This window comes from Cannabis sativa, chromosome 1, assembly GCF_029168945.1.
Source record: "Cannabis sativa cultivar Pink pepper isolate KNU-18-1 chromosome 1, ASM2916894v1, whole genome shotgun sequence".
In the NCBI taxonomy this organism is placed as follows: Eukaryota; Viridiplantae; Streptophyta; class Magnoliopsida; order Rosales; family Cannabaceae; genus Cannabis; species Cannabis sativa.
Window position 1 is genome coordinate 53296187 of NC_083601.1, and position 144179 is coordinate 53440365.

General features: G+C 31.4%; 7 protein-coding genes across 12 annotated transcripts; 3 read left to right on the forward strand and 4 right to left on the reverse strand.

Moving 5' to 3' along the window:
• Nucleotides 1–8998: 8998 nt before the first annotated feature.
• Nucleotides 8999–13038, forward strand: LOC115705214 (histone H1). 3 transcript variants are annotated; one of them, XM_030632478.2, is made up of 5 exons: nucleotides 8999–9225; nucleotides 10236–10697; nucleotides 10817–11752; nucleotides 12370–12438; nucleotides 12537–13038. In XM_030632478.2, exons 2-5 carry the CDS (start codon nucleotides 10407–10409, stop codon nucleotides 12687–12689), a joined length of 1449 nt encoding a protein of 482 aa, XP_030488338.2. In that variant the 5' UTR covers nucleotides 8999–9225; nucleotides 10236–10406; the 3' UTR covers nucleotides 12690–13038. The 3 variants fall into 3 exon arrangements, with proteins under 3 accessions (XP_030488338.2, XP_030488340.2, XP_030488339.2); XM_030632479.2 differs by having other exon boundaries at nucleotides 9042–9225; nucleotides 10371–10697; XM_030632480.2 differs by lacking the exon at nucleotides 12537–13038 and having other exon boundaries at nucleotides 10817–11749; nucleotides 12366–12438.
• Nucleotides 13039–17486: 4448 nt separating this feature from the next.
• Nucleotides 17487–19273, reverse strand: LOC115704789 (NADPH:quinone oxidoreductase). Its single transcript, XM_030631997.2, has 3 exons — nucleotides 19071–19273; nucleotides 18791–18988; nucleotides 17487–17913 (listed from the first exon to the last, which is right to left on the reverse strand). The coding sequence occupies exons 1-3, from the start codon at nucleotides 19156–19158 to the stop codon at nucleotides 17612–17614; spliced, it is 588 nt and encodes a 195-aa protein (XP_030487857.1). The 5' UTR covers nucleotides 19159–19273; the 3' UTR covers nucleotides 17487–17611.
• A 5670-nt stretch (nucleotides 19274–24943) lies between these two features.
• On the reverse strand, nucleotides 24944–26546 carry LOC115706385 (NADPH:quinone oxidoreductase). The gene is made up of 3 exons (XM_030634021.2): nucleotides 26390–26546; nucleotides 26071–26268; nucleotides 24944–25399 (listed from the first exon to the last, which is right to left on the reverse strand). The coding sequence occupies exons 1-3, from the start codon at nucleotides 26481–26483 to the stop codon at nucleotides 25098–25100; spliced, it is 594 nt and encodes a 197-aa protein (XP_030489881.2). The 5' UTR covers nucleotides 26484–26546; the 3' UTR covers nucleotides 24944–25097.
• Nucleotides 26547–36518: 9972 nt separating this feature from the next.
• Nucleotides 36519–47191, reverse strand: LOC115706808 (phosphoenolpyruvate carboxykinase (ATP) 2). The gene is made up of 11 exons (XM_061108581.1): nucleotides 47052–47191; nucleotides 40444–40711; nucleotides 40073–40311; nucleotides 39191–39291; nucleotides 38793–39091; nucleotides 38535–38708; nucleotides 38378–38443; nucleotides 38106–38284; nucleotides 37840–38009; nucleotides 37026–37194; nucleotides 36519–36919 (listed from the first exon to the last, which is right to left on the reverse strand). The coding sequence occupies exons 2-11, from the start codon at nucleotides 40454–40456 to the stop codon at nucleotides 36776–36778; spliced, it is 1554 nt and encodes a 517-aa protein (XP_060964564.1). The 5' UTR covers nucleotides 40457–40711; nucleotides 47052–47191; the 3' UTR covers nucleotides 36519–36775.
• Nucleotides 44778–50619, reverse strand: LOC133033615 (phosphoenolpyruvate carboxykinase (ATP)-like). The gene is made up of 3 exons (XM_061108582.1): nucleotides 50245–50619; nucleotides 47740–47945; nucleotides 44778–47627 (listed from the first exon to the last, which is right to left on the reverse strand). The coding sequence occupies exons 1-3, from the start codon at nucleotides 50541–50543 to the stop codon at nucleotides 47356–47358; spliced, it is 777 nt and encodes a 258-aa protein (XP_060964565.1). The 5' UTR covers nucleotides 50544–50619; the 3' UTR covers nucleotides 44778–47355.
• A 28197-nt stretch (nucleotides 50620–78816) lies between these two features.
• On the forward strand, nucleotides 78817–84020 carry LOC115706887 (hydroxyproline O-arabinosyltransferase 3). Of its 4 annotated transcripts, none has more exons than XM_030634648.2 (9): nucleotides 78817–78978; nucleotides 79758–80331; nucleotides 82256–82323; nucleotides 82420–82621; nucleotides 82730–82827; nucleotides 82936–83005; nucleotides 83123–83194; nucleotides 83319–83432; nucleotides 83636–84020. In XM_030634648.2, the coding sequence occupies exons 2-9, from the start codon at nucleotides 79930–79932 to the stop codon at nucleotides 83705–83707; spliced, it is 1098 nt and encodes a 365-aa protein (XP_030490508.1). In that variant the 5' UTR covers nucleotides 78817–78978; nucleotides 79758–79929; the 3' UTR covers nucleotides 83708–84020. The 4 variants fall into 4 exon arrangements, with proteins under 4 accessions (XP_030490508.1, XP_030490510.1, XP_030490509.1 ...); XM_030634650.2 differs by lacking the exon at nucleotides 78817–78978 and adding an exon at nucleotides 79103–79244; XM_030634649.2 differs by lacking the exon at nucleotides 78817–78978 and adding an exon at nucleotides 79262–79620.
• A 41262-nt stretch (nucleotides 84021–125282) lies between these two features.
• On the forward strand, nucleotides 125283–128297 carry LOC115705455 (aspartyl protease AED3). Its single transcript, XM_030632793.2, has 3 exons — nucleotides 125283–126113; nucleotides 126834–127308; nucleotides 127701–128297. The coding sequence occupies exons 1-3, from the start codon at nucleotides 125631–125633 to the stop codon at nucleotides 128054–128056; spliced, it is 1314 nt and encodes a 437-aa protein (XP_030488653.2). The 5' UTR covers nucleotides 125283–125630; the 3' UTR covers nucleotides 128057–128297.
• Nucleotides 128298–144179: the final 15882 nt, after the last annotated feature.

Genomic DNA, 144179 nt, shown 5'->3' on the forward strand with positions numbered 1-144179 from the left:
TTTAAATTAAATTTAAAATCTGAAAAGATATTTCATTTATCTTTTCTTATTTTTATTTAATTTTTATCTTTAAAATAACATTTAATTTTTAAAAGCAGTTAGCAAATTTTTGAAATGATATTTAGGTTGGTTGAAACCTAATTTTTCAAAATAGTAGGTTTAATTTTAAATATTTTTTAAATAATCTCGAAATTTAAATTTTTTATTTTCGAAATAAATATTTTTTTATTTATTTTTTGGAAAATTAAATTAATTTTTTTTAATTATTTAATTATTTATTTTTTCGAAATTATTCATTTAAAATTAAATAAATCCTACTTCCAACTATCCAGCTAACCTTGTTGCAGAAGTATGTGGTTTTAACTTGTGTGTAAGTTTTAAAAACCTATTATTACTTGATTACAAATAGCCATGGTTACTTTTTGCCAGATCTAATGATCTGATGGCTCCCTTGGTCAAGTTAATAATTTGTAACAGGTAAATTTTACAATCTTCTTTCATCTGTGTATGACCTAGCAACATGATAGGATCCATTCAAAGTGTGCCTGTGTGAGCCTATGTGTTTATTTTATTATATAGATGCATATAGGTTGTTGCTAAATAAAATGTCACACCATGATAGATTTTATTTAGGTCCATCTAGTTATTGGACCTATTCAATTAATAACAGTTATTTATTTTAAAGTTAAATTCCTCTCTTTTGGGCCTTGTGTGAGAGTTGGGAGCCATAGAAGTGGGTACGACATACTGAACCCAGCACCCCCTCACATGAACTACCCCAATTGTGAAGGCCCATTTGCCTGATTTGAATAACTGTACTAGGTTAATTATATTAGTTTGACCTAATAAAATTGAATTAGCAACATAATTAACTTTTAAAATATATGAAATTTATTTTCATTTTAATATTTTAAAGTTAATTTTAAGAAAAAACACTTTTAGTTTAGATATTATTTCTAGACAAACTATTTGTATTTTTCTTGTATTTAATTAAATATAGAATTTTAACTAACTAAGATTCTTTCTGGAGCTTATTTAATTAAATATTCCTATTTAAGTTATAAATTAGTTGTATCAACTGATTTTTCTTATCTAACTTAAATTTGAATATTTGATTTAAATTTTAAATCAAGTTGAGGAATCCTAGGCATTAGTTATTAAAGATTCTTAAGATATTTTTTAAGTTAATATCTTTTCAAATTTAACTTAAAATGGAATATTTTAGATATTTTTTGGTTAATATCTTTTCAAATATTAACTTTAAAAAGATATCTTCAAATTAAGTGGTTACAACTTAATTTTTGATATTTAATTAAATCTAAATTTGAAATTATTTAAGTTTTAGATTTTTTTTCTATCTAACTTAAATTAGATATTTTTCAATTTTTTTTTTTTAAAAGATACTTAGTCAAATAAGATATTTTATAGATAGTAATTTCTAGACTACTTATTATTTCTAATATTTAAATAGGAAAATTATACTTTGTGAAATTAATTATTTAAATAATTAATTTTGGTACAATTTTATTAAGTATATTTTTCCTATTATTAACCTAAAAATTAATAATTAAGCCTTCCCTACACTTAATTATTATTTCTTGAATTTAATACATTTAATTAACTTGAAGAATCTAAATATCTAAGTTGATTTTTATCATGATACTAAAATATTTATTGATTTTTCATGACACTTAATTAAATAGAAAATTATTTTTAGGTTGAAATTTAATTTTTCAACTTAAATTTAAATAATTTTCAAAATATATATTTTTCTTTATTTTATTAATCAATTTCGAAATTTGCATTTTAATTATGCAATATTTTCGAATTTTTATCTTGAAAAATAGATTGAGTTGTAAATTAATTATTTATTTTAATTAATTCTTGGACCAACTACAATCAATGATTTTTTCATTTAATTGATTAATTTAAAATAAATGAATTTAAAATATATATATTATTAGAAATTGAATTAACTAGTCAAAAGAAAATCTAGATAGTGATATTTTTGCTTGAAGTATTTCTTTTCTATTTTTTATTATTTTCGAAAATTGTATATTTTTAATATATACTTAATTTTTCGAAATTCAATAAATATATTCTCAAAGGAAATTTTTAAGTTGCTAATTATTTAATTTAATTCAACTTAAATTAATTTCCTTAATATTTATATTTAAGATTATTACTAAGATGGAAATAATTTATTTCAATCACCATCTAAGTATAATTTTATAAATATTATATTAAATTCTTATATTTGAATTTTAATTCTTAATTTAGAATTTAATGAGATTTATTTATTAGAATAATAAAGAAAATACATTTTAAAGAATGAGCTTTATTATTATTAAGATATTCGATCTCCATTGTGGGTTTTACACCGCGTTTGTTTTAGTGAGTAATCCTCCCTATGGAGGAACGTTCATTAGAAATTTCGCACCGTTTAATCTCGCATGATAAGTGGTTTGTAAGTGTTTTATATGGTATAGATCACCCTAATGGTGGCGACCATATTTGACTTGCAAATTGCGAAACAATGGTAGAAGCTCATGAGATAGAATAGCCTTGACTCTCGCCTAAACGGGACAACGCTGGATTCCAATCTTGATCGAATAAAAGGTTGCTAGAATGTTTAACATTTTAGATGAGCTGACAACTCTATTCAATGGATGGTAGCTTTGACTCTCGCCTAAACGGGACACTGATATCAGTTTATTGAAAAACCTTGGAAATTATTTAGGATTGAATTTTTAAGTATTTTCTCATATCATTCCTACTTGCTATGTGCTTATAATTTCTGAATTGATTTTGTGTTAAACCATTATTAATTTCTATTTGTTGATTTCTATTATTTTGTAGTATCTTGTATTGTCAAAATGAATCCCATGTTATTACTGTTGACTGAAAATAAGCTGAATGGATCTAACTTTAATAAGTGGAATGAGAACATTAATATTGCTCTCATAGGAGAAAGTGCCTTGTTTATTTTAACTGAGCCGTCACCTGAAGTGCCTGGGGACAATGCATCCAAAGCTGTGAAAGAAAAGTATGAGCGTTGGCAGAAAGCAAATGACAAAGCTCTATACTTTATGCTTTCTAGCATGGTTGACACCCTCAAAAAACCGAGAAGGCTGCTGAAGTTATGACGAAGTTAAATGAGCTATTCGGTAAGGCATCACTTCAGTCACGCTTTGACGCGACTAAGAAGTACATTAATGCACGGATGGAACCTCATCAAAACGTGCGTGACCATGTTCTCCTCATGTCTAGTTATTTCCAAGAAGCCCAGGATCATGGTGCTGAAATCGACAGTGCTACTCAAGTTAGTCTTATCTTGAATAGTCTGACTCCAGCATTTCTACCATATACATCAAATTATGTCATGAATAAGAAGGAAATTGACTTTCATGAATTAGTCAATGACCTTCAAACTTATGAAAATTTGATTGGAGGACCCAAGAAGAAAGGGAGTAAACCTCACAATCCTGGGAATGGTAATGGGACGATAAAACCTGAAGCAAATGTTGCCTCTGCTTCAAAGCCCAAATCGAAGAGGAAGTGGAACAACACCAAGAAGCGAACAAAAGCCAATAAAAAGGCTGCTCCTTCCGGTGATGCTACACTTAAAGGAAAGTGTTTCTACTGCAATGAGAAAGGTCATTGGAAACCCCAGTGTCCTAAACTTCTTGCAAAGAAACAAGGTATTCCATTTATAAACTTTAAGAGTTTTAGTGAATTATTATCCAATTGGATTTATGATTCTAGACTAAACTTTGTTTATTTGTTTTCTTCTTCTTATAGGCCAAGCTACTTGAACTCAATTGAGTTGGATCAGAAAGCTGGACCAAGGGTGAAATCGTCCAGATGAAGATGAAGCTCTTCAATTTTTTGAATTAATTGTTTTAGTTTAAAGACAATTTGGATTTCAAATTTTAGTCAGGGATATTTATCCCTGTTTCTCTCATATTGTTGCAATACATTTTTTTTTTATTAATAAAGTTTCTAATTTTCAAAATTTACTATTGCAATTTATGAGATTGAGCTTCATTTAATTTATCTTCATCAATTATTACCACATTATATTTGTATGTTTGTATGTGTAAGTGTTTTTATTATTGATGCAAAATCTATAATATTTTCGACTCTTCATAGAGTTATATTATATAAACACTAGAAATTATTTCTATGTTTATCAATAATTGTTCATTCTCATACAATTATTAAGAATTTGTTTAATAAAAGGATCTTTTGATCTGATAGGGGTGTAGAAAAGTTAAGAAAACTATGCAGTTCAACAATCTTTTATATCTAATGAACTCTGGATAGTATTCAACTCCACATAAACTCTATCACACTAAGAGAATCATGATCTTTACAACATTTAGTGGTGGATCATAATCTCTATATACTTAGGGGTGGAGGTTATCCATAGTACCCTATATGTATATTCTTAGGGGTGGAGTCCATTCCACAATTCCCTATAAAACACATATCTTGTTTAAACATAGAAGTAATATAATGAGTTAGCTGTTGTTAATATAAATTCTTGATCTTGATTGTATGTTCCATTTCGTTTTTACTGTTGTAAGTAAAAGATTGATACCTATAAAAGTTCTTTGTTAAAGTTTCACACTACCTTAATTGAGTGGGAGAATTTTAAAGTTCTATACCCATCTTCATTAGGTTGATAATTGTGATAGGTACTTAAGAGCACTACTGAAAATCAAATCTAACCATTCACATGGATAGGTATAGCTTATAAGAATTATGAGAATAAGATAAAGAACTCTAGTTCGGTCCATTCGAATGACTTGAACCAAGAATTCTTAATCCTCATAAAATTTTATGGTATCTTAATTTTAATTACTTTATCTCTGGCATGTATTTTTCACTTCAAATACTAGTCTGCTATGTTGATGACTTAGTCTTAACTTAATGTTTCAGACTAATACAAAAGTCACAACTAGATAACTCTCTAAACAATCAGAGGTTAAAAGTATTATTTAACCAGACATCTGCTATTGAGTGGGAGCTATCTGAGATGTAATCAAATAGGGAACATTAGAAGATATTCAAGAAAGATTTATGAAAGTGATCTATATGTCAGATATTAAGGAACTGTGTATCAGTTATCCTTGTATCTCACCATCTAATTTCGAAATTCTTGAGATGGTGCTTACTTTGGGGGTGGAGGAATTATTGAATAATAATTCAAGCTCTACCAGAGAAGAATTATAACTTTGTGTATTCGAAATCCAAGAAAGTTATATCACTGAAGAAAAGTCTACACTGTATTGTCTCAATTACATATTTTAAAATATGAGAGATATGTCTTCTGTTAATTCAGATGTACTTTTAAAACAGTAAAAGATTTCAGTATCCCTTGATGAGTAAAGCATATAGTAAAGGATGTTTCATAAGAGTATTTATGAACTAGTTCCAGAAGTTTGGGTGGATTCAAATATACTACACTTGATCTGAAGATCAAGACATCAGATTGACCTATTTGCACAGTTTGTTTTATATTAGTGCAAGTGGGAGTTTGTTGGGTTTTATGCCCTAAATAAAACTCTTTACAATCTGATTAGTTATCAATATAAGAAATTTGAAGTGATTGATGTTTGCATGAATTTTACATGCGAATGGTTTAATATATTTAATATGTTTATTACATTCATACACACAAAATCAGTTAAATCCAGATCATATGTTTATTCACAATTACAGTATCGTCAACACAGTGGAATGTGATTGTGATCATATGTATCAAAAGACCTGGTCCCTGTTTCATCAGTGTTATTGGGTTTACACTAATGTGATAATCAGCGATGATGTGTACTTACACTAAGAGTAAGTGTTATGTTCTTTCCAGGACATTAGTAAAGTATACTAGTTTCGAATGTATGGAGTATACATTGGACTTGACCGATATTGCAACTAAGTTAAGATATTACAAACTTACCGTTATACATATCTTTCCAAGTCAATATCAGTAGTTGATCTTAAGATTAAAAGAATCTAAATCCCGATATGCTTGGGCTCAACTCAGGATTGCTATTCATATTCTTTGATTTATTAGTTAAGCCTACTTTTGGGTCAGGGTGATACGTATATTTTGGGAACATGATAGTATGATTGAGTGGGAGTGCTGAACATAAATATGGAATCTATAGCTTCTACTGGTGTATAGAAGTCAAGTGATGATTTCCTTCGAGCTTAGCAAATAGAAGTAAATGGATGAGCTCTTGTTTAACTGACTAATTATTAGATCATTAAACACCATTTACAGGTAGCTAAGTGTTTTAAGGGGCAAAATACATTGAGGGGTGAGAACGGTAAAGAAATCCCATCTCGATGTAGATCATCTATATAGAGGATCTTTAAATCACAATAAGATTATAACAATGGTTAAATGAGATAGTATATTGATATCGTGGAACATACAATATGCTCTATATAAGTCTGAGAGTGCAATTCTAAGTTCTAAGAGTGGATTCAACGAAGAATTAATAAGTAAGAATTTACTTGGTAAATTTAGTTCACTTATTGGAAGCTCAACATATAGATCCATGGTCCCCATTCTAGTTGAGAACATTCTGCTTGTAAGACTCATTAATTGATTCGTGATTGATCAATTATAATTCTAAAGCTAGACTATGTCTAATTTTATGAATTTTCACTAAGCAGGGGTGAAATTGTAAAGAAAAGAGTTTCTAGGTTTATTTATTTATTAATGGACTTTATATGTCTAATTAATAATTAAATTAAATGACAATATTATTTAATAATCTATTTTAGTTATTAAATAATTAGTTTTGGCATTTAAAAGGTTAGAATTGGAAAAATTGGCGTTTTTGAGAAAATAGAGATAAAATTTGGTAAAACTGCAAAATTAAGTGAGGCCCAATACTACACCATGGCCGGCCACTTAAGTTAGTTTTTCAAATTAATATTTTCATTATTTTAATGCCAAATAAATCGTAACCTAAACCTAGTAGTTGCCTATAAATAGAAAGTGATGGCTCAGTCAAATCACAAGTTTTCAGATCATCTTTATGAGAGAAATTTCTCTCTTCAGAAAAACTGAGCCTTCCCCACTTTCTATACCTGGCCGAAATCCCTCTCTCTTTTCCCTTCATCTTTTTCGTGACCCTAGTGAAAGAGTAAGTGCCCACACACAACAAGCAGTAACTCAATCATAGATTGGAAGACTGTGAAGGATCAAACTTGAAGAAGAAGGACATTCGAGCTCAGATCTTGATTATACTCTGCTACAGAAAGGATACAAGGGTTAGAGATCTGAGTGGAAGGAGACATTAATTCCGCTGCATCAATGTAAGGTTTTCTTAACTTTATATGTGTTTAATTTATCGTTTTAGAAAGTTCATATTTAGGGTGTTTAAACAACATACTTGTGAGTAGATCTAAGATCCTGGTAAAATAATTTCCAATAAAAACATCCTACCAAACACCAACGGTCGTTAATTTCAGAGAGATCCTCTAGGACCTCTACTGATTCGTCAAGCAACATATAACCATTTGCATTGCCATCAATTGTAACCGAGACATGTTGATTTTTTATATTTACCTTAAGAAAGTGTTACGAAGCCATACTAGCAAAGCCAAAAGAAACATAAAAAAAAAATGCTCACAAACAACTCAAATCAAACTACACATATTATGTCAAAAGACAAGACACATCCAAAAATTACGTTGTTCAATACTCTAGTTGACAATCTTTACTAAATTTAATTGGTAACAAAATAAAGAGAAAGAGAAAGATAAAAAAAAATAACCTTAATGGTAGTAAGAACCAGGGTATTTAATTGACATAGTTTAATTTTTTTATTTTTAAAAAATAACTATATTGATTTGGTTTGGTTTTATTTCAAAAAAAAAAAAAAAATCTTTATAAGATAATTTTGTTTTTTTTTTTTTGAAATTAGCGTGATGTCATTAAAACAAAATAGAACTAGACCTCATGGTCATTACATAAAAGGTTCTCCGGTAACACAGAGACCGGGATAGATCCAAACATTTGATGAGCAAAAGCCCATCTAACCACATTGTGAGCGGCAAAATTACAAGTTCGATCAATAAAAGAAAAATGGGATTTTTTTAGGAATATACTATATTAGGTAAGTTTTTACAAAAATAACGTTAATAATGTATCACATACAAAATGACGTGACACGTCATCATCTCCCACAATAAGTAATCAAACATAAACACAACTGTTAATTCTAAAAATAGAAAATTACCAAAAAAAAAGGCAATTATATATACAAAAACTTAACATAACAAAAACAACTTTATTTTTGAAAATAATTGCCAAAATAAGGTGGCCCATGAAAATTTCCCAAAAAAAATTACAGCTAATAAATGAGTGAAAAGACTTAGTACAAAATGAGACGTAGTTTTCAAGCGCCTTAAACTAATGTATAAGATAATTTTGTTTGAATAATTAAATATAAATATTTGAAATAGAAAACCTTCCTTGTATTAAGAAGAAAGAAAAAACCTTGCTATATAAGTATTTAATAGTTCAGTGTACCTGTGCATATAATTATTGCTCATCTTGAAAATATTAAAACAAAAAAAATATAAAGAAATTAATTAAATTGGATGACACCTCACAAAAAATTGAGAGGGAGAAAAGAAGCGGTAAAGATAGAGATGAAAAAAATTGAAAAATGAAATTATGCCGCCGAAGACAAAAAAAAACAGCATTAAAAGCTGACCAAATATTAACCGTTGGATTAGACACTCACCCAACCATTGATTTACACGAACATTCTTGGCTTTTTACTAAAATACCCCTCTCATAGCATGCCTATCTTCTAGCATAGCTGACGAAATCGTAAGGACAGAATTGGAAGCTGATGATACTACTAACGCAGACAAAAAGTTTCACTTAACAGATATTATTCACCTGAAATTACTAAAATACCCTCACCACATATTTAAACTCAATCTGACCTAGTTTACGAATCGTGGGGGTATTATCGTCATTTACGAAGTTTCCAGATCCTGTTGAGTGGAAAAAGCCTTTTACCTTGTTCGAGGTCTCGCTTATGGTCTCGTCTCTCTCACTCTCTCACTCTCTCTCACTTCAAAATTTTATTTATTTATTTATTTTCTCTGAAAATTGCATCCATGGATGTTGCCTTCTACTACTACTGAGAAGTAAAGCTTAGGGCTTTTGGTTTTTCACCATCTCCAGAGGTATAATTTCTCTTTAATTTTCGAAATGAGAAGAAAATAAAATTAAAAAACCCTAATTTTCTAAAAATAAATTCTATATATAATAAGCTCTTGTTCTTGTGCTGAAAGATTTTATTTTTCCATTTTCTTTTTTATTATTAATTTTATTTTTTTCTTAAATGAGTTATTTTCTCGTTCTCGGTGTGTTTGTTCTAGCTTGCTAGTCTATGAGGGAATTTTAGGTTTTTTCTTGGTTGCTGAGAAAATGGAGGTGAAAATTAGTACTACTTATATGCTAATTGATTAGGGGCAAAACTTTTCCACGGAAGGTGACCGTTGGGTTGACTGTTTTTATGTGCTTAGGTCATTTTCTTTATTTATTTTTTCAAAAACGAGTTCTAAAATCTTAATTCTTAAAATTCGAGAATCTTTTTCTTTTTCTGATTTTTTTTCCTGCCTGAAGATAGATTGTATTAGGTTTTGTTTGGTTTGTTGGAAAATGTTTAGGGGAAAGTCATTAGTCTTAGACAATTGTTATACTTTACTCGATTTTGTTTAATTAATGCAGCCGGGTTTTATTGTTATATTTTTTTGTAGATTTCTTTTATATCTGGTTTTATTATGCATTTTCAGGTACATGCTTTATTTTTTTCTTGAATATTAATAATATATATTTTTTTAATTATGGAATTTGTCATAAAGCCATTGTAAAAGATCTTGATTGGAAAAATGCTTCAGGTAATGATTTTTATATTTATATAAGGTGGTTTTACTAAAATGGCGTCACAAGAAAGCCCATATTTAACTGTTGCATTTAAATTTCGATGTTTGCCTCTATTTAAAAAGAAAAAGAAAAATGTTTGGCGGCCTTACAATATTCTGATGAATTACTATTTTCATTCTCTTCTTAATATTTGTTTTATATTTTTATTGTCACTCTTCTTAGATTTATCACATTTTATGGCCTATAATTTTTAGTTTTTGTATTTTTACTTTTGTTCTAGCGTATTTATTGAGGTTTTGTTCTGCAGGACTTCATTTACAGAGAACTACCGAGCTTTGTCTTGTATTTTATTATTAGGATCCCTTGGCATAAATATCTAGTTAGGAATCCAGCTCTCTTCTTTTTGACAATCTCCCTTTGCCTATATTTCCCTTCCTTTCAGCATTGTCGAATTTAATTTTGTTGTCACATTGAATAAATGGACACATTTCCACAACCAGCAGCACCGCCACCGCCACCATCACAATCACTGCTCACTGGCACTGCTGCTACAGGCATTGCTGCTCCCATCATCACTGGCCATTCAGCTCCCATCCCTTTCACTGCCCCCGGTTTTACAGTTAACAGTACTGTGAATACCATTCCTTTCAGTGGTTATGCAGAAGCTCAAAGTACCTTAAATCACTCTGTTGCTAATCCCTCTCCAAACCCTGGTGTCGTTCCTGGACATGGTTTATCTGCGGTCCCAAGTCATCCTCCATATGCTGAGGTGTGCATCTACTTTAAAATTTAATTAAAAAAATGTTATACCTTTTCTGCATCTCTGGATATGAAGATCTAATCCTATTATTATTTAAATCCAGTGAAATAACTTTATTCTTCTGTCAGATGATATTTGCAGCAATCGGGGCACTAAAAGAGAAAAATGGGTCTAGCAAAAAGGCCATAGCCAAGTACATTGAGCAAGCATATACTGGTCTGCCACCTACTCACCCGTCCCTATTGGCAAATCATCTCAAGCGTTTGAAAAACAGTGGTCTTCTTGCTATGATCAAGAAGTCTTATATTCTCCCCACCGATTCTTCAGTTGCTGCTGCAACTGCTGCTGCAACAGCTTCACCTCTTCCTAGCCCTGGATCTCATAGAGGCCGAGGACGTCCTCCCAAGGCCAAGCCTGATCCCAATGCCCTGCCTGCCGTGCAGCCTAATACACAACCTATTACCCAGCCCGCTGTTCAATTCAATGGCCACACTGACCAGCCGGCTGCTCAGTCCAGTTCTCAGCCAGTGCTGGTTGCTCTTGGGCTCGTTGACGATCCCAATCCTTCGTCAGTCAAGAAAAGGCCTGGACGTCCAAAAAAGGGCATTTCAGCTGGGGTTGTAGCACAAGGTAGTCCTGTAGGACAAGGTACTCCTGGATCCCTGAAAAGGGGACGGGGTCGTCCACCAGGTTCTAAAGGTAAAATGTCTGGGCCTAGATTGTCTAAGAAGAGCCCAGGGCGTCCTCCAAAGCCTAAATCTGTTTCGGCAGTCCAAGGACCAAAGAGGGGGCCTGGACGTCCATCAAAAGCAGAGCCTAAGACAATGATCATTCCATATGCTAGTAATGAGCCTATTGTTAATGAAGTTGATCATAACAATACTCCTACTGTATTATCTGTACCTCCTAGATCCAGGGGGCGACCAAAGAGGTTTGCAGATGCTGCTGGTAGCCCTGCTAGTTTTAGAAGCTTGTCAGGTAGGCGTCGTGGCCGACCATCTAAGGTTGCTGGCATCAGTAAATTGAACAATTCTTCTGGCAGGCCTGTGGGCCGGCCAAAAAAGGTATGTATCTATTTATTTGAATCCTTAAAAGCAAATTTTTTGGTTATTTTTTCCCACTTGTAGACTGGTTATCCAGATTGATACTCAAGTCAATTTTGTTTGCACTAGATATAGTAATGGATTTAAAAGTCAAGTATATATAGAGAGATTAAAATTATTGTTCAAGCTAAATTTGCTCATAGAATTTCTTTAGTGCCTAATTTTAGTAAGTAGATTTTTTTCTTTTCCCTCTCTCTGAATATGTTGTGTAAATCTATAAATTTGTAAAACATAAATTGGATTAAAATCAGTATGCTGTCTAAAGGCCTGATGATGTTTTTTCTTTTCTTTTTTCCATTTTGAAACTGACCATTTGTTTGGTTATAAGATTAAATTTTAATAGTATTCTATTTCATTTTTTTAAAAGCTGTATAATATACAGTTGTAAAATATATTAGGATGAAGTTCTGCTTTGAGAACTAAAGAATTTATGAGTTAAGGTGTATAATATACAGCTGTAAATATATTAGTTGATGCATTAATGATGAAATAATACTGAATGTTTTATATCAATGTACATTCATTTTGATCTGAACTTACCCTCACTTGTCTGTGTTTGTCATGATATTGGGGTAAAGAGCACAATTGTGGCAACTGAATTGCTGGTGGCTGCAAATGCGGATCTGAAGCGAAAATTTGAATTTGTTGTAAGTTGAGCAATTGTTTGGGCATTTTTCTTAGCCCCTTTTATTAATGCAATGCCATAAGGTGGTGATTGTGTTGTAATATCATGGTGTTTTTGCAGCAAACAAAAATCAAGCAAACTGTTGGCATGCTAAAGCCTAACTTATCTCATGAAAGTCCTGCTACTTTAATTGCGGCAGTACAAGAACTAGAAGAGCTCGCTGTGCTAGATGTCAATGCTCCCTTAAGAGAAGAAGTTCAACAGCCTCTGTGAGAAACCTAAGATTCTCGTTGTGAAGATCGAAAGAACATTTGCAGGCGCACCAAAGTGAAGGAATCTGTAAAGCAAATAGGAGGGTAGCAAAACTAACCGTCTCTTTCGGTGATGACTTTTGCACATTATGTCTGTTGTCTGTACAATTAGAATTTGTTATTAGTGACTTGCTTTCTCTTTCTCTATCTGTCTCTTTTCATCTTTGATTGTTATTTTTATCTAGTTTTAGAACGTATTTGATAAGATGTCTGAACTACATGATCACAAGCTAATAATGTCATGTTTGTGAAATGTTGTTAAGCTTGGCTAAAATCTCTGCTCTTGCGTTTTATGGCAAGAGGTTAAATTATGGGTTTGCAGTCATGCTCTTTTTTATTATTTATTATTATTATTATTATTTTAATTTTTGATGGGATTGGAGGCATACTTTTATATGAATGATGATTGATGATGCATTGTCCAGGAGTAAAAGATTGATACTTGATTTTGTTTTAACTCACTTAATTGACTTATCCAATAAATCAATTAATATGGATTAGGTTTTGTGTGTGCTTTACTGCTTTTGTAACTCTAAGGTCCTTTGTTGCATTGGACTAATGTTTGGGATTGGATTAGGTTGTCCAATTCTATGTTTGCTTCTATTTTGGGAATGGAATAATTTTGTCCACACTCCCCACAATTGTTCCTTGGATTAAAATAGTGTATTTTTTTTTAACTATTATTTAATTTCTAGTTCTTTTATATTTATTTTATATTGCACATAAACCTTAATAATAATATATATTTTTAATTTTTATTAATTGTCTTATTTCATTTATGAATATAAAGTATTGTTTAATAGTGTTTATTTTATTAAATAGTATATAATTATATTAAAAAAAAAACTATTTATACCTAGTATCTTGCTAATTGTAATGAAGAGTGTTATGATCTAATTGTAATGAAGAGTGTTATGATCTTGCATTTATCCTAAAGTAGCTTGCGAATTTTGTAGTTTGGTGTTATCACCTATTGTCCTTTAAGGATTTCTAGTAGATTGATTTTCAATATTAGGGGAAGTTTGCTCAGTTCAAGTACTGGTGGTTCTAGCTTCTTGCATGCCCGAAGTGAACTTGGTCAGAGGGATTGTCACTCTTGATTAAGGACCCATCGGAGGTTGAGGAATAGTATGGTCGAGATCTGACCTTACTAGATCTCTTCGATTTGCAGGAATTTGCACATTAGGATTTATGACCATCGGATCAGTCGTATCATTGGGATTACCCCTCCTTGTAGTTACAACCATCTTGGCGTGTCTTGAAAAGACTTAAAACAAAAGTTGTATTCTTTTCCTCTCAATGAAAACACTAAAATATTAATCTCGTATTTAGCCAACGATAATGTTGGATATTTATTTTACCAGGATCTTAGATCTACTCACAAGTATGTTGTTTAACACCCTAAATATGAACTTTCTAAAACGATAAAATAAACACATATAAAGTTAAGAAAACCTTACATTGATGCAGCGGAATTAATGTCTCCTTCCACTCAGATCTCTAACTCTTGTATCCTTTCTGTCGCAGAGTATTATCAAGATCTGAGCTCGAATGTCCTTCTCTTTGTTTGTGATCCTTCACAGTCTTCCAATCTATGATTGAGTTACCACTTGCTGTGTGTGGGCACTTACTCTATCACTAAGGTTCGAAATTTTAGAAGAAGAAAAGAGAGAGAGATTTCAGCTATAGAGAGAAAGGAAAGGCTCAGTTTTCTGAAGAGAGAATTTTCTGTGAGAAGATGTTGTGAAAGCATGTGAAAACTTGTGATTTGACTGAGCCATCACTTTTTATTTATAGGCAACTACTAGGTTTAAGTTAGGAATTATTTGGCATTAAAATAATGAAAATATCAATTTGAAAATCCACATAAAGTGGCCGGCCATGGTGTATGTAATGAGCCCCACTTGGTTTTGCAGTTTTCACAAATTTTATTTCTATTTTCTCAAAAACGCCAATTTTCCAATTCTAACCATTTAAATGCCAAAACTAATTATTTAATAACTAAAATAGATTATTAAATAATATTGTCATTTAATTTTAATTATTAATTAGACATAAAAAGTCCATTAATAAATAAATAAACCTAGAATCTCTTTTCTTTACAATTTCTCCCCTGCTTAGTGAAAATTCATAAATTAGACATAGTCTAATTTTAGAATTACAATTGATTAATCACAAATCAATTATTGAGTCTTACAAGCAGTATGTTCTCAACTAGAATGGGGACCATGGATCTATATGCTGAGCTTCCAATAAGTGAACCGAGTAAATTCCTACTTATTAATTCTTCGTTGAATCCACTCTTAGAACTTAGAATTGCACTCTCAGACTTATATAGAGCATATTATATATTCCACGATATAGATATGCTATCATTTAACCATTGTTATAATCTTATTGTGATCAAAGATCCTCTATATAGATGATTTACATCGAGATGGGATAATTTTACCGTTCTCACCCCTTAATGTATTTTGCACCTTAAAACACTTAGCTACCTGTAAATGGTGTTTAGTGATCTAAGAATTAGTCACTTAAACAAGAGCTCATCCATTTACTTCTATTTGCTAAGCTCGAAGGGAATCATCACTTGACTTCTATACACCAGTAGAAGCTATAGATTCCATATTTATGTTCAGCACTCCCACTCGATCATACTATCATGTTCCCAAAATATACGTATCACCCTGACCCAAAAGTAGGCTTAACTAATAAATCAAAGAACATGAATAGTACTCATGAGTTGAGCCTAAGCATATCAGGATTTAAATTCTTTTAATCTTAAGATCAACTACTGATATTGACTTGGAAAGATATAACGGTAAGTTTATAATATCTTAACTAAGTTGCAATATCGGTCCAGTCTAATGTATACTCCATACATTCGAAACTAGTATACTTTACTAATGTCCTGGAAAGAACATAACACTTACTCCAAGTGTAAGTATACATTATCGCTGATTATCACATTAGTGTAAATCCAAAACACTGATGAAACAGGGACTTAGTCTTTTGATTCATATGATCACAATCACATTTTACTGTGTTGACGATACTGTAATTGTGAATAAATATATGATCTGGATTTAACTGATTTTGTGTATAAATGTAATAAATATATTAAACCATAAGCATGTAAAATTCATGCAAACATTAATCACTTCAAATTTCTTATATTGATAACTAATCAGATTGTAAAGGGTTTTATTTAGGGCACAAAACCCAACAGATAATGCGTCAAATTAAAACGATTAGAAATAATTAATAACGATAATGATAAAGATAAAGAAAAAAGAACACTGAGATTGTTATATTCTTATGGAGGTTCAATCTCGTGATGGTGGTAATATCCTATTCTCCTTTTACTTATATTGAGTTGTGAGAAGAGAATCAAGAAGTTTTTGATCTCTCTCAAAAGCTTTTACAATAATTTCTAAGTTTTTATCTCTTAAATCTATGTTTGTTTTCTCTCCGATTTTCCTTTATCTGAATAGTGAAATGACTCCACTATTTATAAGAAAGAATTATTTTAAACCGATTTCTTAAAACTAATAAGAATTTAAATAAGAAACTTGTTTACTTTCCTTAAACAATTAAAGCAAAAGGGAAAACTAAGTAAGTTTCATTTTATATCTTATCAATATGAAAATATTCCACAAAATTATAGAAATAATCGTGGCTTGAATCTTCAAAGATTTATAGGATGTATATTCTGAAGATATTTTCTTCGCATTTACTCTGCTTGGTGCATGCGAGTTGACTGCCGGTCAGATGGTGTAGCATACTCCGTTCGGGCATTCCAAGTTTCTTCTTCAAATCATTTACTTATAAGCAATAAATTAATCTGGACGACCCATCATGAAGCGTGCTGTTCGCCCATGTTATAGAATCTTTTCCACGTGTCACCAAGACGAACGCCACATCACCCCGTACAAAAATTAGGATAATAAGCCAAATTAAAATTTTCCTTGAATGCTCATTATATTTGGTGGCCTAACCATTCTAAATGTATTAATAATGCTTTGAAGAGATATTCCTATGATTAATGTTATTATTTGGTACTCTTTTTTCTTTGGAGGTTTTTCCCAATAAATTTATCCTTGAGATTTTAATGAGACATTTTTTTTAAATAAAAAACATTTAAGTTATATATATTTTTTTTGAACCAAGGAAATAAATCATTCATTAACTTTGAGCAAGTACAATGGATTTAAGGTATGGTATTGATTCCCATACAATTGTTTACTAAATTTTGGAAAGGGGGAAACTAGTGGGACCCACACAAATTAGGGAGAAAACAAAGGGAAAGGTTCTTCTCCCATTTTTATAGGGAATGCCTTTCCCTTTCCTTACTTAATTTATTTTAATTTTAATTTTATTAATTAAAAATGAAAAGACAAATATACCCCTTAAAAATCTATAAACAGAAAATAATTAATGTTCTAATAATGACAATTTTGTCAAATTTAAGCATTCCGATTACCTTTCCTAGTTATGTAAATAAAATAATATCTTTCTGGTTTTCTTTCCGGACAGTTTAGTAAACATCATAATAAAATATTGTTTCTGATTATTTTCTATTTTAAACCGATACATTTCTCCCATCGATTATTCTAATTCCAATTACAGTTTAGTAAACGCGTCATAAGCTCAGTAAAAATATAATCTGACATAAAATAAGACTCTCTAACAAAACAATGAGCAGCCTTATTTGCAGATCACTTAACAAACTTTAAAGAACCATTATTAAGAGTAGAAATTAAAAACATAAATTTCATTAGCATATTGGAAAACAGCACATAATAAAAAAGTTGTGAATCCCAAATAGGGCTTATTTATACTAAAAGACAAAATGCTAAAATTATTTCACATAAATTGGCTTATTTATTTAGCTTTAAGGCGCAAAGTAAATGCTTGAAGAGCTAAAAGAACTTCTTTTAACCTCTCCTTAGAGGATTGATCAATCAAATTGCCATCACTATCAAATGGCATAGGAGATTTGAATGCATTCAAGAAAAACTCAGGCTTGTTGATGAAGTGAATGTCTAGGTAAATTCCGATTTGACGAAGATGGTATTGCGATCGACCGCCCCCGAAATCCCCTCCAGCACTCACAATGGCTGCAGCTTTGTCACCCCATACATTTGGTGGCCTAGATGCCCAATCCATTGCATTCTTCAAAGGTGCTATATATAGTATAGTATATGAACATTGAATATGGAGGGAAATAATAAGTCTACATATAAACATGATTTTTTAACTATAAATAGAGAGAAACCCTAGTTGTTTAAATGGGTTCCTACTTCCTAATAGATTAGAGTTTAATATCAAATGATAGCCTCTTCTCAATATTTGTTTGGTAATAATAACGCAATATTGTCAAAAAGAGATAAGAAAGAGGATTCTTGCGGCTGTGATCTAATGCACGTGTAAAGTTTTCATTTTTCTTTTTAAGAAATTTTCACATAATATTTGGAATATTTTGTCAAATTATAAGACTAGATTTATTTTGATTATACATGATTAAAGTAAAAAAATTTACAAATTTATGTAAATAAAAAAGTAGTTCAATTTACACTTATTGGTTGCCACACAAAAATTAAAAATCATTAATTTACTATTTCTTTTTTTGGACAAGTAACTAATCCAACAATTTAAGCAATAATTAATAATTACTGATTTTTGTTAGATTAAGCAAAGGTGAATAATATAATAAATATTATTGTCACTTTTCATATATATTTTTTTAATTTACTGTTTGATTGCTCCATTAATTACTGTAATAGTTTTAGTAGTGTTTACGTGCATTCCTCAATTTTTATATAATTATTATGTAAAATTCTGTAAAAATATAGAAAAAAAATATTTTAAACTGTAAAAAACGAAAAATTTTAAAAATAACATTTAAATAATAAAAAAAAATAAAAAATCTTTATCCACTCATTAAAATCCAAGCAAAATTAAAAAATGTTATAATGAAGAATGAATCCTCTGAAATGCCATTTCAACTTTTTTGATAATAAAAATATTTTAATGGTAAAGAGATTGAGATTGATTACCCACCAGTGACGGAGTAATTGTACTCCGGTGAGGCAAAGAGAAAGCTATCAGCTTCTAGAATTTTTCGGCGGAAAGCTTCGACGGGCGGCGGATAAGTTCCATGGACCTCGAGATCAGTGTTGAGCATGGGCAAAGGCGAGATATCTATGTACTCAATCTCTAATAACCCATTGAAAATTGGGTCCTTGCTCAACTCAATCGCTGCAATTAATAAAATATTCGACCATGAATTTATATTAATGATCTGATTCAAAAAATAATAAAGATTATATATAAGTAGTACCAGAAGTAATAAGTCCACGATGAAAGGAGGCTTTACGAAGAGAACCACACAAAGCCGCTACTTTGAGTTTGATTATTGGTTTCTCCATAAATTCTTCTTCTTTATTTATCACTTGATAATTGATATTGCTTTTCTAATATGTATGTATGTATGTATGTAGAGGGAGCCTTTTATATTGGGACACAAACAAAGTAGCAATCATAGTACCTCGCTAGGAAAAAAATTGGGCAACTTTAATTTTTTTTTATTTTTTTACAATTAGTATTATAGTGAGAATTTTTTTGCATAAAATAATATATATTTGACACGTAGACTAGATTCTCAGATAAAAAAGAATGACGTGTAGAATTAGCAAGGATAGAGACTAGCGAGAATGTGTGACCGTAACAAGGTCGTCACACACTCTGTAACATAGTAGAGTAAAAGTAGGATGACGAGAAATTATCATAAGTCGCGCATATATCAATTATATGTGAGTATCCCCTCACACACGTAAAGATCGCATCTTTAATGACGCATGATTTCAATGATCAACCAATGTATGTGACAAGTCATCTTAAATTCAGAAATTTTATGTTGTCAGTACATGAAACGCCCAATATGCAACCGGTATATATAATTGTAGGCCTCACTATTAAAAAATTGGATTTTTTTGACAATTTTAAATAGTCGGCTAATGTATTGTCGTGAGTCTCTATAACTATCGCCTATTCAACCGTCCAAAACTTATAGAATAAACGACGGTGAAAAATTACCAGTAAAAAAATTTGTCGACGGATGAAAACCGTCGCTTATAGTTTAAAGTATAGGCTAAGGTGCAAAACCGTCACTCATACTATAGGCTACAGTGCAAAATTGTTGCCTATACTATAAGTTACGGTTTACGGTTTAAAACCGTAACCTATAACAGCAACAACAGAGATCGATGATACCAACAAACTTCTCAAGAAAAAAGTCATCTTCCAAAAATTACCTATTTGATCACAACATCGATTTTTACCTCATCACCTAGACTGTATCATTACAACAATTATTAAACATAAATACAAACCAATCAAGCAAAAGCACAAATTAAAGAATATATATATAAAAACTTTTAAAACACGTGAAGAGTTTGAAGAAAAAAAAAACAAATATATACCAAAGAATTCTTAGGAGGAGAAGGTGGTGGCTCCGTGGTAGTCCGATGGTTGCAGAAGCAGTGGTGGGTGGTGGTGGTTACATATACGTTGTTTTTGTTTTATTATTTGCTAATTTACTTTGAGTATTCGTCGTTCTAGGTGAATATTCGCACTTCTTTAAGTAAGTATCCCTGTTTATCTTGAATATTCGTAATTTTTGGTGTTGTCTATTTTCCTCTAACAACAGTTAGTGTTTTTTGAATTTTTCGGACACCGATAAAAAAATATATTAAGCTAAAATAAAATTTGTTTAGAAAGTAAATAAGATGAGATTTTTGCATGGTTGGTTAGCCTTAGTCTACGAGTCAATATTATTGAGCTCTTTCACAGTGGAGTATTTTACACAAGTGTATTCTTGCTAGGTTTTCTAACCCGAGAATTTCTATGTAAAGACCGCTTAGTTTAATTTGGAAATTAGCAGTTAATCATGTTTAATTATGAAAATTATTTATAGCTATTTAAATAATTATTTATACTGTTATTATTGAATTCTGAGATGCATTTTTATGTCATTTAGTAGTTTTCATAATTTTGCATTTCCGGTGCCCGGTAACATGGAACTCGGTGTTTGGCTCAGTAAAATCACAACTTAGTATGTTAGTAGTTTGGGACGGTTTATTAGATATTGGGAATGTCGGGAATGGCCGGGAATTTAGAATTTCCCAAAAATACCCCTTTAGTGTTATTCATGTTATTTTAGTGTGGAGGGGCAAAATGGTCTTTTTTCCCCAATGATATTTTGTCCTTTAGTGGACTTTATTTAGTTGAATTATATGTTTTATTTTATTAAGTGTTGGTTGAAGTAAAAAAGGATTTAGTGGCATCTCTTTTCATTTTTCTCAAAACTTAGAAAATTGCAAAATTTTAAAGAAAGAAACGCTCTCTCTCTCTCTCTCTCTCTCTCTCTCTCTCTCTCTCTCTCTCTCTCTCTCTCTCTCTCTCTCTCTCTCGGCTGGATTGGGTGTGCTAGGGCTGGATTTTCCTTTGATTTTCAAGCAGATTTTGTGTGATTCTAAGCTCTTGGTAAGCCTTGAATCTTGCTCTTTAGTTTTCTTAGTTTTCAAGGTAAAAAGATGATGTTGCATGCATAGTTTAGGTTGTTGTTGCTGCTGTGATTTTTATTGTTGTTTGCAGAGAATTAAGCTTGTTTAAATGAGTTGATTTGAGCTACTAGTAATGCATGATAGTTAGTTTGATTGAGTTATGGTTTTTTTTATGCAAAAGCTTGAGTTTTCAAAGTAAAATGGTGAGTTTTGTTGCTGTGTTTGTTGAGGTCGATTCCTTGTGTTTTCAGAAGCTTTTATATGCATGTTTAAGTAGGTTTGATCTGATTTGGATGCATGTTAGTTGAATTTAACCAAGTTTGAGTTTTGGAACTCAAAGCTTGGGCTTTAATGGCACTTTTTGTATCTGTGCATTCTGGGTGATTTTGTTGCTTTAGAATTGTTATTTGGGTCATATAGAACAGGTCTGGAAGGTTTGAGGTTAATTGGATTTGTTTTGGTTGAGTTATGAATTTTTTGATTTTCTGCCTGCGAGGAACCGGAATTCCGGTTGTGCATCCAGAATTTCGGATGGATTTCGAAAATTCCCAGAACCGGAATTCCGGTTGGACAACCGGTCTACCGGTTGGGGAAATTTCAGAAACCCTAGTTTTCCTCGTTTTTGTGTTATTTGGGGTATTGCCATGCTTTTTATCGATAGGGAAACTTTTAGTTCCTAGTTTAAGTCCCCGGGAAGTGATTTAACGTATCACTTATAGTGTTGTGATTTTTATGGTTTAGGAGCCTGTAATTCGCCGCGTAGATAGTTCCAGTCAGGTTGACCGGCACACCTGAATTCGGAATTGAGGTAAGATTAGTATAACAGTATGCATATACAGTAGAACCTCTATTCAAGAATACTCTATTCAAGAATAACCTCTAATTTGTTATAAAAAAATGAAGTCCCAATTTGGGCCAGATATAAATAAGAATAACCTCTATATTGTAATTAGTTATACATTTTTTAAGTCCCGTATTAATAAAATATACCTCTATATAAGAATACTTAGATCTTAAATAAATATATACATATATTTTATAAATTTACTTATGTAAAATTAATAATTTTATTTCAAATTATAGTACATGTATAAATATTATATGTACTCGAAAATAATTTTAATATAATATAGTACGATTACATGTTTAGCGTGCATGTAGGAAGCCTGTTAGATTACATTAGATATGTATGTTGGCTTCGAACCAACCGGTAGACCGTTGTTGGGGAAATTTCAGAAACCCTAGTTTTCCTCGTTTTTGTGTTATTTGGGGTATTGCCATGCTTTTTATCGATAGGGAAACTTTTAGTTCCTAGTTTAAGTCCCCGGGAAGTGATTTAGCGTATCACTTAGAGTGTTGTGATTTTTATGGTTTATGAGCCTGTAATCCGCCGCGCAGATAGTTCCAGTCAGGTTGACCGGCACACCTGAATTCGGAATTGAGGTAAGATTAGTATAACAGTATGGATATATAGATTACATGTTTAGCGTGCATGTAGGAGGCCTATTAAATTACATTAGATATGTATGTTGGCTTCGAACCATCTGACTGTGTCACATCGGTATAGGTTGGAGTATGACCAGCAGCTGGAGTATGACTAGTATGACCGAGTATAGGCTGACACTGTATCACATCGGTATAGGCTGGAGTATGACCAGCAGCTGGAGTATGACCAGTATGACCGAGTATAGGCTGATACTTAGGTTAGTGGTTCCGTACTATTTGACGTATCACATTGGTACATGCTAGAGTATGACTAGCAGCTGGAGTATGACCAGTTCGACCGAGTATAGGCTGATACTGTAACACATCGGTACAGGCTGGAGTATGACCAGCAGCTGGAGTATGACCAGTTTGACCGAGTATAGGCTGTTACTTGTCAATAGTACCGTCCCTATGAACATTCAAGACTCAGTATCGTGTTGGACACGGCAGTTAGGGTTATGGTCAGGGGTATGGGCGTGTGATCATGACCGGGATTTATGTATGAGTATTATTATGCTTTTCTTACTGAGTCTGTCGACTCACAGTGCTATGTTTATGTGTAGGTAAGGGCAAGGCTAGAGCTGATGGACCGTGAACGAGCCGGTGAAGATTGTACATGTCGGGGCGGTTAGGCCTGGAGCGTACGATCATCGGGACAGCGAGGCTATTTTTGTAATTAGTCGTTAGGCGACAAGTATTTTGTATAGACAGTAAACTTTTGTAAATGGTTTTGTAATCGGGATCCCGAGTATTTTGTATAAATATTTTACAAGTCTAATTAAAAAGCAAAAATTTTAATTAATCACGTTTTCCATAAACCTCGTTGATTAGCAACGAGCTGCACAGTATGTTTAAAAATCACATAATACGCCTATGCTTGTTAGGGTGTTACATTCTAACTCTAATAGAGTCCTGAAACTATGAAAGGAAAAAAAGAGACGGAGAAGATACCTTATGCTGCTGCTGTAGGATCGATCATATATTTAATGGTATGTTCAAAACCTGATTTGGCTCATGCTATCAATTGCCTTACCAGATATATGACAAATCCAGAAAAAGATTATTGGCAAGCAATGAAATGGTTAATGAGATATCTAGTAGGAACAACAAATGAAGGTTTGGTTTACAAACATCAACATAGAAAAATCACTGTTGAAGGATTCAGTGATTCAAATTTAGAGGGGATAAGGATACTCGAAGATCAACATCTGCATATCAAATTTTTGTATGGGGAAACTATGTTAGTTGAAAAACACAGTTACAATTTGTGGTAGCTCTTTCTACTATAGAATCTAAATTTATGGCAGCTACTGAGACCATAAAAGAGTGTTTAAATTCAAGTGATGCAGAAATATCTTGTGCAAGAATTCCATGTAGCATGACAAAACCAAACACATAGACATCAAATACTTTTTCATAAAGAAAAAAGTATCTCAAGCTCAAGGACAGATCAATAAAAAAGGTGCATGACAATTCATATGGGAACCAAGGTTGTAACTCTAGGCAAGTTTGATCATTACAAAGACTTGCTTAGAGTTGAAATTGGCTAATACAATTTAGATTACTCTGAACTCCCTAGTGGCATTTCATTCTTCTTTTAGTTCTAGTAAGAACTGATGTGGAATTTGTAAGATCAGTTCTCACTAAAACTAGTGCAAAGTGTTCATTCAAACCTTGTTTTCAATAATTGGTAGGTAGTTAGAAAGTTCAAACCTCTATATGCACTGTGTCAATTTTTTAATTCTGTTTTCTTTTGTTCTTGATTTCTAGTTTCTTTGCGGGTAAATACCATTTTGGACCCTGTATTTTGCAAAAGTTACAGATTGGACCCTGTATTTTGTTAAATGACAAAATGGACCCTGTATTTTCTAAAATAGTATAAATAGGACCCTAAGCTTAATTTTTAACAACTTTGTTTTTAATACAACCAACTTGAAGACAATGCTTAATACGAACAGATACAGAAAAATGTAAACAGTTTTGTCATAATACTTTTAGATCGGATTATAATTAAACTTTATTTTGACAAAAAATCAATTCAGGGTCTTATTTGTACTATTTTAAAAAGTACATGGTCCATTTTGTCATTTAACAAAACACAAGGTCCAATTAGTAACTTTTGTAAAACACAGGGTCCAAAATGGTATTTACCCTTTCTTTGCTATTGAAAATAATAAACAGAGTATTTTCATATTAATAGCATATATATCAAAATAGTACAAATATAAGAGAAAATGTTGTGAAATCAAATAGTAACTTAAAAGTGACAAACTAGTTTCATAATTTCACAGCAATTAATTATTAATAAGGCTTCATATTCATTTTGCTTTGAGACGCAAAGTAAATGATTGAAGAGAAAGAAGAACTTGCTTCAACCTCTCTTTGGAGGGTTCATCAATCAAATTTCCATCACTATCAAATGGCTGAGGAGGTGTTAATGCATCCAAGTAAAACTCAGGTTTGTTGATGAAGTGAATATCAAGGAAAACTCCAATTTGGCGAAGATGATAATGCGATCGGCCGCCCCCCCATTGGCCTCCGGCGCTCACAATGGCTGCAGCTTTGTCACCCCATACATTTGGTGGCCTAGATGCCCAATCCATTGCATTCTTCAGAGGTGCTATATAGTATATCATATGGATATGGAACACAATAAGTGTATTTATAAATAACATGGCTAGCTAGAAAGATTGAAACCAATGCTGGTGTTTTAGAATCTCCAATAAAAAAATTTGTACATGAAATTTAACATCACAAGCTAAATCAAAAAGAATTATTTAGTGAAAAACTTCATTTTTTTTTTGTTGGAAATTTTGTCAAATTTTAGTAGAAATTACATTATATGTATGAAAAAATGATAAGATTTTACCTTTTTATGGCATAGATAAATAATGTTAAGAAGTTATGAGTTTTTTTTTTTTATTATTTTTTTACATTTATAAGTGTTTTTTTTAATAATATAATTTTTTAAAGGGGAGTTATTCATGCCACTTTCAATAAATCCTTTTTGCATTGAAATAATATAACATTATATACAAAATAATAATAAAAAAAATCATAATTTTTGAAACGACAAAAAGAACCCTGTTCTCTGATAGTGCTTAATATCCTTATCATATATAATATTGTTAATAATTCAATATTAAGTATCATATATTTTATTTAAAGATCATATAACCAATTATAAGACACATTGTTGCCTATAGCAATATTGTTCAAAAGAAAAACATAATTTTCATACTTTCTTTTTCTAATAAAAACAAAGTTAATTAAGAGATGGAGTATACACACCGGTGACGGAGAAGTTGTACTCCGGCGAGGCAAAGATGTAACTATCAGCTTCAAGAATTTTCCGGCGGAAAGCTTGGACGGCGGGCGGAAAAGTCCCATTGACCTCGAGATCAGTATTGAGCATTGGCAATGGCGAGATGTCTATGTACTCTATCTCTAATAACCCTTTGAATATTGACTCCTTGCTCATTTCAATCGCTACAAAAAAAGAAAATTTACAATGAATTATATTATTTATTATTATTAATTAGTTCATAATATTAATAATATATAATAGAGAGAAGAAAATAAAAATTATTAATTAGTACTAGCTAATTACCAGAACTAATAAGTCCATAGTTATAGGAGCCTTTACGAAGAGAACCACACAATGCTGCTACTTTGATTATTGGCTTCAAAGTTGAGACTTCCATTTTCTATTTTCTTCTCTTTACTCTTGTTTTGTGCTATGTCAAGACTGATAATATTATGTATATATATAGCATTTTATAGTGTGTTTTTATATAATGATTTTATATTATGACGAAGATGATGATGATGATACGGTGGCTTTGAAATTTTTAATATTATAATGACAATAATTAAACAAAAGAAGGACTACATGAAATGCATCACGAATCATGATGAGGAGATGTCTCTCTCAACTCTATAATAATTAACAATAACATCATTATTAATGTTATAATTCATAATTTAGTAGTGGAATTATAAAGTAATACCATATATATAATCTATATTGCTATATTATATACTTTTGTTTTGATTTATGTTTATGTCCCAATTTGTGCGTCTTCCATGAGCTCACAAACAATATATTAATTATGTATATTTGCTTTGGTTTTTGCTCAAACTATTTATTAATTAATTATATAATATATGTATATATGTTTTAGTTTTGGTATGCTAATAATCCCATGAAAGGCGCATAATTTGTAATCACATAAATATAAACAATGTTAAATGATAATCATGATAAATCAATTTGATTTGCCATCGAATCTTCTTTTACTTTATTTAATTGTTTGATCAAGTTGTGCAAGGCCTTCGAGATGAGATTTTAGCACCACCTTCGAGATATAATTTGTTGCTATTACTTTTGTTAATTTATATGGGTGACTATTCAATGGTTACATTTTTATTGTAACCATATGGTTACATTTTTTTTTTGACATGCAATAGCAGGTTAACAATAAGTAAAAATTCCATTTTTAGAATTAATTAATTATAATTAACTATTTTTAAGTAATTAAATAAATATTTAACAAAGACCTATTTTAGCAATTAAAATTTTTAAATAATTTTTTTTATTTATATATAAATCCCTTGATTTAATTATTTTAACCATTAACCTATTTAATTATAATATTTACACTTTTTTTTTTCAAAAATTTTAATAATCGTATTGTTTGAAGTGTTTTCTTTTTTTTTTTAAATATTATAATTTGGACGGATACTATTATATATTATAAGATTGATTATGTTTTAAATATTACAGTAATATTTTCTTTTATTCAAAATAGAAAAATATCACTTTTTTTTTTTTTTAAAAAAATTCAGTATAATTCCAAATTATATTAAAAAAAGCTAGAATCATAATATCAACTCTAAAATTTTTGTTTAAAATAAGGATTGCTTAAATTTATAGCTTTTAATCAAGCGAAATTTAGGCCAAATGACATTAATTTGATTTTATTTGCTTTGACTCCAATTATATTAATGTATTTTATACGGCTTGATTTTTCAAACTTTTATTAATAGGTATACCAATTGTTTGATTATACATTTCACTATTCAATAAGCTTTATTTCATTTTCTTTCTATGTCAGAACTTTTTTTTTATTTATTTAAATATACATCAAAACTTATACGTAATATTCTAAACAATTGAATTTTAATTTTACATATAAACAATTTTGTTGTCTTAATACATTAGAAATTTTTTTAAATTCTATAAAGAAAGTGATATTTTTAATGATTGCCACGTTCTTCAATTCATTCATGTGCACCACTTGTGTGTTTCTATTTTATAGCTTACACACAACACACAACACACAACACACAACACACACTACTCACTTCCACCTTATTACAATTTTATTAGTGCCAACCACAAAATTACCATTATACTCTTTGTACCTTAATGTATCTAGTTAACTAAAATTTAATCAAATAAGATTTATTATAACAACAAAATTTATAATTTACTTAAACATTTTTTTTTAAATTTAAAAGTAATTAAATAGCGAATTCGTATTCTCACAATTTTTTTTTTCTTATAATAGTTTTAAATTTTCATAAATAAAATTAATTTTAAGTATAATATTGAAAAGATCCCATTAATCAATCCATTTAATTTAAATTCTATAATTAAAAAAAAAAAAGAAAACCAAAATCTTATAATAATGAATTAAACCAATTCTTTTCTTGGGACCATGCTCAAGTCTATGGGTGTCCAATTCTTTGTCCATTGTTTCCTGCAAGTTCAGCACATCATTATTTACTTTATGTGGCAATTAAAATTTTTGTTTAGTTTCTATCTAGGTTTATGAATTTCAATACCCAAGATAATTTTCCCCATTTTTCCATTATTAATGTTAATATGGAAGGTGTGGTTACAAATTGTTGAGATTTCACTAAGTCCCTTTGTTTGCGCCCATGTTCCATGAGATTTCACTCATTGACATCTGTTTAATTTCATATTAACCTATTTTACAGTATGCTTTTGTTGAGATTTCATTAAGTTCCATTTTTTTTTTTTAATTTGGGTGTATAAGTAAAAAAGAAGGTGATGAAAAGAAATAGTTAGAGCATGAAGAGAGAGAGAGAGAGAGAGAGAGAGAGAGAGAGAGAGAGAGAGAGAGAGAGAGAGAGAGAGAGAGAGAGAGAGAGAGAGAGAGAGAGAGAGAGAGAGAGAGAGAGAGAGAGAGAGAGAGAGAGAGACAAAGAAGAAAGAGAGAAAGACAAAGAAGAAAGAGGAGGAGATAGAGAAAAAAATTTTCTACCGCAGTACTGACTAAAAAAATAAATTTAATTTTCTTAAAAAAAAATAAATAAATTTAATTATAAAAGCTTTGTTTAATAACACATTTTCTAAAAGAAGTGTGGTGATTGGTGACACGTTGACTCGGGATAAAATTCTGGCCACCTAACTCGGGATGATACGTTGGCTCGGGATAATAAAATTTTAATTATCAAGTTATATGTGTATAATTTTAAATTATTAAGAGTTTTGTTGTAAAAATTAAAATAATTTAAGTGTAAAAAAATAAATTGCTAAAAGATCCTTATTTAATAATAAATTGCAATAAATTAATTAATAATAATACTTAATTTAATTTTAAAATATAATTAATTTTAATTAAAGTTTTAAAAGGAAATAAATTAACAGGTTAATATCAGGTTACAGGTCATTTTTTTTTTATTTTATTTAATTTCCAAATTAATCACAACCATTTAATGCTGATCCAATGGCTAAAAAAAACGTAACCATGATGGTTACAATAAAAATGTAACCATTAGAACCTCCTCCATATATATATATATATATACATATTTATATATTCTATATAAAGTGTGCCTATATAACCGAATTTTTGGTTTATGAGAAATTTATGGGTGATTTTTTATTTATATTAAAAATAAAATGATTTATTATTAAAAATAAAATAGTTTATGAATTTCTGGGTCACTTTTTATTTATATATAATAAATTAAATAAAATAAATCCCATTAAATCCAAAAAGTTATATTTTAGCACATACAATATAATTAAGAAGCCATAAAATTTATAATTTCGTCTTCTGTTAAATAAAAATAAAAGCAACTTAAAGCATTATTATAATTATGCTGCTTTGTACATGTTGCGACAAAAAAGAAAGTTAATCTTATTAATTTCTCCATGTTTTAGCTATTAATGCAAACCAGAAAAAGAAAAACATTTACTAAAACCCACCAAAACTTATCATGATTAAACCTGAGGCATTAGATGCAAAAAAAAAAAAAAAAAAACAAATTAGAGAGTACGTTACAACACTGTTTTTGATCGTGTGCTCATAAATTAGAAGCACAATTAAATATATTAGCGAAATAGTGACTAACATCCAAATTTTAGAGTTGAAGAAAAATCTGCAACTGAATGAGGTAAAGACTACTACAATATTTATTTTATAAAACTTTTGTTTCAATATCTTACTATTATTAACACTATTTGATTTGGATGTAGAAAAAATATTTTTGGATTGAGGCGGCAATAAAAATAACTGATACTGTCCAGAATTTTTATTACATGTCATGTGACGCATGTCATAAAAAAATAGATTTATACAATTGCAATGAAAAAAATTATATGTGACAAGCCAACATGCGGCCAAGAAGGATTTCCTACACCACGGTATATTACAAAAAACATATGATGTTATTGAAATTAAGTTAAAAAAAAAAGATACTAACAATCTTATTATGCATTTTACAGTGCTATAGCATATGTTGAACTTAATGACAATACAAAGAGCCTATCTGCTGTCATGTTCGCAGATATTGTGGAAAAAATATTTTTCGTGTACTACTGCCTAACTAATGAAATATACTGCAGAGGTGTAATTTTAAAAAAATAAAATAGTTTTACATGCCTTTCAGAAGTTGATTTTTTTAATTAAATAAGCTATGCACACCATGTCTAATCATTTTAAATGCAAATACATTACGCTTTGTAGGAACACCGCCGCTTTGTCGACACTACTATATTTAATTTATCAACGAAAAAAATGGACAATCTAAATATATGCGGACCCGACTAGAATAAAAGGTGCAAAATACAAAAATTACACTATTGTCTCTATCGAAACAAATAAAGATTGAAATCCACCAATGACTATCATTAGTTTTCTTATCTACAATTTTTGGACAAATGTTATCTTCAATTATCAATAATTTAGAGACTGATTTTTAATTTTCTTTTTATCTTACACCCATTTAAGTAATGTTTTTTTAAGTATTGGAACATCAATTTTTAATTTATTTTTGGATTAACTTAAGAACATATTTAAATCATCAAGCTTTCTTAAACATTAATATATTGCATTCGGTATTCACTTTTAATTGACAACATTATAAACTATAATATTTAGATACACATAATAATAATCTCACCCAGTGGCGGAACCAGCCCTTAGTCTTAGGAGGGGCCTAAGTATGTTGATTTTTTTAGCATAAGGATAAATATTTTTTGTTCTTTTTTAGCACAAATATGAAGAATTTAGTACATTGAGAGCATAGGGTAAATTTATAGTATACCCCTTAAGGGGTTGTATTTGTTTTAGCATTCAGGACAACTTTTAGTCAAATATTTTTCCATAATTGCGTACATTACAACTATATAGGATCACTTATAAATTTTTAGAAAATTTCGAATAGTATATAGTGTAAAAAATAAGGTTTAAATATTTAGTTGAACACACGACTGTTTTTTCTTATACGTGTGGTAAATAACTGTTTGAGCTTTATTTTCGGTACTGTAAACTATTTAAATTTTTTTTGAAAATTTTATATATGGTCCTAAATAAGTACATCCTATGCGATTATGAAAAAAAAAATGGACTAAAAACTTTTGGGTGATTCTACAATGCACCCCCTTAAAAGGGGTGCACTAATGCACCCTTACCTATTTCGACATTTAGAAAAAATTTTAAATCTAATTTTTTTTCATATTCATATTCGTTTACGTTATAGTTATTTAAGATATCCTATAAAATTGTGAGAAATTCGGAATAATTTACAATATAGAAAGTAGTGTTCAAACAATCTATTTCACACGCGTATAAAATAAAATAGTCACGCGTGCAACATACTTTTTGAATCCTATTTTCGGCGTGTTAAATTTTTTCAAACTTCTTAAAATTTTATAGGATATCTTAAATAGCAATAACGTACACGACCATAAGAAAAAATTTGACTAAAAAATTATTTAGATTCTAAAACAGATATAGTGCATCAATACATTCATTTAAAAGGGGGTGTATTGTACAATTTTCCAAAACTTTTTTAGATGCCGAAATAGATAACACGTCTACTAGAACGACCCCTTAAAGGTCGTTTCTAGAGCATACTTTGATATTTAAATTTATTGAGAAATAAATTTTTTAAAATTAGAAAAAGAACTTTCAAAAGAAAAAAAAATCAAAAAGAGTGAACTATAAAATGTATAGGATGCAAATGATATTGATACAATTCTAAACAAAATTGTTTTAATATAAAAGCATAAATAATCATTGGCCCATTTATGAGCTTTTGAGTTTTGAAATAGTCAATTTTTTATCAAGAAATATATATTTTAAAAAAAGCAATTAATATAGAGAGCCTATAAATATATGTATATACATTTAAAAATCAAAATGTGAGGAGGGGCCATGGCCCCTGCAGCCAGCAACATAGTTCCGCCATTGATCTCACCTAATAACTAATAATATGTATATATATTTTTTTTTAATTTTTAATTGTATCACGTTCAAATAACATAAAAAAAACTAGCATAAAATTTAATATACGTGCCTTGCACATAACTTTTTACTAGTATATATATAAATATTAATATATATATATATATTTATATATATGGGAAGTAAAGTGTGTGATAGTGCAAAATAGTTTCACTCATATATGGGATATGCATTTTGTTAGATATAATATGCTATATTGGGATTTGGGTTTGATTTTGTGTGCACATGGGTTAGGACTCACACATTAGACCACCACACACGCGTGTTGTGGTCGTCCGACCATGTCGAGTTGACGGGCATATTGGTGTGGTGTCACCTAATTTTTTACAAAAAATTATTTCATAAAATAAATATTTTTATATATTTATTTAGATTAGTCAATGATCTGTTTTTATTATTAGAGAACATTGTCCCACATGGATCATGTAAAAGTATTGAGCTATATATAAGAACATAGACTACTTCACTCATCACCAATTGGTTTTGATATAGAACCACATGTTTCTCAAGATGGTATCAGAGAATATATCTTTTTCTACACTTAAAAAAGTTCTCTTAAAAACTTGCAATTTTTTTAGGGGAAATTATCCTATATACTATATATTTATTTTTTTTTTCAAATTTACGGTTTGGATTGCTACGGTAGTTTTTCCGCTAGTTTCTATGTGGGTTGCTATGTGAATTTTGATTGCGATTTAGGTTGTTACGTTAGTTGCTATGTGAGTTTCTATAGGTAGATTTTCGTAAAAATGTGAAACATTATTTTGAAGTGTAAAAATGAAAAAAACCCTATTTTAGGGTGTTTTTATGTGGTTTAGGCTTAAGACTGCATTATGCTATATTCCACATAGATCTGGCCCGAGCCCAGTGGACCAACACTCAAATTTAGGGGTGTTCATCAAACCGCCCGCACCGCACCACACCGCAAAAAAATGCGGTTTGAAATTCTTTGCGGTGCGGTCGCGGTTTGAATTTTTCCTAAACCGCGCGGTGCGGTGCGGTTTGCGGTTTTGAATTGTTAATATGCGGTTCAAATCGCACCGCACCGCATATTATAAAAATACCAATTTTTATATTTATTTAGGTCCAATATGTGAATATTCAACTTAAAGTTTACTATTCTTTCAAAAAAAAAAAAAAACTTAAAGTCTACTAATTATTGTATTGTTGACACTTAATTTTTTTTTTTCATATTTATTTTCAAGCCTTATGGTATTTTGACAAGTTTTGCTCAAAGTTTGTTGTATTTGTGATAGTTTAATTATTTAGTGATAGTCTAAACTGCATAAACCACAAAAACTGCACCGCACCGTACTATTTTTTGCGGTGCGGTTTTTCCAGGTTTTTAATTTCGCAATGCGGGTGCGGTTTGGGAAATTTAAAAAACCGCATGTGCGGGTTGGTTTGAAAAAATAGTCAAAAACCGCACCACCCGCACCGCGAATACCCCTACTCAAATTTGTACATAGGACCGAGATACAAAATGATCTTAAATTTGGAAACTAAGTTAGTAAATGTCTCTTTTTTAAAAAAAATTAACAAAACAACCAAATATAATAAATTAGCTAATACAAATTATAAAAATAGCCAATTATAATAAACTTTCATAATGTATCATACAATAACACTTTCTTTCTTGTTTAGGAGTGTAAATAGGTCGGGTCGGATCTGATCCAGCTATGATCTGACCTGATTCAGATCATGTAAGGATTTGCCCCGCCCTGTCCCGTCCCGCTAGATTAGATACTCGGATCGGATCAGATCCGACCCGACTCTTTTTTCTTTAAAGAATTTTAATATTAACTTATAATTTTATATCCATTTTAATTTTGTATTAGTATTATTAAATACAATACTATGTTTGGCATTGACATGTATTAATAGATTGTGTAAAAATTCGAGTTCGGGTTTGGGTCCGGGTCCGGGTTTGGGTCCCAGGTCAGGGTCCGTGTTCGGGTCCCAGGTTAGGGTCCGGGTTCGGGTCTCGGGTCAGGGTCCGATTTCGGGTTGGGTCCCGAGTCCCGGGTCTCGGGTCCTAGGTCCCAGTCCGGGTTTTGGGTCCCGGGTCTAGGTCCCGAGTTCGGGTCCAGGTTTGGGTCCCGGGTTCGGGTCTGGGTCTCGAGTTAGGGTCAGGATCCCGGTCTCGGTCCTAGGTCCCGGGTCCGGATCTCGGGTCCCGGTCTCGGTCCTGGTCTTGGGTCTTGGGTTCGGTCTTGGTGTTGGGTCCCGGGTTTGGTCCTGGTCCAGGTCTGGGTTCGGGTCTTGGGTCTAGGTCCGGGATTGGGTTCCGGAGCAGGCCTGGGTCCCGGGTCTTGGGTCCGGGTCTAGGTCCAGGTTCGGTTCCCGGGTCCTGGTTCGGGTCCTGAGTCAGGGTTCGGGTCTCGGTCCCGGGTCCCGGTCCTGGTCCCGGTCCTGGTTCTGGGTCTCGAGTCTGGGTCCCAGGTCCCGGTCCTAGTCTCGGGTAGGTCCGGGTCTGGGTCCAGGTCCCAAGGGATCCGAGTCTTGAATGAAGTTTTTTTTTTAAAAAATAAATTGAAATCGGATCGGATCAGATCCGATCCAGAAAAAAATTAGGCGGGGCGGAGCGGAGCTGATCCAAGATCCAATAAGTATCCGAATGTTTCGGATTAGAGGTGATCCGTCGGATTGGAGCTCCAACCCGCTCTAACTAAATGGATCTTTTTAACATGTCTATTCTTGTTGTGTTTAGCTTCCATCGACTCCTCCACTCTACTCTCTTTTTGTCTTTGAGAATTTTACTTTGATTTTTGAGGAAGATTTGAAGCTATCGAAGTGGATTTTGGTGTGTAATTGTTGAGTTAGTTTGGAGAAAGCAATTGAGGTAGTTAATTTTACTTTTTATTACTTTTAATTTTGAAATCTCATCTTTGATTAGTGAAGCTTGTATGATGTTCTTGTTTGATATTCTTGAAATAAAATTATGGTGTTAATTTTATGGATGAAATCAAAGTGTTATTATAGTTGGTTGAGTTAGACTTAAATTCTGAGAGTTAGGTCAATTTGGCGTTGAGTGATTTTTGTCAAAATGTTGAATTTCGGTAATGGATTTGAATTAGATTTCTTAGAGCTTTGATTATGAGAATCATGTGATTATTGAGTTTGATTGGGTGTATATTAAGCATGTGTTATTTTATGATGTTTTGAGATTGCATACATTCCGTTCTGCCATAGAAACCAATTGCATACATTATGTGAGTTTTGAGTGTGTTTTGGTGCATTTTCAGAGTGAAAAATCTAGTTTTTATTAGATCTGAACTAAGTGCCGCTACCCTGTTCTTGAAGGTCACGACCTGTGATTTTTGAGCAATTTTTCTCTCTGTAAGGGCCAAGATCCGCAACCTTTGTTGTACGGTCGCGACCCTCTCGGTTCAGTAGAACCAAAAAATTTATAACTTGTTTTGACCATAAGTTTTGATTCTGAACTCCGTTTTAGATGTTCTTTATTTCGTTAAAAAGCTTGTGAAGAGATCTATTATGTGGTCTAGTATGCGAGTCTTAATTGTATATAAATATTTTATGGAATTGAGGATTTACTCTATTATGTTTAAATTTGAGATTGTGACTAAGATTACCGACACCTGCTCGAAATCATCTGTGAACTAAAATCTTCCACATACTTTGGAATTCAAATAAGAAAGTGAATCTTACACTTAGAGTTAGCGTCATGACACACTTTTATGCTATATGGATAGCTAGATATAAATATATGTTCGAACATATACAATCCACTGTCAAGTATTCTAGACATGAGTTCGAGAGCTTGACAGTGGATTGTATATGTTCTGGCCAAACTAAACCGCGAGAGTTGGATTCTACATAGAGCTTGTTATAAAAATCTCATTTCGCGCTTAGGTCGGCTTACATGTAAACGACTTCTAATACTTTGAAAAGATTTTACGAGATCCTAGATTTGTAATATTATTAAATTCAAGGTGTAACCAAAACCAATATTAAATATGATATTGAATTTATATATGAGTTGCATCACTTTTTTAAAAAGTGGTGAAATAAATAAATAATGAAAAATGAAAATACACAAACTTTGGAATAAATACAAAATGAGATGGTCCTTTTCTTTTTTTCTTTTTCTTATTCTAACATAACAAAACAAGCCACCATTATTGATTCCAAATTCTTCTCCAAATCCGTAAAAATTTTGAAGAGTTTCTTCTTATTTGTTTCATATTTGATTAAAAATTAGGACCAGCCGCAACAATTTCCTCAGTCAAATTACTGTCTTTTCCAACCTTGTAGTTCAAGAACACCTCAAAGTTGTTCTTAAACAAACCACCAAGATGGAGTAAGCTATCCTTGTAGGCTTGCTTGTCTGACCACTGCACCCAATCACAATAAGAAAAAACAATACAATATTATGATTTATTATTTGTGCCATTACATATAAATGTTCAAGAAGAGAAAAGAAAGAAAGAACTAACTTACAGTGTTTATAGGGTCAAGAATTTCTGATGGGACACCCTCAATCTCAGTTGGGATCTCCAAACCAAATACATCAGTTTTGGTGTAGTTTGCCTCTAAGAGAGCTCCTGAGTGAATAGCATCAATGATTTTCCTTGTGTAAGCCAACTTGATACGACTACCAGATCCATATCTACATAACAAAACAAAACAATTCATTATAAAATCGAAACTAAGTAGATTAAGGACTAGTAAAACACGTGTTAGAATTTAAGATAAGATGAATAAGGTTTTATTTCAAAAACAATTGACAATGAAAAGAGTACCCCATTCATCTTACATATGACAATTTATTATGTGAAACTAACTCTAATACACACTCCTCACGTTTGGGTTTGGAAAGTGTGGGTATAACAAACAACTTTTAAGAGATTACAAGACCAAACGTGACAAATATTGGGAAATTTGTAGATTTTGAAACAAGTCAAAGACTCCAACACTAGAAACTGGCACACATTGGCCAAAAGGTTCCAAATGGAGGTTAAAGGGGAGACAACAAAAGTTTTTAAGTTTGGCTCATCTTTTTAGACCGGTGACACTTTGAGCTCACAATGGATCACAAACGACTCTTTAATGACTCGCCTTTTGGACTAGCGGTACTTTGGGCTTACAACGGATCACAACCGACTCTGATACCATGTTAGAATTTAGGATAAGGTGAATGGAGTTTCATCTCGAAACCCATTAGCAATAGGAGGAGTAGCTCATTCATCTAATATATGAAAATTTATTTCCACACATTAACAATGTAGGACTAAGACAACAATTTTTATCATACCTTCCACCAGACCAGCCAGTGTTAACAAGCCACCCGGTAGCGCCATGTTTTTGCATCTTTTCAGCAAGCATTGTTGCATATCTTGTGGGATGCAACATTATAAAGGCTGCACCAAAGCATGCTGAGAATGTTGCTCTTGGCTCTTTCACACCCTCCTCTGTTCCAGCCACCTATACAAATAGCCCATTTAGTTAATTAATAAGACCACTCTTACCAATTATTTCATGATGAAAACAAACACAGGTCAAATAATGATGAGAAAGTACCAGAGCAGTGTAACCACTGATGAAATGGTACATAGTTTGGGCCAAGCTGAGCTTGCTCACAGGCGGGAGAACCCCGAAGGCGTCGCAGGCCAAGAGAATCACATTCTTAGGATGAGGACCAACACAGGGTATTTTAGCATTTGGAATGTACTCTATTGGATATGCAGCTCTAGTGTTCTCTGATTTATACCATAATTAATTAACAGATTAATTTAATTAGTCACATTAACTTATGTAAATAATAGCAATGGATGATTCATTAATTTTTTTACCTGTAACAGATTTGTCAGAGTAATCTACTTCTCGAGTATGCTCATCAAAAACCACATTCTCCACCACTGCAAACCCAAAAAACAATGATTAAATAAGTATTATTGATTATGTATAAATAAAAACTGATTAAATTAGAATATAATAATAAGTACAAACCAGTTCCAAACTTGATAGCATTCCAAATATCAGGCTCCTTTTCCTTAGACAAATCAATGCACTTAGCATAGCAACCTCCTTCAATGTTTGAAACACCATTATCACTCCAACAATGCTCATCATCTCCAATCAAATACCTATTGTGATCAGTGGAAAGGGTTGTCTTCCCAGTCCCTAATTAACAACACCAAAAATATCAATAAATTAAGATATATAAGACCTTTCTATGTATTAATATTCTTTTTTAGATGTACCTACCTGATAATCCAAAGAAGAGGGCAACATCACCATCTTTGCCCATGTTACAACCAGAATGAAGGGAGAGGATTTGGCGTTGGGGCATGAGATAGTGCATCACACCAAACAGTCCTTTCTTCATTTCACCAGCATATTGGGTGCCCAAAATCACCATTTCTCTCCTAGCTAGATTGAGGTCTATGCTAGTTGAAGAGGTCATGTAGTGAGTGTAACGGTTGCATGGGAACTGACCAGCATTGTATATTGTGAAATCAGGGGTCCCAAAATCCTCCAACTCTTCTTCGGTAGGACGGATACACCTGACAATTAATGATTGGTACAATTTAATATTGGATCTCGTATTTTTAAAATTAAAATAATATATTGTATTTGTGAGTTCTTAGTTGTTTAGTACTTACATGTTGTGCATAAACAGAGAGTGGTAAGCTCTGGCAGATACAATTCGAACTTTGATTCTGTTTTGTGGATCCCAATTCAGAAATTGATCGTTTACAAATACCTGCGTTAATTGTTCATCACAAAATATTATCAACACAATATAACTCCAAATTAGTCTCTACCTTAATTGTTAGACTTTTTTTTTATTTATTTATTTTTCATGTATTAAATCTATGTCTTTTTTTTTTGAGAGAGAAATGATTCGAAGAAAACTCCACCTTGTAAGAGCTAAAAACTTTACAACAAGGAGAGGGAATACAAATACGTATTCATTCATTTGTTGCACCATGGAAAGTAAATGACTAAATACAAATAGGATAATTGGGCTACCAAATCTTGCTAATAGTAGTCGATAAAATAAATTTAGTTGTAATTTTTCATTTATTTCTAGATTATTTAACTTTTTGACCTATAATAAGACTAAATGGGCTTTTTAAATTTATCTTCTATACCGGTTAACTTAATTTGTAATGACTACAAGGTCTAACTTCTTAAGCTTTAATATAGTTACACAGTTTATTCGAAAAAAAAAAAGTTGTGGGCGAGTTTATGCCGAATTTGCCTAAATTTGACGTTGCTATAATTTATTTGGAAAGAAAAAAAGAAAAAACAGTATGATCTCCATAAACGTGCATTTCCCACAAAACTAGGATTTCCTACTTTTCTTCTAATTTTCCATTTTTTAAAATAAGATAAATAATATAGAACTGGATAAGGATACCCAAAAGCTGATTTGGAGTTTAACTAGTCAAAACCCACCTAAGTAACATAACACGTACTCACTTACCTTAATTAAATTGCCAAATTCATATATAAATTTTGTGTGTATACTAATACTATACCTTGTCCAAAGAATTCAAGTAATCGACAGCTCTTTCTCTGTTGACCAAAAAAGTTTGCTCGTCCATTTCAATATTAGGAGAGCCCTTTCCCCACCACAGCTCATTTTGAGTGGTGTCATCTTTAACAACACGCTTGTCTCGTGGAGCTCTACCTGTCTTAGCCCCAGACAGTGTGGCCAATGCACCTGTTGACGTTATGAACGAACCTTTCTCTGACTTGATAGCTTGTTCATACAATTCTGCATATATAAAACAATTAACAATAATATATAATATTAAATATGTTAGATAAATTAACAATAATTAACCCAAGATCTATTTGTATATAACATAGAACACAATAATAAGATATAATAATTAGGTATGTGTACCTGATTGATCCATAGCAATTATCTCAGTTTGATCCACAGCAGTTACTCCAATTTGATAGTACAATACTATCAACTAAGTCTTCCTCCCTAGATCTCTAAATCAGAAGCGCTTATTTTATCTGATTATCAAAAGGTATACAATTGTGATGAGACAATATGTATTTATAGAGTTAGGGAGGGGACTTAGCTACAAAACCCTAGTTGGGCTGGGCCTGCTCATCAAAGGCTTCAGTCAACTAGAAAAGCCCACACTTCTGCTTCACCTAGACTTTACACACAGATGCTAAGCCCATTAACAATTGATCACCAACAACATGGGCTAACACAGCAAAGAACTATCCAATCAACCCAAGTTTTAATAAAACCAATAAAATTTAATGTAAGCCAAAATAAAAGTCTAACATTCTCCCACTTGGGCTACATTGATTTTAATACATATATATTATATATCAAAATAATTTTGTTTGAAAACGACTCATGGGTTGAACAACAAGAAAACATTTGTGGCCACTTTAAAAAATGATAGTTCTCTGATAGCATCTCAACATACCGGTCCAATTTAATCTTTGATAATGAACTATGACAATCATATTGTTTTTAACTCAACAAAAGACATTCATAATCACAAATACCAAAGTATTAAATCGACATGGTCAATAAGTCTAGTAGTGTGGTAAGGAATTATGTTCAACATGTGATCAATTTAAAATAACATAATATCCTTATCAGTCCTCAATTTCACTGATACCGTGATGCTTAATAAATAAGCCAGTGAAATTCATCATACACCACTTAAAATAAGTTAGTGTCACTAAATATGCTTAAAGAATTAAGCCAACAACATATCATTGTCATTAAGCAAATATACTTAAAATACAATGATCACAACAAGATATGAACTACATGCTTTCAATTCAATTATTCTCGAGAATATAACAAAGCCTAACTGAAAGCATAAACATCCAATAATCAAAAAAGTATTGGCCCACAAAGTAGTTCATAACATCAACAAGTAAATTACATATAAATGTAATCTCAAAAGATAAAGCAAGAAACTCCCACTAACCCAAAGGAACAAAAGATTCTAAAATGCCCATATTAACAACATGTTTATTAAACAGCACGGCACTTAACCCTTTGGTTAGAGGATCAGCTAACATCGACTCGGTCTTGCAATTTTCAATGACAATGTCTCCTTTCTTGACCAAGTCTCTGACAGTGAGATACTTTATTTCCATATGTTTAGAAGCACTACTAATCTTGTTATTCTTTGAAAAGAAAACAGCAGCATCATTATCACAATAGATTAGCATAGGTGTGGAAATAGAATCAACCACTCGTATCTCCGAAATAAAATTCTTCAGCCACAAAGCTTGCAAAGATGCCCCATAACATGCAACAAACTCAGCATACATAGTAGATGATGTGATCAAAGTCTGTTTAACACTTTTTTAAGAAATAGCAGCACCAACAAAAGTGAAAATATAGCCAGAAGTTGACTTTAAATCATCTACATAACCACCAAAATCTGAATCTGAATAACCAACAACTTAAAGATTGTTGACATGCTTATACACAAGCATAAAACTCTTCGTTCTATGCAAATATCTCAAAACTTTATTGGCTGCAACCCAATGATCATGGCCAGGATCAGATAAATATCTCCTAAGAACATCGACCATGAGAGCAATATCAGGTCTAGTGCAAACCTTAGCATACATCAAACTCCCTACTGCACTTGCATATGGGATATTCTTCATTGCTTCTCTTTTTAAGTCGTTCTTAGGACAATGTTGCTTAGTAAATTTGTCCCTTTCAAAATAGGAACGAAACCAGCTTTACACAAATTCATGTTGAACCTTTTGAGCACACGATTATTGTAAGCTTCTTGAGGTAAGCGAAGAAATTTTCAATTCTTATCATGATGAATCTCAATCTCCAAAACTAAAGATACCTTTCCAAGATCTTTCATATCAAAATTGGTAGACAAAAAACTTTTGGTCTCATTTAGTAATGACAAATCACTGCTGGCAAGTAAAATATCGTCTACATAAAGAACAAAAAAAATATGATGACTCCCACTGATCTTCATATAAATACACTAGTCAAACTTGTTCTCGATGAAACCCAACAGTGTCACAACCTTATCAAACTTCAAGTACCACTGGTGAGATGCCTGTTTGAGACCATAAATGGATCGTTTTAACTTGCAAACCAAGTTGTCATTTCCATTTTCCTCGAAGCCTTCAGGTTGAGACATATAGACTTGCTCACTCAATTCTCCATTCAGAACAACAGTTTTAACAATCATTTGATGCAACTCTGAATCAGAGTGCACAACTAAATCCATAATAATTCTGAATGAATCTTTAGTGGAAACAGGTGAGAAAATTTTGAGTGTAATCAATACCTTCTCTTTGAGCAAAGCCTTTAGCCACTAAACGCGCTTTAAACCTTTCAATCTGTTTCTTTTTATCCCTTTTAGCCTTTAAAATCCACTTACAACCTATTGGTTTAAAACCATCAGGTAATAAAACTAGCTCCCATACACCATTTTTCTTCATATAGTCGATCTCATCATCCGTAGCTGCTAACCACTTTGAAGATTGTGGACTATTAAGTGCTTCACTAAAAGTGACAGGATCCACAAAATGATCAATATCATATTCTCCTTCTCCAAGATAAACAAAATTATCATGACACTTTGTTGACTTCTTTTGTCTCTGAGATCTTCTTAGAGGAGGTACTTCTGGAATAACTTCTCTTTGTTGATCATTGTTTTGAATAATATCTTTCACAACTGGAATTTCTTCAATAACAGGATTCTCATTAACAATAGGAGCCTCATCATTAATAGGCCCTTCATCAATAATAGGACCTTCATCATCTTCGATATCGGGAGCAATGTATTCATCAACACTGGGAGCATTACCAACTGGAGTAGGATGGAGACTACTATTATCATCTCTTGAAAATGACATAGGAATACAAATTCCTTTAGATGACTCCCCCATTTCAAGAGATGTTGAAGGAATTTTTTTTTCAGCAACATCAAATTCCAGAAACTTAGCAGTCTGAGATTCAACAATTCGCGTACCACGAGTAGGACAGTAAAAGCGATAGCCTTTTGAGTGCATTGGATAACCAATGAAATAATAAAGATTTGTTCTCGGATCTAACTTTTTCAAATTAGGATCATAAATCTTTACTTCAGCTGGACAACCCCATACACGAAGATGATTCAGACTAGGCTTTCGCCCAGTCCACAACTCAAAAGGGGTCTTGGGAACAGATTTACTGGGAACATAATTTAAAATATAACTTGCAGTCATAAGTGCTTCACCCCATAAAAACTCTGTAAGATTTGTTCTACTCATCTTGCTTCTAACCATATCCATGAGAGTGTGATTTCTCCTTTCAGCAACGCCATTTTGTTCAGGTGAACCTAACATAGTGTACTGAGAAACTACACCATTTTCGAGAAAATATGCAGCAAAAGGCCTCATGCGTAGTCCATATTCTGAATAACAACCATAATTTCTCCTCCACGATCTGAAAGAACAACTTTGATGACTCTTCCTAATTGTTTCTGAAGAACATTTCGAAAGATTTAACTTTATCAAGGGCGTCAGATTTTTCTTTAATTAAATAGGTGAATCCATAACGAGAAAAATCATTGATAAAAGTGATAAATACTTGTTTCTGCACAACGTGGTGGAATAAGGTCCACTGATGTCAGTGTGGATAATCTCTTATAAAGAGTGACTATAGATAGCAGTCTGCTTTCTTATTTTAGTCAATTTTCCACGAGTACAATCAACACAAGTATCCCAACCAGAAACATCAACAGGAGGAAGAATTTTAGCTAGAAGTAATCGATCAACTCTTTCTTTAGAAATATGACTCAATCTTTTGTGCCATAACAATAAGGATGTTTCCTTAATATGAGGTCTTTTACCCACAGTATTCACAACATTAAAAGAGGAATCTAAAGGAGCCAATGACAACTTGTAAAGACCATCAGAATAAAAGCAATTTCCAATAATTCGAGAGTCAAGCATAATGTCAACATTATCATTTGCAAAATGAAAAGAATATCCTTGTTTAACCAAAAGCGGAAGCGAAACTAAATTCCTTTTAAAAGTAGGAATCAAGAAATTACTGTTCAAAATAATCTGAACACTAAACTGTAATTCAAGAATAAGTGTGCCAACATAGATAACATCAACTCCAACATAAGTGCCACTTTAAGCTTTGACTCCCTCTCACTTATTTGCTTTCTGAGATCGCTTAGCCCCTGGTTGTGGTTGCTTCTTTTCATATTTTCTTTATCCTTTGTTGGGCTTGAGTTGAGAAACAAAGTGAGAAGACTCATTCTTTTCATTTTGTTAGCTTGCTTGTTTCAGCTACACACTGAGAAATTAGATCACTAAAACTCCATGTTTTATTATAAGTGTTTAGGCAGTCTTGATAAAGCTAAAAGAGGTAGGGAGTTCATGAAGAACTTTAAAGAATGGTGTAAAAGCCGGGAAGAGGAATATTATGTTCTTTCAACTCGATCTGAACATGAATAATTTTCAGAATAAAACCTCGCACTCCTTTGATTTTTCATACTTAATGGTTGCCATTTCATCCATAAGATGTCCAGCTTTAGCGATTTCACTAGTGTGAAATAGTTTTTCTACTACTTTGAAAAACTCATTAGTATTTGAGGTGTTTTGCAAACCATCAAAAGATGTTCAGGAATTAAACGGTTCATAGCAATGAGACTAAGATGATTTGAATTTTTCCAATGTGCATGAAGAATTTTTGGGCAACAATTCTGATATTAGAATAAGATCAAATAGATTTTTCTTCTCGAAGGCATAAGTCCAAATCTATTATGCCTAAAGTAATTTTCACATCTCGTTTCCATGTCTTAAAGTTGGAAGCCTTCAGAATTCAGATGAAAACGTTATTGTTGTTCGCAGAAAGGAGACCGCAAAATTTAAAAAATTAAAACTTGAATAAGCAATATGAGCAATGCATTAGAAAATATTGTATAATCAACTGGTCATTATAAACTCCCCTTTGGGGTGAGAATATAACACACACATGATCTACCTTCATGAAGTTAACAACAAAGAAAAAATACATATCATTTAAGAATTTTATTACCTTTGGGCAAATAAATTTCTTAAAAATATGTATTAATTCAAGCAAAAAATAATAATAAATTTATATATTTAAATTATTACCTTTGGGCAAATAATTAAAATATATACATTTAATATTAACTCACTTCATGGAATGTGAACTAATATATGTAAATACTACCTTTGGGCAAGTAATTACACATATAGTCAACCAAAAGATATAATATTTTCTTCAACATGTGAAATTTGGTGATAAAGCAATCATTGAAAAAGAATAATTTTCAACCAAATTTCCAAAAGAGATATATAATTGCTTTTATTATATTGATAATCAAAAAATAAAGTGTCCACCATAACACATTATTTTTGTATCAAACAATCAAGTTTTATAACTTTAGAACAACAAATAATTAAAAGATGTGAAACAAAAAATATTGGTGGAGATTACATAGTCAATATAAATCAAATAAGAGAGTGACTATGTCTTATGGAACGAGAAGAAACCCAAAAAATTTTCTATGATTTACGGATTTTGAAAAATCATCAAAAATTATTTTTAATAATTTTTTAACTGCATAATTATCATTAAAATAATAATAATTATTAAACGGAGTCAAAAAATTAATTAAAAATCACCAAAAAATCAGAAATTAAATTCTAATAACGCTGGAAAAAAGAATCGTCAAAAAAACGACGCCGGACGGCACCGCACGCGCCCCCACGCGCCGCTGCCGAGAGTGGGCTTTGCTGGCAGACTTCATCTTCAAGCTTGAACCGGGTCTGAAAGTGGGTCGCACGACCCGGTTCCAGGCGGTCGGGTCGGAGACGAAAAAAAAATGCCAAAAATCGACGAAAACAACGGGAAAGCTAGGGGTTTTGTCCGGAATCGATTTTCTACTCTATTTATGGGTTCAATTTGGGATTAAACATGTAAAACAATGCTTGAATTTAATGAAACTAATCCGAAAATATAAGAACTTAAAGAACCGATTTGGCTATGTGTCTCATCCAATTCGAAAAAATCAAACGTCTAGAAACATTTTAAATCAATTGGTAATGAGATTTGCACCATCAATTTTAGTGTATAAACCATAGAATCAAAAATCCCAAATTAAATTTCATAAAGAAAAAAAAAATATAAACCCTAAAAATTTAATCTTAAAATTCTCCTAATTTGTTCAATTACTTTAAGCAAGTAATATATCAAAAGAAAGAAAATTCAATAATGAATAAAATCCCTAACCTTTTAAGATTGAAAAACAAAAAATTCAATATAAAATAATAGCGAAATTAATATGTAATTGAAGAAAATTAACATATACATATTAATTGATATACTAATTATAGGTTCTAAATCATATACAATAGGCAATCTGATACCACATGTTAGATAAATTAACAATAATTAACCCAAGATCTATTTGTATATAACATAGAACACAATAATAAGATATAATAATTAGGTATGTGTACCTGATTGATCCATAGCAATTATCTCAGTTTGATCCACAGCAGTTACTCCAATTTGATAGTACAATACTATCAACTAAGTCTTCCTCCCTAGATCTCTAAATCAGAAGCAGTTTATTTTATCTGATTATCAAAAGGTATACAATTGTGATGAGACAATATGTATTTATAGAGTTAGGGAGGGGACTTAGCTACAAAACCCTAGTTGGGCTGGGCCTGCTCATCAAAGGCTTCAGTCAACTAGAAAAGCCCACACTTCTGCTTCACCTAGACTTTACACACAGATGCTAAGCCCATTAACAATTGATCACCAACAACATGGGCTAACACAGCAAAGAACTATCCAATCAACCCAAGTTTTAATAAAACCAATAAAATTTAATGTAACCCAAGTTTGCTCGTCCATTTCAATATTAGGAGAGCCCTTTCCCCACCACAGCTCATTTTGAGTGGTGTCATCTTTAACAACACGCTTGTCTCGTGGAGCTCTACCTGTCTTAGCCCCAGACAGTGTGGCCAATGCACCTGTTGACGTTATGAACGAACCTTTCTCTGACTTGATAGCTTGTTCATACAATTCTGCATATATAAAACAATTAACAATAATATATAATATTAAATATGTACATTTTTTTTAATTAAACATAATAATAATAATAAATAAATATATATGTATAGTAAGTAGGATCACCAGCAGGAGAGAGGTTGTAGAGAACATGGGTAAACTTGAGGGAGCTGTCACTGACAGCAATGGTGGGAGGAGAAGAGTAATCAAAATGGTGACTGCGGTGAGTGTGGTGAGTTGGGGTCTTTTGAGACTCTGATTTCCTTGCTGTGTTTGGGTCACCCTTAACCACCTTTGGCCCTGTTTCTCTCGTCAATGACGCCAATGACGCACTGCACGTACATACGTATGTGTATCCAACCCATTATTTATTAAAATTATATGTATATATATCACATTTTTTTTTGTTGATCCAATATGTAAATAATTAATATATTTTATTAATATAAAATGTTCACTGGGTCAATTTAATATTAATTTTTAGAGCAATGCTAATTATAATCTCTTATTATAATTTTTTAGTTAATTTTTACCCTTGAAATTACCAGTCGATTTTTTTTTTTTAAACAGTATTCAATATAGTTACGGTAAAAAAAAATTCTGAATAATTTATAAGCCAAAAATAGAGTTCCTGATATTTTAATTTAACACAGGGCTAAAAAAGCTTCAAATGGATTTTCGGTATTGAAAATTATTTAAAAATTTACAGAGATGATGTTGTAAGCATATCAAACACCGTTGTGAAAAAAATTTGAAATACAAAATTACAATATATATTTTCAAACAAGAAAAATTATAATAGGAGATTCACAATATAATCCTAATTTTCTTTATTAATATTCTAATAATATTTTTCTCTTCATAGCTTTCAAAAACTTATCACTAAATTGTGGATAGCTTTTATATTGAATGATTATTTTTAATTTTCAAAAACTAGTATAACGTTTAAAAACAAAGCTAGTGGAGTATAAAAAATTACTTTTTATTAGTCGTTTTGCTCAAATGGATTAATAATAAATATACATACATAGATTTCTTTTATATATAGTTTATATTATTTAATTTTAGAAATTTTTTATATATGAAAAAAATCTATTCCAATACATCTTGACTTTTAGCTCCATCAACTATTTTTTTTTTTTTTGGAATGGACTCCATCAACTTTTTAAGGAAGAGGTTATTGAAAAGCTGCTAAATGTCAAAATCCTATAAAAACAAGTTCTATATTAATTATAATAATAATAATTAAAAAATAAAATATTGGGTGATTCTACAGTGCACTCCCTTAAAAGGGATGTATTGATGCACCCCTACTTGTTTCGTCATCTAGAAAAAAATTTAGTTTAATTTTTTTTTTCATATTCATGTACGTTATAGCTATTTAAGATATCTTAAAAAAATTTGAAAAATTCAGAATAATTTACAATATAAAAAACAATGTTCAAACAGTCTATTTTACATGCGTATAAAATAAAATAGTCACGCGTGCAACACACTGCTTGAACGCAATTTTTGGCATGTTAAACTTTTCTGAATTTCTTAAAATTTTACAGGATGTCTTAAATAACTATAATTTACATAACTAAGAGAAAAAATTTGTCTAAAAATTATTTCGGATACTAAAATAGATAGAGATGTATCGGTGTATCCTTTTTAAGGGGGTGCATTATAGAATTTATTCCCTAAAATATTTATTGCATAGTTAAGTTTAACTACTATATAAGTACTTTACTCTTAAGTTATTATTTACACGTTATTTTCTTTTAAATCATTTTTTTTAAAAAATAAAAATTTAATAACTTAAACCAATTAGCAATTATTACGTTAACAATTAAATATCTATAAAAAATTTCAAAATTATAACTTAATTAAATATTATTACCCCAAAAAATAAATCTTAATATATATTTATAATTTGAGGTTAAATTTAAATATTTATATTATAAATTACTTTAACAATATATATAGGGAGACGATTTTGTCCCGTAATGTACTTTCACAGAATGTATTCCGTGATATACGGCAGCCGTTAGATGGAGGGAGTTATTTGATTTGAGGGCTGGGGTTGATCTAGGGATAATTAGAGTTAAAAAAATAGTAACGTACGTGAGACACATCTAATATACCTTGAAATCCATATAATGTATTACGAAATACAAACTAAGAATACAAAATCGTTTCCCTATATATTAATATTAATATAGACAACACGTAATTTAATAATGGAAACCGCTAAATGTCAAAAATCTATAAAAACAAGTTCTATTTTTCTCAAATAAAGAAGTTCTATATTAATTACAATAATTGAAAAATAAGATAATAACAAAACAAAATATATGTTTTAAATATTTTTTTATATGCTTACAAAATTATTAATTCCATATAAATTTGAATATAGACAGCAAAGTTTTGAGCACGATTAGAAATATTAGATAAAGAAAATGAGAAATAATAGATTATTATTATTAGTGTATGTTAATCTCAGGTAATACATTTTAATTTAATAAATAATATAATATTTTAAATTCCTTAAATAGCAACGATGTATTAGATATAATATTTTATTTATTAATTGCTATGTATATTTTGGTTAATATATAATATATTAATTATGATTAATATTATTATTACCTGATGGATTCGAGCTTCTGTTTATGAAGATCCTCTTCAGAAATGGGGAACAATCTTGGTGAACCAGAAGCCCTAATGGGAGTAGAAGGTGCGGATTTCTTCTTCTGAAGTGAATGAAGCTCCTCCAATGTCTGGGCCTTTACAGGAGCTGAGCTGTCATCGTAACAAACCTCCTGCACTTCTGAAGAAGAAGACGACGTCGTTTTCTTCCCCGTTTCGATCTTAGGCAGCCCGTTTCGTCCCATATTTACAGTACTCCTTCCAAAACTAAACTCTTCTCCACTCTTGTCCTCTGCCATTAAAAAAAATATAATATTGAGACTTAGAGAGAGATTGATTTATAATAGAGAAGGAGATATTGTGAGTATGGCTATAATATGAAAATCCAAATCTATTTAAAGGATGAGTTTGGTGTTGTTAATTGATTATTACCCAATTAAAAAATTTATTATTATTATTATTAGAAATAAATAAATAAGAAATTAAAAAGCGTAATGGATAATGATTGAACATTTCAAGAAAAATTGCACACGTACGTTGGTGCTGGCACTCATACACTTTATAATTACTTTTTAAAAATATATATATTCACATGTATTTAGATATATCGTTACATCTGTATCTCTCATCCCACTTCACGTCTTCCATTTTTATTTTGTATTTTCCTTAATTTCCTGGAACTTGCTTATAGGATTGGATAACATTACAGTGTATATTATATGTAATAATTAAAATATATTAGATCAATATATAATTTCTGTTTTCAACTTTCTTGGGCAGCTTTTTTGTTTTATTTTTTAAGTTGGTAGGTGGTGGAAAATATAAAGGCGGGCTGTGGTAAGACTAGCCAATTAAAAATGGAAATATGGCAACTGTATTTATATGTGGTAATCTTGTTATATGGCCTCATAATTGAATGATGAAGAAGAAGATACCCCTGTCTAAAATTTATAAAGCTTTATTCAGTTTTAATCAAAAAGAAAAAATTAATAATATTATAAAAATATTTTTAGTTGCCAAATAAATAGATATACAACCCAAATAAAAAAAATTATACAAACATTACACACATACATACTTCCTGGATAACTATCGGGCAACCTAGCAACAATCCAACACAACCTAAAACGAAAATTTAACCAAAAAGAGAACCACCATTAATTCTAGCGACTTCACCTGAGAAGACGACCAGAATCAATCAAAACATGAGCTGTTTTGAATTCATGAAAAAAATGTAGAAAAACTACTATGAAACTAAAATTCAACTGGAAATCTAATTTAATTTGCATAAAACTAATGTCCTGACTTTAATTTTCAGATCAATGAAAGACAGATCTCAAAAAGTTGAACTGAAGTTCCTAAATAATCCAGCTCAAGTATAATCCAAAAAAAATTACATCAACACTATAGTAAAATTTTTTATCCTAGTGCATTTTTTCGTTATTCTCCAAATCTTTAATGGTGAATTTATTTATATTAAATCATAAAGAGACATGTAGATAGAGTTACGTACGTGAAAATACTGTTTAGATTGTTAATGTTTCATAACGATTGCATTACAGTTACAAACATTTTACTAAAAATTATTTTGTCTGATTGAAACCTTTGTCTGATGCAACATTCAGCCAACCACCTAGCAACCACCCTGCAATCATCCTGCAATCATCGTTTGATTGAAGCCTTTGTCTGATGCAACGCAGCAACCACCCTGCAACAATTGTCTGATTGTGTAAGAGATATTTTGGTAATTAAAATCACATAAAATGTATAAATGTTGTTCACACCTTATAAAAGTATTTTTGTAAATAAAATGTAAATTTATATTTCTTATATAATAATTCTAAATTTCTATTCCATATTATATGTCTATCAATTCAAATTAAAGTTGGACACTTCATTCATTTAAAATTTTAAATTAAAATACATTAATCTGTTTTATTTTTTAATTAAAAAAAGTAAAAATAATTTCTAAAAATATATTCTATAAAACTGTTTTCACTTTTTAATATTTTAATTAAAAATCAAAATTTTAAAAATTTTAAAAATAAAAAAAAAATTACTTTCACAGTTTTCTTAAACATTTTTTTAGGCTCTAGTCTCAAACTCGGACCATGCTTCCAGCTCTAGACCCGGATCTGAATTCGACTTATATAAAATTAAAAATAAAAATTATAAAACATACTTCTGTTTTCTATTTTAAAAATTAAAAAATAAAAAGATTTAATATATATGTGGTATCATTAATCTTAATTAATTCTTTTTAAAACTATTCATTTTTTTTTTTAAAGAAAATGAAAAATTTCATTTATTATCGATTAAACATGTTCATTATTATCCATCAATTGAACCAAATGGGCAAGGTCATGAGCCACCCCATTGGCCTCCCTAGAAATAGAAATTAAAAAAAAAACAAAATTAAAATTATATATTTTTTTGAAAAAGAATTAAAATTATATAATTTAACACTATTAATTACAATTTATAACACTATTAATATAATAGACTTTCTTTTAAAATTTGAATGAGGTGTGCAGCTTAATTGGGTAATACATATTATGAAATAAGAATTTTGATCTTCATATAAAACAAACGTCAAACTAAATTATGTTAAAATAATTATGCAGTCAAATTATTATTATTATCTTATTTTATAATGAAAAAAAATAAAAAAAAATTCAATAATTTAATGATATAACTAAATATATTAATTAAATAATAAAAATATACAAAAATTAAATAAAAATAGTAATGTAAATTTTATATATGTTATATTTGTTAGACTTTTAGTTGGGCTTACATTAAATTTTATTGGTTTTATTAAAACTTGGGTTGATTGGATAGTTCTTTGCTGTGTTAGCCCATGTTGTTGGTGATCAATTGTTAATGGGCTTAGCATCTGTGTGTAAAGTCTAGGTGAAGCAGAAGTGTGGGCTTTTCTAGTTGACTGAAGCCTTTGATGAGCAGGCCCAGCCCAATTAGGGTTTTGTAGCTAAGTCCCCTCCCTAACTCTATAAATACATATTGTCTCATCACAATTGTATACCTTTTGATAATCAGATAAAATAAACTGCTTCTGATTTAGAGATCTAGGGAGGAAGACTTAGTTGATAGTATTGCACTATCGAATTGGAGTAACTGCTGTGGATCAAACTGAGATAATTGTTATGGATTAATCAGGTACACATACCTAATTATTATATCTTATTATTGTGTTCTATATTATATACAAATAGATCGTGGGTATATTATTAATTTTTTTTAACATGTGGTATCAGATTGCCTATTGTATATGATTTAGAACCTATAATTAGTATAATTAATTTGTATATGTTAATTATCCATAATTACATATTAATTTCGTTATTATTTTATGTTGAATTTTTTGCTTTTAAATCTTAAAACTTTAGGGGTTTTGTATATCATTAAATTCTCGTTCTATTGATATTTTATATGCATGAAATCATTGTATATATTAAGAGAATTTTAACTTTAAAGTTTTAGGGTTTATATGATTATAATATGAAATTATAATTTGTGTGTTTTGATTTTATTGTTTTTGATCTAAAATTGATTATAGATATCTCATTATTAATTGTTTATGAATGTTCTTCAATGATTAATTTTGTATTTTGATCAAGATTGATATTCCAAATCAATTTTTTTTATGTTCTTTATTTTTGGATAGCTTTTCTTTAGATCTATTTTTTTTAGCAATTAATAGCCGAAATTAAAGACATAGATTGACTAGAAATCGATTCCCGGACTAAACCCATGCAAAATCCGGTGTTTTCGTCGATTTTTTGGCCGGAAAACACGAGCAGACCCGACTGGGCCGAACCGGGTCGCGTGACCCGCCTCCAACCCGGCTGGAGGAAGAAGAAGGACTCCCAGCCGCGAAGCCCACTCGCGCAGGCGGCGCGTGGGGGCGCGTGGGGCCACCTGATATATCGTTTTTCGACGTTCTTTTTTGCAGCGTGCTTAAAATTCAATTTCTGATTTTTCTATGATTTTTAATTAATTTTTTGACTCCGTTTAATAATAATTATTATTTTAATGATAATTATGTAGTTAAAAAATTATTAAAAATATTTTTTGATAATTTTTCGAAATCTGTCGATCATAGAAAATTTTTTGAGTTTCTTCTCGTTCCATATGACATAGTCACTCTCTTATTTAATTTATTTTGACTATGTAGTCTCCACCAATTTTCTCATATTCACATCTTTTGATTATTTGTTGTTCTAAAATTATAAAACTTGGTTGTTTGATACAAATATAATGTGTTATGGTGGACACTTTATTTTTTGATTATCAATATAATAAAAGCAATTATATATCTCTTTTGAAAATTTGGTTGAAAATTATTAATCTTCAAAGATTGTTTTATCACCAAATTTCACATGTTGAAGAAAATATTATATCTTTTGGTTGACTATATGTGTAATTACTTGCCCAAAGGTAGTATTTACATATATTAGTTCACATTCCATGAAGTGAGTTAATATTAAATATATATTTTAATTATTTGCCCAAAGGTAATAATTTAAATATATAAATTTATTATTATTTTTTGCTTGAATTAATACATATTTTTAAGAAATTTATTTGTCCAAAGGTAATAAAATTCTTAAATGATATGTATTTTTTCTTTGTTGTTAACTTCATGAAGGTAGATCATGTGTGTGTTATATTCTCACCCCAAAGGGGAGTTTATAATGACCAGTTGATTCTACAATATTTTCTAATACATTACTCATATTGCTTATTCAAGTTTTAATTTTTGAATTTTTCAGTCTCCTTTTCTGTGAACAACAATAATGCTTCCATCCATATTTTGAATGCTTCCAACTACAAGACATGAAAACGAGATGTGGAATTTACTTTAGGTATAATGGATTTGGACTTGTGCCTACGAGAAGAAAAAACCTGCTGATCTTACTGACTCCAGTACAGCTGCCCAGAGAACTCATCATGCACAATGGGAAAAGTCAAGTCGACGTAGTCTTCTTACTATGAAAAGATCCATTCCTGAACATCTATTGAGTGGTTTGCCAGACACTACAAATGCCAAAGAGTTTTTCAATGCTGTAGAAAAACTATATGACACTAGTGAAAACGCTGAAGCTGGACATCTTATGGATGAAATGACAACCATTAAGTATGATGAATTAAAAGAAGTGAGAGATTTTATTCTGAAATTGGTGAATATTCGGTCCAAGTTGAAAGATCATAATATTCCTCTTCCTGACTCTTTCATTATTCATCGAGCTCTTCATGCTCTTCCTGCCTCTTTCAGCCTTATCAAGACAAAATTTCTACAACACTTACAATCAAACATGGACTATCAACGACCTAATTTCTCAGTGTGTAGCTGAAGAAAGCAAGCTTAAAAGGGAGAAGAATGAATCTGCTAACTATGTTTCTCACCTCAAGCCCAACAAAGGAAAAGGGAAGTTCAAGAATAAAAATGATGGCGCTACTAAACAGAATGGTAATGGTAAGGAGCATAAGAATAAACAGAAGAATAACAATGGAAAGTCCAAATACTCTAATGTGAAGTGTTACTTTTGTGAAAAATTGGGGCATCGGAGAACGGACTGTCACAAATTTAAGACTTGGTTAGAAAAGAAGCAAGCACAATCAGGTAATCCATTAGCATGTGTTTGTTTTGAATCTAATCTAGTTGATGTTCCTATTGATTCTTGGTGGTTAGACAGTGGTGCTACTGTTCATGTTTCTGCTTCCTTACAGGGGCTAAGGGATCTCAGGAAGCCAAGTGAGAGGGAGTCCAAGCTTAAAGTGGGTAATGATGTTGGAGTTGACGTTATCTATGTTGGAACATTTATTCTTGAATTACAGTCTCGTGTTAAGATTATTTTGAACAATACTTTTTATGTTCCTACTTTTAAAAGGAATTTAGTTTCGCTTCCGCTTTTGGTTAAACAAGGATATTCTTTTCATTTTGCAAATGATAATGTTGACATTATGCTTGACTCTCGAATTATTGGAAATTGCTTTTACTCTGATGGTCTTTATAAGTTCTCATTGGCTCCTTTAGATTCCTCTTTTAATGTTGTGAATACTGTGGGTAAAAGACCTCATATTAAGGAAACATCCTTATTGTTATGGCACAAAAGATTGGGTCATATTTCCAGAGAAAGGGTTGATCGTTTAATTAAATCTGAAATACTTCCTCCTCTTGATGCTTCTGATTGGGATACTTGTGTTGATTATACTCGTGGAAAATTGACTAAAACAAGAAAGAAGACTGCAAACCGCAGTCAATCTTTATTGGAAATTATCCACACGGACATCAGTGGTCCTTATTCCACCACGTTGTGCAGAAATAAGTATTTTATCACTTTTATCGATGATTTTTCTCGTTATGGATTCACCTATTTAATTAAAGAAAAATCTGACGCCCTTGATAAACTCAAATTTTTTCGAAATGAGGTTGAGAAACAATTAGGAAGAGTCATCAAAGTTGTTCATTCTGATCGTGGAGGAGAATATTATGGTCGTTATACAGAATCTGGACAACACATGGGGCTTTTTGCAGAGTACTTACTAGAAAATGGTATAGTTGCTCAATAAACTATGCCTGGTTCACCTGAGCAAAATGGCGTTGCTGAAAGGAGAAATCGCACTCTCATGGATATGGTTAGAAGCATGATGAGTAGAACAAATCTTCCAGAGTTTTTATGGGGTGAAGCACTTATGACTGCAACTTATATTTTAAATCGTGTTCCTAAAACCCCTTTTGAGTTGTGGACTGGGCGGAAGCCTAGTCTAAATCATCTTCGTGTATGGGGTTGTCCAGCTGAAGTAAAGATTTATGATCCTAATTTGAAAAAGTTAGATCCGAGAACAAATCGTTGTCATTTCATTGGTTATCCAATGCGCTCAAAAGGCTATCGCTTTTACTGTCCTACTCGTGGTACGCGAATTGTTGAATCGCAGACTGCTAAATTTCTGGAATTTGATGTTGCTAAAAATATTCCTTCAACATCTCTTGAAATGGGGGAGTCATCTAAAAGAATTTGTATTCCTATGTCATTTTCAAGAGATGATAATAGTAGTCTCAATCCTAATCCAGTTGGTAATGCTCCCATTGTTGATGAATACATTGCTCCCGATATCGAAGATGATGAAGGTCCTATTATTGATGAAGGGCCTATTAATGATGAAGCTCCTATTGTTAATGAGAATCCTGTTATTGAAGAAATTCCAGTTGTGGAAGATGTTATTCAAAACAATGATCAACAAAGAGAAGTTATTCCAGAAGTACCTCCTCTAAGAAGATCTCAGAGACAAAAGAAGTCAACAAAGTGTCATGATAATTTTGTTTATCTTGGAGAAGGAGAATATGATATTGATCATTTTGTGGATCCTGTCACTTTTAGTGAAGCACTTAATAGTCTACAATCTTCAAAATGGTTAGCAGCTACGGATGATGAGATCGACTCCATGAAGAAAAATGGTGTATGGGAGCTAGTTTTATTACCTGATGGTTTTAAACCAATAGGTTGTAAGTGGATTTTAAAGGCTAAAAGGGATAAAAAGGGACAGATTGAAAGGTTTAAAGCGCGTTTAGTGGCTAAAGGCTTTACTCAAAGAGAAGGTATTGATTACACTAAAACTTTCTCACCTGTTTCCACTAAAGATTCATTCAGAATTATTATGGCCTTAGTTGCGCATTTTGATTTAGAGTTGCATCAAATGGATGTTAAAACTGCTTTTCTAAATGGAGAATTGAATGAGGAAGTCTATATGTCTCAACCTGAAGGCTACAAGGAGAATGGAAAAGAACACTTGGTTTGCAAGTTAAAACGATCCATTTATGGTCTCAAACAGGCATCTCGCCAGTGGTACTTGAAGTTTGACAAGGTTGTGACATCGTTTGGTTTTGTAGAGAACAAGTTTGATCAGTGTATTTATATGAAGATCAGTGGGAGTCGTTATATTTTTCTTGTTCTTTATGTAGATGACATTTTACTTGCCAGCAGTGATTTGTCACTACTAAATGAGACCAAAAATTTTCTGTCTTCCAATTTTGATATGAAAGATCTTGGAGAGGCATCCTATGTTTTGGGGATTGAGATCCATCGTGACAGGGATCGAAAAGTTCTTGGCTTATCTCAAGAAGCTTATATTAATCGCGTGCTCAAAAGGTTCAACATGGATTTGTGTAAAGCCGGTTCTGTTCCTATTCTAAAAGGGGAAAAGTTCACTAAGCAGCAATGTCCTAAGAACGACTTGGAAAGAGGAGCAATGAAGAACATCCCTTATGCAAGTGTAGTAGGGAGTTTGATGTATGCTCAGGTTTGCACTCGACCTGACATAGCTTTCGTAGTAAATGTTCTTGGGAGATATTTATCTGATCCTGGCCACGATCATTAGGTTGCAGCCAAGAAAGTTTTGAGATATTTGCAAAGAACGAAGAGTTTTATGCTTGTGTATAAGCATGTTGACAATCTTCGAGTTGTTGGTTATTCAGATTCAGATTTTGGTGGTTGTGTAGATGATTTAAAGTCAACTTCTGGCTATATTTTCACCTTGGCGAGTCTTTGCTATTTCTTGGAAGAGTGTCAAACAGACTTTGATCACATCATCTACTATGTATGCTGAGTTTGTTGCATGTTATGGGGCATCTTTGCAAGCTTTGTGGCTGAAGAATTTTATTTCGGAGATACGAGTGGTTGATTCTATTTCCACACCTATGCTAATCTATTGTGATAATAATGCTGCTGTTTTCTTTTCAAAGAATAACAAGATTAGTAGTGCTTCTAAACATATGGAAATAAAGTATCTCACTGTCAGAGACTTGGTCAAGAAAGGAGATATTGTTATTGAAAATTGCAAGACCGAGTCGATGTTAGCAGATCCTCTAACCAAAGGGTTAAGTGCCGTGTTGTTTAATAAACATGTTGTTAATATGGGCATTTTAGAATCTTTTGATCTTTTGGGTTAGTGGGAGTTTTGTTTTCTGTTTGTTTTTAGAAATTATTATTTATAATTTTCTGAATAAAGTTATGAACTACATTTTATGTTTCAATATTTTTTATTATTGAATGGATATGTTTTCAATTATGTTTTGTTATATTCTCGAGAATGATTGAATTGAAAGCATGTGGTTCATATTGTTGTGATCATTGTCTTTTAAATTTATTTGCTTATTGACAATGATATGTTGTTGGCTTAATTCTTTAAGCATATTTAGTGACACTTACTTATTTATTAAGTAGTGTATGTTTAATTTCACTGGCTTATTTATTAAGCATCACGGTATCAGTGAAATTGAGGACTGATAAAGATATTATGTTATTTTAAATTGATCACATGTTGAACATAAATCCTTACCACACTACTAGACTTATTGACCATGTCGATTTAATACTTTGGTATTTGTGATTATGAATGTCTTTTGTTGAGTTAAAAACAATATGACTGTCATAGTTCATTATCAAAGGTTAAATTGGACCGGTATGTTGAGATGCTATCAGAGAACTATCATTTTTTTAAAGTGGCCACAAATGTTTTCCTGTTGTTCAACCCATGAGTCGTTTTCAAATAAAATTATTTTAATATAATATATATGTATTAAAATCAATGTAGCCCAAGTGGGAGAATGTTAGACTTTTATTTGGGCTTACATTAAATTTTATTGGTTTTATTAAAACTTGGGTTGATTGGATAGTTCTTTGCTGTGTTAGCCCATGTTGTTGGTGATCAATTGTTAATGGGCTTAGCATCTGTGTGTAAAGTCTAGGTGAAGCAGAAGTGTGGGCTTTTCTAGTTGACTGAAGCCTTTGATGAGCAGGCCCAACCCAACTAGGATTTTGTAGCTAAGTCCCCTCCCTAACTCTATAAATACATATTGTCTCATCACAATTGTATACCTTTTAATAATCAGATAAAATAAACTGCTTCTGATTTAGAGATCTAGGGAGGAAGACTTAGTTGATAGTATTGCACTATCGAATTGAAGTAACTGCTGTGGATCAAACTGAGATAATTGCTATGGATCAATCAGGTACACATACCTAATTATTATATCTTATTATTGTGTTCTATATTATATACAAATAGATCTTGGGTATATTATTAATTTTTTTTAACAATATTGTGTACTAAAATATTTTTTATTAAGTGTCAAATTTAATTTATCACAATTTTGGGATATTATTAGAATAATTTTTTTTTTTTAGAAAATGTACTATATTAATGGGGGGAGTTTTATTAGCATTGTGACACTCAGATTTTCGTAGTATGTAAAGAGATAGATCAAGTATGCTTTGCAATCTCACATCTTTCTAGAGAGGTTAAGTGATGATTTTAAAATTGTGTAAGTATGAGATTATATCGTTAAAGAGTGATTAATGGATTAATATTTAATAGCTAGGTACTACCTATGATAATAAGATACATCTTTTTCATTCTATTTTTCTATTTGATTGTATTTTAAAGTATTGGAATATCATTTAAATGGATACCCTTTCCACTATTTTGGTAGAATAATTTTTTTTTATGTATTTTAAATTTTATTCTATTTTATTCTTATTCACATTTCTATTCTCATTGGTATTTTTATATTTTCATTCCTTTCAACCAAACAGCATCTTATATTCAATGCAATTTTTACTTATTGATTAGAACTTATATAAAAACAATGTACTTTAATTGACGATTAATAGAAGAAAGAAGAAAAAGTATTACAAGTTGTAATGGCTTTGAATGTATGTATGGATGTTTGATGATGATTATGATGATATACCAAAAACAGAGAGGGATATATGATCTAATTATTCTACAGATTGGACCACTCTTATCTTTCATCCATAGCTCTCCACCATCAACACACATTCAATACCTTTTTAATTACAGGGTCTTTCGTTCAATCCTTAAACCAAAGAATTAAAGAGAGAGAGAGAAAAAAAAGAAAAAAAAAAGAAGGGAAGTGTCCATATGTATAAGTATACTCATATGCCAAATTTAATATTTGATACACTATTTGTAAAATTTTTAATGATATATACATTTAGACAATAAGTCACTTTTAATTAATAGATGAGACTCGTGTATAAAAATGATTTCTTTAAATTATAACAATTATTATGTTAAGTTTGTCTTTAATTAGTTGGGCATACATTTAGGTGATGTTTGATCTGTTGTAATAAAAATATAATGTTAATTGTAATAATAATAGTAATAGAATAAAAATGGTAATGTTAATTAATTATAATATTTGGTTTAATGTTGGAATGAGTATTGTAATTAAAATTATTGTATTTAGTTTGGTCTGAAAAAAAAAATAATAAGGAAAAAATAATTAATTATGATATTCCGTATTTTAATGTTCCCAGTTTAATTATTTAATTAAGTGATTAATTAAATGCGGAATAATGAAACTGGTACTGAAAACAGTTTTTCCGTAGTTACAGAATACAACTCTGTAACTCCAGAGAAACCCAGAAAAACAAACAGTGCATAAAAGTAAAAACACACAAGATTTTTGTACGTGGTTTCAACAATCCTTTCAGATTGTTACTAGTCCACGGGGCCACGCCCAGAGATAAGATTCATTAGATCGGTATCAAAAATACAAAGTAATTGACTTATGCATAAATAGACTCCCTCTTATTGTATGCCGCAAGCTTGATGTATTCCACCTACTAACCGAATCTTGATAAAACTCAAAGAGCTCGAACTCCCTTCGATCACCTTGAAGAGTGCTTGAATCCTCCCGATTCAAGGCTTAAAGGCTATCTCCCGAAAGCCTATACAACCATCTCCCGAAGGTTGTGTGCTTGTATCATCCCGATGCAAGACTTCAAAAGCAATCTCCCGAAAGCTTGTAAATACCTTCTCCCGAAGGTGCACTGATGTTCTTCTTCGTTGTAGACTTGAATACAGACTCAAGGCAATACAAACAACAAATAAACAGAGTAAGAGTAGAACAACTCTTCTCTACAAAACAAAGATACTCTTTTCTTATGATATGAAAGTGAATAAAAGAGTTAACATAACAAAGACACTCTTTCCTTAAGATATGAATATAATTCTAAGTGTGTGAAAGAGATACAAAACCTAGCTACTATAAGATGTATTTATAATGAATATACATCTCATAGACAGATTACATTCGGTCTGAACAAGACCTCAACCCACTAGAAACTTCCCTAAAATAATTCTTCAATCAGTCCACGAATTTCCGTTTCTGTACCTACAGAATCGTGGGCAGTAACTACAACTTTCCTTTTATAGAAAAGGAAAGTCTAGCTCCGGTTTTCTCTTCAAGAAACCTGATCTAAGAAAATGGGAAACTCAACACAAGATCAGATTACACAGCTGGTTAGATAAAAACGAAATGGGTAACCAAACTTACCATTTTTACCTTTTTTCCAAAAATAGGAAAGCTAGACAACTTTCCTTTCAAGTTTGAATACACCAAATAGGAAACCATATTAATGTATACCAGCCGAAAATATACAATGAATAATAAAATATTTTTGTCAATTAAATATGCCAAAAATGGAATTAACAAATTATATTGATAGTTATTTCATATTTTATATTGTGCTTCATAATAAGGAAAAAATAATTAATTATGTTGATAGTCATTTTATATTTTATTGAGAATATACAAAAAATTATTATTTTTTATTCTTTTATTATTTATATAATACTAATATGGTAAATAAAGAATTGAGTAAATACTATTTTGGACCATGTGTTTTGCAAAAGTTACTGATTGGATCCTCTGTTTTGTTAAATGACAAAATGGACCCTGTATTTTTCTAAAATGGTAAAATAAGACCCTGAACTGTTTTTTTGTCAAAAAATTAAATAATTATCCGATTTAAAGGTGTTATGACAAAATTATTTACATTTTCTGTATCTGTTTGTATTTTCAAGTTGGTTATATTAAAAAAAAAGTTGTCAAAAATTAAGCTCAAGGTCCTATTTGTACTATTTTAGAAAATATAGGGTCTATTTTGTCATTTAACAAAATAGAGAGTCTAATTAGTAACTTTTAAGGTCCAAAATAGTATTTACCCTAAAGAATATAAAGTTTAGTAAAAATTAATAAATCATAATAATTAGTGACATAAAAAAGTAATATTTATTGTGAGTTAAATTTAATACAATACTATATTTTGTTCCAAATTTAAGACAACTTTTAACATGTACTAAATTTAATATTTTTTAGAACATCATTAAAGCATAATTTTTTTTAAATGTGATAAAAATATAACAATACATCACTTTTTTAACACTCTATTAGAGCGGACAATATCAAATTAAAACTGATAAATGAAATAAAATATTGCTTTAATGGTCATTTTATTATATAATACAAAGTCTTGTTAGATACGCGTGAAACATTTATTGGCTTTGTATTGTGACAGTACATAAACAAAATATATGACAATTTTTGTTGGCCATTACTCTCACAAGCCCGGATTCAAATTTTCTGTCCGATATTGGTGTCCCATTCATAAGTCTCATATTTATTAGGGAAACTTAAAAAAATATATTAAAATTTGAGTTAATTTTTACAAAAATATTATTATACGGATTTTTTTTTTCAAAAATAATGTATTTTTATAAAATAATAGTGGAACACAAAATATAACAACTAAAAACAACAGTGGAATAACTGTAGAACAACAGTGAAAACTTAACACAATACATTGTACAAACCTTACACAGTATTTTTTAAAAAAATTTCGTCCCATAATAAAAAAGTGAAAAAAAAAAATGAAATATTTGAGTATGTGTTGTAAATAATCCTATTTGTTATTCACTAAGGAAAAATAAAATTGATGAGCTCTACTTTTTATTTGTCTTTTAGTAATTAATAGTATTCCTTCCTACATTTTTTTTTTCATATAGCATTTTACTTAATATATTAAATATAAGGGAAAAAAAATAGAAAAATACAAAAAAAAAGGAAAAAAATTACAAAAATACTATGGGCCGGCCCATTAAACATTTATACAGTCCACATACAAATATTTATAAAAATACCACATGCACTAAACCTTTAGCTGCACGGAGCGAACAATGAAGATGACATACCTCGATCGTTTCAAAACCGCAAAACAACTAAAATGAAACCAAAACGAAGAAAATACAACCATTAATTCCGGCGAAATCAACTGGAAAAGAAGACCTGCAATGATCTAAACAGAAATTTACGAAAAAAAACCAAAAAAACTGGGAAGAAACTAAATTTACACAATTATTTTCGGTTTTATTCGATCAAAACAACTCCCCTAATATCGAAATCCAGATTCATGAAATGTAGATCTATAACAAACAGATCTGGAGCTCCCCCCGAATCCAAAACAAGGTATGATGTGAAATTTTTTTTTAAAAAAATCTCATGAATAATAGATCTACGTTATATATAGTTGCATTTTGGTTGATTACTGGTTTCCAATGTGAAATATATTTTTTTAAAAAACACAATAAGAAGAGCAAATTTGAATTAAGGGACAACACGTTTCGTATAAGTCTGTTTATTTTTTGTTTTGGTTGCATTATAGTTGCATTATCGTTTTATGATAGTTTATATAATATGCAAGTAGCAAAACCATAATAAAACTACAAAATAACTGTAAACAAACTAAAATACAGAAAAAACTCTTTGAACATCAACATCCATGATAAATTAAATTGTTACCCATTGATGATATACAAATGGACAGGAAACAATTAGACAAAAATATATTTCCAAAAAAATACATACATAACGTGTTTACACTATTAAAAAACTATAAAAAAAACTAATACAAACTGAGAATAGATCAAATGAAAAAACTGAAATGAAAAAGAATAAAACATCTGGAAAAACATAAAACAGAAAAAAAAGACAACAAAATGAAACAGTTTTTAAGACTAAACAAACGAAAATGAAAAACCCATAAAAAGAACAAATAAATTAAACTAAAAAAATAGTAGCCCTAAAAAACCAAACGAAATGCTAAAATAAAAAACCTAGAATAGTAAAATCGAAAAACACAAGACACACAAATGGCAAATACAAACAAATTTTAAATAGGGGCGAAACCAAAAAGAAACTAAAATCAAACCTTATACTGAAGACCAACTCCATCTTGATCATTTTTTTGAGCGTCATCTTGAGGAATTTTTTCATGGGCTGCCACCTTTGATTTCTTCTTTGGAAGAGCTCGCCCACGTTTCGACAATGGAGCAAAATCAGAGTCATCATCCTCAACAACAGGTCGTTTACCCTTGTTTCTATTAGCTAAAGATTTCAACTCCATTTTAGAATTTTTTTTTTGAACAAGGGAAGGAGTTGATGAAGAATGAGTTACAACCATATTTATATATAGATTAAGAGAAAAATAAAAAGAGGGAAAACTGTTAATGGGAGTTGAAAAAAAAATTGAAGAACAAAAAGAAGAGTGAAAATGGAGTTGTGATTGTGGAGAGGGAAGTGTTCAGCTATGAAGGTTATTATTTTTAAAAAAAAACTGAAAAGAAATGGAAAATAAAAGGAAAAAGAAGAGAAAAAAAGAGAGAAATGATGTATAGAGTGATTGATGTAATACATCAATCAATCACGTATCAAAAAAGGTTGAATTGTGTGTGCATGTGGTAAAATAGTAATAAAATATAAAAGCTGAGTAAAAAAGTTGGTTTAGCCGTGTATAGGTATTTATGTAATAAATTTATCATTTTAGATTTTTGGTGTAAATTTTTTTAAATATAATTGCATATATATATATATTTTTTTTTTTGGTATATCTAGCAAATAACTCAATTAAATTATGTTGAGGTAATTGGGATCCGCAAAACTTTGAGTTGGATCAAAGAAAATTAATGGCCACACGTGATCTTAGAAACCGACAGTTTTTTTTTGTGGTACAAGCCATATGTAGTTCTATTGTTATTGTAGAAGTTGATCATCTAAACCAACTTAAAACTAACTCACTTACACTTAACTAACTTAACTAACTTTCTGTTATGTTAGTTAGTTAGTTGGTGCTGATTTTGCACCTATTTTCTAGCTGTGAGTTGTACCTATAAATAGGCTACACTTTTCACTTATGTAAGGTGAGAATTAAGAGAGAGTTTAGAGAGTGAGTGCTTAGTTTTCTAAGCTGTGAAACCATGTTCTTGAAGAGGTTAAGAACAGAGGGTGTATTCAGGTAGGAGTTTAGAAACTGAGACTGTTTCTCTGGTGTGTTTCTCGAGTGTTGCGGAGCTGTGTTGCTCTTGAATTGGTGCTTGTATCTCTATTCTCCTTAGGATTAGAAAACCTATTCTGCTTAGGATTAGAAGATGAGGTGAGTTTTCTGCTGCGTCGACTAATAGTATTTTGGCCATAACTCTCTCGATATTGATTGGAATTGGACGATTCAAGATGTTCCGGAAAGATAAAAGAGAGATCTATAGAACTTTTATGTTTTGACTTTTTCCGAAATCTAATCAAAACATAGTCGAATTCAGGCTTGAAGTTTTAGCTTTATTTTCTTGTATAATTTTCTCTATTTTATATATCATCTTTTTTGTGAGATTTTTTTTATTTTTTTTCAATCTTATTCCTTTGATATTTTCTAATCTTTTTCTGTTTTAAATCTGTAAGAATAAAAGATAAAAAGCGTAAAATTGCTCCAAATAAGAGTAGAACTAAATTAAAAATACACCAAAAATTAACTTAAAAATAACCTAACACCACCTCAGTTGATGTCCTTACTTATGGTGTGTGTGGTGATTCATTTTGAGACTTCCATCCTGTCAAAATTAATCTCTAACTCAGCTAGGTCATCCCTGTTTGTACCTGCAACATCAGAGTCTTTGTCTTTCTTGGCTATCAAGTGCATGAAATCATGCTCATTAAAGACTACATCCCTAGATATAATAATCGTAGGCTTTCTATTTTTAATATAACATGGCCTACATCCTTTAACACCCTTAGGATATCCAAGAGAGAAACATTTTTATGTGTGCATATGCAATGCAGCCAAAGATATTTAAGTGATTCAAGTTAGGTGTAGTGCCATGCAATTTTTCATATGGGGTTTTCAGATTTATGAATCTACTGGGACTCCTATTAATCAAATAGCATGCAGTAATAAGAGCCTCTCCCCAATACATTTTTCCTAGACCAAAACTAATCAATAAATATCTTACTTTATTCAACAAAGTCCTATTCATTCTCTCAGCAACACCATTTTGCTGAGGTGTATGCTTAACAGTCCTATGCCTAACAAGTACAAACTCAAAACACAGCAAGCCAAATTCAGTATTGATGAATTCTAAACCATTATCTGTCCTAAGAACTTTCAATTTCTTTTCATACTGGTTTTCTACTTCAGTTTTCCATTCTCTGAATTTTTTTAGGCATTCATTCTTAGTTTTAAGTAGATAAACCCACACATGGACATATTCCAACGGCCTCTTAGAGCAATGATTGCCTGCCATGAACTTCAATCTATGATGCTTTCCCAACACACATGCTTCACAGAATGGTACTGAATTAGGTTCGAAATTTCCTAGGAGCCCTTGCTTGGTCATTCTTTGATCCCTTGCTCACTCATGTGATCCATTCTTTAATGCCACATTTCTATCTCAGTTTCTTGGTGTTGCAAAATACTGGCTTCACAAGCCATTCCTGTTTTTCCTTGCAGAATGTATAAGACATTCTTCTTTTCACCCTTCATGATGGTAAGAGACCCCTTTGCAATTCTCATCTGGCCATTGCAAGATTTATAATTGTAGCCTTTATCTTCAAGGGTTCCTAGTGAGATCAGGTTTCTTCTCAACTTTGGTATGTGTCTTACTTCAGGCAGCATTCAAACAGTGCCATCATAATGCTTTATAGCAATTTATCCAATGCCAATTACCCTGCAAGAATTGTCATTCCCCATTAGTACAATACCAGCATTTACTTTCCTATAATTAATAAAATTTTCAAGAGTAGGACACATATGCTATGTGCATCCAGAATCAAATATCCATTCATTAGTGATTCTTTGATTTGAAACCATGTACAAGTCACCATCAGAGGAGAAATGATCTGAGTCTTCTACATTTAAAGTAGAATCATGCTTCTTTTCTCTGTCTTCTTTAAGTTTATTCTTATACTCAATGCAGAACCTCTTGACGTGGCCTACTTTCCCACAAAAATAACATTTTCTGTCTTTATGATTTTTCCCCTGGACTTTAATCTTGACTGAGATTTGTGCTGTCCTTTGAAATGATCCTTCTTGTAGTGATCTCTACCCTTGTGGTTGTCTCTTCCTCTGGCCAGGTAAGCTTCATCCTTGACATTGTCTTTTTCTTTAACCATTTCTTGTTCTTTGGATTTCAAGGCTCCAAGAACATCATCAACGGTGAGAGTATCTCTTCCATATTTGATCACAACCTTCAATTCCTGGTATGCAGCTGGCAATGATCTGAGAAGAATGACAGCTTGGCTGATCTGAGAAGAATGACAACTTGGCTTTCTTCATCAACATTGTACTTCAAGTTAGCCAATCCTATAATAATTTGATTAAAAGCATCAAAATTATCATCTAGAGTCAAATGAGAAGACATTTTAAAACCATATAAAGATTCTAACAGATTGATCTTATTAGTTAGAGAAGGTTTCATGTAGATCTCTTCAAGTTTACTCCACAATTCTCGAATTGTCTTCATGTTCTGAACCTTCCTTCTTACAGTGTTTGACAAGTACATTATGATAGTGTAGTATGTCAATTCTTCCATGTCTTCAAGCTCTTCCTTCATCAACTTGTCAGTCAGTTCTTCTTTGGGTTTCAAAGCTTTGGCAACTTTTTGATGAACAAGTATTCCTTTTAAGCTTTATCTCTACAGGCCAAAATCCCCTGTCTCATTGAACTTCTCAAGTTCGAATCTTGCTGCTCCTGTCATGATTGGTTGTGGATGAGTCTTGATTGAATCTTGATTCTTTTCTTCCCTTTATTGGATCTTGAATTCGAAGCTCTGATTTTGTTAAAATTTAGCAACAATAACACCAAGAATCTAATCTAAAACCTACATTAAATCAACAACTTGAACAACAATAACACACAAATAAACCAGTTAATAACACAAAGTAACAAAACTGAATTGAACTAGAAAACCTATTCTGCTTAGGATTGGTGCTTAGAAATAAACCAGTTAATACTGGAGGCATTCTACAGAGGGTTTTCAGCATTATTTTATTCTCTATCTTCTTCTCTTTTCTAAAGTTAATGTGTGATTTTTCTTCCATGAACATGTGTAGCTAAACAATTGATTAGGGTTAGATGGATATTGTGTAACATTGCTTTATGGTTTTAATATGATTTATTTTCCCCGTAATTTCTATGTATTCTATTTCATTCGTGCTTAATTACTTTTAGTAGTCTGGCCATCAATTAACTATTTTATGATTTTGATGCGAGATCTGAGAAGTGAGTGTCGATTATGCTATAGTGAAATAGAACTGAATTTCGATATAGGATGAGAGTACCTGTATGGTTTAGATAGCTTATAGGGTTTTTGTGTTTAATGCCTGTTGCATGTTAAATTTATCACGAGAGTAGAAAATTTGCATATGATTGAGATTTATATATCTGAGAAGACTATAAATTACCCTTTTTTTTTATTATAAACTATAAATTACCTTAGTAAACCTGCTATTGCATAGAAATTGATAATATGGAGATAATCATATTAGGCCATAATCAATAGAAACAATTGACATCGAAGCCCTAGTTTTTATTAACTGTTAATTTCCTTATTAGTTTAATTGCTTATTCTTTCACTGTTTTTATTTTCTAGTTTTAATCATTTCTTAATTTTTATTCAACCAAATGGAAGTAATAGTTTAATTTTAACGTACTTAACTACAATCCTCGGGGGATTGACCTCACTCTTGGTGAGTTTACTACTTGTTAACGATGCGTGCACTTGCGTGTACAAATTACCACAACAAGTGGAAACATAGGGTACTGTGGAAGAACTTAATGCATGCACATCTGAGCTGGAAACTCTAGAAAATGGTCAAGATAATCAACATGATTTGACCAACTACCAATTGGCAAGAGACAGGACAAAGAGAGAGATCAAACCCCCTAGCAGGTATGCTGAGGCTGATTTGATAGCCTATGTCTTAGCTGTGGTTCAATCTGAGAGTGATCCTGAACCAACTACCTACGAAGAAGCCATTGCTTGCAAATAAAAAAAAAGTGGATTGCTACTATGGGAGAAGAAATGTAGTCCTTGAAGAAGAAAAAAACTTGGATTTTGGTGCCTAGGCCATAAGACAAGAAAGTTGTCTCCTGCAGATGGTTGTTTAAAGAAAAAGAGAGAATGACAGAGGGTGAGCCACCTAGATACAAAGCTAGATTGGTAGTTGAGGGGTTCACACATGTTGAGGGGGTAGACTACACATGTATCTTCTCACCTGTTGTGAAGTACAAAACCATAAGAATGATGCTAGCCATTGCTGCACACAATGACTTGGAGGTTGAGCAATTAGATGTCAAAACTGCTTTCTTAAATGGATTTCTGGATGAAGAGATTTTCATGGAGCAACCACCTAGTTTTCAAGTGGAAAATAGTAAAATAGCCCTGGTTTGCTTGCTTAAAAGATCACTGTATGGGTTGAAACAATCACCCAGACAGTGGAATCAAAGGTTCAATTAGTTTGTTCAAAGTATTGGTTTTTCAAGATTAGAATTTGACTCTTATCTCTATTACAAGAAAATAGGGACACCTAAGGTTGTGTATCTATTACTATACGTTAATGATATGATGATCATTAGAAAAGACAAGACTGAAATTCAAGCCATTAAAAACAAACTTAACTCTGAATTTGAAATGAAGGACTTGGGAGCTGTCAAGAAAATTCTGGGGATTGAAGTCATAAGAAGTAGGCAAGAAGGGAAGATGACAATGACTCAGAGGAGCTACATTGAGAAAGTAATCAAGAAGTTCAATTTGGATTCATCAAAGGCCACTGCTGTGCCACTTGCAGGGCATTTCAAATTGTCAAATGAGTATTGTCCTAAAACTGAAGCAGAGAGAAAACATGAAAGGTGTACCCTATGCTATGGCTGTTGGATGCCTAATGTATATCATGGTCAGTACTAGGCCTGATATAGCTCATTCTCTAAGTGTATTAAGCAGGTTTATGGCAAACCCTGGGTTAGAACACTGGAATACAGTGAAGTGGCTGATTATATACTTGAAAGGTACAATCAAATATGGCCTGATTTATCAAAGAGATACATCAAATGTGAATTAGAAGGCTATGTTGATGCTGATTATGCATCAAATAAGGATAACAGAAAGTCTACTATTGCTTATGTGTTCATGGTCAACAAAAGCTACATATGTTGGAAATCACAACAATAACCAGTGGTGGCACTGTCAACTACAGAATCTGAATTCATGGCCACCACTGAAGCTTTCAAGGAAGCTATTTGGTTACAGGGAATACTATAAGAGCTGCATCTACTCAAAGACAAAGGGACAGTCTATTTTGATAGTTTGTCATCAATTCACCTATGTAAAGAGCAAGCACATTAACATTAGACTATACTAGATTCGAGAGAAGATTGAGGACAGGGTTCCGGAATTGGAAAAGGTGCACACAAGTGACAACCCTGCTGACATGGGAACTAAGGTTCTCACTTTCAGCAAACTGATGCATTGTCTCAGTTTGCTGAACATTGGTACTTGTTGAACATATTGAGATATCAACATCATCAAGGCTTCTGTGAAAAGATAGCTAGAAGATTGCTTTAGAGAATCAAGGTGGAAATTTGTGGAAGTTGATCCTCTAAACCAACCTAAAAACTAACTCACTTACACTTAACTAACTTTTGGTTATGTTAGTTAGTTAGTTGGTGCCAGTTTTGCACCTATTTTCTAGCTGTGTGTTGTACCTATAAATAGGCTACTCTTTTCACTTCTGTAAGGTGAGAATTAAGAGAGAGTTTAGAGAGTGAGTGCTTAGTTTTCTAAGCTGTGAAACCATGTTCTTGAAGGGGTCAATAACAGAGGGTGTACTCGGGTAGGAGTTGAGAAACTGAGACTGTTTCTTTGGTGTGTTTCTCGAGTGTTACAGAGCTGTGTTGCTCTTGAATTGGTACTTGTATTTCTACTCTCTTGTTCTCCATGTTAATGAAAGAATTGGTGATGTTTTCTCAGCTGGAGTATGGCGAGGGATCGAATTGATCTCTAGGACCGGAACCAGGATAAATCTTGTTGTCTCTTTTTAGCTCAATTCAGTTTTGTTACTTTGTGTTGTTAACTGGTTCATTTGTGTGTTATTGCTGTTCAAGTTGTTGATTTAATGCAGGTTTTAGATTGAATTCTTGGTGTTATTGTTGCTGAATTTACAACAGTTATGATTTCCATGTTTGGTCAAGTAGTTAATGATTATAAAGCTTTGTTAAGTTTATTGAGAAATGTGTCTATTCATTTTGTAAAATGATCAACTATTTTTTTCAGCGTACGTTATAGTTATTTAAAATATCTTATAAAATTTTATAAAATTTTAAATAGTTTAGAATATAGATTGTAGTGTTCAAACAGTCTATTTCACACGCGTATAAAATAAAATAGTTACGTGTGCCACATACTATTTGAACTCTATTTTCGGCGTGTTAAATTTTTCTGAATTTCTTAAAATTTTATAAGATATCTAAAATAACTAAATCGTACATGACCATGAAGAAAAAACTAAAATACCAAAAAATAGATAGGGGTGCATTATTGTATCCATTTAAGGGAGTGCATTGTAGAATTTTTTAAAAATTAACATTTAAATTATTTAAATTTATTTAACAATGCACCGATGTACCTCTATCTATTTCGACATTCATAAATTTTTTTTAATCTATTTTTTTATAGTCATGTATGTTGTAATTATTTAAGATATCTTGTAAAATTTTGTGACCTTTGTAGAAATTTAATACACCAAAAATAAAGTTCAAACAATCTATTGCACGTGTGACTCATGTATTTTATACGCGTGTGAAATAGTCTGTTTAAACACTACTTTTTATATTGTAAATTATTCTAAATTTCTTACAATTTTACATGATGTCTTAAATAAATATAGCATACGCAACTATAAAAAAAATTAGATTAATTTTTTTCTGATGCCAAAATAGATAAGGGATGCACCAGTTCATCCTTTTTAGATGTATGCATGTTAAAAGAACCCCATATATTAAATTATATAAGGTAATATACTTATTTAGTACTTTATATTTTTATGAAAAATATATTTGATATCTTGTATTTTTTTAATAATACTTAATTGGGAATTAGCACCAGTTTTTCTGTGGGTTCTTGCTCTTGCAGCTGACCTAGCTGGTGCCATGGCTAAAACAAGGTCAAAAATCCATGGAAAACCTAAATCTGTGACTAAGATTTCGAAGAGGAAAGGGGGGAAATCAAAGATGGATGCGATTCCATCAGGTTCGATGGATCAGATTTCAGAAATTGAGGCGTTGGATGTTTCTGATGAGGAAGACATGGCAGAGGTTGCTCCAGCTATGAGGGATGTTTTTGCTCCTCTATCACCAAAGTCTTCACTGGAAGAGATACAGAGGCAGGAAGAAGTTCGAAGTGATTTTTCTCACTTTCTCCAGGCGAATAGGCAATGTAACAGTAACATTGCAGCAGGTATACACTCTATCCCTCCTGTTTTGCGATCAAATTCTGTTATGCGTAATCTTGAGAATTCGTTTCTGAATACTGAGAATAAGGAGAGTAAAGTGAAGATTACATTAGATGATATTGAAGATGAGATATCCTTTTGGAAACCTTCGATTGTTTGTTATGTATTAGGAGTAAATCCTCCTCTGCATATTCTGGATGGCTTTGTTCATAGAATCTGGCAGGGTAAAGTGGACAGAGTGAAGGTGTTATCCTATGGTATATTCATCATTCGGTTTCATTCAATTGAGGATAGGGATCAAGTGTTGAATGGGGGTTTCATTTTCTTTAACAGAAGACCAGTAGTTATGAGGCCTTGGGACCCAAATGAATCATTCAAAAAAGATGATATGAAGAGTGTGCCTATATGGATCCAATTAGAAGAACTGGAACTGAAATATTGGGGCCAAAAGTCATTGTTTAAGATAGTTGGTCAGATGGGGAAGCCAATCATGGTAGATAATGTGACTAAAGAAAGGGAGAGATTGAACTTCCCTCGGGTTTTAATAGAAGTGCAGATGGACCAAGATTTGCCAGCTTTCTTGGAGTTTGAAAATGAATTTGGTTCGATCACTTCAGTAGGAATAAAATATGAATGGAAGCCAATTTCTTGCTCACATTGTTCTGGTATAGGTCATGCTGCAACAAATTGTAAAAAGAAAATGGGGGGGCAGCAACAATGGATCATTAAAAAGGACAACAGGAAGATGCCACAGGTTGATGAAGAGGGCTTTACCAAAGTTCATAGCAGGAAAAATACTGCTACCCGTGAGCAGGGAACAACTGGAACAACTGAAACTAATGGGGTGATAATGAAGAACTCATTCCAGGGACTTGAAGAAGATGAAATTATAGAAAATGCAGTGGAGAATATGCCTACTGAGATAGTCAAGACAGGAGAGGGGGGAGCACCCTCTCTGTCTAATGGATAAGTTACTTTGTTGGAACGTTCGAGGGGCCAACAATCAACAAAAACAACAGTTGATAAAGCAATTTATCAATATTCAAAAAGTTGATTTTGTTGGTCTTCTCGAAACAAGAGTTAAGGCTCCAAAACTTGGAACCTTATACTCAAATGTGTTTGCAAATTGGTGTTTCTCTACTAATATAGCTTGGCATGCAGGTGGGAAGATCGTCATAGCTTGGAACCCTTGGAGATTTACAGTTGACATTCTTAAATGCACTAGTCAATTAATGCATTTAAGGATGACAACTGTAGATGGGTTTGATAGTTTTGTTACTGTGGTATATGCTGCTAATGATCGAGCTACAAGGAAACTTTTATGGAAAGATCTGTGTGATTTGAGAACAAGTGGTAATTGGGTGGTAATGGGAGACTTCAATGATATTTTGGCTAAAGAGGAGAGGATTGGTCTTAGGACCAAGGCTTATCCTGACACTGAATTCCTTCAATGTGTTAACCATTGTCAATTGGAAGATGTCAAATCAAGTGGGAATTTCTTCACTTGGACGAATAAGCAGCACGGGGATGACAGAATTTTTTCAAAAATTGATCGGATCATGGCTAATCAAGCATGGATTAACAAATATGAGTTTGCTGAAGCTGTCTTTCTCAATGAAGGTTTATTTGATCATACTCCGGGTATCTTATCAATTTATCCTCATGTGGTGAGCGGAAAGAAACCTTTTAAGTACTTTAGGATGTGGAAATCTCATCCTCAGTATGATACTAGCTTGAAAGAAGTGTGGAAGCAACATGAAAGGGGATCCAAAATGTTCCAAGTAGTGACTAAATTGAAGCAATTTAAAGTGAAACCCAAGGAGATTAATAAAGAGGGTTATTCTGATTTACAAAGTGTTGTCATTCGCATTAAGCAGAACTTAGATCTTCTTCAAAGTCAAATACACAAACAGCCTCTTGACTCTAAGCTTCACCTTCAAGAAAGAGAACTTAGAGAAAAGCTCATCAAGGTGCAAGGAGACTACTTGTCATTCTTACAACAGAAAGCTAAAGCAGACTGGATTCAACAAGGGGATTGTAATTCAGGTCTGTTTCATGCTTGCATTAAGCAGAGACTGAGGCACAATCGTATCCTATCTATTGAAAGACAAGATGGAAGCAGAGTACATGATCCGGATCAGATTACAGAGGCTTTCCTTGAATTTTACAAAGAATTACTGGGGTCCAAGTTAGAAAATCGAAGGAAAGTTGAGGCAAGAGTTTTGGCTAGAGGACCTGTGCTATCTCCAGAGCTTGCAAATGTCCTAACTCAGAAGTTCACACATGAAGAAGTCAAGAAAGCTGCTTTTAGTATTCCTGGCTCTAAATCCCCTGGTCCTGATGGTTTCTCAAGTACTTTTTATCAGGACAATTGGGATATCATAGGAGAAGACATTAGTGGTGCAGTACTGGCTTTTCTGGAAACAGGTAACATCCTCAAAGAGATCAATTCAACAATAATTACTCTAGTCCCAAAATGCAAGTGCCCTAATTCGGTTAAGGATTTTAGGCCAATATCTTGTTGCAATGTGATTTATAAAATTGCAACCAAGATATTGAGCTCTAGAATTAGTCAAATTCTTCCTTCAATAATATCTCAATCACAAGGAGGTTTTATTAAAGGAAGATTCATAGGGCACAACATTATGATATGTCAGGATTTGGTAAGGCATTATCATAGGAAAGCAAACAAACCAAGTTGTATGATCAAACTTGATCTCCAGAAAGCTTATGACACGGTTGAGTGGGACTTTTTGGAGGAAATGCTAACTGGCCTAAATTTCCCTAGAAGCTTCATCCAGCTCATTATGAATTGCATCACTACTCCTAAGTTCTCTATTATGTTCAATGGATCCTTACATGGATTCTTTGAATCTAGAAGAGGACTTAGGCAAGGGGACCCTATGTCTCCTCTTCTATTTGTCTTGGGTATGGAATATCTTTCTAGATTAATGGTGAAGATTGGGGAGAAGGAAGATTTTCATTTCCATGATAGATGTTCGGATCTTAAGTTGAATCACTTGGCTTTTGCTGACGATGTCTTACTTTTCAGCCATGGAGATTTTACAAGCGTCCTATACATGCTACAGGCACTCAAGCTTTTCTCTCTTACCTCGGGACTTCAGGCCAATGCTAGCAAAACGGCTATATATTGTAGTAATATGCAGCAGGGGAGTGTGAACAAGCTTCTACAACTTTCTGGGTTTATGAGACAAGAGCTTCCATTTACATATCTTGGAATCCCAATTTGTGCAAGGAAAATTTTAGGTAAAGAGTGTGAGCTTCTGGTTGAAAGAATGACAGCTAGAATAAGGACGTGGAGTTCAAGGAACTTATCTTTTGCGGGAAGAATCACATTAATTAACTCTGTGCTTATTGCAATACAAGCATATTGGAGTCAGATTGTGATTATGCCAAAAATAATTTTGAAATCCATTGAAGATGTTTGCAGGGCTTTTTTGTGGAAAGGGCGGTACATTTTCCATGGAGCAGGGGCTGTTTCTTGGGACAATATTTGTCAAACTAAAACTTCAGGTGGATTGGGAATCAAAAACTAGAGCTATGGAACAAGGCTGCAATGTCCAAGTACATTTGGGCTATTGCAAATAACCAAGAAAGCTTATGGCTTAGATGGGTGAATAGTGTATACATAAGAGATCAAGATTGGTGGGGTTACAACGCTTCTATACACTCTAGTTGGTATTGGAAGAAGTTGGTTAACCTCAAGAATTGCCTCAGTTAAATCGCGATGTTGCTGAGTTTCAAAGCTGCAAATATACCATAGCTCCTCGGTATAAAATGTTCAGCAACCCACAACCAAAGAAACCTTGGTGTAATGAGGTATGGGCTCGTCTGAATATTCCAAAACATAGTGTTATTTTCTGGCTTACTATGCTTAACAGATTAAAAACAAGAGATCGACTAGTGAAGATGGGAATTAAGGTTCTCGAGCACTGCTGTCTTTGTGATGAAGATAAGGAGAGTGCACAACACTTGTTCTTTGAGTGCAAGGTATCTAGTTCTTGGCTTGTTGAAATTAAGAGCTGGCTGGGTTGGAAAGCAAGAACAACAAACGTTCAGCAGCTGGTTAGATGGTTTGAGAAGGCAAAGATGTCGAAATTCAAAAAACAAGTTTTTTCTGCAGCAGTTGCTGCACTTGTTTACTGCTGCTGGAAGGCTCGAAACAAAATCATATGGCAGCAAGAGCAGGTTACTCAACAGCAGGTGATTTGTGACATTAAGTGGAGTCTAAGGACTCGGATTCATGTTGTTTTGCCAAAGAAAATCTCAAGTGTAGATAGAGAATGGTTCTTGACTTTGTAATTAGAAAAACATAGCAGTATAGTGCAGTTGGTATTGTATAGATTGAGGACCGGCTGGTTGCTCTTAGTGTGTATTCAAATTGGTTTTGAGCAATACAATTCTTTGATTTATCAAAAAAAAAATAAAAATAATACTTAATTGGTACCTCATATTTTCAAATTGTACATATTTAGAACCCTAAAATAAAATTTAATCAATACAATTTTATCAATTTAACCAAACAGTTCTCAAATTATCTGTAATCAAATAACTAAATTTGAATTCAGAATTCATAAAATTTTAGACAATTTAATTATATTGATAAAATTTTATAAAAAAAAGTTGAATTTAAAGTATCAAATATGTATAATGTAAAAATACAAAATACTAAATAAACATTATTAAAAATACAAAGTACCCAATATGTATTTTAATAATATAAAGGTACCAAAATTTGTAGACACCTATTAAATAATTTAAATATATATTTATTAAAATTTACTGGAAATAATATATTTTTTTTAATTAACATTATTATTAAGTGGAAAAAAGAAGGAAGTGATTTTTAGAAGATTTGCAAGAGTTTAAGACATGTGTAAAGGTTGTCAGTCATTTCATGAAACTGAAAACTGAAACAAATCTAAAACTCTAAACAAGTACCAACTTCCCAAACATCTCTCTCTCCTCTTTCTCCCTTCTCTCTCCTCTCATCCAAGTACCCAATTCTAAATCCCTCTCTCTCTGCATCTTCATCTCCATGTGCACATGTCAAGGTTCTCTCTTTCTTTTTTTTTTAAGCTCGCATGTGCATTAGAACACTAATTTGTTTTGGGTCAACGATTTTTTCTGGGTTTTCTTTATTTAATTTTGGTGGGGTTTTCATTATTTATTATTATTGTATTTTGTCTCATCTCAGGAAGTTTCAATTTTGTGTGCATTTATTAATGAATATATTAAGTTTTGCTTATATTCACATTCCAATGTCCCTACAATTTGTATGGTCTTCATTCCATTTCAAAATTATATGCTGGCTTGTTCGGTAACACCCTCTGCTCCATTTCTTCAAATTCCAACTTCTATTAATCTTGTTCTTCATTTTTCATTCGAGTTGACTTTTTTCCCATTTTCAAAGATGACCCTTTTAAGTTTTTGTGGATTTTAAGGAGTTTAACCTCTGTAATTATGTCAAATTATTTTTCTTAACTCTTTTTAGATTTTTGTTTGTATTGATCTGTGTTGACTTTAAGTAGCTTTATTTCATCAGGTCAACCTTCATATCTCTCCTCGATTTAACTTGCTTGCTTTTTCTACAAGCCTTGTATTAATCTGTATTGAATTATAATCCAACACATTGTGATAACACCAGTTTCTGCTGTGTTATGGTCTCTAATTTGGACTTGTTTTGATACATCTGAGTATGTTTAGTATGAATTTCTAAGAAGTTTTTGCATAATATTGATTTTATTTATTTATTTCTACAATGACATGTTAATCTAGTATTGAATTATGTTATAATTGTTCCTTTACTTATTGGAGTTTGCATTTTTTGTAGGAACCATTTCGAATAAGTCTGAAAATATTGGGCTAGATAGGGATTACATGTCCTGAGAACCAGGTGCCATTTTGCTGTAATGAAAAGGGAACTTTGCTAGACTTTTCTGTTATGAGTTTGGTAAAATCTAAGTTCCTTTACTTTTAATCAACAACAATTCGAGTGGAAATCCATGGCACGAGCTTCGCCAGTACTTTTGATTCTTTTGGCTATTGTTTTTTCCTTTGCCACTTATAATTTGTTAACTACAATAATCCGCTATAGATCTACTGGTAGTTTAGTAGGTGACTATTCAGATGGCATGCTTTTGTCTGACCCCATTGTTGCGAGGCCTAAGAATGTGAGACGTGTGGGGAACTCGAAGTCATTATTCCACGTTGCTTTAACAGCAACTGATGCTCCATATAGCACATGGCAGTGTCGAATAATGTACTATTGGTATACGAAACAAAAGGTTATGCCTGAATCTGAGATGGGAGGATTCACTCGAATTTTGCACTCGGGAAATCCTGACAATTTGATGGATGAAATTCCTACTGTCGTAGTCGATCCCCTTCCTGCAGGTCTAGACCGAGTAAGACTTTTATACTCTTTGTTTGGTGTTTTTTTCCTTCTTTTCTCTATGCTTATATTGTTATAAACATTGATTAGGTGCAATAATTGGTAGTCACAAATTGAGCAAACAGAAATTATTAGAATGGAAATATGTCGTTGTGTTTTCATTCACAATTGTTAGTTACCACGATATACTCTGAATACTTTACAGCAATGGTGCTCTCTTATGGGGCAAGAAAATTCTTGAAGTTAGTCTAGTTGCTAATAGCCTAATAGGCTCGTATTCTTCATATGCACACCATAATTTACATAAATGTATTTTGTTATTCATGTGCGACATGAAATCAAATGCATATTCGTTCCTTTTTGGAAATGAGGGGGCGAAAGCCCAGTGCATTTTAGAATGTGTTTGGTAGGAAGGGAGAAGTGGGAAAAAGGAGGGTTGAGAGGACTAATGTGGAATTGAATTTATGTTACTTGAGTTCGGTATGCAGTAACAATTTGAAAAGGCCAACACTATATGTTGCTGCTGCTACTTAAGTTAGGAATACGGTAACAGTTTAATATAGATTTGCGTTATGTTACTTAAGTTGGGTTCAAGAAAGTTAATCTTGTTATCTTCTCTTCATGCTACCATGCCCTGAACTTTATCGGCTTCCCCCTCTGTTAGTTGTTGGCTCAAAGTCAACTATATATTTTGTTGCAGTTGCTGGTGTTGAAGCTTCAGTGAAGAGAATGTTCAATCACTATTGTTGACTTTGAGAGTGAACAGCCAACAATTGGCTCAAAAATGATATTGTTGAGATTTGGCCAAGTACAAAAAATATCGCCAGCTACTCGTGTTAATTGACCAAACAATTAACAATCTCCATCTTGCTAAGAATTTATAGTGCTGCCTTTAATGTGCCATTGGGGCTCAAGGGTGCATTAGAAGGATATTATTCCTCGTCAGGTTGGTTCTTTGCCAATCAAAGGATCTTATTCCTTGTCATGGTTGCTTTCGAGAAAACTAGTAAGCCTAAAGAGTTTGGAAGATTAGGAATAGGCGAAATTGTACATATGAAATGGATATAAAGATTTCTTTTGTAAAAAGAAACATTTTGGCACAAGGTCAATAAGTAAGGCTTAGTTTCATACGGGTCGGGTGCATCCATATTCTTAGGGGTTTCTTTTAGAAGTCCTTCGAAGTTGACCTTAGGAAGACACACTGAGTTTCTCAAGCTTGTCACTTTTAAACTAGGCGCAAGAAATTCCATGAGAATCTTGGAGGGTATCTGATTGGGAGAAGCAATTTTGACTGAACAATTTTTCTTTTTATTGTATAGAGCTGTTCTTGTGAACGTAGATTTTCATTTGATTCAAAAAACCTTGAAGGATGATGACTTCGTGCACCTTAAGGGTACGGTTGATTAAAAGTAATGAAAACATAAGAACGAGAACAGAATGAAATAAAATTTAATAATCTTTTTTTATCGAAATTGGAAAGTATAGTCACTCTACCAAAACGGTTGAAAACTCTTACATTAGATGAAGATTGATCCCTTTTCATTCCATTCTAATACCCCCAACTAAACACATGTCTTCAATAATTTGTCGGGAAACTTCTTGTGTTGTGTTTTTCATATAGTCTTTGCTTGTTGTGTCGTGACTGTCGTCTCCCACTCTTCTAATCAGAGTATGATATTATGAAGATTGTGACTTCATTCCTCATCGAAATCAGAAAAGTATTTAATTGCTAGCTTTTAGTAACCGCAATCCCAGAGTTGCAACTACGAAGATTCCAGTTCCATCTGAGTGGACACCAGAAGCTTATACTAGAATAAGCTTTACACGGGAGACTTGTCAAGTTCAAGTGTGTTACTTTCTGTTTCGATGGCATTCCATTCATGCATTTCTGTGTCTATTTTGTCAAAATTGTTTCCCTGATCATAATTTCTCTCCAGGGATATATTGTCTTAAACAGACCATGGGCCTTTGTTCAGTGGCTGGAGAAGGCTACCATTGAAGAAGAGTGAGTTTTTGCTCATCTGACGATATTGAATTTAGTGAACATTTTTTCTTTTTTTTTGCTGAGAATTCGAGCCTGTTTCTTATTTTGTTGCTCCAGTTACATTTTGATGGCAGAACCCGATCACATATTCGTGAATCCTCTACCTAATTTGGCTCATGGAGGATATCCTGCTGCCTTTCCATTTTTCTATATCACACCTGCTCAACACGAGAACATCATAAGGAAGTTTTATCCCGAGGAAATGGGCCCGGTCACAAATGTTGATCCAATTGGAAATTCCCCTGTCATTATCCAAAAGGTAAGTCTTTTGCTGTACTTTTAGTCATGTCACAATTTCCTCTTGTGGATCAGCCAGTCTATTATCTGTTTTCTAAATTCTTATGATCTTTTGGGTTTAATAATTCAGGAGTTGCTGGAAAAGATTGCTCCTACATGGATGAATGTTTCATTGAGGATGAAAGATGATCCCGAGACAGATAAGGCTTTCGGATGGGTACTAGAAATGTAAGTACAATAGCTTCTTTTTTATGAGATTTTGCAAAATAATTTTCCCGAACACATTCAATACTCTGTCTCAATTGTTTACCCATATTTCCCTTTTGTTTCACAAAGGTATGCTTATGCTGTGGCATCGGCTTTACACCGGGTGCAGCATATTCTCCGCAAGGATTTTATGCTTCAGGTTCGGTATCTAATCTTGCAAATCTCTATATTCTAAATTCTATGTTCACCTTTCATGTCTCGTTTAACTCGAATTAGAAGCTCTTCTAAAGAATCGTTTTCTTTGTTAAATTTTCAGCCCCCTTGGGATTTAGATATTGCTAACAAGTTCATTATTCATTATACCTATGGATGTGACTATAACTTAAAGGTAAAATTCTATATTATCTTTTAAAGCATCTTTCCCTGTTATGATTTTTGTTCTTGTTCAGTTGATAACTTAGTGTATGGTTTGATATGTGTACTTGCATCTAATCTTGCTTCATATTATTTAGGGTGAATTAACATACGGTAAGTTTGGGGAGTGGCGATTTGACAAGCGGTCGTATTTACGTGGACCTCCACCAAGAAACCTCTCCCTTCCACCTCCCGGTGTTCCCGAAAGTGTGGTATGTATTTAAGAATGTAATTTTATTTATAACTAAATTTTGTTTAAACATTTTATAGTATAGCATGGAACTACTATCATAAATGAATTGCACAATAGCCAAAATAATGATAAATTCATAAAATGTTTTGGCCTCATAATGTTTTATTTGGTGTCAAATTGTACAAGAACATTTTTAATTCATAATGTTTTTTCTATATGCAGGTAACCCTTGTTAAGATGGTGAATGAAGCTACTGCTAACATTCCGAATTGGGGCAAGAGCGAAGCGCAATAGTATCGATAGCATTCTCGATTATTATATTATACTGATTTCGATGAGGGAAAATTTTGATCTTACTTTTTTTTTTGGAAAGCTTAATACATGAAAAATTCATGTGGTTGCTAAATGGAAAATATTAGTAAAATTTATGTGGATAACTTACTTGGGAATTATAGGTTTTCTTAAGGGTGGTCTTTGTAGGGTAAGTTGGTTAGCTTTTGTACTTGCTTGGTAGCAAATGATGTCATGAGAGTGTTTTTTGGTTTCATTTCTTGATTGCCTTTGTTGTAAACAAACATTCAAGTCAAAATAATATGTTTTGATAAAAGTATTTTGTTTTGCTAATAAAATACATTTTTGGGACTTGAATATCCTATTATATTACAATGCCAATAGTCTCACCAACCAATTGAAAAATGATACACCAAAAAACCAAATCAAATTTAAATTGGCTATTTAATTAAAAACTAATAATGTATTCTTGCATTTAATGTTTTGTTCAAATAAATAAACAATACAAACATCTAGATTACGAGGACTATATATTGAAAAATTTGTTGCAAATATGTCTAAATAATGCATATGTCTTGTTTAGTGTTTTCCAATGGCTAAAAGGTTGTTTGACATTGCTTTTGTTTTTGTTTTCAAAATTTCAAATATGAGAACAACAATTTCTTTTATATAGTTTTTTTCAAAAGAAAAAGTGTTTGGTTGATGCTCTCGAAAACATTGTTTGGATTTAATTATTTATTTTTTTTATAAAAACCTAATAAAAAAAAAGTAAGAAATATATTTATTGAAAGATAAATACTTTAGAATTCTTTTTATAATAATAGTGTGTGCCTAATATTTTTCAACAATCATAATAGGATGGTTAATAGTCACTAAATGTATTAGAGAGTCAAAGACACATGAGAACACCCTTATAACTATAATTGTCAGAGAAATCCATATCAGGCTACATTTTCATGATGGCTGGAGGAGTTATTTCGTGAAAAAATATCAAACAAACACTCACAACATCCTCAACAATGGAGGCAAAGTATATGACATGTTATGAGGCTACTTGTCAAGCAATATGGTTGCAGAACTTTATTTCAACATTGGGTGTTATAGACTCTATCTCTAGACTGTTGAAATTATATTGTGACAATTCTGCAATAGCTTTCTCTAAGAATGCTAGAAGTACTTGTGGCTCAAAATATATTGACTTAAAGTACTATTTTGTTAAAGATAAAGTTATTGAGTCTCTCATTTTCATTGAGAACACGCCTACCACTAGTATGTTGGTGAGCCCACTAATGAAAGGCTTATCCATATGTGTATTTTTAGAGCATGTCGCTCGAATGAGAATGTTAGGAGTATAGCTTGTTGAGCTCAGTGGGAGTTTTATTATTTTGTATTTAACGTGCTAATATTTTGTATGAAATACTTATGACTTATATTTTGAACATGCATAATAATGTTGTAGTCATTTTTTATTGTTATTGTCATATTTATATATATATGTTGTTTACTGAAAGTATAAAAGGAGATAGATACGCATAGTCTTAATTTTATTTGATTGTTAATGTTTGTTATTTTATTATATGTATTCAAAGCCAAGTTTTATGCAATATGAGTAATAGTATCTTATAGATGTTCGATTTAGTTGATCGTTATATGAGTTGGATAATGTTATGGTAGTTGATTATATTGTCTAAAGTAAAAAAATATTAGAATTATTATTATGGACTATTATAATTATAGGCATAATTCTATAATCACAACCATTAACTATGTACCTAATAATATTTGTCAATAGTTATAATATGATAATAGTCACTAAATATATTAGAGGCACATGAAAGCACCTTTATAGCTATAATTATCCCATTAAATTATAGTCTACCATTAATTAAACCTTATTGATCCAATTAGCTCATAATCTCCTAGGGTTAGAAGGGTGTTATATATTAAGTGTATGAGGGTTTAATATGGTATGAGGATTGTAGACAAGGGTTACTTTACATTTGCTTCTATCTTGCATTTTACCTTTGATCATGGTTTTGCATTAATCATATTGGGAGATCCTAAGTTTAAATGGCTCATATAGACAATATGGCATTATGGGGTATGTTTTATTAATCATAAATAAATACTTTGATGTTGGATTATATATTAGCATTATTGTGATTATTGTTTGATTATATGTAGAATATAATGCTCAAATGAGTTTTAGTATTTTAACATTTGATACAAAAAAAATTATGGAAACTTCATAAATTAAGTTTTTGTTGTTCTCAAAATTATCTATTTTTTGTATTTTTGTTTTTAAAAGTCATTTTCTTATAACAATGTCAAACAACCTATTATTTATTTGTTTTGCATGGTTCAATTTTAAAATATTGTTCAATAATGGTCAATTAGCTGGAATATTTTTTCAAAAATTCTATGATGAACACTCAAGATGAGTGTATCAATGGACATCCTTCATATTTTTGATATTTGATAGTTATAACCTCATTTATATTATACATAACAGTGTACATCGTAATTATTTAATACATCCTGTAAAGTTTTAAGAAGATTAGAACACTTTATTGTGTTAAAAAAAAGTTCAAATAGTTTATTGTAGGTACACTTCTTATTTTATACGCATGTGAAATAAATTATTTAAATTATACTTAAATCTACATTGTTACATAAAAAAGTTAAGAATATAACTATTTAGATCTCGAAAAAAATGAAGAAACTGTATAAATACACTTTTTTTTAAGATGCACCATAGAAGCACCTTTTAATTCTACATTAAGTTAATTTGTTGTAATTAGTTATACATGTTCAATTAATTATCGTTACTAACTTGTAACAATTTTTCTAGTTATCGTTACAGAGTTGTACCATTAAGTATGGTATAATAAATTATAAATGGCTAATACTCTGTGAGAAAATAAAGAATATAACTTTTAAACGCACAACCATATAAAACATAAAAGGGCTTATTTTGATAGGGTATTCCATTAGCACCACTGTATGTCATGTAATTTCTCATCTCAATGATGAAAATGGTTGAGGATAAAATGATGGGAAGAAAGTACAAGGCAGTGGAGTTCATGAGTAGAAGAAGTATGTTCTCTTAGAGATATTACACATCAAAATGGAAGATAAATTAAAATATTAATTCCATTGCAATATAAAATATTTTTGAGTGTAAATCAGTGAAGATAGCCATAATTTGAAAATGTATAATACTTTTGTTCAAAAATTTATTTATTCTATCTCTAAGCACGGGAAATTCTCATAGAAATAACTTTGAGAATTATCAAGCCTTTAAGATTTCTAACAAAGTATTTTTTTGATATAGAAACTATCATCATCTCTATATGAATACATTAGGCACTTATTTATTGTATTTATAATCACACATTTTGAAATTCAATACCCTATACTCTATGACTGTTACCATCTCTTAATTGAGTGTAAATGAAATTAAATGGGTGATTTGAAAGTCATTGGAGCTGTTAAAAAGCATTCTCATTGTCAAAAATTGTTTAAATTAAAAAAAAAAAAAGCAGTAACTAGTAATTGTTACTAAATTTTTCAATTTTTGTAAATAACTTTCTAAAGCATTTTAAAGTATTCTCACTTGATTTTATATCACTTATACACATATTATAAATGATAAAAATATCTCCAACAATTGCATTTTTTATTATAGCTTTGAATTTCAAAGAATTAAGTTGTGCAACCTCTCTTTGCAAACTTAGTGATAATGTAGGAGTTATAAAATGTAACTAACTCCACCTATGTTACTAATATTTTCACTTCTTGGTTTGATACCTTTTATATTTAATCTATATATATATATTATATTATAATATTTATTAAATACTATAACATTACATGCTCCACCCTTCTACTTGTGTGTTTATATACTAAAAAAATGTCACAAATCACTACAATCCCTATCTTCATTCCCATCTTAAAAGTTTTGGTCAAACCAACCACTTCCAAAATGTTTCTTCTCCTTTGAGTTTTTTTTATTCACTTTTTCTTTTTCCAAAGTTAAAATTGTATAAATGACATGTACAAATATATGTGGCCCAAAGTGGTTCACATATGGTAAAATAAGTTTTTATAGTAGAGTGAGTTGTTGTGGTATATTTTTTCACTCGTTATAATTGCTCCATGCTAGAAAAAAGTAACTTCCATAGAAAACTAAGGTGAATTCTGTTGGGTTTTATGCCCTAAATAAAACTCTTTACAATCTGATTAGTTATCAATATAAGAAATTTGAAGTGATTGATGTTTGCATGAATTCTACATGCTAATGGTTTAACATGTTTGATATGTTTATTTATACACACAAAATCAGTTAAATCCAGATCATATGTTTATTCACAATTACAGTATCGTTAACACAGTGGAATGTGATTGTGATCATATGAATCAAAAGTTTTGGTCCCTGTTTCATCAGTGTTATTGGATTTACACTAATGTGATAATCAGCGATGATGTGTACTTACACTTGGAGTAAGTGTTATGTTCTTTCCAGGACATTAGTAAAGTATACTAGTTTCGAATGTATGGAGTATACATTGGACTGGACCGATATTGCAACTAAGTTAAGATATTACAAACTTACCGTTATAAATATCTTTCCAAGTCAATATCAGTAGTTGATCTTAAGATTAAAAGAATCTAAATCCTGATATGCTTAGGCTCAACTCAGGAGTGCTATTCATGTTCTTAGATTTATTAGTTAAGCCTACTTTTGGGTCAGGGTGATACGTATATTTTGGGAACATGATAGTATGATTGAGTGGGAGTGCTGAACATAAATATGGAATCTATAACTTCTACTGGTGTATAGAAGTCAAGTGATGATTCCCTTCGAGCTTAACAAATAGAAGTAAATGGATGAGCTCTTGTTTAACTGACTAATTATTAGATCACTAAACACCATTTACAGGTAGCTAAGTGTTTTAAGGGGCAAAATACATTGAGGGGTGAGAACGGTAAAGAAATCCCATCTCGATGTAGATCATCTATATAGAGGATCTTTAAATCACAATAAGATTATAACAATGGTTAAATGAGATAGGATATTGATATCGTGGAACATACAATATGCTCTATATAAGTCTGAGAGTGCAATTCTAAGTTCTAATAGTGGATTCAACGAAGAATTAATAAGTAGGAATTTACTTGGTAAATTTGGTTCACTTATTGGAAGCTCAGCATATAGATCCATGGTCCCCATTCTAGTTGAGAACATTCTGCTTGTAAGACTCATTAATTGATTCGTGATTGATCAATTATAATTCTAAAGTTAGACTATGTCTAATTTTATGAATTTTCACTAAGCAGGGGTGAAATTGTAAAGAAAAGAGTTTCTAGGTTTATTTATTTATTAATGGACTTTATATGTCTAATTAATAATTAAATTAAATGACAATATTATTTAATAATCTATTTTAGTTATTAAATAATTAGTTTTGGCATTTAAAAGGTATGAATTGGAAAATTAGCGTTTTTGAGAAAATAGAGATAAAATTTGATAAAACTGCAAAATCAAGTGAGGCCCAATACAACACCATGGCCGGCCACTTAATGTGGGATTTCAAATTAATATTTTCATTATTTTAATGCCAAATAATTCCTAACCTAAACCTAGTAGTTGCCTATAAATAGAAAGTGATGGCTCAGTCAAATACACATCTTTGAATAACATCTTCTGACAGAAATTTCTCTCTTCAGAAAAACTGAGCCTTCCCCACTTTCTATACCTGGCCGAAATCATCCTTCTCTTTTCTCCTTCATCAATTTCGTGACCCTAGTGAAAGAGTGAGTGCCCACACACAGCAAGCAGTAACTCAATCATAGATTGGAAGACTGTGAAGGATCAAACTTGAAGAAGAAGGACATTCGGGCTCAGATCTTGATTATACTCTGCTACAGAAAGGATACAAGGGTTAGAGATCTGAGTGGAAGGAGACATTAATTCCGCTGCATCAATGTAAGGTTTTCTTAACTTTATATGTGTTTAATTTATCGTTTTAGAAAGTTCATATTTAGGGTGTTTAAACAACATACTTGTGAGTAGATCTAAGATCCTGGTAAAATATTCCAACAACTGGCCTCAGAGCCATGGTAATTGATTTACTTACATGAAATTTGGACTTTAAAACGATTGTTTGTTTGTTTTTGGATGGTATCATGTTGTATTGAGTGTTATTTGATGATTGATTGATGTTTGTAAATTTTTGTGAAAAATAATTGCGATTCTGTCTCTGAAATTATTTTTATTGGATAGTATGGAAAAAAATTAAGCAAGTTACCTTTTTACAGAACTCAATTTCAATTTAATTTGAATTAGTTATGATTTTTTGAAGATTCGACAAAATCGGAGTTGTGCTGAAATTTTCCTGCGATCGCGAAAACTGTCCGTACAACTCACAATTTTTTTCGTTTTTCTTCGTTTTTTTTGTGTAGTTTTGTATTAATAGATTTATTATTCCTAATTCAATTCTAATTATCATTATGAATTAATTTAATATTTTTTAAATTTAATTCAAGATATTAGTGTAATTTGAATTTTAAAATAGTAAATATCTATCTTATTGCTTAATTATCTATCTTATTTTTAAATTTGATTATATCTTATCTTATTTTTAAATTTAAGGTCAGATTTTAATTTTTTTTTAAATTTTAAATTTTTTTTAAAAATATTTTGACCTTATTTAAATTTAAAATAAGATAACTATAATCATGTAATTTTAAATGGATGTAAGATATTTTGCTAACTTTTAAATTTTGTTATTTTATTTATTTAAATTAAATTTAAAATCTGAAAAAGATATCTAATTTATCTTTTCTAATTTTTATTTAATTTTTATTTATAAAATAACATTTAATTTTTTAAAAGTAGTTAGCAAATTTTGAAATGATATTTAGGTTGGTTGAAACTAAATTTTTCAAAATTGTAGGTTTAATTTTAAATATTTTTTTTTAAAAATAATTTCGAAATGTAAATAATTATTTTTTTTTATTTTTCGAAAATAATTTTTTTTAAATTTTATTTTTCGAATTTTTTTTTTATTTTTATTATTTATTTAATAATTTAATTTTTCGAAATTTATTTATTTAAAATTAAATAAATCCTACTTCCAACTATCCAGCTAACCTTGTTGCAGGAGTATGTGGTTTTAGCTTGTGTGTAAGTTTTCAAAACCTATTATTACTTGATTGCAAATAGCCATGGTTACTTTTTGCTAGATCTAATGATCTGATGGCTCCCTTGGTCAAGTTAATAATTTGTAACAGGTAAATTTTACAATCTTCTTTCATCTGTGTATGACCTAGCAACATGATAGGATCCATCCAAAGTTTGCCTGTGTGAGCCTATATGTTTATTTTGTTTTAATATAGATGCATATAGGTTGTTGCTAAATAAAATGTCACACCATGATAGATTTTATTTAGGTCCATCTAGTTATTGGACCTATTCAATTAATAACAGTTATTTATTTTAAGGTTAAATTCCTCTCTTTTGGGCCTTGTGTGAGAGTTGGGAGCCATAGAAGTGGGTACGACATACTGAACCCAGCACCCCCTCACATGAACTACCCCAATTGTGAAGGCCCATTTGCCTGATTTGAATAACTGTACTAGGTTAATTATATTAGTTTGACCTAATAAAATTGAATTAGCAACATAATTAACTTTTAAAATATATGAAAATTTATTTTTCATTTTAATATTTTAAAGTTAATTTTAAGAAAAACACTTTTAGTTTTAGATATTATTTCTAGACAAACTATTTGTATTTTTCTTGTATTTAATTAAATATAGAATTTTAACTAACTAGATTCTTTCTGGAGCTTATTTAATTAAATATTCCTATTTAAGTTATAAATTAGTTGTATCAATTGATTTTTCTCATCTAACTTAAATTTAACTATTTGATTTAAATTTTAAATCAAGTTGAGGAATCCTAGGCATTAGTTATTAAAGATTCTTAAGATATTTTTTAAGTTAATATCTTTTCGAATATTAACTTAAAATGGAATATTTTAGATATTTTTTAGGTTAATATCTTTTCGAATATTAACTTAAAAAGATATCTTCAAATTAAGTGGTTACAACTTAATTTTTGATATTTAATTAAATCTAAATTTGAAATTATTTAAGTTTTAGATTTTTTCTATCTAACTTAAATTAGATATTTTTCAAATTTTTGAAAAGATACTTAGTCAAATAAGATATTTTCTAGATAGTAATTTCTAGACTACTTATTATTTCTAATATTTAAATAGGAAAATATTATACTTTGTGAAATTAATTATTTAAATAATTAATTTTGGTACAATTTTATTAAGTATATTTTTCCTAGTATTAAACTAGAAATAAATAATTAAGCCTTCTCTACACTTAATTATTATTTCTTGAATTTAATACATTTAATTAACTTGAAAAATCTAAATATCTAAGTTGATTTTCATCATGATACTTAAATATTTATTGATTTTTCATGACACTTAATTAAATAGAAAATTATTTTTAGGTTGAAATTTAATTTTTCAACTTAAATTTAAATAATTTTCAAAATATATATATTTCTTTATTTTATTAATCAATTTCGAAAATTGTATTTTATTTATGCAATTTTTTCGATTTTTTTTTTTTTTTGAAAAATAGATTGAGTTGTAAATTAATTATTTATTTAATTAATTCTTGGACCAACTACAATCAATGATTTTTTCATTTAATTGATTAATTTAAAATAAATGAATTTAAAATATATATATAATATTAGAAATTGATTTAATTAGTCAAAAGAAAATCTAGATAGGTGATATTTTTGCTTGAAGTATTCCTTTTCTATTTTTTATCATTATTTTCGAAAAAAATGTATATTTTAATATATACTTAATTTTTTCGAAATTAAATAAATATATTCTCAAAAGAAATTTTTTAAGTTGCTAATTATTTAATTTAATTCAACTTAAATTAATTTCCTTAATATTTATATTTAAGATTATTACTAAGATGGAAATAATTAATTTTATTTCAATCACCATCTAAGTATAATTTTATAAATATTATATTAAATTCTTAATTTTTGAATTTTAATTCTTAATTTCGAATTTAATGAGAATTTATTTATTAGAATAATAAAGAAAATACATTTTAAAGAATGAGCTTTATTATTATTAAGATATTCGATCTCCATTGTGGGTTTTACACTGCGTTTGTTTTAGTGAGTAATCCTCCCTAATGGAGGAACGTTCATTAGCAATTTCGCACCGTTTAATCTCGCATGATAAGTGGTTTGTAAGTGTTTTATATGGTATAGATCACCCTAATGGTGGCGACCATATTTGACTTGCAAATTGCGAAACAATGGTAGAAGCTCATAAGATAGAATAGCCTTGACTCTCGCCTAAACTGGACAACGCTGGATTCCAATTTTGATCGAATAAAAGGTTGCTAGAATGTTTAACATTTTAGATGAGCTGACAACTCTATTCAATGGATGGTAGCTTTGACTCTCGCCTAAACGGGACACTGATATCAGTTTGTTGAAAAACCTTGGAAATTATTTAGGATTGAATTTTTAAGTATTTTCTCATATCATTCCTACTTGCTATGTGCTTATAATTTCTGAATTGATTTTGTGTTGAACCATTATTAATTTCTATTCGTTGATTTCTATTATTTTGTAGTATCCTATATTATCAAAATGAATCCCATGTTATCACTGTTGACTGAAAACAAGCTGAATGGATCTAACTTTAATAAGTGGAATGAGAACATTAATATTGCTCTCATAGGAGAAAGTGCCTTGTTTGTTTTAACTGAGCCGTCACCTGAAGTGCCTAGGGACAATGCTTCTAAAGCTGTGAAAGAAAAGTATGAGCGTTGGCAGAAAGCAAATGACAAAGCTCTATACTTTATGCTTTCTAGCATGGTTGACACCCTCAAAACTCAGTTTTCTAAAACCGAGAAGGTTGCTGAAGTTATGACGAAGTTAAATGAGCTATTCGGTAAGGCATCACTTCAGTCACGCTTTGACGCGACTAAGAAGTACATTAATGCACGGATGGAACCTCATCAAAACGTGCATGACCATGTTCTCCTCATGTCAAGTTATTTCCAAGAAGCCCAGGATCATGGTGCTGAAATGGATAGTGCTACTCAAGTAAGTCTTATCTTGAATATCCTGACTCCAGCATTTCTACCATACACATCAAATTATGTCATGAATAAGAAGGAAATTGACTTTCATGAATTAGTCAATGACCTTCAAACTTATGAAAATTTGATTGGAGGACCCAAGAAGAAAGGGAGTAAACCTCACAATCCTGGGAATGGTAATGGGACGATCAAACCTGAAGCAAATGTTGCCTCTGCTTCAAAGCCCAAATCGAAGAGGAAGTGGAACAACACCAAGAAGCGAACAAAAGCCATGAAAAATAAAAAGGCTGCTCCTTCTGGTGATGCTACACTTAAAGGAAAGTGTTTCTACTGCAATGAGAAAGGTCATTGGAAACCCCAATGTCCTAAACTTCTTGCAAAGAAACAAGGTATTTCCATTTATAAACTTTAAGAGTTTTAGTGAATTATTATCCAATTGGATTTATAATTCTGGACTAACTTTGTTTATTTGTTTTCTTCTTCTTATAGGCCAAGCTACTTGAACTCAAATGAGTTGGATCAGCAAGCTGGACCAAGGGTGAAATCGTCCAGATGAAGATGAAGCTCTTCAATTTATTTTTGAATTAATTGTTTTAGTTTAAAGACAATTTGGATTTCAAATTTTAGTTAGGGATATTTATCCCTATTTCTCTCATATTGTTGCAATATTTTTTTTTTATTAATAAAGTTTATAATTTTCGAAATTTACTATTGCAAATTATGAGATTGAGCTTCATTTAATTTATCTTCATCAATTATTACCACATTATATTTGTATGTTTGTATGTGTAAGTGTTTTTATTATTGATGCAAATTCTATTATATTTACAACTCTTCATAGAGTTATAATAAATAAACACTAGAAACTATTTCTATGTTTATCAATAATTGTTAATTCTCATACAATTATTAAGAATTTGTTTAATAAAAGGATCTTTTGATCTGATAGGGGTGGAGAAAAGTTAAGAAAACTATGCAGTTCAACGATCTTTTATATCCAATGAACTCTGGATAGTATTCAACTCCACATAAACTCTATCACACTAAGAGAATCATGATCTTTACAACCTTTAGGGGTGGATCATAATCTCTATATACTTAGGGTGGAGGTTATCCATAGTACCCTACATGTATATTCTTAGGGGTGGAGTCTAATCCACAATTCCCTATGAAACACATATCTTGTTTAAACATAGAAGTAATATAATGAGTCAGCTATTGTCAATATAAATTCTTGATCTTGATTGTATGTTCCATTTCGTTTTTACTGTTGTAAGTAAAAGTTTGATACCTTTGAAAGTTCTTTGTTAAAGTTTCACACTACCTTAATTGAGTGGGAGAATTTTAAAGTTCTATACCCATCTTCATTAGGTTGATAATTGTGATAGGTACTTAAGAACACTACTGAAAAGCAAATCTAACCATTCACATGGATAGGAATAGCTTATCAGAATTATTAGAATAAGATAAAGAACTCTAGTTCAGTCCATTCGAATGACTTGAACTATGAATTCTTAATCCTCATAAAATTTTATGGTATCTTAATTTTGATTACTTTATCTCTGGCATGTATTTTTCACTTCAAAATACTAGTCTGCTATGTTGATGACTTAGTCTTAACTTAATATTTTAGACTAATATAAAAGTCACAACTAGGTAACTCTCTAAACAATCAGAGGTTAAAAGTATTATTTAACCAGACATCTGCTATTGAGTGGGAGCTATCTAAGATGTAATCAAATAGGGAACATTAGAAGATATTCAAGAAAGATTTATAAAAGTGATCTATATGTTAGATATTAAGGAACTATGTATCAGTTGTCCTTGTATCTCACCATCTAATTTCAAAATTTCTTTGAGATGGTGCTTACTTTGGGGGTGGAGGAATTATTGTATAATAATTCAAGCTCTACCAGAGAAGAATTATAACTTTGTGTATTCGAAATCCTAGAAAGTTATATCACTGAAGAAAAGTCTACACTGTATTATCTCAATTACATATTTTAAAATATGAGAGATATGTCTTCTGTTAATTCAGATGTACTTTTAACAGTAAAAGATTTCAATATCCCTTGATGAGTAAAGCATATAGTAAAGGATGTTTCATAAGAGTATTTATGAACTAGTTTCCAGAAGTTTGGGTGAATTCAAATATACTACACTTGATCTGAAGATCAAGACATCAGATTGACCTATTTGCACAGTTTTTTTTATATTAGTGCAAGTGGGAGTTTGTTGGGTTTTATGCCCTAAATAAAACTCTTTACAATCTGATTAGTTATCAATATAAGAAATTTGAAGTGATTGATGTTTGCATGAATTCTACATGCTAATGGTTTAACATGTTTGATATGTTTATTTATACACAGAAAATCAGTTAAATCCAGATCATATGTTTATTCACAATTACAGTATCGTCAACACAGTGGAATGTGATTGTGATCATATGAATCAAAAGTTTTGGTCCCTGTTTCATCAGTGTTATTGGATTTACACTAATGTGATAATCAGCGATGATGTGTACTTACACTTGGAGTAAGTGTTATGTTCTTTCCAGGACATTAGTAAAGTATACTACTTTCGAATGTATGGAGTATACATTGGACTGGACCGATATTGCAACTAAGTTAAGATATTACAAACTTACCGTTATAAATATCTTTCCAAGTCAATATCAGTAGTTGATCTTAAGATTAAAAGAATCTAAATCCTGATATGCTTAGGCTCAACTCAGGAGTGCTATTCATGTGCTTAGATTTATTAGTTAAGCCTACTTTTGGGTCAGTGTGATACGTATATTTTGGGAACATGATAGTATGATTGAGTGGGAGTGCTGAACATAAATATGGAATCTATAACTTCTACTGGTGTATAGAAGTCAAGTGATGATTCCCTTCGAGCTTAGCAAATAGAAGTAAATGGATGAGCTCTTGTTTAACTGACTAATTATTAGATCACTAAACACCATTTACAGGTAGCTAAGTGTTTTAAGGGGCAAAATACATTGAGGGGTGAGAACGGTAAAGAAATCCCATCTCGATGTAGATCATCTATATAGAGGATCTTTAAATCACAATAAGATTATAACAATGGTTAAATGAGATAGTATATTGATATCGTGGAACATACAATATGCTCTATATAAGTCTGAGAGTGCAATTCTAAGTTCTAAGAGTGGATTCAACGAAGAATTAATAAGTATGAATTTACTTGGTAAATTTGGTTCACTTATTGGAAGCTCAGCATATAGATCCATGGTCCCCATTCTAGTTGAGAGCATTCTGCTTGTAAGACTCATTAATTGATTCGTGATTGATCAATTATAATTCTAAAGTTAGACTATGTCTAATTTTATGAATTTTCACTAAGCAGGGGTGAAATTGTAAAGAAAAGAGTTTCTAGGTTTATTTATTTATTAATGGACTTTATATGTCTAATTAATAATTAAATTAAATGATAATATTATTTAATAATCTATTTTAGTTATTAAATAATTAGTTTTGGCATTTAAAAGGTATGAATTGGAAAATTGGCGTTTTTGAGAAAATAGAGATAAAATTTGATAAAACTGCAAAATCAAGTGAGGCCCAATACAACACCATGGCCGGCCACTTAATGTGGGATTTCAAATTAATATTTTCATTATTTTAATGCCAAATAATTCCTAACCTAAACCTAGTAGTTGCCTATAAATAGAAAGTGATGGCTCAGTCAAATACACATCTTTGAATAACATCTTCTGACAGAAATTTCTCTCTTCAGAAAAACTGAGCCTTCCCCACTTTCTATACCTGGCCGAAATCATCCTTCTCTTTTCTCCTTCATCAATTTCGTGACCCTAGTGAAAGAGTGAGTGCCCACACACAGCAAGCAGTAACTCAATCATAGATTGGAAGACTGTGAAGGATCAAACTTGAAGAAGAAGGACATTCGGGCTTAGATCTTGATTATACTCTGCTACAGAAAGGATACAAGGGTTAGAGATCTGAGTGGAAGGAGACATTAATTCCGCTGCATCAATGTAAGGTTTTCTTAACTTTATATGTGTTTAATTTATCGTTTTAGAAAGTTCATATTTAGGGTGTTTAAACAACATACTTGTGAGTAGATCTAAGATCCTGGTAAAATATTCCAACAAACTCAACATATGGCTTTGGATTCGGTCTGGGTAGGAAACTATTGAGAAAAAATCCCTAAGGATGAAAATTTAATAATTTTATGGGACTTTTTCATTTTTACACTTCAAAATAATTTTTTTTTTTTTTGCATTTTACGAAATTACATAGAAACTCCTATTGCAATTGACGCTGCAACCTAATTTGCAACAAAAAAATCGTATAGAAACCCCTATTGCAACTAGCGCTGCAATCACTTTAGAAACCCAAACCGTAAATTTGAAAAAAAAAAGTTAAAAAAATAGTATAGGGAGTAATTCTCCTAATTTTATTATATATTAAATATATATTAGTAAAACAGTTATTAAGAATATAATAATATAACATGAAACAAAATTTAAATATTACATAATATGTTTTCTTGTTTAACAAAAAAAAATGGTATAGATTTATACCCTAGATTATAAGGTCTCTTCTTCAGCATTGTAAGCATGGGACCTAAAAGGTATAACTGAGAGTATGACCTTTCGGGGAGCCTAGTAAGTTGTTCTGAATTAGATTCACCTTGAACTTGCTGTTATGATCAATAACAGTTCATAAGAATCACAATTTCAAACATTCAAACAGAATTAAACTTAGACTAGAAAAATAAAACAAGAACAGAGAGGCTTAGCTTGAAATCAATGGCACAAAAATGATTGAATCTTTATTAACATTTAGCACATTACAACAAGAGTTTCCAAACTTAATTACACTAGTATACAACACCAATTACAAATGATCTCACAATTAAGAGTCTCAACACTAAAAATCTTTTACAACTCTCCTTCACACACTAAATCTCTAGAATAGGGTACAATTCGAGAGAGAAAGAAAAGATAGAAATCTTGACTGTAGAAAGATCTTCTAGGTGTTGAAGTTATCTTGAGTGTAGGTTGTTATGACTATTTATAGGTATTGGCAGTTGAGATAGTTGGACAGAAATAAAAGCCAACTTAACTGCCTATCGAGAACAAAAAATAGATAGATGTGCTGAACTGATGCTGTAGCATTCTGCCAGTAGTTGGTTTAGTGAAAAAAATGTTGTAGTATTCTGCTAGTGATTGGTTTAGTGAGCTAATGTCCAACATAAGCCTTTCAGGGATCCCATTTCCCGTGGTATCGAGGCACATTCTCAATCAGTCTAAGCCCAAGCCCACATCTCGCTCAGGGAGATTCTCAGGTGATGACATGTATTCCTTACAAAAAAGAAGACAACAACTCGATATGTCTATATCGTTTGACTTTGCTCTTTGTGCATATTTCTTGGAATGTAACATTAACCCATTAGTAAATAGTTTCTTTTACCTTTTAAAAAAATATATATAATTATTTTAAAAGGTAAATAAAATTTTTATTAATAGGTAAATGAGATATAATCCATCACATACAGATAGTGCTCATTGAGAAGAATCAACAAAAATAGGCTTTGCAATAACTAGACAAAATTCCTAACAATATCTTTAATACAATGACCCATAAGCCATCAACTGTGAGTCATCAAAATAATGCGAAGTATACTATTTTTATCCTGAATGAACATATGACAGACTAGACCCATCAATGACAATAAGCCCAAGATCTTTCAATAAAAATTGGGTAAACACATGCTAATTATTCAAACTAGAATAAAGAAGAATATCATGTCAGACCATATTAAAATTCCCGACATTACATATTGATCAACCATAAAACAAATTATCAAAAAGTAACAAGCCCATGAATCAACTTGTGCACCCAAAGCCAAAAGTAGTTGGAGATCAAATAGGACAGATTATTGTAAAAATAAAAGGCTGGCATAAAAATAACTCAAAAAAATATTTAAAGATAAGTCTCGGGAGGAAGTTTTAGTTGGTCGAGCAAAAGACTTCTCAGTATGAGATATTTGATGCTACTTTACACGAATCAAGTTTGTGTTCCGAACAATAGTGAGCTTAGAAAAGAGACTTTAGATGAAGCTCACACCACTTCTTACTCGTTGCATCTGGGTACCACCAAGACGTATCAAGACTTGAAACCCTACTATTAGTGGTGCGATTTGAAAAGTATATGGCAGATTATGTATCCAAGTTTTTCACTTGTCAGCATATTAAGGTTGAACATCAGAAGCTTGCAGATTTGTTGCAGCCTTTGACTCTTACCAAGTGGATTTGGGAAGATATTAGTATGGGTTTATGGTTGGATTACCTAGAACCAGGAGATTGTATGATGTGATTTGGTAATAGTGAATAGTTTCACCAAATCAACACATTGTCTATTGGTGAAAACAACTTTGTTAGTGGATCCATTTGCAGAGTTATATGTGAAAGAAATAGTTTATCTTCATGGGGCTTCGAAGTCCATTATTTCAAATATAGATCCAAAGTTTAGTTTCAACTTTTGGGAGAGTCTCCAAAAAACCATGGATACAAAGCTAAAGTTTAGTACATCTTTACACCCTCAGACAGATGGCCATTTTGAAAAAATAATTTAGATATTAGAGGACATGTTATGAGCATGTGTAATGGATTTTGAAAGTTTATGGAGTACGTTCTTTCCATTGATAGAATTATCCTATAACAACAGTTATCAAAGTACAATAGGGATGACTCTCTATGAGAGAGATGTTGTATGGTAGCAATTGTCGTTCTCTGATTCACTTGGATGAAACCCAAGAAAGAAAGTATTTGGGTCCAAAATCATTTAAGAAGACCAGTGAAGCTATGGAAAAGATCAAGGCTTGAATGCTTGGTTCTCAAAGTAAGTGGAAAAGTTATGCACATCCGAAGTGCAAAAATATAGAGTTATAGGTAGGAGATTATATTTTTCTACGAGTTTCACCAATAAAATGTGTGAAGCACTTCAGAAAGAAAGAAAAATTAAGCCCTTGGTTTACAGGGCCATTTGAGATTCTTGAGAAAGTTGGTCAAGTAGCATACCGCCTAGCTTTACCTCCAACATTGTCAACAATGCATACTTTTTTTTTTTTTCATGTATCAATGCTAAGGAAGTATGTGTTAAATCCAATTCATGTCTTTAGTTATGAAGCTTTAAAGTTGCAGCCAGACTTGTCAAATTAGGAACAACTAGCTCAAATCCTAAATAAAAATGATAAGTTCCTTCAAAACAAGACCATAGCTTTGGTCAAAGTACCGTGGAGGAACATCAAGGTGGAGGAAGCTTTTTGGGAGTTAGAATCCGATACGATGGCTCAATACCCAGAATTGTTCAGATTAGATTTTGAGGATAGAATCCTTTTAACTGGGATATAATTGTAATGACCGTATATTTAGACATGAAAATTAGGAGATATTTAGCAGTTTATTAGTAATTTAATTATTATTATTATTATTTATGATATATGTGCATTAAAATGAAATAAGCTCTATTATTAGAAATAGGCATTAGTGAAATAATTTCTCATTTATAGAGATTTTATTGAATTCTAGGTGTGTCATACATGTTATTTATGAATTATGATATTTTTATATTTTATGCTTGGCAACAGTAAAATTCGACGGTTTGGCCATTAGTTTCACTTTTATACGATTGAGGATCTTTGATTTAACGAGGCAATATTTTAGAACAGTTAGAATATTAGGGTTATGTGGAGTAATTTATTATGACCATTTTACTCTTAGTTATGAAGGTTACTTAGTGGTAAGGCAAGGACACTTTTGACTTTTTTAACCTAAGATTATTCAAGAATTATTATTTTAGTGGATTTTGATGAAAAACAAAGTGTTATATGTTGAAGTCATTAGATTATTCAAGAAGGAATTATATAACTTCACTAAGAAAATCAAGGCACACTCTCTTTCTCTTCAAACCCTCTCTCTCGACCTAATCTAAACCCAGAGAAAACAAAGAACAATTCAACCCAATTCATACTTTCAAAAAGGTTTTTCGGCTTTAATTTTAAGGATAGATCTAAGTTTATTTTCCCTTTTAATTTTCAAGTTAAAGTTTGATTTCATGATTTTGTTGACTTGATTCTATACGAGTTTGGGGAGATTAAGAATTATTTTTAAGCTGGTTTGAAGTTGATTTTGAAGTGTAATAGTCGTTGTAGCAAGAGTTGAGTGAGTTTGAATTTTAGAACTCAAAATTCGCTCAACAATGGTGATTTTTGATTCTTAGTGAAATTATGATTTTTGAGTTGTGGATTATATTTAGAACTCATTTTAGGACTATTTTGGAAAATATCTCTGAGATTGAGTAGGTTTGGGTTGGATTAGAATTGAAAAAGTTTGAGTTTTAAAAAACTGCAGTGAAACCGTTTACCGTTTTTGGAGAAATGAGTAACCATTTCATCTGGTAGGCCCTGGGTAAACGGTTACCCATTTGTGGTGATTTTTGGATACCTCAATGTTGACCGAGGTTTTCGGCAACCAATAAAATATTATAAGATTATAGAGCTGTAAGAAAATTAGAGAAGGATTTTTACGTGGTTGGGGCGTTAATGAGCCTTAGTCCACGAGTCTATCGTATTTATGGATGTATTTAATACAGAGAATGTATTTGGTGGATGTTTCACCCTTATAAATACAGAGAATGTTCTTGGTGAGTATTTACTCTTCTTGCTCTTATGCAGCCCAAGATTCTCGATCCCATTTAATGAGCTTTGAGGGGGTATTTATAGTATTTTTGGTGGGGTGATCCCCAAAACTATTGTACAAGTGTATTTGTAAGTGTCCATAAAGTTGGGTATTCCCAATGAATATACCATGAGTAATGCATGGTCAAATCCCTAGGTGCTATAGGGCTTTTATGTGGAATGTCCTTATTGTCTTTTGACTGATGTGACTCTTCACAGTGTAGCCGTCGATAGACTTAAATGATCATTACTTTGTAGCTGCTGGTTGGAGGTTGTGCCGTCAGACTTTATTGCGTGTAGCAGTCCCAACACGTTTCCTCCCATGCGGCATTAAATGCGACTTGATTGCTCAGGGGAAACCTGACACCCCGCGGAGATGCCTTAGCGTTACTTAGGCTTCCGGGAGCATATGGGGTTCCATATGCCTTCTCCAGGAGATATGTCCCGGATGATGCTTCATTGCATAAAGACTTAGCGAATAGTTTGGATTATAAGTTGCTTGATCCACGTGTCCCTGTCTGGTTGGTCCACGTATATTGGGCGAAATCAGGGGCAACACTCAATTTTTACTTTTTCTTGATATTTAAGGTATCGTCACACTATTTATTGATAAGATAACTTTTGATTATGAGTTTAAGTCCCTAAAAGTATTTTACTGATTGTTGAGTAATTTTTCCATGTAGGTTGACTGGTATACCTGATTACGGAATTAAGGTAAGATTAGTATAACAGATGCGCATATACTCATGTTTGGCATGCATGTTTCAATTTTCATTAGATTTACATATCAGGGTATAGGTATGGTGTACACAGAGTTGCATCGAGATACCAATAAATATATGTTAGGTAAAATAGAAGGTACGAACTAATGCTACCAACACTAGTACGCCTAGCTAGAGTACTGAGCGCATGTGGTATTATAGTTAGTTGTACTTATAGTATGGATCGATGCTACCAACACTAGTACACCTAGATTACTGAGTGCATATGGTATTATGGTCAATCGAACTATAGTTAAGAACGTTTGAGACTCAGTCATACGCATTGGATATGAGTAGCTGACTGATAATAATTAGGTGTATGGACGCTTAATTACAAGTCAAATATATGTATATGTTTTATAGTTTTCTTACTGAGTCTATTGACTCACATGTATGTTTTTATGTGTTGGTAAAGGCAAGCTCAAAGCTTAACAATAGTGAGTCTACAACTTAGTAAAAATTGTACATATATGAATGGTTACACCTAAAGTGTTCAGATCTTTGGGACGACATGGACTCAGTTTTTGTTAGTCGCAGAATGACACTTTCTGATATATTGTATTTTTCATGTGTTTGAAAAATAAATCGGGATCCCGAGATTTGTAAACTTTGTATATTTGTAATGTATATTTAGTAAAATTTTTATATATTATGATTATTTTTATAAATTATAATTGTATATTAAATCCCTTTGATTAGCAAATGTTAGCACAGTGATAAAAAAAATACAATAATGTGCCTAAACTAATAGGGCGTTACAATTTATGTGACATAGATAAGATCATATTCTTAGGAACGTGTGATTGTTGATAATGAAGTGATTTAATTTTTATCTCAATCCTTTATTTGATTGCATCTTAAAATACTAAAATATCATTTTAATAGAATAATTTTTTTATATGTTGGTGGAACTATAAAAAAATACGTTTAATCATAATAAAATTTATGACTGAAAGTGTAAAAGTGAAAAAATTATGACTAAATATAATCATCATTCCTATCTTATTACTTTTTTTTTTTACTCAAATTGGTATCTTATTATTAATTAATTAAATCGTTAAAAATAACAGAACGTGCTTCAGATGAACAATCCTCCAACTAAAGCACACGACCTGGAGAGAAACAAGAATCTCTCACTAAATAGTGAGCCAGCTTGTTTGTAGATCGTTTGATAAAATGCAATTCAACATTGTTTAAAGATAAAAGCAACATACGAACATCATGCACTAAAAGACTAAAAGAAGATGACATAGAGATTTTACTTTGAATAGCTTGTACGCATACCAAGCTGTCTGATTCCAAAATTACTTGTCCCCAATTGTGACGATTAATCCAACTTAATGCTTCTTTGATGCCAACCATCTCAGCAACTTCAAGTTGAACCCTACATGACCCCGATTGAAAGCCGCAACGATATTACCATGGCAGTCGCGAGCCACACAACTCCACCCAAACCTGCCTTCAACCATCTCAAACCAGACAACCATAAAACATGTCAAACTAGAAACTTAGTCTCTCAAACCAGAAAACAATGGCAAATACCTGAACAATCTCAAACCAATAAACAAGAACCAATCTCAGACCATAAAACAATCACACCATGTCACAAAAGACAAGACTTGCAATAACGAAACCGAACGGAAGACAAAAGACAAGGCGGTGGCCGCCGTTGATCGGCGACTCCGGCCGACGTGGACTGAAAGGACGACGACTCGTCGGCGACGCTCCTAGACTCGACTCGCCTGTACAGTTATGGCAGAATTTTCTCAACTTCTCACCCCTCGACTCGTCGACTTGCTGTAGGGTTTCTCTCTCCTTAGTATTACGTTGTCGATATTTTTTCTTATCTTATTACTAATTAAAATATATATGCGGCTAAAATTTTTAGTTATAAAAATCACAATGTATTATCACTAAATATATTTTTAGCTACAATATTTATTGTGATTAAAATTAGATTAGTGACAACTATTAATATGCATGATTAAACATTTATCACTAAAAGTAGTATTTTTATTAATATGGAATGATTATTCTATTTAAAAATTAGTGGAAAAATAATTTGATAAATAATAATAAAAAATAAGTTTATATATAATTTTTTTTATACATATATATACATATCAAATTTTATCATTCTATTCCTCACCTTCAACCCTTACAAACTTACAAGAATGGAACGAGAGATTAGATCCTTTATTTCAATCCATCTTCATCATAGAATCAAAGATAAATTCACTTGAACTAAGCAAAATATGTAAGAAAAATGGTAAGTAAATAAATTTATATATTTATATAGTAAGCCTAAGCCATAGATACTATTGGACAAAGAATAAAAGTGTTCTAAAACTCACATGTCTGTGATTGTCAGCTACCTGAAAATAAATCTTAAATATTTTAATAAATCTGATCACTCACTAAACTCTAAAAAAAAAAAGTAAAGAACAGAAAAAGAAAAACAAACAACAAAAGAGTGAAACCTTCGAGAGTGTAATATTATGATATGATAAAAGTGTCGGCCAAAAAAAAGGAAAGTGAGATCTCCCGTGACTCTTCCTTTTTCTTTTCCTTTCTTCTTTTTATTTGAATATGTATTTTTTTTAATTGGAATATTTTTTTTATTAGAGACATAATCAACATTAAAATTAAAAAAATAAGTCAAATAATCAAGAGGAATTACCCTATATCTTTTTTTTAATTTTTTTTTTTAAATTTACGGTTTGGGTTTCTAAAGTAGTTGCAGCGCTAGTTGCAATAGGGGTTTCTATACGATTTTTTGTTGCAATTCAGGTTGCAGCGCTAGTTGTAATAGGCGTTTCTATGTAGAATTCTGTAAAAATACAAAAAAAAAATTGTTTTGAAGTGTAAAAATAAAAAAGCCCCAATAATCAACGTCTGATTCACAAATTATTTCACAAAAAAGAAAAAAATAGATTAAAAAAATTACAATATCACAATTAACCTTAAGAATACTTATATTTAATTTAATACCACTTAGAAAACACAACAGTAGAAATTGTTGCAGTAAGTTCATTCAACCTCATAACTTGAGCACTCAATTATTGTGCAAGATACGAAACTGAACTACTAACAACTCTTTCAGTTGCAAAAAACTTGTTATTCTTATTTATTAACAACAATTTGATGACGAGTCATCGAAGAATAAAGAAAAACCAACAACGAAATAAAATAAAGCAAAATCATATCACATAGATAAAACTCAAACACTCAAAACCATATCAAAGAGATAGAATTAAAAAACTTAAAATCATGTCATAGAGACAAGACTAATCGCAATAACAAAACATAACTCTAACCAAGCCGCACCTATGCTTAGAAAAAGTCGGCGGGCTTGATCGGAAATATAAACAACCTCCTATAACTATAGATTTAAGAATAAAAACCCTATAAATTATTTGTATTGGTATATATTATTTGATTGAAATAATTATACATTATTTGATGATTTCAAAGATTGTCTTACTAGATTGATCGGTATACCGACACTAAGAGACAGTAGCGTTTGATATGTGACCATTCCATAATATTGGTGCTTATTGGAGTTTTCTATAATGGCAATGATGCATTTCCATTTCAATTAATGGACTTCTTTTTAGTCACAGAATGAGTCTGTGTGTGTGGGATGGGGAGGACCTGCTTTTATATTATTACCTATATAAATAGTTTTGTCATCATTCTCTTTATGGCAATATCATTCATTATTTTTATATACATATATCAAAATATCAATACCAATAATAATCAACCATGTATATATATAGCATGTTCACCCACTTATTATTACCTCATCTTTGAGTTTACTACTTATATGCCACACACATATATCTCCCATTTTTCAGAAGCTTTTTACAAAGTTTAGAGACGATATTGCAACAAGAGCCAATTGGTCAAAGTTTTATCTACTATTACTTTTGTTGTTGATTTATTTGTCTATGACTCTCTCTCCCTTTTTGATTTTTAATTACTAATTATATATACATATGTATGTATATTAAATAATCTAATAAAGTTGTTAGAAGTATTATAAGATGTATTTGGAAAGTAATTAATTATGCAGTGATTAGAATTAAGTGTAATTCAAAATACAAAGTAAATTTGGTGTATTTATTTAGCCAAATAATTAATTTGTGTAACCATAAAATTAGACATAAACAATATTATAATTAAATATATTTTGATCTCAACAAAGTACTAACTCTACTATAACTAAACTAATATTTCTTTTTAACTAAAAGTAGTTGAAGTGATGGCACTTCCAAATATTTTGGTCCAGTATTGTTTATTTGGGTGGGATAATCTTCAATTTAAAATGGATCATCATAATGTTGTTCTCTGATTAAAGATATTGTTATATTGTCACATATTTACCATGTAATTATGAGTTGATATAAGATCATTTTAGAATTTTTAATTTCTTTGGATTCCTATAATTTCAGCCAATAAAGATAAGAATGAATATTTTTTTGTTATACATATTTTAGATAGCTTGTACTATATATACACCCTATTTACCACTGTACCAATTCATTCAAAAATCAATACATCAATACACATTCTATTTTCTCTGTTCTTTTTCTTTTCCTTTTCTCGCTATTTTCCTTTTTGATTTGGTATCAGAGCCGATGGCTTCCACAACTTCACAAGGAGACTCCTCAGTCAATAATGACAGACCTTAGGCCATTGATGCTCCTCTCCTAGCTTCGGTCCAAGCTGTGCCTATTCCTACCTCTACACCTGCTCTGCCGACTCCTCTACATTAACCTTTAGCTCTTATTGCCATTTGTCTTGACAGAGATAACTATCCTTACTGGCAGACACAAGTGGTTCCTGCCGTGCGTGCTCATAATCTCGATGGCTTTTTATTTGGTACAAGACCATGCCCTCCTCAGTTTGTCAAAATACCTCCTGGTCCAAACCAAGAAATACAAAGGTAGGTAAACCCTCTTAATACTATTTGAATTAGAACACTGACCAAGCCATATTAAGTTTGACTTCTCAACTCTATTTCTGAGGCTATGTTAGGTCATGTTTAGCAATGCCATTTTTCTCATGAACTTTGGTCTCTCTTAGAGAACCTCTTCACTACTCAGTCTCGAGGACGCCTCCTTCAGCTGCGACTTCAGCTTCAATCTCTTAAAAAGAGATCTATGTTTACCCATGACTATATCCTCAAAATGAAGGCCATAGCAGCTGGTCTTAACTCTGCAAGGCAAGTTTTCAGTGGCGATAATCTCATCCTTTACATTCTCATTGGTCTTGGATCTGAATACGACTCTATTGTCATCAATCTTACCTCTAGAGCAAATTAGCTCACACTCAAAAGTGCAGTACCTTATTCAGAGTCAAGAAATGCGAATAGATCAAGCTAACTCTGCTCCTAACACAGATCTTGCCAATCCCACTACGAACTTTGCAGCTCGCAATTAAAAACTGTTTGTGGCTTCCAATTCTGGCAGATCTCCTACTTTCTACAATCGTGGACGTGAAAGAGGTAGAGAAAATCAAGGGTGTGTTATTTGTCAACTGTGCCACAAACCATGTCATCATGTTGCCAAGTGCTACTATCGCTTTGATGTTGGCTTCAATCCAACCAAGGGTATCCAAAATCATACTTAGGGCTCTACTTGTGCTCCTCCGCAAGGTAACAACAACAAGCATTCTTGGCTAACTCTGCTCAGTAGCCTCACCCATGACACCAACTGGTATGTGGACAGTGGTGCACTGAACCACATAATAGACAATAGAATCCTACTGAATACAATGGTAAGACAAGGCTCACAGTCGATAATGGTCAATCCCTTACTATCTCTCATATTGGCAGTTCACTTCTTAAACCTCTCAACATTTCTAAATATGTTAAATTGAATACTATTCTGTGTGCCCCTAGTACTGCTAAAAATTTGCTAAGTGTTTCTCAGCTCACCAAAGATAACAATGCTTATGCCAAATTTTATGCCAACTCTTATGTTTTGAAGGACATTGATTCGAAGAGGGTTCTTCTTTAAGGGAAGGTTAGCAACAAACTATATCACCTCACATTAACTACATCATGTTCTTCAAGTCACACACTAGCTAGTTCCTTTATTCAGTCGTCAACCAATAATAGTCACAATGTATGTCCTAGTTTCGAGTCTGACCAATTTTTTTTCAAGTGTCTGTCAATGAATCAAGTTTGTGGCATCTTAAGCTAGGCCATCCTTCCCTTAATGTACTCAAACATATTTTAATTAATGAAAAAAAATATTTATCCTCTACTTTACAGTTTTGCTCTAGCTGTCAACTTGGTAAAGTTCATCACAAAGTCTATCCCTCCACTCTCAAGGAATCAAAACAACCCTTGGAACTTGTTCACTCACACATACGGGGACCATCCCCCAATATATCTAGACATGGCTATCGATACTATATACACTTCATTGATGATTTTAGCCGTTACACAAGGATATCTCCTCTCAAACTAAAGACAGTGCTCTACCAGTTTTTAAAACATTGTAAATCCAAGTTGAAAAACAACTCGACACTCCTATCAAAACTGTCCAAACAGATTTGGGCAGAGAATACCAAAAAGTTTGAGCCATATCTTGAGTCCATAGGAGTAAAATTTAGGCATCCTTGCCCTTATACTCATCAATAAAATGGAAAAGTTGAGAGTAAACATCGTCATATTGTAGAAATCAGCCTAACACTTCTAGCACACTCCAATATGCCTCAATGATTTTGGTGGAAAGCCTTCCAAAAAACTACTTTCCTAATCAATCACCTATACACACACCAGTACTTCATTATAAATGTCCTATCCAGAAACTTTTTGGCCTTACTCCTAACTATAAGTTCTTAAAAACTTTTGGTTGTGCCTATTACCCTGACCTTCGTCCATATAATTCTAACAAACTCCAATTTCAATCAACAAAGTGCATCTTTATCGAATTTAGTCCCACTCAAAAAGGTAATCTTTGTGTTCACTCTTCAGGCAGTGTTTATGTCACTAGTAGTGTCTCTTTCGATGAAAACAAATTCCCCTTTGCTGTTGGTTTCACTTATCCTTCTGCACACACAGATTAGTCACTCAACTCCACTCAATACCCTCAATGGCTTCCTTACCTTCCTCGTGTGACATCAACTCTTGCTCTGGTGTTGTGCTGTGATAATTGATGCGATTGGCTGCTCACCCTCTCCTCGAGAAGAATTTGCTTCACATTCACATAAATGTAGGATATGGTCTTATGGTGGTCCGATGCAGGCCCGATGTCTTTCTATATTGTTGAAATGAGTAAAGGTTAAGACATAGGTCCGATGGTGGTCCGATGCTCCTATTTTTATGTACAATAATACAAAAATAATAAACAAAAATAGGTAGCGTCAGGCCACTATCAGATCTACATTGGGCCTACATCAGATCTAAGTCTTCAACCTTTCCTCATTTCAACAATAAAAAGGCATCAGACCTGCATCAGACCTAGCATAAAAGCCATTTTTCCGCCCAAAACATAGATCTGACAAAATCCAACTCTAAATCTAACATAAACTCACAGATTATAGAGATTCATCATACATTTTAATCATAAATCAATAAACGCATACATTTTAATCCAAAAATACAATGAAAAAGAGAGGATCCGAAATCTTACTTTCGACTTTGCGATGGTCTGGCCGTGGTGGTCGTGGGTTAGAGAGAGAGTTCGAGATGCTGTAATCAGGGGCGGAGGCACTTTAAAGGGTGGGATGGCCCTGGCCCCCCCTTAAATTTTGAAATAATGAATTTATAGTTATTTTTTAATTAACTATTATAAACATATATATAAAGATATTTGGATATATAATAAAATAAGATTATATATACATACGTATATTTAGCAACTTAATTACTACTTTTGAATGTGATGAAAGTATATTTATGGAAATATAGCTAAGATAAATACTAGTGTTTCTTTATTTAAATATAATTACAAAATAAGTTTTTTCATTTTTTTTTTTATAATTATGGACATTGTACATATTTAAAACCACTCGTAAATTTTTAAAAAAATCTTAAATATTCTACAATACTAAAAATAAAGTTTAAACAAATCATGATTACCACGCATACAAGAGAAAAAAATATGAGTACAACAAAATATTTTAATTTTTTTTATCCAAATTATTTTTCATGATTACGTAGGTTGAATTTATTTAGAATCATCTATAAATTCTTACAACATTTTGAATTGTTTACAGTCCTAAAATAAGGTTAAAAAAATTTGTTGCACACATGATTATTTTTTTTAGTTTGTTTGGTAAGTAATTGTTTGAATTTTATTCTTCGGCACTATAAATTATTCAGAATTTTTTAAAAAATTACAAGTAGTACGAGAAAACTACAAAGTACGCGATCATGAAAAAAAAAATGGACTAAAAAACTTTCTTATATGTCAAAACGAATTTTTTAGCTAGGGGTGCACTATAAATTTTTTCAAATAGAAATTAATAGTTGGCCCCCTAGTAATTAGGTCCTGGCTCCGCCCCTGGCTGTAATGGTCGTGGGTTGGTGAGAGAGTCTGGGATGTTTGATGTTAGGGGTTGGGTCAGTGGTATGTAGTCCTTCGCTCCGAGAAGAGAGAGAGAGAGAGAGAGAGAGAGAGAGAGAGGAGATAAACGAGAGTGTTAAAAAATAGGAAGGATAATTTAATAAATAGATAAAATTTAGCCTAGTTGGCGAATATTAGTTAACAGAAATAAAATTTAAACCTAATGGATTGAAATTTTGATCATTAACTACACTCTGCAAGTACAATATCTTTGGCATATAGGTATATATATTTATGCCAAAATTAGGTGATGGTCATTCACGAATCACGTGAGTATGATTTTATGTTTTTTTTGTTGCATTTGAACTCTAATTCTGACTTTGCCACCGCTAAAGCATTAGACAAGACGTAGCTTTGGTTGAATATATGGGGTGGGATTTTCATATATAGAAGTGGACATATGTATAGCACCTTACAACCACATGCACATGCACATGCACATGCATGTGTCACTTTGACTACTTCCAGCAAATTTGTTTGGCTCTATACTATAATAACATATAAATATGAGAAATTTGCGGTCAAACCCCTTTATGTTTATATTTGTAGACACTTAACCCCCTTATGTTATTTTTTGGTGGTAAAACTATCTTATGTTTACTTCTGTTGACAAATTTAAAGTATAAGTTAATTTGACTGTTAAATGCCAAATAAGACTGCCACTTAGTACATTCATTTACACATGGCATATATTTATTGGTTCAAATAAATTTAATTATTTAAATATTATAAAAACTAATTATAAATTATTTATAAATAAAATAACAAAATCAAAAAAAATTTATTCATATTTCACTGCAATCGTCTTCTTCTCCGATTGGAAAAAACCCAAACATATCTCTTAAGTCTATCCTTTTATACTTACTTAAAATAAAATCATCATCTCCTCTTCATTCTTGTGTCTTTCTTTCTTTCTTTTTGGTATAATATATTCTGCATTCTTTGATAAATCTAACAAAATAAACAAACCCTTAAATCAAGATTCAAATCGCAAACCCAGAAATTATCGACCACCTCAAGATTACGTCCATTCGTTTGGGTCTGTCGGAGTTGAGCGACAGAGCTTCGACTTTGTGTTTGGGTCTGTCGGAGTTGAGCGGTAGAGCTTCGACTTTGCATTTGGATCTGTCGATGTTTGCCGAGATGTGGAGCTTCGAGTATGGCGTTGGAATCCGTCAGAGTATGGGTTCGCCTGATGGTGGAGGAGCTTCAAGTTCGTCGTTTGGGATCCGGAGTTGAGAGGCAGATCTCCTCCTTTACATTCTATTCTTTATTTTTATTTTTTTTGTTCTTGATTGAAATTGAAATCTGAAACTGAAATTTTTTTAAACTTGAATTTGGTTTTTGTTTGGGTATTGATTTAGAATTGAGGAATAGATTGTACTTACTGGGGGCTGATTCAATGGTGGCCAATGGTGGGTGGTGATGAAGATGGCATTTGTGATGATGAGGGTGGGTGAGCAGAGACAAGAAAATATTTACAAAAAAATTGTTAAATTATAAAAAAAAAAAATAAGTTATTTTGTTATTTTATTTATAAATAATTTATAATTAGTATTTATAATGTTTAAATAATTAAATTTATTTAGACCAATAAATATATGTCATGTGTAAATGAATGTACTAAGTGGCAGTCTTATGTGGCATGTAACAGTCAAAGTTAACTTATACTTTAAATTTGTTAACAAAAGTAAACATAAGATAGTTTTACCACCAAAAAATAACATAAGGGGGTTAAGTGTCTACAAATATAAACATAAAGGGGTTTGGCCGCAAATTTCTCTATAAATATATATATGTATATTACGTAGGTGATGAGCCATAGCTTCACTGCACTTAATTTTATAAGCAAACGTACAAAATTCCCCTTCACACACACACACTGTAAATTCCCAGACGACCTTCCAAAAGCTAATCAGCTTTTTCTCCTATCCTTTCCAATTCTATACATATCCATCCATGTTCTTTTTTTTCTTCTTTAAAATAATAATAATAATAAAACCCAAATGATTATCAGATCAAGATCTAAATTTTGCCACTACCAGACATATGAAACAACCCATAGATTTGCACCATTAATAATTAATTATTAGGTTATATTAATATTATGTCAGCAAGCAAGACTTATGATCTATATATATGAAAGGATTAACAAAATTAGATCATGATTATTCTATATATATAAAATGATGATGAGATTCTGGACATATCTCTGGAAATATCTCAGTAATAGTTATGGTTAGTCCGAATATAGTTTTTTAGTACTATAGTTAAAGTTGGGGTTCAATCTAATTTAACATTTTTCTCTTCATATCATCTGATTCAATCCAATTTGTAATTGAATTTGGAAAATTATTATCCAGTCTAATCTCCGATTAAATCTCAAAATTCAATCTAATCTAATTCAATTACTAATTTAATTTATTTTTAAATTGAATATCCAATTACACACTTAAATTTTAATATTAATATAAAAATATGATAAAAATTACGTAAAAACTAAATATCATCTTTTATTTAAGTTTAATAATACTACATAAACATATTATCGTTACACATAAAAGTTTAAAATATTTAAAATAACAATAAAATAAAATAAAATATCATGAAAATAAATACACAAAACAACTAAGGATTACAAATTTAACACAAAAAAATTCAATAAAAATATAATTAATGTATATTATATTTTTTATTATATAAATAAATATAAATAATTTTTTAACATATATAATATATATAATATAATTGGATTAGATCAATATTTAATTGAATTTTGAAATTTACATCCAATAATTAACCGATTGAATCTAATTAAAATTTAATTTTTAGCATTTAGTCCAAGTTCAATTCAAATTAAATTGAATTAGATGTTGTGCAGTCCTAACTAATATTACATATATTGTTAATTTATAATGCCTTATTAATATTCAATATGCATGATTATTAAAAATTGTAAGTGTAGATCTACTTTGAAAAAAGTAATGTAGATTATTTGGGGTTGAATAATGCACCTTTATATAGAGAGAATATATTTGGTCCAACTCCAACAGCAATAATTATGACCACTTCTATATATAGACATAGTATTATATACAGTATATACAAGCACTGCAAATAGACCACGCATTAACATATATTCGCTCGTGCTCCAACGCCACTCGCCACATGCTTTGGTGTTATGTATTGAAAGTGATCTATCCTCTTTTATTTCTTATTTTTAAGAAAAATTCATTCAAAGATATATCACACTAAGTATATATTACATGCCCAAACAGCTAAAGCAAAACAAGTTAGGCATATGAAAATGTTTACAAGCAGAAATATTTTTGTGCTGGTAAAATAAAATTTATTTTTGATGTGTTAGTAAAAGAAGTTGACAAATCAATATTGATATTAGAACTTTTACATTGCCAACACACAAAATGAAAGCGCTGGCAAAAATGACTTTTTCCAGTGCGTAAATGCGCTGGTAAAAGTTAGATTTTAACCACTGCAAATGTGCGCTAGTTAAATTTAACCTTTTTACCAGCGCAGTTTGCGAAATGCGCTGGTAAAAGTTATTTTAACCAACACAGTAGCGAACTATGCTGGTAAAAGTGATATTTCTTGTAGTGCTAACGCTAAGTTGCTCAAGGATGTTGTAGCTCCATCTTATAATCTTGCAGAAAAAACTCCATCACAGTAGAATCCCCTAAAACAACAATAGAATCAACCTTACAATGTCCATACTGCAAGTCATGGAGGTTATTCGGGTACTAATAGATCTCGTGGCAGGGGTAGTAGAACAACCAAAAATAATGGCAGTTGCCCAATTTGTCAAATTTGCGGGAACTATGGCCATTCAACAGCTGTGTGCTATAACCTTTATGATGAATCCTTCATGGGAAGTGGACCTTGCGACAAGAAAAATACTTAACCTCAATTTGGATTCAACAGTCCAACTACCTTTGTCATGACTCCATAGGTTATTGATCATGAGGCTTGGTTTAAAGATAGGAGCTAACAACCACCACAATGCAGATCCCAATCAGTTGACTCAATCCACTCCGTACGATGGTAAGGAGAGATTGACTATTGGAGATGATAACTTGTTATTAATAGCTTATAATAGAACTTTCTCCTTACCTTCTCTATCTCAAAAAACTCTTATCTTAAAAGATCTATTGCATGTACTTTAGATTGTTGAAAACTTAATTAGTGTATCCGAGCTTGCTACAGATAATAATATACTCATGGAATTTCACTCTGATTTTTGCTATGTGAAGGACAAGACCACAGGTAAAGTGCTACTCCAAAGAGCTCTTAGAGATGGCCTCTACCAACTTCAACTACCATCCTCACCTTCTCTATCTTCTTTTTAAGCTGCTATTAATGTCGTGTCTCAATGTTATGCTCATGAGTCTAAAATGTCACAAAATAATGTAAATCAATTTGTGATCGATGAGTCTCTGAATCTAATAAATGAGGTTTGGCATAGGGGACTAGGCCACCCTCAACTAGATTCCTAAAACATGTTCTGGTTTCAACCAATGTAAATTCTAGCTAATGAATAAGTTCCTTTTCGTGATGCATGTCAAATGGGAAAGTCTCATGCTCTTCCTTTTACTCTTTCCACTAGCAATAGCCACAGAACTTCTTGAATTAATACACACTAACCTTTAGGGTGTGGCCCAATCATGTCTAACACCAACTATAAATATTATATACACTTCTTAGACTATTATAGCAGATACATATAGTTCTTTTCACTTAAAGACAAGTCTGAAGCCTTAACAACTTTATCTTAATTTAAAAATCTTGTTAAAAATAAATTTGATGCTAAAATTAATTAAAGTCTTAAGATCAAATTGGGGGTGAGTATATTCTATTTGGAAAAATTTTCGAAGATTTTGGAATTCTTCTTCAACATGTGTGTCCCGTTTCCTCAACACAAAGCGAGAGTGCTGACACGAACATCAACATATAATCGATATGGGACTCACGCTGTTAGCGTAGATTGGCATGCCATCATAATACTTGGTCGATGCCTTTATCACCTTAGTATATATCGTTAATCACCTTCTTCCATCTGTTCTGCAGTCTTAGTCACCATTTGAGGTACTATTCCATAAAAAAATTATATTACTACAATTTGAAAACTTTTGGGACAACTTGTTTTCGCTATCTTCTCTCATATCAATCATAGAGGTTCAATTTTAGATCCCTCAAATGTGTCAATTTACGCTACAATGATATTTTTAAAGGCTATAAATACCTTAGCTCTACGAGGAGAATGTATATCTCTCAATATGTCACTTTTAATGAACATGAATTCCCATTCAAACATACTTTTCTCAATACATCACCCTGAACAACCAGTTCACACTTCCTAATTACACTTACTTGTTTCAACTAATTTTATAGGTCTCCTAGGTCCATTAGACTCATCTACAACTCCTAGAGTATCATCTCCTGATTTTGACTCACCACAAAACACCTCCACTAAGGAAACATTGCCTGTATCTCCATCTATTCATGACTCACATGATCTTGATTTCAGCAGTTCTCCTAATTTGCATGTTGCAACATCTTCCTCACCAGGACTCACCATCACCTCCTTTTCCTTCTCACCCCATGGTGACTTGTGCCAAAGTTGGCATATTTAAACCCAAGATTTGTACTAGCCAATCTTAGTGGACTTCCTTCATTATTGAACCACACTCTGTTGTTGAAGCCCTTAAGACTAAGAGAAGGAATTGAGTCGTGAATACTGAAATCTATGCTCTCAAAGCCAACAAAACCTAGACCCTTGTCCCTTTCTCTCCTTTTGAAAGGGTTGAAAAAATTTGGATAGGGTTCTCTTTTCATCTAGATGCACAGAGGTATCTTGACCCTTTAAATAATTACTCGAGCCACACATATTCAGACCCATATCTACACTATTACTTGACCCTTCATTAAATTCTTCTCACCTCATTGGCCCAATAATTAAAATTCCTTTTGTTGGGCCACTACCCTCCATTAAACTCTTTTCACTGTTCGGCCTAGGAATTAAAGTTCCATTAGTTGGCCCACAAGCCTTACCCGAATGTAAGATATGTATTTGGAGATAGATTCAATTCAAAACCACCGATTTCCTCATGGCCCAAACACCTCCCAAGCCTACTAATTCCATAAAAGGGCTCGAGTTGATCGAGTCAACAAAATCCAAGCCATGCAACCCTTTGACCGAGTCAACCAAATCCAATCCATGCAACCTTTCCATCTTGCAGAGATGGCTTCGTCGAGTATTCACCCAAAACAACACCACCTTTAGAAACCCTACTCATTCAACAAAACCTTAGGAATCCACACCATTCTAGCCCTAAAACTAGAAAGATCAATCGTTTTCAACCAATCCAAATCTTGATCTGTGAGAACAAAGGCCTGAAGCACCATCAACATTCTAGATCTGAAGACCTTCCACCGGCGTTGGAGACGACACCCTCAGACCCTTCGATACATCTCACAATTCCAATTTTCATTTGTCACTCTTGACCCTTTATTGGAAACATACAGTCAACCTGAGATGCATCTTGGGTACGGAGATAAGATATTGAGCCAAGGGCCAAAGAGAGGAAACGGGATACCCTGAGCATCCAGAATAGTGACCGGAGAAGCCAGGGAACAATCCCCTCTCTGGTGACCTAGGCGTCCATAGAGGTAACAAAAATTTTCCAACTTCTATATTTAATTTGAACCCAACTATTCTCACCATTAACCAGTTTGATAAAGCACCCACAGAACAAAGGATTGTTCACATCAATCTCAACTTGGATTCTAATCCATTTGTTTCAAGAAACTGGTTTTGACTCACCCAGTTCAATAAACACGACCTTCCCTGCTTGAGCACCCAGTAAGTTAGCATTAACCCTGAAGTAAAATTCATGCGAAAAATGGTGTATTTGGATCCAAAAATGGATTGAGTTGAAAGACAAATCCTTTAGATCGAACCCAGAGGACCAAGAAAGCAACACTAACATCTCTCCCTTAACGCACCAAGGTCCATGATTAAGCACCCATTGTTTGAAACCTTTTTAAAGCCAAAACTATAAATATTAGAAAGTGTTCGACAAGAAAATGGGGCATCGACTTTCACCTGAGTCTTCCAGAGTTTAGAGCAAAATATTCCACTTTCTTCTCCATAAAGACTCTGGAAGAGAAAAACTTGCCAAAAAGACAGAACTTAGAGAGAACCTGGGCAGTCGAGGCATTAGGGACAAGAGAAATAGATGCCACATTAAATGAAATGCATCTACCCCTCTTACCTACAGGCAGTTCAACAACTTCACCCATAATAAGTGCTACCAATACACGCACAAAAATCACAAAACAAACCGAGCCCCACAAAAAAAGACAGACCAAAAATGGACCAGACAAAAGGAATAAAGATCCAAAAGATAGTAATCAAAGAAAGACAAAGGTACAAACACACAACAACAAAGGAAATGTCAACGAGGACCTCAACAAGAAAATATGAGAACTAATAAGTAAACTAGAAGAAAAAGCACAAGAGCCACACTAGAAAGAAGAAACAAAAAGCACGGTCAATAAAAAGTAGGAACGGGAGATTTTGAAACGAGGAGAAAAAAAGGGAAAAGACAGAGAGTAGTAGAAGCTCATTCTCTCTATTGGAAATTTCTTTAGTAACACATATTTTTTTATATTTGTTAGAAGTTTGAGTGGCAAAATAGTAAATAAAAAATGATATTTATTGTGATGTAAATTTTGTCCATACTACATTTTGTGCTAAATTTAGTACAATTTTTAACATGTATCAAATTTAGATTATATTATACACTAATATTAGAGTTCAATTTTATAAACATAAACTAAAAAAATACATATACACATACATTATATTTATAGCTAGCACTCTATTAAAGAAGTTCTAAATACCTTTTCCTCAAATGTAGAGTAGTTTTATTAGTGACTACCAATCCGCCAAACATCATGACTTCCTACGTACATTGTAGAATCAATCCTTGTAATCACGAAGTTGTTCTTAAATTATTATAATTGTATATAATTATCCAATGTGGAAAGTGATATTTTCATGAAAGGGTCTAAGAATAATAAGTTCATCATTTGTTTAATTCCATTATGACAGATAATTGAAAATGAAACTAGAGTGACTAGTGAGTGAGGATGAAACATTCTAAAAAAATTAAAAAAAATGAAAGAAACATAATGTACCTCGGATGAGGGATCTATATACATACATACATACATTATATTTAATACTATAATTAATGTTAATGAATAAAGTATCCAATGAAGCTAAGTTCATGGCAATAATGTAGTACGCAGGAACAATATATCTGCCTATTCACTACTCTTGTCTCCTCCAAATTTGTCTTTCTTCTCATATGTATATTCCAACTCAATTAATTCTTTACATTAACTTTTTTACAATAAATATCAATTTTTGTCAATGTCCTCAACTATAATTTTTATAGAGTTTTGCCCTATAAATTATTTTTTATTACAAAAATTACTCTAAACTATTCAAATCGCTACAAATGTTTTCATTCAGTTACATTAAGCTTATTTTTCAAAATAATTTATTTATGTAGTCATACTTTTACCATTTCTCATTATTTTTTTTTTTACAAAAATATACTTTTGTGGTATTTACAAATTAATTTAGAGAATATTATTATGACCGACATGGAGAAATCCTGAGACTGATAATATCAGCTCTTTGGATACGATGGAAAGTGCATACAGAGGCAACTATTTTCTTAATTGATGCTTTCTTGAAAAATGGGATTGCAGCAATGGCTGGCTGCTCAGGAATTGTGGGTGACTTACTATATATTCAAGCTGGTCTCCAATTGGGGGCTCCTCATGAAAATATCTTTGGGTGTTATCCAATGTTACTTTTCTTCCATAACTAAAAATAAAAAAAAAAAAATACTATTAGAATGAGATTACATGATGATCCATAGTTCCATACAGTGAAATTACAAAAATTAAATTTGAGTGAAAAAAGATAAGAGAAAAAGTAAAGTTTTTACTTATAAGTCTATATTACAATATTAGTAGGCGTGTCAATATCTGAGATAATGAGAGGAAAGACAAAATTGGAGGCATTATGGATTTTTATTCATAAATGTAGACACTGGAGTATGCATATAAATGTATTAAACTTGACATATTTTATTTAAAATTAATTTAGACCAATAGTATTTACTTTCTAGACATATATATTTCCTAATTGTAGACAGTGGAGTACTATGCATAATGTCTTCTTTGAACTTTCAACCATGTAAATGGTAAAGGCCATAACTTATTGTTCCTACATATATATATATTCTCACTTTTGGTGGTGAAATCATGGGTTCTTCTTGTATTTTATATTATACTCTCTAAAGTTAAAATAGTTTTAGTTTTACTTGTCAATTTATTTGAACCGCCAATTACAAGGCAAGTGAACTATTTTTAAGTTTACACCTATATTTGAAAAGTTATGATGTAATTGGATTTAAGAATAATTATAAGTAATTACATAATTTAGCATATTTTTATAATTACACCGTATGTAGTAGTATAATTGAAAGTAATTGAGAAGTTTTAATTACTCTCTAATTGTCATGGTCTCGAAAATTGTTTTTAATAATGATACTGTTTAATTACTAAAAATTTTTTATTTAGAAATTAACTATTAAAAAATTATTATTTTTTGTGTTATTAAAATAATAAAAAAATAAATGATAAAAGCCTACATAAGTGGTCGGCCTAGGCTTAGGATATTGGCCCCACTTTTGTAATTTTGCTGTTTTATCATTTTTACATCTCATTTTCTCAAAAACGCTAATTTTCTAATTTAACCATTTAAATGTCAATTCCAATTATTTAATAACTAAAAAATTAATTACTAAATAATATTGTCATTTAATATATTTATTAATTAGACTAACCAAAGTCTCTTAATTAACAAATGTACCCTAGAAACTCTTTCTTCACAATTTTGCCCTTGCTTAGTGAAAATTCACAAGCTAGAAATAGTCTAATTTTAGAATTATAATTGATTGATCAAAATCAATTAACTGAGTCTTACAAGTAGTATTGTCTCAACTAGTATGGGGACCATGTGCCTATATATCCGAGCTTCCAATAAGCAGACCAAGAATTTACCAAGTAAATTTACTGACTTATTAGTTCCTTGTTGCATCCACGCATAGAACTCAGAATTGCACTCTCAGTTATTTAAAACGCTCTATATGTTCCACCATATAGATACGCTATTAATTATCCATTGTTATAATCCCAAATTGATCAATGATCCTCTATAGATGATTTACATTTGTATAGGGATTAAATTACCGTTACACCATTCAATGTATTTTATCCTTAAAACACTTAGCCCCGTATAAATAATATTACAGTGAACTGAAATGAGTACTCAACCATTTATCTCTGTTTAGCCAAGCTCGAAGGAAATCATCATTTCACTTCTATTAGCTAGATAGAAGCTATAGATTCCATATCTATGTTTAGCGCTCCCACTCAATTGCACTACCATGTTCCCAAAATGTACGTATCACCCTGACCCAAAAGTAGGCTTAACTAACAAATCAAAGAACATGTGTAATACTCCTGAGATTGAACCTAACCATATCAGGATTAAGATCATTTGATCTAGGATCAACTAGATGATATTGAATTGAATAAATATTACGGTAAGTTTAATATATCTAAATTAAAGTTCAATATCGGTCCCTTACGATACATACTCCATGCATCCAACCCAAGTTTTACTTTAACCAATGCTATGGAAAGAACATAGCATTTATCCAAGGTGCAAGTAAACTATGTTGTAGATTGTCATATCAGTTAAACTATGTGTACTGATAAACTTAGGAATATATCTTTCATCACATAATCTTGATTATTTTTTACTGTGTTAACGACACAATAAACAAGAATATAAATATGAAAAGGGTTTGGATGAATTTATAAATCAAATAAACAAGTAAATGGTAACATGAACCAAATAACACACAAATGAGATACTTCTGTTTCTTTATTGATATTTAAAGAGTAAAGATTATATTGAAATGAAGTTTTATTTAAGGTATAAAACCCAGCAGAATATATAAGTGAAGTGATGATATTATATAGGATATACAAAAATAAAAATGAGAATTGATCTTTTAGATCTTTGGTATATGTATGTTGTCCCACTTGACTAAGTATTCTAACCTATTCATATGGTTTGAGTGTGGCCGAGATGGCATTTGCAATAATTTGACATGTTTTAATTAATTAATGGGGAAATGGAACTTAAAATAGAGAAAAATGAGTGATTGTATATTTGTATGTGTGAGAATCTCATTATTAATTGTATTAGATTAGATTAGAGTTATAAAATAAATATTAATAATACTAAATAAAACAAAAGGAGGGCAGCTTTTTGATAAAGTGAAATGAAAATAATGGAATACAGTCTGTGAGTATAAGCATACTATTACCCACTCAGTCTACAACTCTACAAGCTGTCAATAACCCCACTATACATACTTCCATCAATTACTTCCAATACTCAAATCCTTCAGTAGTGATCTCCACCACCCAAAACATAATTTTTTTTTATATATATATATAATAAAATATAATTATGATGTTTTTGTTAAATTACTTTGAAAATTCAATTTAATAAGAATGATCAAATCTATAAAGTGTAAATAATTAGGCATGTAGTTAATTGCTAAACACTTTTTGTTTCTATTTTTAGGCACAACATTATTACAAGGACCACATTAAATTAAACTAATTAAGGAAAGAAGAGCATTTTCTTTTTATTCTTTATCAACAAGAAAGAAGAGTTTGATTTGGCAAATTTCTCTACTTAGGATTTTACAGCCTAGAGATTTTACAGCAAATTGAACACATAATTATTCCCTTATTCTATGACTTTTATCTAACACATCCAAAGGAATTGTGGTTGAGAAGAAGTATTTACTAACTAGTAGTTTACAAATCTTTCTTCAAATTGTTTGTGTCCTTCATGTTTCAACACTCAAAAATTGTTAAAAGTTAATTTTGGGTTAATTTGAATTTGTCCTCTGAATTTTGACATGTACTAAATTACGCCATTGAACTTTTCAGGTCGTTAAAAATTTCTCCAAAACTATTGAGATTGTTAAATTTAAGAGTTTTTGTCTAATTTTACTAAACAAAGTCTGATGTGGATGAAAATTTAGGGGGCAAAATTTTGTACTTTTAAAAAATTGAGGGGCATGATTTAGTAGATATCAAAGTTTAAGGGGCGAAATTTAGTATATGGACAATCGCCGTATTAGTAAAATTGAATGAAATTGGACAGAATTCTTTAAATCTAACAATGTCAATAGTTCGGAAGGATTTTTTAACGGCCTAAAAAGTTCAAATGACATGATTTAGTACATGTCAAAGTTTAGAGAACAAAAATCCTAATTAGTTTTAATTTTCAGTAATAATATATGAATTCAAAATATACATTAACATATTACACAAATAATATGACATTGTTTCTAAAAATTTGGAGTCTCATCTAAAAGAAATGTGATTATTTTCTTTGTTTATATGCACATTGTTTTTTAGTTTTTCATTCATTTTACACTTCCATTCCAAATTTTGAGTAGTAAAATAGGAAAGAGGTGTTAGAATTTAGAATTGTATAGTAAGGTATATGGGTTCTATCTTAAAATAAATTGGTAATGAGAATAGTAGTTCATTTATCTTATATATTACAGTTTATTTCCATACACTCTAATACACTTTCCTCACGTTGGGTCTTAAAAGTATATGTATAACGAACGCTCTTTAAGAGACCACAGGACTGAACGTGACATTTGATATAATCCCACAAGGTCAAATTGAGAAATTTGTGAGTGTACACGTCATGAAATATATGGATTTTGAAACAAGTGAAAAACCCTAACATTCAAAATAAACATATATTAGCCGAAAGGTACCAAATGGAAGTTAAATGGGAGATAGTGGAAGTTTTTACACTTAAAGGTACCATATCATCTTAAAATTTAGGATTACATGGTAAAATGCATGAATCCCATCTCAAAACTACTTAAGAACGAAATGAATAATCAATTTATCTTATATATGGCAATTTATTTCCAAACAAAGGCAATATTACTTTCTATTTTTGAATATATGGACAACATTGTAGTATTATGACAAAATTAAACGAAATATGCATATGAATGATTATTTATTTTCATCATTAACTTACTTATCTTGTGGAGCTTCATATATGAAATATAGAAACATATATATTTGACTATACATTGCACTATAATACACCTTTATTTTCTATATACGTACATTAGCATACCAAGCAACTTATTAATCATGTTTTTATTAGCTTATAATTATCATATATATCCGTACATGGTCATGTTATTATTACAAAGTATATTCCAAACTATGATATTTATTATACATCATTTTCTTGTATTTTCACCAAGAAGAAAAATTTAACAAGTTGAAATTACATAAAAGCCCTCCTCACACACACATGACACACATACATACACCTCTATATATATAGTCACGAGAGTCACTTACAAAACCCAACCAAACCACACATAGCATAGTGATATACATTAGAGTCCATCACACTCACTTTGTCTCTACCAGAGATTAATTTTAGCCATGATGAAAGGCTTCTTAATCTCCACACTAGCTGTGGTACTTCTATTACTACTAAGTACAGCCCAAGCATCATCAAACAACAACAACTGTTGGAAGAAGAAAGAGCAAGGCTCAACCTTAGAGGTGTTCCACGTGTACAGCACGTGCTCACCATTCCGACCACCTGAGGCCACCTCATGGGAGGAGAGTGTCCTCCAAATGCAGACCAAAGACCAAGCCAGGGTGCTTTACCTCTCCAGCCTTGTGGCTAGGAAGTCTGTGGTGCCCATTGCTTCAGGAAGACAGGTTGTCCAGAGCCCAACATACATTGTCAGAGCCCAGATCGGTACACCTCCACAGACCATGCTCCTAGCCATGGATACCAGCAACGACGCCGCCTGGATTCCATGCGACGGTTGTGTCGGCTGCTCTTCCACCGTCTTCACCCCTCTCAAGTCCACCTCTTACAAACCTCTTCCTTGTTCCGCTCCTCAGTGCAATCAGGTACACTTTTTTACTTACTGTTTATCGCATTTTTTATTTTTTTATTTTGTGTTTTGTGTTTTTTTAATAATAATAAATAAATAAATATTTTTAAAATGAAAGAAACTTTGATCTTGTGGACCTTTATCTTTTTCCATATGGGGATCGTAATGGGGTTTTAAATTTTAATTTTGTAAAGTGAAGATATTAAATTATTAATGCTATGATGTAGGGTAGTTTTGCCAACGAAATACCACTAATATCTTCTCATGTCATTTTGCAAGGCGACAAAGTACTTAAATAGATGCTCTTATGTAAGAATATTGTTATTTGAGTATGAGTGTGGTTTAGCACCTCTTCATATGTCTCTTGCAATAGTTAACTAAAAAATATTTTCTAAATTTATAAAAAGTATTATTATGAAATATTTATGGTATTTAGTATCATAATAAATTATTATCTTATAATTAAAAAGCAATATATTTATTAAAATAAAATAAATAAAATTTAATATTAAATTATACTAATAATAATATTAAAATAAAATAATATTACATTTTTTTTATAAATATGGTGTTGATTTTAGTAAAATTGTGATTTGATTTTGATCTGATCTGACCGACTGAAAATTCACGGGTTAATAATTATTTTGAAAATGGACAAAAAAAAAAGGGGAAAGAGCACTGTGGCTGAGTTTGATTATATCTAACGGTGGGTGGCCCGTGAACTATGTTTGATCAGGTACCCAATCCTACTTGCAGTGGCAGCGCGTGTAGTTTCAACATGAGCTACGGTAGCTCTACCATAGCAGCTTCCCTATCTCAAGAGACTCTCAAACTGGCCACCGACGCCATCCCAGCCTACACCTTCGGTTGCATCAATAAAGCCACTGGCAGTTCTGTACCACCACAGGGTCTTTTGGGCCTGGGCCGAGGCCCACTCTCTCTTCTTTCACAGACCCAAAATCTTTACAAATCCACTTTCTCTTACTGCTTGCCCAGTTTCAAGTCCCTTAACTTTTCTGGGTCACTCAGACTTGGGCCTGTTGCACAGCCCATAAGGATTAAGTACACTCCATTGCTTAAAAATCCAAGAAGATCATCACTTTATTATGTGAATTTGGTGGGTATTAAGGTGGGAAGGAAAACTGTTGATATTCCTCCCAGTGCTTTGGCTTTCAATCCAACCACTGGTGCTGGCACTATCATTGATTCAGGTAAAATATCTATTTTTTTTTTTATGTAATAATGTATTGTGTGTTTACATGTAAAGCAAATTTAAAGATTTGGGTGATTTGTATTATTAATAGTACTAGAGCACATGTGGTGGGGATGACTAGGATTGAGTCTAGATTCGTTTATGGATTATGGTTCTCAAACATTCTTTAAGCACAAAATTCAATTATTGTCCCACTCACCACCATGCATGTCTCCTTGTTGGTTCAAATTTTTTAATTGTTTTTTCTCTTCTCAAAATATATTGGATTCCATTATGTGATGTCACACAACTAGGCTAGGCTAAAATAATTGCTCAAAAAGTTTATGCCAAAATAATGTAATGTACATTATTATTATACATACTAATTAAAAATAATATGACAATATTCAGGCACGGTGTTTACCCGATTGGTGGTTCCCGTTTACACGGCGGTGCGAGATGAGTTCCGTAGGCGCATGGGAAAGGCGGTAGTTTCCTCGCTCGGGGGTTTCGACACGTGCTACTCAGTCCCTATCACCGTGCCCACCTTAACATTTATGTTCGCGGGCATGAATGTGACATTGCCACAAGACAATTTCCTGATCCACAGCAGCTCTAGTAACCTCGCGTGCTTGGCGATCGCGGCCGCACCGGACAATGTGAACTCGGTGCTTAATGTCATTGCCAACCTTCAGCAGCAAAACCACAGGCTGCTCTTTGATGTGCCCAACTCAAGGCTTGGAGTGGCCCGTGAGACATGCTCTTAATTAATTACTACATTACTAGTATTATTAATAGTAGTTATGTTTTTTATTAATTAGCTTTGTGGTGGTCTTGGTCTCCAATTGTCGTTTTTGGTATTGATTTTGTCGTTTAGGGAAGTTATGGAAATGTGTTACTTTGTTGGGGGTATCTCTATTGTACTTGTTTATTCCCAACTCTAAATCTTATAAGATGAAATCCAAAAATAAGTACTAAGTTTGTACTTCTTAGCTTTTTGTCCAAAAACATTATGTTTATTATTATGGCATGTGTAATTGCAAATGTTAAGTGTATTCCATTCGATTCATAGTTTAGGATCATCTCTATTTTCTAATGAATTACTATAAAGTTAGTATATATAACTGTTTTTCAACGTATCTTTGACGAAATAAATCTAGACATATATTTGGTATGTTCAATTCAAAAGAAATAATTAACGTTCACTAAATTAGAAAATGATAGTGTAAAATATATGTCAAATTTAGTACATATTAAAAATTATACTAAAATTTTGACTCAAAACTTTGTTAAAATATTTTAGGTGGACTAATATAATTAAACATTATTCACGTAATATCGGTATTAACATATAAAAATAATTATATAATTAGTATTGTATGGTATTATAAACGTTTGATGGTAAAAATTGTTGAAAACTTTTTTATTTTTGGCTTTCAATCTCATTTTTCTAAAGTTTTTCGAAGCTTAATTTAAGTTTTTTCCATGACTGAAAATGGATTTTTTTTTAATATTATCTTGTTGAAAACCCACAAAAGCCCGTCAGAAGAAATGGACGCTGGAGGTGCCTATTAGAGATTTTATAACAATGGAAGATAAATCAAGATATTACAACTCTATTACAATATAATACAAGGACCAACAAAGAGATTAAATAAATGTTACAATACATAATATACAATATATATACACTATATATATTATATATAAAGAACACATGTAATATAATATATATATATAGCAAGAGAAAAATATATATATATACACACTCACTCACAACCTTGAGTGTAGATTAGTGGGGATCACCATGACTTGAATAAGGTATTACACCTTTGTCCAAAAGCTTATTTCCCTCTATCTCTAAGCACTAAGGGAACTCTCTATAAAATAGCTTTGGGAATTATCAAGCCTTTTTAGGATTTTCTAGCAAAGTATTTTCTTGATAGAAAACTTCATCTCTCTCTTTCAAATGAGCACCAAAGACCTCATTTTATAATGTATAGGTGATCACTTAGAATTCAAAATACACAACGCTCATTTCTCTCATATAAATGAGTATTAATATAGTTTGTAACAATTATATTTCATAACATTTGAATTCCATCATCAATAATGTAACATCTCTTTTATTACACAAAATATGATCAACCTAAAGAAGTTACAAAAATAATTAATCTTGTAACTCCTCTCCATATTACAAATTGTAGGTTACAACTTTAGGTTAAATAAATTATATATTACACAATTTATTTACCAAACACTTAATATATATTATTCACATAATAATATCTATTACTACATTTTAATCTACACTTATTATATTATAAAATATAACAATACCCCACTAGATTAAAATGTGTGACACACTTGTAACATACTTGTAACATTTATTTAATCAATCAAAATATTATATCAAAATATAACATTCCCCCACTTTGATTGAATAAATACACACTTTCAAAGAAGTCTTGCTTAGGTGCATTAGGTAAAATGTCTTTCGACTTGAATTTTACCTTAGTGTAGTTACCACAAAGTTTGATAAAATTTTGGTTGCCATAGCATTAAACCACTATTCCTTTAGTTCAAACCGGTGATAACACACACACCCTTGCTAATGCTCACTTGAGACCACATGTCTCGCTCTTGCACCGTTAATGGCCATGTGCAAAATTCCAATTCATGGACTCTCTAGAGAATAACTACCAATTCTCATAAGAGGCGGCACCACCTCTAGTCCATATAGGTGGAGTTTTAGTGTCTCACCACTCTTTAGAAACTTCTTAAGCTTAAGTGAGTTTTCTTAAGCTTAAGCTCCATTAAAAAAAACCTTTTGGTTTTAACCTTCAATTTTCACCACATGTACTCATTCATAGATGAGACAATTGAGTACCATATTCACTCTATTGACTTGTTATTACCTATTGAACTTAAGACTAGATGTTTACTAGTGTTAAGATAGGTTACCATCAATGAGCAAAACACTAAGGGAGTTTAGGTCCCATCCCTCGAAAATTCATGCTTTAATCTTGTACGGAGATTAAGTGATTTGTTATAACCTCTCACTATTGATTCTGTTGGATAAATTCCCATACTACTGTCACATAAATAAAGTTACAAGGAAAAAATAAATTAGACCTCTTTACAAAGCCTCAACAGACCATTATAACTCATAGAGTTATCGGTTCTGTTTTCATAGGCTTAGGTCTTTTATTTCTTTACAATAAAAGGAAGCAAATAAAATATCTCAAGACTCTAACAACTTTCAGCTTTACAAGGAAAATATCTCAACAGATTACAACCATTTTTCTCAGATCAGAAACAAACACAACAACAACAACAACAACATTATAAATAAGTGGTTCAACCTTCCACTTTGTGCAACATAACCACTTCGGCTAGCAGTAAAAATAAAGGGCAGCAGCTGTGTTTTTTCCTTTGTAACCCACCTCAGAAACAAGAGAGAAAAATAGAGATAGTTAGTGAGAGATATTGTAAGAAAAACCAAGAGAAATAAAGTGAAGAGAAAGAGATTACCTGCTGGTTTTGTAGCATGGAATCTCCATGAACTTGTAACCGGTTTTGACAATCATAGTGAAGAATCAAGCGTCTTTGAGGGAAGCTTGATGGATATGTACTCTTGATTTCAAGGGGAACTCCGAAATCAAATTTTGTTGTGTTCTTCTTTATTTTTCTGTAGTGTTTCAGTTTCTTTCTTCTAAACCAACAAAGATCATTTTAGATCTTTGTTGCTACTGTTTCTCTCTCTCGCGGTTTGTTTGTGTGTTTTGCATGTGTGGAGGAGTAATATACTCGGCCATAATAGCTACTGTTGTAGCTCGAAGAAGAAGGAGATTAAGAGAAGGAGAAGGCTCGGCTGGGTTGCAGCAAGAAGAAAAGAAGGAAAAGAAGAAAAGCCTGCTGCGTATTCAAAGGTTGAAGGAAGGAGAAGAAGAAGCTTGGCTAGGTTGTTTTGCTGTTCAAAGAAAAGAGAAGAAGGAGAGAAGATGAAGGAGGTCGGCTGTGAAAATGGCAGCTAGGTTTTCTTTTAAGGAGAAAAGAATGGTTTTATATTGCAATTAAATGCAATAGGGTTTTGAAAAAGGAGATCTGATATTCAAAAGGGCATATCCGGATTTGAGAAAGGAATATTCTCTTTGGATCCGCACAAAGAGAGAAGGACAAATCTGCCCCTAGGTTTTGAATGTTGGGGTGTTGGTGTAGGGGGCAATCTGGGTATTTCGGATGCCATTATTTCCTACAGATTCCATGTGAATCACGCATGCCAAAATATAGTGTTCACTTTGTGACAACTTTTCTCCTTAAGTACTTAAGCTTTAAAAATTCAATCATAAAAGATTAATTTTCACACAACTCAAATTCTCAATAATTTTGATACCAAATGTATCAAAATTAAACACAAATTTAGACAACAAATATGTCTAAATTACACTTTATTTTAAGACACCAAACATGTCTTAAACTTTTTACATTGGAGTATCACCCCCACACTTTCACATTTTACTATCAAGATAATATCTTGATTTTAAAATATAGAAGACCACTTTGTCTTTATAGCTCTTTTGATTAATTTCATTCTTGAAATTATTTTTCACTATACTTTGACATTAAATAGTCAATATTTTCACTTATGCACATAGCCAACTTGATTTAGAATTTTAATTTAAAATCAAATAAATTAATCAACAATGTCTCAACACATTTTGATTAAATTTGTGGTTCACCCCCACATTTCTAGCATAAAGTGTATATAAAATATCACTTTTGTGTATTTCCTCTTGAAATGACTTTTTAATGTCACTTTAAAAAATATTATTTGACATTTTTAGTTTTCTCACAAAACTAAAATATCAAACTCACATTACTACTCACAAAATAATGTGATTATTTTCACCCATTATTTTGAAGTTATCTCCTCAATGAGATTAACCCAAATATTACACTAAAGTTAACAAAATTCTCAACAATTTTGTTCACTAGATTCAAAATTGCTTCTCAAATTTTGTTATCTTTTCACAATTTTTGAATCCAGATTGATTCACTTTATTTTTGAGTCTAAAATTGCTCTTCCAATTTATGACTCATTTCACAAGTTTAAATCTACTATGATCTTAATTGTTCTTGCTTATAACAATGCAAGTCCAATAAAAGTGTAACTTTCATAGTCCATTTTTTCTTATCTCAAATATGAGATGATTATCTCTTATAATCCAATAAAAGATGTAACTTCTCAAAAGTCATCTTTTATTGTCTCATAAAGTGCGATGTTCACTACCAAATTGAAAAAAATTCAAAATATTCTTTATTCACAAAATAGATAATAATAATTTCCACATCAATAGCAATAAACAATATTATATTATTACTATCAACATTATTATCATACTATATAACTCATACATTAATATAATATGTATGTTACTAAACAACATCTCATATGTAACATACACATAATATCAATATTAAATTCACAAATATATATGTTACATATCTCATATATATATATAACATATATATTATAATATACATATATATCATATACACATAATACATATATATTAATTACACAACTATATATGTTACATACCTTATACATATATAACATATATATACCCTTTAATATGCATGATATATATCATATATTCATAATATATATATATATGCATGTCTCATCTAAATACATAGAAATAGTTATTTTTACATATTTAATCTCATAATATATATAATACACATAACTCATATTCATGCTATATATTATATATCTCATATATATACATATAATAATAACATGATATAAATTCAAATATTATATTATATACTACTATATATATTAATATGATACAAACACATAATCACATATATGTCACATATATATAACTTATATATGTATCATATATATTACTATCATATAAAATATAGTAAATCACATAATATACATGACCATCATGTAATATAAATTAACAATTAACCCAAGATCTATTTGTATATAACATAGAACACAATAATAAGATATAATAATTGAGTATGTGTACCTGATTGATCCATAGCAATTATCTCTGATTGATCCACAACAGTTACTCCAATTTGATAGTGCAATACTATCAACTAAGTCTTCCTCCCTAAATCTCTAAATCAGAAGCAGTTTATTTTATCTGATTATCAAAAGGTATACAATTGTGATGAGACAATATGTATTTATAGAGTTAGGGAGGGGACTTAGCTACAAAACCCTAGTTGGGATGGGCCTGCTCATCAAAGGCTTCAGTCAACTAGAAAAGCCCACACTTCTGCTTCACCTAGACTTTACTCACAGATGCTAAGCCCATTAACAATTGATCACCAACAACATGGGCTAACACAGCAAAGAACTATCCAATCAACCCAAGTTTTAATAAAACCAATAAAATTTAATGTAAGCCCAAATAAAAGTCTAACACATCATGCTTACCCATGAATGGTTTTCACATAAAATCTCTTATCCTTGTATTCTCACAATCTTGATTTATCTCTTCTTCCATTGAAAACGAATAAGCTTTTGATTGTTAGAGATTTTATAACAATGGAAGATAAATTAAGGTATTACAACTCTATTACAATATAATACAAGGACCAACAAAGAGATTAAATAAATGTTACAATACATAATATACAATATATATATTATATATAAGAAAGGTAGAAGAAGATAAGAACACATGTAATATAATATATATAGCAAGAGAAAAATATATATATACACACTCACTCACAACCTTGAGTGTAGATTAGTGGGGATCACCATGACTTGAACAAGGTATTTCACCTTTGTCCAAAAGCTTATTTCCCCCTATCTCTAAGCACTAAGGGAACTCTCTAGGAAATAGCTTTGGGAATTATCAAGCCTTTTTAGGATTTTCTAGCAAAGTGCTTTCTTGATAGAAAACTTCATCTCTCTCTTTCAAATGAGCACCAAAGACCTCCTTTTATAATGTATAGGTGATCACTTAGAATTCAAAATACACAACACTCATTTCTCTCATATAAATGAGTATTAATATAGTTTGTAACAACTATATTTCATAACATTTGAATTCCATCATCAATTGTGTAACATCTCTTTTATTACACAAAATATGATCAACCTAAAGAAGTTACAAAAATAATTAATCTTGTAACTCCTCTCCATATTATAAATTGTAAGTTACAACGTTAGGTTAAATAAATTATATATTACACAATTTATTTGCCAAACACTTAATATATATTATTTACATAATAATATATATTACTACATTTTAGGGCTCGTTTGGAACGCCGTATTAGGTCGTATTGTATTGTATTGTATTATATTGAATTGGATTATATATCATATTTTTATATAATACTATGTTAAACTTTAATTTATACTAAAATATTATATATTTAGGTGTCCATAAAAGTTATTACCACATATAGCTTTACATAAAAATATTACATAAAATACAATTCAATATAATACAATACAATACAATACGACCTAATACGGCGTTCCAAACGAGCCCTTAATCTACACTTATTATATTATAATATATAACAGTGCCCAAATAACTAATCTGGTCCAAGAGTCGGATCGCGTGACGCGATTTTGACCCACGTGCCCAGATCAAGGTCAAGGATGACCTGTGTTGTTTTGTTTCTCCATGATCAACGATGTGTCGTTTTGGTTAGGAAATGACATAAATTTTGAAAAAACAACATATCGTATAGTCAAATCAGAAAAAATAAATAAACAAAAATTAAAATTTTTTAAGGCGTCTGGGGTGTGTGGGGTCCATTTTGGACTAATTTTTCATAGTTTTGCTTTATTTTAATTGTTTCATTTAATTATGTGATTATATTTGGAGTTTGGTCAATTTAAATGATTAATTAACACATTATTACATACTTAAATTTAAATAAATTGTTTTTATAATTATTATTATCTCACAATTTCATTTTGTATAGTTTATTGATTGAAAACATAATTATATTCATATCACCAAATTACTTTATGATATTAGCATTTGTAAAAATATAATTATGATATTGAATAATTAATTAAATGTTTATGTATTTATTTATTGTGGGTCTAAGCATGTCATTTTTTGTCACGTATAAAATTGTGAGATTGTGTCAATTTTGTTAATTCTTTAAACACTTTATTTTATTTTGTTATGAAAAATCTCTATCATTTTTATAACTAGATTAGAATTTAAAATATTTAAATTAAATAAGTTTTTTTCTTCAATTTCAGACAAATTTTTTAGATTAGACCTCGTACTTTCACCATCCCTATACTCAATTAAAAATTTGTGCATTTTTAAGTTGATGAATTATAAACGTATTACTTTTTGGCCCAACTTTGACTTGGACCCCTTGACCCAGAGTTAGACTTAGTTTGGACTTGCACCCCAGCCCCTAGCCCAGACTCTGGACCCTAATCACTAGTCCAGATCCTAGTTCCCGACCTAGACTTAGATTCAAACTCGAATCTCTGACTCGCGACTCAAACTCAAAACCCTAAACTTAGTGTTGACTCACTATATCTGAGTGTTCTTTTTAAATAAAAAATTAAAAAAACAAAAACAAAAAAATTACTAAACATATTTTTATTTTTACCTTTAAAATTAAAAAAAATAAAAATAGTTATAGAACATATTTTTATTTTTCAAAAAACAGAACAATTACTTTCTCTTTTAGGAAAAATAAAGAAGTGTTATATAACTCATGTATAGATAAAAAGATGTCAACTACTTTATTAATTTTCAATTGAGTTTAAAAAAAATTTGTTGTCGATTATGTCTAAGAACTGCTTTGTGGAGCAGGGTTTGGAGTTGGCTAAGGTTATGGGCTATGAGTTTATGGATGGTAATGAGCTCTTCCTGGGCAACCCCTTGTTTGTGAAAGGTAATAGATGCAACAACTTTAATTTCATTATTGACAAGGTGAGGAGAAGAATTGAAGGCTAGAATTGAAGGCCGCGAGAACGACGTTAATTAAAAGTGTGGTCTCTGCTTTACAGATCTATAATATGGTTGTGTTCTCGATCCCAGGTAGGATCACTAACACTCTCGATGCCTTGTTTAGGCGTTTGTGGTGGAGGGGAAATCTAGATGGATGAAGATACCTTGCTCTTGTAAACTGGAACACTATTTGTAAACCTAAAAACTGTGGAGGGCTCAGTATTCGCAGTTTTTGTGATATTAATATGTGTTTTCTTGCCAAACTGGGGTGGTTGATGGCGAAGAACACAAACACTATTTGGGTTAATATCTTTAAGGAAAAATATTGTCGTGAGTTAGGCTTTTGGAGTTGTAACCTCCCTCGTCATGCTTCGCATGTGGCAAGGGGGATTTGGAAAACCAAGCAATTCATCAGTGATAATTGTTTGTGGTTGATGGGACGTGACTCAAATATCCAAGTGTGGAATCATGGTTGGTCCTGCGGCGATGGTGTTATTATGGATGCTGGTGCAATCAATCCTCAAGTGGTAACGAACTTACCTATTAGTGCTTTTTTTAACGAAGAATGGTGTAGACTGGAACACGACTGAAGTGAAATAGGTGTTTAGGCCTTCGGCTGCCGACGTAATCTTGAATTGGAGGATTGAGGATTTTAGTGATGAGGATAGGTTGGTGTGGAGAAATAGTCCTAATGGTGAGTTTTCAATTAAGGCTACCTATAGGTGTTTACAAACTGCTACTATGGTCCAGGATGACACTTGTACTAAGCTTTGGAAGTTGGGGCTCCATGAGCGTTTGAAGCTTTTCTTGTGGAAAGCCTATAGGGATTGCATCCCCTTTGGATCCAGGTATAACCGTATTCATGGGTGTACAGTGGGCGACTGTTCCTTGTGGGGGGAGGCTTATGGTGACTCTGAAGCTCAACCTGTCCAATAACTTGTGGGTTGTTGCTTGAAAGCAAATGGGGTATTCGATGTGAGGACCTTTCTCTGTGTTCGGGGAATGAAGTTGCAAAATGGATTCTGGATCCTTCTACCATCCCTGGTCCTATCCAAGTGTGTGATAGGGAAGAGTTTTCTCTCTTCTGTATGTTGGAATTTATTTTACCAGGATCTTAGATCTACTCACAAGTATGTTGATTTAACAACCTAAATATGAACTTCTAAAACGATAAACAAAATACATAAAAAGTTAAGAAATCTTACAGTGATGGCAGCGGAATAATGTGTCTCCTTCCACTCAGATCTCTAACCCTTGATTCCTGTCTGTCGCAGAGTATAATCAAGATTTGAGCCCGAATGCCCTTCAGATGGATGTGATCCTTCACAGTCTTCCAATCTATGATTGAGGTACTGTTTGCTGTGTGTGGGCACTTCTCTCTCACAAAAGATTTCGAAATCTCTCTCTCTTTTCTCTCTTGATTTCGTGTGTGAATAATGCATGCAAGAGGAAGAGGGGAGGACTGCTATATATAGGGAAAAGGGAAGCTCAACTTTCCAAAATAAACAGTTTCCTCTTAAACTGAGTAATTGATTAACTGCCTTATTTGGTGTGATCCACCACTTTCCTATAACGGCTAGGTTTAGATTAGTAATTATTTAGCATTTAGAAAATGAAAATAATAATTGGGAAACACACAACATGTGGCCGGCCATGGTGTGAATGGGCCTCACATGGATTTTGCAGTTTCCACAATTTTATTTTTATTTTCCCAAAAATGCTATTTTTCAAATTCTAACCATTTAAATGCCAAAACTAATTATTTAATAACTAAAATAGATTATTAAATAATATTGTCATTTAATATAATTATTAATTAGACATACAAAGTCTCTTAATTAATAAATAAACCTAGAAACCCTTTTCTTTACAATTTCATCCTTACTTAGTGAGAATTCTCAAATTAGACATAGTCTAACTTTTAGAATTATAATTGATTAATCATAAATCAATTATAGAGTCTTACAAACAGTATGGTCTCAACTAGAATGGAGACCATGGATCTATATTGCTGAGCTTCCAGTAAGTTGAACCGAATTTACCAAGTAATCCCTAACTTATTAATTCCTTGTTGAATCCACTCTTAGAACTTGGAATTGCACTCTCAGACTTATATAGAGCATACTATATGTTCCACGATATAGATATTGTTGGGTTTTATGCCCTAAATAAAACCCAATTTCAATGTAATCCAGATTATTCAAATATCAATAAAGTAACAGAAGTATTTTTCATTCATTTGTGTATGTTTTGGTTCACCTTATCAATTGTTTGTCTATTTGATTTATAAATTCATTCAAACCCTTTTCACATACTTGATCATGTTTATTGTGTTGTCAACACATGGAAAGTAAACATGACTATGTGAATAAATGATTCCTAGATTTATCAAAACACTGGGTTTTGCTGATATGACAATCTACAACAGAGTTTACTTGCATTTGGAGAAAAGCTATGTTATTTTGAGAACATTGGTTAAAGTAAAGCTCGGGTTGGATGCATGGAGTATGCATTGGAATGGACTGATATTGAACTTTGAAATAGATTTATAAAACTTACCGTAATATCTATTCAATTCAATATCACTAAGTTGATCCTAGATCAAATGATCTAAATTCTGATATGGTTAGGTTCAATCTCAAGAGTATTATTCATGTTCTTTGATTTGTTAGTTAAGCCTACTTTTGAGTCAGGGTGATACGTACATTTTGGGAACACGGTAGTGCAATTGAGTGGGAGCGCTAACATAAATATGGAATCTATAGCTTCTATCTGGCGAATAGTAAGCAAATGATGATTTCCTTCGAGCTTAACCAAACGAAGATAAATGGTGGAGTACTCATTTCACTTAGCTGAAATATCATTTATACAGGGTTAAGTGTTTTAAGGATAAAATACATTGTAGGGTGTTACGGTAATTAAATCCCTTTACAATGTAAATCATTCATACAGAGGATCATTGATCAAATTAGGATTATAACAATGGATAACTAATGACGTGTCTATATGGTGGAACATATAGAGCGTTCTATATAACTGAGAGTGTAATTCTAAGTTCTATGCGTGGATTCAACGAAGAATTAATAAGTCAGTGAATTTAAGTAGTAAATTCTTGATCTGCTTATTGGAAGCTCGGATATATAGACCCATGGACCCCTCACTAGTTGAGACAATATTACTTGTAAGACTCATTTAATTGATTTTAATTAATCAATTATAATTCTCAAGTTAGACTGTGTCTATTTGAGAATTTATCACTTATTAAGGGCAAAATAGTAAATAGAGAATTTGAAGGGTATATTTATTAATTGGGAAACTTTAATTAGTTTTATTATTTATAAATAAATGACAATATATTATTTGATAATTAATTTTAATTATTAAATAATTATATTTGACATTTATGTGGTTGAATAAAGGAATTGGCAGTTTTTGACAAAATAGGAAACTAGCAATGTAGGAAAAGGAAAGTTAGAAAAGTGGAAAGCCTTGTTTCCACAATGCCTAGGCCGGCCACTTTGCTTCCCTTTTTTCATTGATTTTTCAATTTTTTAATGCCAAGTTATTCAACCATAGCCCTATGTGGTCTTCTATAAATAGAAGGTAAAGACTTCAGTTTTTGTAACACTTTGACAGAATTTTCTTTCACACGAAAACCTTGCTCAAGCCGCCACTCTCTCTCTCTCTCTCTCTCTCTCTCTCTCTCTCTCTCTCTCTCTCTCTCTCTCTCTCTCTCTCTCTCTCTACCTTCTCTGTTTTCGAAATTCTCTAAGTGATAGAGTAGTGCCCACAAACATCAAGTAATACCTCAATCATAGTGAGGAAGGCTGTGTAGAATTCAGATTCAACAAAGAAGGACATTCGGGCTCAGATCTTGATTATACTCTGCGACAGAAAGGAATCAAGGGTTAGAGATCTGAGTGGGAGGAGACATATATTCCGCTGCACCCAATGTAAGATTTCTCTTACTTTTATGTGTTTAATTTTCATCGTTTTAGAAGTTCATATTTAGGTTGTTAAATCAACATACTTGTGAGTAGATCTAAGATCCTGGTAAAATAATTCCAACAACTGGCACCAGAGCCATGGTAAATTGATTTGCTTGCAAGAAATTTGGACTTAAAACGATTTGTTTGTGTTTTGGATGGTATCATGTTGCTTTGTGTGTCATATTGATGTTTGATTGTTGTTTGTGAATTCTGGGAAGAATAGTTACTTTTCTGTTTCTGTAATTATTTTTATTGGATAGTTTGGAAAATTCTAAGCAATTTAATTTTTTACAGAACTCAATTTCGATTTAATTTGAATTAGTTATGATTTTTTGAAAATTGGAAAAATCGGGATGATGAGCACCTTCCCACGCGCGCGGAATGGCTGCATGCAGCCTCCCTGCGCCGTGAGAGCTCGTCCAACAACCCAGATGCGCGCGGATGGGTATGCTACGCATACCATCCGTATTGTTCATCATTTTTTTCATTTTTTTTTCGATTTTTCATGCTATTTCATGGAATTAACTTCCGATTTTTTGTGTAGTTTTGTATATTGATTTTTGTTTTTCAAATTTCAAATCTAATTATCAGAAATAAATTAATTTGATTTTTCAAAATTAATTTTAGATATTAGTGTAATTTAAATTTGAAAATAGGTTAAAATCAAGTTTTGCTTACCTCTTTTTTATTTCCTTTAAAATTTGATTATTTTATTTTTTTTAAGGTCAGATATTAATTTTTCTTGGTAACTTGACCTTATTTAGAATAAAATCAAAATAATCATGATATTTTAAAAGAGGAAATAAGATAATTTTGTTAACTTTTAAATTTTGTTATTCTTACTTAAATTAAATTGTAAAATAAGAAAAAGGGTATGTATTTACCATTTTCTATTTTATTGAATATTTAATTTATTAAATAACATGAAATTTAAAAGGTAAGTTAACAAATTTATTTTGAAATGATATTTAGGTTACCTAAAACCTAATTTTTCAAAATTGTAGGTTTAATTTTTTAATTTTTTTTTTAAAACCGATTTTTTTTTTCGAAATATATATTTAAAAATTAAATAAATCCTACATCCAACTATCCAAATCTAACTTGTTGCAAGAGTATGTGTTTTAGATTGTTTGTAAGTTTTCTAAAACCTATTATAGCTTGATCTAAATTGTCATGGTTAACTGGTTGACAGATCCAATGATTTGATTTTAACCCATGGTTCAATTGTCAATAGATCAAGTAAATAATTTGTAACAGGTAATTTTTACATTCTTCTTTCATCTGTGTATGACCTAGTAGCATGATAGGATCCATCATAATCTATGTGCTTGTGTGAGCCTATATGTTTAATTTCTGTTATAGATACATATAGGTTGTTGTTGCTAAATAAAATGTCATAACTTGATAGATTTTATTTAGGCTCATTTAGTAGTGGGCCTATTCAATTAATAACAGTTGTTCATTTTAAGGTTAAATTCCTCTCTTTTGGGCCTTGTGTGAGAGTTGGAAGCCATAGAAGTGGGTACGACATACTGAACCCAGCTCCCCCTCACATGAACAACCCCAATTGTGAAGGCCCATTTGCCTGATTTGGATAACTGTGCTAGGTTAATTATATTAGTTTGACCTAATAAAATTGATTAGCAACATAATTAATTTCATTCTTCCTTGAAATTAATTTAAGAAAAACATAGTTTGAAGAATGATATTCTAGAAAAACTATATGTATTTTTCTTGTGTTTAATTAAATATAGAATTATAACCATGTAAATTCTTTCTGAATCTTAATTAATTTCATAATTTCATTAAATATTCCTATTTAAGTTGAGATTTAGTTATATCTAACAAATCAACTTAGATTTGAATATCTTTTGAATTTCCTATTATAAATTAAGTTGAGGAATTTTAGGAATTGGTTATTAAGATTCTTTGGATATTTTTTAAGTTGATATTTTATAAATATGGAAAACTTAAAATGGAATATCTTCTAAATTAAGTGGTTACCACTTAATTGTTAATATTTAATTAAGTCATTGATTGAAGAATATTTAAGTTGGATATTTTAGATTTCTCTATACAACTTAAATAAGATATTTTTCAAATTTATTCCATTTTTGAAATTTAATTAAAGTTTTTTTAAAAAACTTTAATTTGTAATGTTTCATTATCGAGATATGGAATATAAATGATTAAACAAATTACATATTTTAAATAATGAGCTTTAATCAAGAGAAATTCGATCTCCATTGTTGGTTTTACATAGCTATTGTTTTAGTGAGTAATCCTCCCTAATGGAGAAACGTTCATTAGCAAGTTAGTACCGTTTAATCTCGAAAGATAAGTATTCTTGTAAGTTTTTTATATTGTTTTTGAACACCCTAATGGTGGCGACTGTATAAGACTTACAAGAGTATGAAACAATGGTGGAAGCTCATAAGATAGAATTGCCTTGACTCTCGCCTAAACGAGACAACCCTGAATTCCAATCTTGATCGAATAAAAGGTTGCTAGAATGATTGTCATTTTAGATGAATTGACAACTCTATTCAATGGATGATGCTTTGATTCTCGCCTAAACGGGACACTGTATCAGTCTATTGGAAACCTTGGAAAATAAACTATGTTAGATTTAGTATTTTTATAACATGTGTGATTATCTGTTATTTTCTGAACTTGTGTATGAATTTATAGAACCAAAACCTTACTTATATTTATTGATATGTTGTAGTGCCAATATGAATAATGTTGGAAATTATTTTACCAGGATCTTAGATCTACTCACAAGTATGTTGATTAACACCCTAAATATGAACTTTCTAAAACGATGAAATAAACACATATAAAGTTTAGGAAACCTTACATTGGGTGCAGCGGAATATAATGAATCCTTCCGTTCAGATATCTAGCCCTCGATTCCTTTCTGTAGCAGAGCATTATAAATATCTGAACCTGGATCTCTTTCTCTGATTCTTTAGTGCTGAAAGTCTTTCTTCACGATCTTCCTCACTATGATTGAGGTATCACTTGCTGTGTGTGGGCACTACTCTAACACTAAGAATTTCGAAATCTTTAGGAAGAAGAGAGAGAGGGAGTGGTCGGCCAAAGATAGGGAGAGAGAAGGCTCAGTTTTTTCTAAATGAAAAGTCAGAAGAAAAGTGTGTTATTTTCCTGAAGCCTTCACTGTCTATTTATAGCATTCCACTAGGGCTAGGTTTGAATTATTTGGCATTAAAATGATGAAAATATCAGAGGGAAAATCCTACAAAAGTGGCCGGCCATGCAATGTGGATTTGGGCCTCACTTTTTACAATTTTGCAGTTTTATCTTTTCTGCATCTGATTTTCTCAAAAACACCAATTTTCTAATTCAACCATTTAAATGCCAATTCTAACTATTTAATAACTATAAATAATTATTAAATAATATTATCATTTATCATATTTATTAATTGAACCATACAAAGTATCATAATTAAAAAATATGCCCCTAAAATTCTTTCTTTACAATTTTGCCCTTACTTAGTGAAAAATTCACAAATAGACATAGTCTCATTTGAGAATTATGATTGATTAATCAAAACCAATTATATGAGTCTTACAAGCAATATTATCTCAACTAGTGCGGGGACCATGGGTCTATATAACTGAGCTTCCAATAAGCAGATCAAGAATTTATAACCTAAATTCACTGACTTATTAATTCTTCGTTGAATCCACGCATAGAACTTAGAATTGCACTCTCAGTATATAGAATGCTCTATATGTTCCACCATATAGACACATCATTAGTTATCCATTGTTATAATCCTAATTTGATCAATGATCCTCTATATGAATGACCTACACTGTAAAGGGATTAGATTACCGTTACACCCTACAATGTATTTAATCCTTAAAACACTTAACCCCGTATAAATGATATTT

Bases quoted from the DNA above. Each gene is read 5' to 3' on its own strand.
- LOC115706808 (XM_061108581.1), bottom strand. The intron at 38,285-38,377 runs GTAAAAAAATTA...GGTATAAATCAG, and splicing joins CTCTGACAAATCTGTTACAG to AGAACACTAGAGCTGCATAT. The intron at 37,195-37,839 runs GTATGATAAAAA...TTTGTTATGTAG, and splicing joins ACTGGCTGGTCTGGTGGAAG to ATATGGATCTGGTAGTCGTA.
- LOC115704789 (XM_030631997.2), bottom strand. From the start codon at position 19,158: ATGGAGAAACCAATAATCAAACTCAAAGTAGCGGCTTTGTGTGGTTCT. The intron at 18,989-19,070 runs GTACTACTTATA...TATTAATTGCAG, and splicing joins TCGTGGACTTATTACTTCTG to CGATTGAGTTGAGCAAGGAC. The intron at 17,914-18,790 runs GTGGGTAATCAA...TACTATATATAG, and splicing joins GTACAATTACTCCGTCACTG to CACCTTTGAAGAATGCAATG.
- LOC133033615 (XM_061108582.1), bottom strand. From the start codon at position 50,543: ATGGCAGAGGACAAGAGTGGAGAAGAGTTTAGTTTTGGAAGGAGTACT. The intron at 47,946-50,244 runs GTAATAATAATA...ATGTACGTGCAG, and splicing joins CAGAAGCTCGAATCCATCAG to TGCGTCATTGGCGTCATTGA. The intron at 47,628-47,739 runs GTGATCCTACTT...TTATATATGCAG, and splicing joins CTACAACCTCTCTCCTGCTG to AATTGTATGAACAAGCTATC.
- LOC115706385 (XM_030634021.2), bottom strand. From the start codon at position 26,483: ATGGAAGTCTCAACTTTGAAGCCAATAATCAAAGTAGCAGCATTGTGT. The intron at 26,269-26,389 runs GTAATTAGCTAG...CTTTTTTTGTAG, and splicing joins CTATGGACTTATTAGTTCTG to CGATTGAAATGAGCAAGGAG. The intron at 25,400-26,070 runs GTGTGTATACTC...TATACTATATAG, and splicing joins GTACAACTTCTCCGTCACCG to CACCTCTGAAGAATGCAATG.
- LOC115705455 (XM_030632793.2), top strand. From the start codon at position 125,631: ATGATGAAAGGCTTCTTAATCTCCACACTAGCTGTGGTACTTCTATTA. The intron at 126,114-126,833 runs GTACACTTTTTT...ATGTTTGATCAG, and splicing joins CCGCTCCTCAGTGCAATCAG to GTACCCAATCCTACTTGCAG. The intron at 127,309-127,700 runs GTAAAATATCTA...GACAATATTCAG, and splicing joins TGGCACTATCATTGATTCAG to GCACGGTGTTTACCCGATTG.
- LOC115706887 (XM_030634648.2), top strand. From the start codon at position 79,930: ATGGCACGAGCTTCGCCAGTACTTTTGATTCTTTTGGCTATTGTTTTT. The intron at 83,195-83,318 runs GTAAAATTCTAT...CATATTATTTAG, and splicing joins GATGTGACTATAACTTAAAG to GGTGAATTAACATACGGTAA. The intron at 83,433-83,635 runs GTATGTATTTAA...TTCTATATGCAG, and splicing joins CCGGTGTTCCCGAAAGTGTG to GTAACCCTTGTTAAGATGGT.
- LOC115705214 (XM_030632478.2), top strand. From the start codon at position 10,407: ATGGACACATTTCCACAACCAGCAGCACCGCCACCGCCACCATCACAA. The intron at 11,753-12,369 runs GTATGTATCTAT...ATTGGGGTAAAG, and splicing joins CTGTGGGCCGGCCAAAAAAG to AGCACAATTGTGGCAACTGA. The intron at 12,439-12,536 runs GTAAGTTGAGCA...GTGTTTTTGCAG, and splicing joins AGCGAAAATTTGAATTTGTT to CAAACAAAAATCAAGCAAAC.